Source organism: Urocitellus parryii, chromosome 11 (genome assembly GCF_045843805.1).
Source record: "Urocitellus parryii isolate mUroPar1 chromosome 11, mUroPar1.hap1, whole genome shotgun sequence".
Lineage (NCBI taxonomy): Eukaryota > Metazoa > Chordata > Mammalia > Rodentia > Sciuridae > Urocitellus > Urocitellus parryii.
In genome coordinates this window covers 11,055,289-11,194,731 of record NC_135541.1, presented here as the reverse complement: position 1 = coordinate 11,194,731, position 139,443 = coordinate 11,055,289, and the positions used below count along the sequence as shown (strand labels likewise).

General features: G+C 62.9%; 1 protein-coding gene across 1 annotated transcript; it reads right to left on the bottom strand.

Moving 5' to 3' along the window:
• Positions 1–20,001: 20,001 nt before the first annotated feature.
• Arhgef10l (Rho guanine nucleotide exchange factor 10 like) lies at positions 20,002–131,719 on the bottom strand. The gene is given in 32 exon segments (XM_026400866.2): positions 20,002–20,415; positions 20,417–20,882; positions 21,664–21,721; positions 21,723–21,770; positions 21,772–21,788; positions 28,866–29,040; positions 42,495–42,643; positions 47,798–47,952; positions 49,231–49,448; positions 50,807–50,893; positions 55,309–55,430; positions 62,435–62,535; positions 63,847–63,974; positions 64,296–64,411; positions 66,744–66,925; positions 67,152–67,166; positions 68,656–68,801; positions 72,229–72,402; positions 73,392–73,484; positions 74,590–74,706; positions 75,608–75,787; positions 76,694–76,771; positions 79,002–79,108; positions 81,898–82,006; positions 84,638–84,754; positions 88,821–88,990; positions 91,569–91,652; positions 92,044–92,135; positions 99,898–99,931; positions 100,616–100,807; positions 104,915–104,990; positions 131,666–131,719. Coding segments are annotated over 31 exon segments (3,834 nt in total). The 5' UTR covers positions 104,952–104,990; positions 131,666–131,719; the 3' UTR covers positions 20,002–20,348.
• Between the last annotated feature and the right edge of the window lie 7,724 nt (positions 131,720–139,443).

Sequence of the window (139,443 nt, the reverse complement as noted above, 5' to 3'; positions counted from 1 at the left end):
TCTCTGAGCCTCAGTTTGGAAGCCAACCCTTCGCTCTGGGTTTGAAAACAGAGCCTGCTGGCCTCACAGTCACGGGAATGGGGCTGGGGTGTGGGTGACGGTCACCCCGTCGCCCCAGGCCCCTCGGACCTTTCGCCACCCCTTCTCAGCCAGCCCTGATTCAGGCCCAGGGCAGCCTGCCCGCCATGGCCCACCGCAGGTAGAACCGCCAGCAGGCGCTCAGCTGTGGGGTTACTGTCTGACTCTCGGTTTCTGATTGTTTTATCAAAGGCGCTGCCCAGAGCTCCCTGATTTATCTGCCCCTGCCCCCGCCTCGCCGTGTGGCCCTGGGCGAGTCATTCCTTCTGCTGAGTCACAGAGCGGGGCCTGGCTGGCAGGTGGCCACTCGGTGGCCACTCGGTAGCCACTCCAGCCGCTGCGCAGGGCCCTGCCAGCCTCTGTGGTGGAGCCCGGCCTCTGGGGGCCCGTCTGGAGGCTCCAGGTGGCCAGGAAGCCGCAGCCAGCACCGCCACCAAGCCTGTGAGCCAGCCACCCGCTGTCCCAGGCCAGGCGAGCCACAGAGGAGGACGCTGCCAGCTGCCCGAGTGACCGAACCACAGGGGGGTGACAAGCTCCCCAGTCCCCGTTCCCGGGAACCCCCTTCTGCACCTGAGAGCAGAGGACAACCGGCCCTCCCCCACCCAGGGTGAAGAGGACACAGTGTTGCCAACCCTCACGGTCCACGTGCTTCTCTGCAGCCACAGAGACAAGCAAGTCCTGGCGTGGACCAGGCCCCGGGCTCAGCCCCACACACAGGATCCCAACCCACAGGACGATCCTCAAACACAGGTTCGTTCCCCAACCAGGGAAGGGGCATTCCACGTGAGGAAAGTGGGACAGGGCTGGGGTCCCGCTGGGTGGCAGAACACAGGGTCACCATGTCCAGTGCCGTCCAGAGCCCTGGAAAATAGAGGAGAAAATGCGGGGGCTGAGGTTCAAAGCTTCAGCTAACTCCAGCGGGCCCGGGTGTCTCCTACCACAGACGTCACCACAAAAGCCAGGTGTCGTTCATGCCATGGAGGAAGTAGGAATCCTCAGTTCAGGAACACGTAGCTTCCCCCAGGCCACTGGGTAAGGTGGTGCCAGGGTCCTTGTCGTTCTAAGTTGATTCAAACAAATATATGTATCAGTTACCAAGTGCCCTAATAGTGCTGCGTAACAAAGAACCCCACAACTCAGTACCTAAAACAGCAAGCAGCTATAGCTCTGGTGCCGTGGGTCAGGCAGCTGGCTCTGGTCTCAGCTGGGCTCTGCACGTCTCTGGGGGTAGCTAACCTGGGCTGGCTCCATGTGGCTCCTGTCCACATGGCTCCTACCTCCACAGGCTGGCCCACATGTCCTCGTGACCGAGACAGAGGGGAGGAACACACCAGTAGAAATGTGCCAGGCCTGGACCCGGAATGTGTGCGTCACCATCTGCCATATTCTGGTGGCCAGAGCAAGTCACGAGGCCAGAGTGGGTACAAAGGACGGGAAACCGCTAGGCCTGTTGAGAGAGCGCCACCCTGACGTCTCTGCGGAGGATACAGGTGGAGGAACGACTGGGGCTGTCAATGCAGTGGTCACTTGGCTGGACGTCTCATGCCCGCCATTGCTTATTTCTTGCCCAGTTTCTTTGGTTCGGCCTCGAGTTCTATTAGTCTCCATGTCCCCGCGGGGAAACCGCCGTAACAGGTGGGCTGTGGGAGACCAACCTCACACGTGACTGAGTCACACTCCCCGGCTGGGTGCTGAGGTGCTCAGTCACAGAAACGTGGCAGAGTTTTCCCCACCTTTCTTGGGTTCGAGGGTCGGTGTCTCGTGCATGGGTGTGTCTTGCTACAGCTCCATGGGTGAAGCTACGCTCACCTCTTCCTTTGTAATATAACCCCTTGCCCTGTTTAGGATAGAATCTTCCATGGAAGTGCCTTGTGTGTGTCCCCTCCTCTTACTGTGCCCTTGGGTGTGGCCTACCCAGATGTCAGTCAACCTGCTGATAGCGCGTGTTCTTGCTCTCTTCCTATGGACCCTTAAGGTCAGAGGAGCCGTCACAGCGACCCCAACTCTTGGTGGTTATTTCCTGCTGCCCAGTCAGCCCAGTTCAACTGGAGCGACCCTGAGCCTTTTAGTCCAGAACAGAAACCCAGCAGTGGGCGGCTGGCCCAAGGTCACACAGCGCAAGTGGCTGTGCCCAGATTCAAGGCCAGCTCTGTCTGTGCCCTTGACACCGAGCCACCCTGGGGCCCTTGCCCAGTCCCAGTCCTGACACACCAAAGGCCGGGCTCCCTGGAGTCAGGCGCTGCCTTCCCCTGACCAGGATTCTGCTGATGTGGCGGGAGACTTGCTCACGGAGATGAAAGTCCCGCTGCGGGAGGCGCTCTGCTGACAAAGGACAGGCTTCCTCTGAGCGGGTCTCCAGGAGGGGACGTGGCGTCCGGGTGGCGGAGGGGCCTGCAGGTGGGGCTGGTGGGAGGAGAGGGCTGCTGGGCCCTGGAGACCTCGGGTCCGCAGCTTCGGGTGCAGATGGGGAAGCTGAGGCCCGCCAGGTGCAGGGACGTAACCACGTCACGCGGCCCAAAGTGACAGGTCCCTGGGTTTGCATCCTACCTGCATCGGGGGCCACCCTCAGGCTCCCGCAGAGAAGGGGACATGAAAGTGGGGGCGGCCAAGGCGTCCTGCCCAGGCATCGCGCTATCTGCGTGTCTTATTCAAGGACACCGAGCCCAACACAGGGCCAGACGGCCAGCACCATTGGTCACACAGTCCAGGAGCTCCGTTCTCTGGCACAGGTACTGCCCCTGGTCACAGCCAGGAGCAGAGGGGGCAGCGGAATGGGGGGGCCTGCTCCAGCCACAAGGCTTCGGGAGCCCAGGCCCCTCTGCAGAGCTGGGGACAGGAACTTCCCACAGCACGGCTGCCAGGGTTGCCAGGGTCCCGCAGCGTGGACCACAGGGGGACACATGCCCCTGCCCGAGCCTGGACCCCTGGCTGACCTTGAGCGAGCCTGGGGACCCCCAGAGGCTCCGGGAGGAGCGTGGGTGAGCCCAGAGGTCTCCAAACACAACCCCGGGTCCCAGGGCTCCTGCAGTGGCCCCAGAGGCACTTTGAAGGAAGAGGAGGGACAGGCGCTCTGGCCCCGCCCAGATGTCACCAGACCAGACAGCAGCTGGATCAGTGTGAAATGCCGGGCGTCCATGTAAGATGTCATCTCAGCAAAGGAACCAGGGACCTCAGAGCCCTGAGGGTCCACCTGGGAGCCTGGGGGTGGGGACACGAATCCAGCTGAGCGAGCCAGGGCAGGGCAGAGGCGGGGAGCAGGGCAGGCCGAGGGCCGAGGACCTCGGAGCAGCAGGAAAGAGGCCCAGCTGCCTCCCTCCTGTCCCTTCCCAGCTGTGTGACCCGGGACTAGCTCCTTGGCCTCTCTGAGTCTCGGTTTCCTCACCTGTAAAGCCGGGAGGGCGGTGCTGCCAGCCACGCAGGACTAGAGCATCCAACGGGTGCCCAGGTGCCAGGCGCAGGGCTGGTTCCGACGGTTGGGCCCCCAGCACAGGGCCCTGCGGCCGCTGCGGCCCTCAGCTCAGGGGGGAGGGGCCACCACCGAACCCCCTTCTCCCCCCTCCCGTCCTCCGTCAGCCCCCCGTGCGCCAGGCCCCGTGGGCGTAGCCAGCAGCCTCTGCAAAGCAGGAGATGCCTGGCGCCCTGGCTCAGGGGAGGGGACAGTGAGTGACCAGGGGGCGGCAACACAAGTATTGGACACCGCGGCAATCCCCCCAGCGACCCTGCCCCAGCCTCTGCCAGGAGGGGCAGCCTGCAGTCCCCTCCAGCACCTGGCCACTTCCTGCCCTTTTCCAAACTCCCCTGGTGCAGGAGTGAGGGCAGTGGGCCTGGGCCCCCAGCCAGGGGCCCGGAGCCGGGAAAGTGCCCTCCCTCTGCCCGCAGCGGACAGCCCGGGGCGCCTTCCCTGGCTTCTCAGAAGGTTCCAGTGAGACGGAGCCCAGCCCCAGGCCAAAGACTAACGGGATACCACTGACCCCCACCAGGTCCCCGAGATGCAGTCTAAAGCCACCTGTGCCAGGCCTTGTCACAGGGTCCTCGGCCAGGTGGGGGACCCGAGAGGGACAGACACCGCCTGCAAAGGGTCCTCACAGAGATGAGCCTGTGGCTCCACCTGCGGGGTGGCCCTTCAGGGAGTCTCCTGGGGTGGCCCCAGGGCCCACCGCCGGCCCCCAGCCGTCTGCAGGAGGTGAGGGACCCACCGGGAACACCGCCAAGGCCTCCCTAGCCCAGGTCCCTGGTGAGAGTTGACAGGTAGCGGTGGCACCTTGCCGGGCTTGGGGTGCACGCCTGTGTTCACAGATACTCAGGAGGCCGAGGCAGGAGGATTACTGTTTGAGGCCAGCCTCAGCAACTTAGTCTCAATAAAACAGAAAAGGGCTGGGGGCGAGGCTTGGAGGTGGAGCACCCTCCTAGAATGGGTGAGGCCGGGTCCCCTCCCCAGCACGGCCAGGAGGACCTCTGGGGACCAGGTGTGTCGGGTGGGCGGGCTCCTGGTGAAGATGAAGGGCCGGGCCTCCCCTCCTGGCCCCACGCTTGCCCACCGGCCATGGCTGCAGGACGGCCATCACTGCACACCCCCTGATCCCGACCATCTCCCCTCCAACCCCCAGCCAAAGTGCCCCCCTTTGTGTCACCCGGCCTGCAGAGTCCCACTCCAGCAGGGACCAGGTCAGGGGTCGGGAGAAGAGGCCCCAGGCCCCTGGAGGTCAGGGAGACCCGCCCCACCCCGGCGACCACAGCGGCCAGGAGCAGGTGCCCGCAAGAGGAGCCCGCCAAGCCCTGCTCAGGCCTCCTCCAGGCCACAGGTGGTCAAGCCCAGCCCACGGCCAAGAGGGAAGGACAGGGAGAGGAGGACAAGCGGAGGGGCCCCCGGTCAGACAGAACCCGGGCTCTGCCTCCTCCTAGCTGTGTGACCTCAGCCCTGGACACCTTGCCTCCTGTCCTCCAGCCCCGGTGGCTCAAACCCCCTCGGCCTCCTCGCCCCAACACGCCTCCCAGCCCTGCTGCCCCCGGAGGCCCTGGTGGAGCGTGGGGTGGAGGGCCAGGCTCCTGGGGTCAGAGCCCTCCCCCCCTTCGCAGCCGTGTGGCCTGGGGAGAGCCCCTCCTCTCTGTGCTGTGATTCCCTCCACGGTCACAAGACTTCAGGACAGACAAATGGACCTAAGTGCCAATGTCCTGTGGCCCAGCACACAGTAAATGCTCAGTAAACATCAGCCGGTCTTATTTAGGGTTCTAACCAAGTTCCCCAGATTGTCCCTTCTCCTGCCACCACCCGATCATCCCTGGTCATGGTGGGCCAGCCCCGGTCCCCAGGGAAGGAGGCAGGTCGCTGAGCAGCGGGAATCGGGTTCTGCCACCGTCATGATGGACACTTGAAATGGAAATTAAACCTGGTTTAGAGCATTAAAGAGGCTGCTCTGTGTGCACAGAGACGCTGGTGACCAGAGATGAGTGACGGTGACCGTCAGGGAGTGACAGAGACCACGGAACCGTCCGGTTTCCAGGCTCCAAGCAGCCCAGGACGGCTGTGTACCATTCGGAGTCCACCTCTCCATCGCATGGGGACGAGTTCCTGGAAGATGACCGGGGTCAAAGGGCAGGAAGTGCGCGGAGCCCTTGGCCCAACACGGAAGCCCCGTCTTCAGGGCCTCCCGCGTCAGGGACGGCCCCCTCACGCTTGCCAAGGGGTGGGCGGCACCTCTCTGATTCATCTGCTCTTTGGTTCCTGCGGCTGCGGCTGCGTGAGCTCAGGGAGGTCAGAGTGGAAGGTCCAGGACCTGCCTTGCAGCCCCGCCCAGCAGGGGGCGCCAGCGGGCAGGGGACAGAGGTTGTGCCGTGTGTCCCGCCTCCTCCTTCCTGGGCCCCTACCTCCCTGGCTGGCCGTGTGGCTGGCCCCAGGAGGGCCAGGGGCTTGGAGGAAGCTGCCACCTCCCTGGGCCCAGGGCTGGCAGGGACGGGCACACGTACCGGGTTCCACCAGCCACAGGCTGAATTCTGGAACTTGGCTTGGAGCTCTTGGGTGACAGGGACACTCTCACTCACAGATGTGAAGGAGGACACAGGGGTGAGGTCCTGGGGGCAGGAGCCATTGGGGAAGTGAGCCGGGCAATGGAGACAGGGAGGGCTCTGGTCCCATTCCGATCCATCCAGGATCAAGCGGGGAAACTGGATCAATCCTTGCCTGGAGCAGTACCTACCTTTTATTTCAGAGTTCGATACGCCAGTGGACGCTCTTTTCTGGGCCAGCCCTTTGAACTGGGTTTTCTGACACTTGCAACTCAAACTGTAATACAATGACAGATGTTTCTGCAGGGACAGAGCCTGGTGTGGCACACAAAGGGCACTGGAGAGACCCTGGCCTGGTACCCAGGGGCTAAAGCAGGCACATGAAGCGCACAGACCTCCGTACCAGACAATTCTAGGTTCAAATTTCAGTTCCATCTCTTTTGTGCTCTACTGTGTGACCCTGCCCAAGTGTCTTTACCTCTCTGAGCTTCTCCTGGCCCGTCTGCAACTGGAGGGGGATAATAACTGCCTTCTCAGGGTTTTGTGAAAAGCAAACTAAGATAAAATGCATGCGAAGTATTTTCTTGATAAAGTGTCATTGCTGCTTGTGGATGGAATTACAGTAATTTGCAGTAATTTGGATCATCACCTCCCACGCTGGACAGCGGCTCTGGGGAAGGGCAGTCGCCCTGGTCGGGGTCAACTTCTTTTTCTTACTTAGTTGACGTTGTGGGTTGAGCTTGGCCTCCCGGGAGCCGGTGGCAAGCTCCCTGGGCAGGGGCGGGGACTCTGTGCTGGGCAGAGGGGCGGGAGCCGTGCCCCCCACACCCTCCTCCAGGAAGGAGTGGCCCTGAGACCTGCCTGAGCTTCTGGAAGCCCAGCAGGGGTCAGCAGGGAGGCCCAGGGCTGCCGCCATGGTGCAGCCGGCTCCTGAGCCCACGGGGGAGCCCACGGGGGCCGGGCTGCCTGCTCTGGTCTCAGAGTCGGTGTCCACAGGGAGCTGGGCATCTGTGCACACACACACACGCACACACACTGCTGTGCTGCAGGGTTAGAGCGAACACCGCCCCTGGTCCCCACTGTGAGCCATGTCAGGACTCCCACCTGGGTTCCCGGCTGCAGTGGGAGCTGGAGAGAAGCCAGGCCAGGGGCCGGTGGGGAGGGCGCGCAGCAGAGGGGAAAGAGGAGCCGGGGAGCCGAGGCCTCTGGTCTGGACTCGGGGTCCCGGCTCCTGGGACTGGACGGGGCTGAGGGCCTCGCTTCCTGACCTCGCAGCCGAGCCCAGAGGGCGAGGGTCCTGAGAAGGCTGGAGGGACCTGGAACTACCAGACCTGGGTCAGAAACAGGAGCCTGGGACGGGTTCGCCTCCCCGGGTACCACACAGAGCAGTGGGGCCGCAGAAGCGGGGCTCAGAGAGGCCGGGCAGCTTGCCTGAGGACCCCCAGCCGGGCCGGGAAAGCCTGGGAGACTCGGAGCCTGGGTCTCCCTCTCAGGGTCCATTCAGAAGCAGTGGACACAGCCGCACAGGCCCCTCCCCTCTCCCTCACAGTCACTGCCAGTGGTCCCTGGTCACAGGCAGCAGGTGGCCCCACAGCTGTCTCTGGAGGCTGAGCTGAGAAATTCTGCCCACCTATCCCCTCTGTGGGCAGGGAGGCCTGAGGCTCAGGGTACCCACTGCACGGAAGAGGACACCGAGGCTCACAGAGGACCCTGGCCCACCTGACACCTAGCTAGCAGGGGGTGGTGTAGAGCTCAGATCCCAAGTCTGTCCCCACCTCCTGGTCCCTCTGGGTGACCCAGAACTTCCGCTTCAAAGCTGGAGACCACAGATCCTCCCAGAGGGCCTCTCATCTGCCCAGGGGGTGAGGCCCAGAGCTCCTGCAGGAGTGGGTTTCTCCAAGGCCAGAGGCCAGCACACCTCCTCCTCTGAGGCTGGTGGAGGCAGAGGTGACAATTTACAAGCACTTGGGGAGGACCAGGTGCAGGAGGCCCCCCGGGCTCCACGGGCACCTCTGCGGGGCTGGGACGTGCCTGTGACCGCCGCGGAGCTCCCTGTCCCCAGGGCCTCACCTGTAAGGGGGGACACAGCAGGTCTGCCAGTCGCAATGTCGTGAAGTGTCAGTACCACCCGCCAGTCACGTCCCGAGTGCCTGGGGCTGAGCCGCCTGTGCCAGCTGTCACGTCACGGGAACCCGGGAAGTGTCCACTTGACTCTTCTGCCACCTGCCCACCCCAGAGACCCGCCCAGCTTGGCCTGGACCCCGCTCAGCCCCGTCCACTCTGCAGCCTCTCCCGGGGGCCTCTCCCTGCTGGTGGCTGCCCCTGGAGCCACCTCCCCACACCCGCAGAGAGTGGGCTGCCCTCGGCCAGTGTCCAGCGAGCCCCTTGAGGCCAACACTGAGGTGGCTGCTGCCCCGGGGCCCTCCGCAGGGTCATGCCGAGGCCACTCCCACACGCCGGCTTGGCTGCCCCCAGCTCCCTGCCTGCTGGTCCCCTGGCTCCTGGGAGCACAGGTCCCACCCACATCCTCATGTCCCCTCAGCCCCCTGGACAGTGGCTCCAGTCTGTCCAGCCCTCTCCATGCGGGGCACTGCCCACAGAGGGGCACCCGGTGGCATGAGTGACAAAGCGTGAGGGCCAGCCAGGGAAGAATTCTAAGGGGGCGAAGCTGAGGCTGAGCGCCTGGGGCTCCCTGGCTGCTGGACGCCTGGCCTCCCCCTGCGCCCACGCAGGAGCCATAAATGTCCAGCAGCGCGTGCGGCTTTAGTGCCTGGGCCTCGAGCTGCATAAACAGGTCGTAAAATTTAAAGGCAAAGCAGGCTGGGCCCCGGGCGGCCCCACGGACATCCAGATGGAGGTGGGAGCTGAACGGAGGGGCCGGGGAGGGGGCCGCAGCCACAGTGAGGCTGCCCAGGAGGGGGCGACCTGGCCTGTGGACACCTGCCTGAGCCCCGGTGCTGTGATCCCTTGATCTGAAATGATGGCCTGGGAGTCGCCCAGGCCTGGGCACACCTCACACCAGGGGGTTCCGGGTCTCCGCTCTGCAGCGAGAATTGGCCCTCCCTCTGCTGGTGAGAGAGGACCCCACCAGGACACTGCAAGGAAGGTCCTGGTCCTCTGGAGCCCGCTCTCCACAGGGGAAAACCCAACTAGCCGTCTGGAGACAGCAGGAGGGCGCAGAAGGCCAGCCTGCTCTTGTCCCCTCCCTCCCAGCACTCCCTGCTGCCAGCCACAGGCGTCCAGCGCCTCCCACCCCCCTCCACTGAGGACTGGGCAGCCCCGCCAGGAGCTGACTGCAGGCCCCTGAGCAGCAGGCCCCCGGTTCAAATCCACCTGATTACTAGCTGGTGGCTGCACCTGCAGCTCTTCCTCCTCGGCCCCTGGAGCCACCTTTCTGTAAAATGGGACAATGACGGTCCCTAGCAGAGTCACTGGGGAGTCAGGGAGGCTGCGGCACAGCTAAGCCCACCGCAAGGACCGAGGTTGCTGTGGTGCTTCTGATCATTTTTCTCTTTTTGCCAACACTGAGGACGCTCCGCGGCCGACAGAAGGAGGTCCAGCAGGTCAGCAGCAGGGGCGAAGGCGGGCAGGGCCTCCCAGGGAACCAGTGACTAGAGGGGTGGGTGGGGGAGGGGAGGCCTGCAGGGCTCAAGGACAGGAGCCAGACATGGAGCCAGGCGGGACCGCAGGGCCTCATTGGGAGATGCCCTGGGAGTCACCTGGCCAGGTCACTGCCGGGATCCACGGAGCTCTAACTCAGAGCAAGCTGAGAACGTGACGGTGCAGGGTCTCATTGTAAGATGGCACAGAAGGCCCCAAATGTTACACTCTGTGTTTAGGAGCGCTGTCCATCGGCTCTGGACGCAGGGACATTGGCTCTGGATGCAGGGACGCGGTCTGCTTCCTTCAGGGCTTACCCCTGGCACAGGCACCTGGGGCCCCGCAGACACGCTGTCTGTGTGTAGGTTTGTGCCTGCGTGTGGGGTGTGGGCCTCTGGTGCTGGATGAGCGGCCACCGCTGACCATTCTCTGTCCAGTCTCCCAAACCAGAGGCGCGGATGCCATCCCTGACGGTCCTGCCCCCATCGAGGGAGCAGCCTCGTTAGCCCCCTGCCGTCCTCTGCTGTCGGGATGGCCGTCCCCGCTCCCCTGGAGAGCTGTCACCAACTCCTCGGGGCCTCCCCTGCCATCAACCTGCACCCCCTCGAATATCTCATTTACAGAAGGAAAATTCATTAACTAAATTGGGGGCATTCTGCCGCGGGGCCCAGCGGTTCGCAGCCACCGAAGAAATGAGCCGGGAGGAGCCTGGAGCCAGGGCGGCCTCTGATTGGCTGAGGCGCCGAGGGCTGCGGCACGCCCCCCCCCCAAGAAGTCCTGGGGCCCCGCGGCCCGGCCCGGGAGAGGCAGGGCGACCGTCACGCTCAGCCCCGGAGGGTGGCAGGGCCGGAGCCCCCGCAGCCGCGTGGCCAAGCTGCCTCCACCCTCCTCACCCCAGGACACTGAACCTGAGTCCAGCCGCTTCCGCTTCATTAAGCAGCCGGCACAGGCCCCCAGGAAGTGTCTTAATTAAGTGACCACAGCGGCTGGCTGAAATTAATTTGATAAAGATAATGAAGTTCCGCGGACCAGAGCTGACCGAGCTTCCGAGGGCAGCTGCCCTGAGGCCCGAGCTCTGGGGACCGGGATCTGGGGAGAGGGGAAGGGGCCTGTGGGCGGTGGCTTGGGCCGCTCTCCTCCCTGCCCAGGTGCACATGATTCTCTGGAGGCCCAAGGACCTCGGGATCCATCTGGTCCTAAAGTCTCCAAACAAACTTCTGCCACATGCTAAGGGATTCTAGTCACCTCAGAGCCTCGGTTCCCTCCCAGTGTCATGAGCATGGCCATCCTGATCCCAGCTCTGCTTAGGAGAGATGACACACCCAAGGCACTGGACAGGTGCCCGAGCATAGGAGAGTCCCTCGATGCCCGTGGTTTTTACTACTAAAGTAAAATAATGGAAGCTCCCATCCACCCGGGGCATCCACTGGCTTTTTTGGATAAATCATTGCTCCCGACTCTCATGAGCTCCTCACTCATCCCAGGCCTCCTGTTCCCGATGAGATTCAAAGAGTGGAAGGACTGGGTCAAGGCCACACGTCTGGAAAACTCAAGTTGTAGCTCTTCTGACCCCGAAGCAAAGATCATCCACGAACTAGAGAAGGGCCCTGTGCGGCCGGCTGCGGGAGGCTGTGGTCACGTGGGTGCCACCCTCCTTCGTCAGTTCTGTCCTCCTGATCCCGACGTGCAGCCAGGGAGCATCAACCCCAAGTTCATGCTGGGGCCGGAAGGACTGTCAGAAGAGGGGTCCGGAGACCAGGGTCGGGCACTGCTCAGCCGTCAAAGCCTGTGGCACCAACTTGCAGCCTCCCTGAGCCTCTCCGTGGGCACAGCGTTCCCGTCTGTAGACGGGGAGGAAGGTTCAGACTCAAAGACGTTCCTAGCCCAGTGCTCCTCGGATCCCCCTCTGAGCCACCTGGTCTTAGTTTGGGGGATTCCTGAACTTTCTCTCCGGGAATCCTGCCCCTGCACAGACGCCCATGGAACTGACACCTCCTGACACCTCCTGCGTCACTTCTCCCCGGAGCGCAGCGAGCAGCACCTAGATGGCGGCGTCACAGAGTCCTGCAAACTGAAGCTCTCCGTGGGTGGGCACGTGACAACAGCTGCTCAGCCAGCAAGAATGACAATGTCAGTGCGAAGCCCTTCTGCCCCTTGCTCTAATCCAGGGAGATGTGTTGAGTGTCTAATTAGCAAAGTATTAGATAATTGGTGTAATCTGGTCTATTCCCTCCGTGACAGCCTCGGCCGCGGTGTCCCACTTCAAGCCTGAGCTGCTGGGAGCACCCGGTGGATAACTGTAATACAGACAATGGAAAATCAAACCCGAGGCATCGGAGCTCCCGCTAAATTGATTGAGGACAGAAGGAGTGATTGGGACTCCCTGGCCTTCCCCACCTCCGGCCTCTGCCTCGCTGTGCCCCAGAGAAGTGACGCATGGAGAGAGGGGATCCGCGGCTCTCTGAGCCAGGGACCTCACCTCTCGCCTCTCAGCTGCTCCCATCTGCACAGGGATCAGGAGCCCCTGCCCGAGGCCACCTTGGAAGCTCAGGGAGGAGGAGGAGAGCGCGAAGCCACCTGCCTGGGCCTCTGCACCTTCCCTTTCTCAAGAGAACAGAGCCTCGGGGATAGAAAGCGCCATCTGCGCAGTTGAACTCTGACCAGGCAAAGGGAAGGAGCTGGCCCGAAGCAGATCCCAGCAGTTCACCCCAACGTCAGGGAAAGGGACACTTACTAGCTCAGGAAACCCAGAAGTCCAGAGGGAAGCTGGGCGCAGTTCCTGGGTCCCGCAGCCCTGCCGGCCCCCAGCTCAGGCGGCTGCGGGAGTGGGCTCGGCTCACCACCCCATCTTACACATGGAGCTCGGGCCTCTTGAACCTCCCGTCCAGAGAAACATGCAAATGGATGCAAATGAGGCCCTGATTTATGCAAAACAGTCTATAAATGTGTGTCCCTGGATTTGCCAAAGCAAAAAGACTTGTCACCTAATTCAGCAGAAATAACAGAGGAAGAAGAATGTGTCTGTCCCTCAGAGTTGGGTTCAGACCAGAAAGAAAACACCTTCTGGAACGGAGATGAGGGAGCCCTGGCCACTCTGGGCCACACGGCCTCTTGGTCCCCAAACCAAGAGCCCCACATCTCTGGCCTCACAGCGGTGCCCAGTTCCCCTGAGGTCGAGCACCTGGACTCCCCTGCCTGGCAGAGGGCTCCTGCTCCCCAGCCTCAGTCGCTGCCCACGGCCACGCCCCTGCCCACGGCCACACCCTGCCCATGGCCACACCCTGCCCGCCCACAGCCTTGTGCTCACAGCAGGTGAGGCTGAATACGGGTGTCACCCGGTGCCTCCCCGTGCCAGTGCTGAGCACTCTGAACACAGCGTCTCCATCAACCCCGGCGGCAGCCCAGGTCAAGCATATGGCCAGCAACTTACAGAGGGGACGGAGGCCGGTGAGGACGGAGCACTGGGAGGGAGCCCCAAAGCCACCTGTCTCCTTGCCGGCTGCGTCTCCTCCCCTTTTCCACCTGTGCGTCCAGGAGCCTGGGGCTGGGCTCCAGGAGGCAGGGATCACATCTGCCCAGAGCCCAGCCCGGAGCCACACACAGTGGCCGGCTCCCGGTTCCTGGGGCAGCCCCTCCCAGACCCCAGCAATTATACACATGGATGCCTCCTCCCTCTGGGCCACTGACGGGGCTGCTGGACGTCCCCCCACATGCAGCCTTTATGAGTGGCATGGGGTGTCCTGAGCAGAGCCCTCTGTGAGCCCCGAGTTCCTCTGTGTCCATCCCCAGCACCCCGGGCCATCTGAGCTGTTGATACCCAGGTTCTACAAGAAGAAACCGAGGTCTTCTGTTGGCACCGGGCACCTGCTCTCACCCCGGGTCCTCGGGCAGCAGAGTGGGAGAGAATGGGGCTGAAAATGGCCCCACGTGGTGGCCGAGGCGGGTGAAGGGAAAGGACGTGGAGTCAGCCATCCCGGGGCCCTTCCTGCCCCGTGTGACCCTGAGCCAGACGTCACCTGCTTCTCTGCAAAGCAGGGGCAATAGGACCTCCCTCGGGGGCAGCCGGGACGGTCCTTGTGGTCAAGGAACGAGGCACTCTCCACCTGGGCTAGAATCAGGACAGGACACAGCAAACAGGTGACAATGTCAGAACCTGGTCCCCCGATGGGAGGCCCAGTCCCTGCTGCACCATGGACCTGTCCTGCACCCCGGGGCCCCCGAACTCTTCACCGTTCCCGCAGGGACCTGCACCTGCGAGGGTCTAGCTGCCTGCCTCGGGGAGCGCCCCTCCGGCCCGGAGAGCTGCTGTGGGTTCTGTGGCAGGAAAGTCCGGCCGGCGCTAGCTCAGGTGTTTACACACCCCGCCTCTCGCCATCTCCTGGGAAAGTGTGACTGAGGGCTTAGGGAGCTGGCGGCGGGTCATCAGGTCTGCATTGTCGGAAAGGTTCTGCTCTGCGTCGGGTTATTAGGTCTCCTCCGGGTTGAGGGGCCTGGGAGCTCACCAAGGACAGGGGCTCGACTCCCATTTCAGCCCAGGGCATCTCCCATCAGAGGGAGACTCCTCCGTGGACAGGAGGTGTCCCCCCATCAGGCCAGGGTCTCCAGGCAGAAGTGCTGTCCACACCCCCCGGGACCAGCAGCAGCCCCATCCAGTTAGGTGACAGGGCCCCGTGTCCGCCACCAGTCCAGCAGCTCCTGGAGGAAAGGACACCCCTCCGTCAGGCCGGGACATTCCATCAGACTGGTAGGACCAGGTAAGCAAAGCTCAGACGCTGTCCTGGAGTGACCACCCTGCACCCCCTCCCCCAGCAGCCACTAGCCCCGGGACAGCGGGGATCTCCTGGGCTGCAGTGGGCGTATACTGGGCTTTCCAGGGGGCAGCGGCAAGCTGGGGTCGCAGGCAACAGTTGGTGACCGGAAGGCCTGTCCCCTCTGAGGGGGGAGAGGGCTGTGCCCAGACACCTGGCGAGGCTCCGGCCTCAGGAGGGCAGCTGGGGTGTCCTCCCAAGCCCAGGTTGGAAATGCAGCCCCAGCTCCGGCCTCCCAGGACCAGGCACGTGCAGAGTGGCTGGTCCCGCGGAGCTGGTCCCCACGGCAGGCTGTGTGTGCCACAGGGAGCCCCGCACCAGGGGCCGCCCGCCCGCCCGCTGGCTCGGTCAGCTCAGGGCTCACTGAGACAGGCAGGATCGGAGCAGGACTGCGCCACACCCAGCACACACTGCGCCCAGGGGGCCATGAGGAGGACGCGTTGCTGGCCTGTCCAGCTCAGAGACTGTCACTTATCCCACCACAGTCAATCCGTGTCAGAGTCGGGATTCAAACCCAGGTCTGAGCGACTCCCCAGCGCTCCCCGCTGAGCCTTCCATGTCAACCCTCACTACCAGCGTCCTGTGTGCTGGACGGCATTCCACGGGGACAGGGACAATCTTATATCCTGGTGACTGTGGCCTACTGTGAGGCACAGCAAGCTATTTAGGCAGTGGGGACAGTTTGGGATCTAAACCCAGGTTCATTTTTATCCTCTGTAAACCTCCATGAGCTGATGTCCCCCAGGCCCACGAGGCAATGCCATCAGCCCGCCGTGTGCAAGTGTGTGTGTGTGTGTGTGTGTGTGTGAGAGCGTGTGTGAGAGTGTATGAGTATGTGTGTGATATGTGTGTGCATGTGTGTTATGTGTGTGCATGAGTGTGTATGTGTGCATGTGTGTGTGCGAGTGTGTATGGGGTGTGTCGGTGTGTGTGTGTGTGTGTGTGTGTGTGGGTGGGTGTTGTGAAGTGTGGGTGTGTGAGTGTGTTTCCCAGGAAGGGGTGTTGCAATCTGAATGCCTGTGTCCACTCGGTGCCTGTGTGGCCGCTCTAACTCCTGATGACATCATCAGAGGTGTGGCCTTTGGGAAGGTGCTTAGGCCCTAAGGGTGAGGCCTCTGAGGGGATGTGTGACCTCGTAAGAGGGGGACGGAGTCCAGAGCTTCCTCTCTCTGCCGTGCAACACGCAGGACAGCGGCCACCTGCAGGCCGGGAGATACGGAATCTGCCGGAGCCTGGGCCTCCAGGCCCTGGACTGTGGGGACCAACGTCCCTGGGAGCACGGCGCAGGCTGGGGACTTGTTGCAGTGGCCGGCTGCCCACCTGGGGACCTGCCGCGGCACCACCCTGCCCCGGCTGCTCCCCTGCCCACTCCCCCTCGTCAGGGGTGCAAGGCCCACCTCCCACGTGAGAGACCGAAACCTGAATCCTCATCTCAGGGTGGCCTCCGGGGGGACCCAGTCCCAGCCACTTCCCGTCCACAAGCAGGAGCAGAGGGTGCAGGGTGCTGAGGGCTGCAGGCCTGCCCTCCCCCGACAGGGACCCCTCTAGGCAGCAAGTGGCCAACAGGTGGCCCAGAGGGGTCCAGCCTGAGGTTGGGCACAGCTGGGCCCCTGAGGGGAGGGGCTCCCGTCCCACAGCTGGGGGAAGCCGGAGAGGTTGGGGGGGCTGAGGGCACTCAGTAGGCTCTGCGCCCTGACATGCGACTGGGTGGAGGAGACTGAGGCGGGGTCTGGGCACACGGGGCTGGGAGGTCCCGGGGGTAGCAGGGCTCGGGGACCGCGGGGCTGGGGCAGTGCGGACAGTGCAGGTGAGACCAAGGCCCAGGAGGTCTGCAGCCCATCCAAGGATGGGGACTCCCCAGCAGGACATCCAGGGACAAGGACAGGGGACTCCCCGGCAGGACATCCAGGGATAAGGACGGGGGACTCCCTGGCAGGACATCCAGGGACAAGGGGAGCCAGCCCAGCAGAAGGCCAGAGTAGAGCGAGGGACCCTCCAGGCCCCACCGCCCGTCCCCAGCTACTGGCACCTCTGGGCCCCCAGCCAGGCGGGGGCTGAGGAGAAGGAGGGGAGGGCATGTTGGCCTTAGGCCGCGTCAGCCCCCAGGAAGCAACGGAAGCCCCAGAGAGGCTGTCACCTCTGGTGACCAGCCGGGGCGGGGGCGTGGCTCTGCACAGAGCGCCTGCCCGCTTCTGAGGCATGAAGCGTAGGGCGTGAGCCTGCCCAGGCCCGAGCACAGAGGTGACCAGAGGACTCTGGCGGTCACCAGAGTTTCCATCTTTGCTATGGTCATCCGAAGGTTCATGGCCAGAAGCTTGGCCCAGTTAAGGTGACGTGGGGGCTGGTGGGAGGTGACTAGGTCACGGGACCCCAGCATCACGATGGGGACTTTGGCATCATGAAGGGGTTCAAGCTGGTCTCACAGGACTGGGTCGTCTTATGGACTGATTCGTTCCTGCTAAGATGGGTGGTTAAAGTGAGCAGACACCTCGCTCCCTCTTCTACAAACACTCCCACCACGGGACACCACCTGCCATGAGGCCCGTCCTACAGCTGAGCACGTGCCAGCACCATGCTCTTGGACCTGCAGAACTATGAGCTAAATAAACCTCTTTTCTTTACAAACTATCCACCCTCCAGTATTTTGTTATAGCAACACAAATAAGACTAAAAACAGTGGGCCATGCCTTCCCAGCAGCCCTTGTGCTTCCTGTTCATCTCCCAGGATTGTGGTACTGGCCTTCCCAGACCCTGGCCCCTCAGGACTCCCTCCCTGAGTCTGCTCCCTTGGCGAGGTCATCCAAGCCCATGGCCGGAAGGTGCCCTGAGGTCCTGAGCCTGGACTTATATGCATCTGAGTTGTTGCACAGCTCTTCCTGGGTGTCCTGGTCCCACATGTCCCCTGTCCTCCATGGAACATTGTCTATTGAGTAGCCAAAAATGACTTTAAAACATAAGACAGCCGTGCGAGGTGGTGCACACCTGTAATCCCAGCAGCTTGGGAGGCTGAGGCAGGAGGATCGTGAGTTCAAAGCCAACCTCAGCAACAGCAAGGTGCTCAGCAACTCAGTGAGACCCTGTCTCTAAATAAAATACAAAATAGGGCTGGGGCTGGGGCACAGTGGCCGAGTGCCCTGAAAGTCCCCCAGTCCTCCCCACTGCAAAAAATGAAGACATATGGTGTCACTCTGTGCTCAAAACCTTCCAACGACTTCCTATGTCATGGAGTGAAAAGCCACATCCCTCGGTGACTGACCATCTCCCATGACCAGGACGCCCCCTGCCCTCTCTCTGCTCCCTCCAGGTTGGCGCCCGGGCGCAGCCCCTGGCAGCCGTCAGCCCCACACGCCCCCCAGCACTTCCTGTTTCCGGGACGGGAACACCACCTGACGTGGGTTTTTAATTTGTACTGTTCCCTCCTGTCCCTGCCAGCGGCACTCGGGCAGGATGAGCGTGGCATGCGTCTTGTTCACCACAAATGTACCCAGCGCCCACTTGAACCTGGCACATGACAGGTGTCCCCAGAATGCTGAATGGTGACACTTGGGTTCCCACAGCAGGGACCGCATTATCCATTTACCGAGACGCAGAGAGGTTCCAGTTCCCTGTCACACAGCTAGTCAGTGGGGAAGCAGAGGGGCACTCTGGTCTGCTGTCTGCTAAGTGTGGCTCCGGGAGGTGGCGTCTGGGGGGACACACTTCCTGGGTGAGCTGCTCACACTCCCTGAGCCGCTGGGACCCCCCCCTGCAGAGGGGGGAGCAGAAGCCCAGTCACAGAGCGGTCGTGACCGGTAGGTGCACCGAGGACCGGCGCTGGCGGCTGCTGTCATCCGCTCAGGGACGTGCCCGCTGTCTGGCCCCGTCCTCCCCGTCTGCTGGCAGCGCAGCCATCGCCTCCCCAGGGCCCAGCCCTCACGGCACCTCCGTCTCCAGGGCCTCCCTCGGCAGCGTGGTCCTCGTGTCCAGGGTCCAGAGGGCCTGCAGAGCGCCCAGACGCCGGCTGCCGCCCACAGGGGAAACTTCTTCCCAAGAACAGGCTGCCACCCTCACTGGGACAAGGACAGAGGACCAGCCACAGGCTTCCACGGGAGGCCACTCAGGGCTTGTCCCGTGAACCCCTGGCAAGTCCCCAAGGCGTCACTTGGCTGAGGCGCCCAGCAGGTCTTTGGCGGGGCAGGACCTGAACGCAGGCCCGAGGGACCCAGAGAGCGCACCAGCGCAAGCTCCCTGACCCAACAGCCTCCAGGGACTGGTCACTGCCCCAGGGAAATCCTGTCCAGCGCTTGACCAATGGAATAGATGCAGCCAGGGGGTCCCCTCAATCTGTGCCTTAGATAGTCAACTCAGCCATAATGGAGACCCACGTTAACCCACTGGTACTCAAAGGCTCCTCCTCTCCCGCGAGAGGTGGGCAGGGCTTGGGTACAAAACGGGAAGCAGAGGCCCCGGGAAGCTGGGTCACCTGGAGGCACAGCGTGTCCATGGGTGGGGGAGTAGGGCCTCAGGCACACTGGCTCCCGTGGAACGACCTCCTCTCTGCCCCTGCCGGGCCACGCTGGACCAGCTGGCCTCTGAGAAATAAGCAGCCTCTGCTACACCCCACCCCACGCCTGGGGGTCTCCTACCACGGGCCGGGGACACAGCAGGGACCCAGGGTTTACAAAAGGTGGATGACTTGCCAGGCCTCCCAGGGTGTCAGGACCCTGGGGACAGACGGCCTCTCCTGGTGGCTTTCCTCCAGCTTCTAGGCCAGGTAGGAGGTCTGCCTCCCGCTCTGCTACGTTCTGTGTCACTTCTCAGCATCCTGGTGACGCTGCCACTCAACGTGGAGGAGAGGACAGATGGGTGGGTGGACAGACACAGACGACAGAGGTGGACGGGTGGGAAGATGGAGGGAGCCGCTGCCTTGGGGGCAGTGGCTTTGGCTCTGGGTCCCCCTACAGGCAGCTCTGGAAGTCCAAGGACGGGCGGCCCGGAGGGGGAAGGAGCCCGCCTGGCAGGCCCGCCCCAGCCTGGGCTCTGCTCCTGCTGCCCAGACCTCAGGGTCCTCCCTTGGATCCAAGGCAGCCCCTCCCTCCCCCATTCTGTGGCCACATCCAGGCCCCAGTCCCAGACCCACGTGCACTGGCAGCCGGCAGCTCAGGGGCCTCATGCTGTTCCAGAACCGGGATTCTGGCTTCCTCCAAAACATGGTCACAAAAGCACCTCCCAAGGGCCCCCAGCAGAGAGCTTTCTGTGACAATGAGGACAGCAGACCTGAGCCATTCGGCTCACCCCGCAGGGCGCTTCCCACGCTCTTGCCACGTGGCTGTGGTGACAGAGGCGCTGGGCTGCTCACTGGGTGCAGCTCCAACCAATCTGGAAATTAACCGGCCATCGTGCGAGTCTGGCCGCGGCTCTGGCCAGTTCCTGGTGGGCCTCCATAAGAGCAGGGCTGCTGGTCCCCAGCCCCTGCTGCCCTCTGCTCCGCCCCAGCGCAGCTCAAAAGGACACTGCAGGGCGCGGAGCCGCCGAGCGCCTGCTTTATTCCAGCACCTCGGCCGCTATGTACAGACCGCATTTACACAGAATATACAGCATATGTACCTATTTATAGGCGCGCTCGCCGCGCGCTCCCCGCCCGGGGGCCGGCCGCGCTGGGCTTTCCAGGCAGCCGCGAGGTCTCGCTTTTCGCTTTTAAAAAGGAGTTTCCTCCAGACGCGTCCTCCCTCTCAGCCCCGGGACCCCTCCCACGCTCTCTTTGGACCTTCTGCTCCGCCGAAGCAGTGCTGGCGGATCCAGCCGTGGCACAGCCCCGCCAGGTCCCCTGGGTCCCGGGCTGCAGAGGCCCGCGGTGGCCGCGGCCTCGGATGCGCAGCACTATAGCGTCAAGGGCACCTGCCAGATGAGGAGGGTGCTGTCCGTCTCCCCGCACGGGCCGGCCTCCGGCGCCCGCGGTGCTGCCAAAGTTGCGGTAGCCCTGCCCGCCCGAGATGATGGCCACCGAGCAGATCTCCTTGCGGTGCGCGTCCCGGGCGCAGGGCCGGCTGCGCACCCAGACGTCGGGGTCGTCGGCCATCTCGTAGATGGAGCCGTCCTCCTCGCTGTGCTCCAGGGCCGAGCCGTCCGTGGGCGCGGGCTCGCGCACGGAGAGCAGGGGCCCGGGCAGGTGGGCCGTGGAGCGCAGGCGGTACTGCAGGAGGACGCCCTTCTTGCGGGTCAGCTCCCGGCCCACGTGGCCGTCGGAGGAGGGCACGGGTTCCTGTGCCTGCCTGTCTGGCTTGTCCTCCTCGGCCCGCGGGCCCTCGGCCTCCTCCTGGTCGCTGCGCAGGATGTCGGGAGCCAAGATGCTAGTCGCCACGGCCAGGAAGGCCACAGGTCCGCAGTGACCGTTGAGGGAGACCATGCCTTTCCCTGTGGGAAATGGGGGCACAGGAGGGGGCAGGGACCAGACATGAAGGAGGCACCCGACTCCGGGAGAACCTTCTGGGTGGGCGGTGGTTTGGGGGATAACTGCAATCTGTGTTGGCCCCTCCCCAGGGCCCTGGGTCCCGGGGCTGTTTTGGGGACCTGACGCATGAGAGTGGCCTGGGTGCCCTGGGAAACTGGGTGTGAAGTTCCCTGAGAATTCTCCCAGCTCCTGGTCTCTGCCCAAACCCTGGACCCTGCCCAGGACGCTTCCCGCCTGCCCTCTGCAGCTTTCCTGGTCCCAGCCCCAAGGCCCTACAGCAATTCCCTCCTGGACGCACAGGGAGCTACCCGGCCTGTCTCTGTGCCCCTCAGTCTCTGGAGTCCCCTTCATCAGAGAACCTATCGCCCAGACCATCTCTGCTCTTTGGGGCAGGCCCTCAGCCCCACTCACCCCTGGCCCTGCCCTGGCCTTCCGTGACCTCCCTCACACTAACCAAACACCAAGACAGGCCTGGGAGCCTGGGAGAGGGGCTTCAGCAGGGGCTGGACCACGCCCAGGGCTGGCTTCCCTTCCTCCCGTGGGCCCTCGCCCCTCAGACCATCTGGCCACTACTGGGCCCATTTGCCAGATTCACACACCGAGACAGAAAGAAGACAAGAGGTGGTGGCTCCCTCCCGCTAGCTGGAGGCCAGAAGCCACCCTCGCAGAAGGGAGAGGGAGCAGCTGGACACCACTCCCCTCCCCACCACCCGCTGCCCACCGCCAGGCTGCCCAAGTCCTCACCTGTGATCTTGGGGATGCCTTCCAGCCGGGGCACAGGCAGCAGGACGATGACACCCTGGGTCGGTGCCCACCCAAAGCAGACCCTGGCAGATCAGGAGGCTGGTGACCACACAAGTGCTTCTGGCCTGCAGAGAGGGGGCCAGGTGAGCAAGGGGCCTCCGTGGGGCAGCAGCGGCCTCGGGCCCCACAGGGCAAAGGCTCCTCTGAGCCAGGGAGAAGCGGGACAGTGCTGGGCTGGGGATGGGGGGCCTCCCGCTGAGCCTCGATTCCTCCTGTGTGAAGTGGGGCAGCCCCGCAAGGGCACCTGGCCACGGGAGCACCTGATGCACGGTCATGCCACCTGACACACGGGGTCAGCCCTGGACAGCCCGTGCAGGTCTCAGCCAGCAGGCCAGGCTGGGCAGCCAGGGCAGACCAGGCAGGCAGGTTCCCAACCCGCCAGAGTGACGCAGATGTTGGCACCAGCAGGACCAAGGGGCAGGGCGGGGCTGGGAAGTGCCCTGAAGCTGCTTCCAGCTCGGGCTGACGTTCTGCCCATGCGGTGGGCGTTCTTCAGGGGGCACGGCGCACCAGCAGGCCCTGGCCCAGCGGTACAGAGCCACCTCACTGTCCGGAAGTACCAGGGTGTGGATGGCCAGGCCTCTCTTGGCCACGCCCCGGCCCCTTCAGGGGGAAGCCCAGGTGGGCTGCACACTCGGCCAGCAGCGGGCCCTGGAGCTGGGTGCTGGGGTCCAGCCTGGTTCTGCCACTTCCTAGCTGTGTGACCTGGGTCAGTCCCAGCCCTCTCTGTGCCATCGTCTCCTCAACCAGGAGAGGGGACGGGGTCCTACCAGTCCAGGGAGTCGAGGGACACAAGCAGCCGGTGCCTGTCACTCAGCGCACAGGCTGGGTGCCATCTGCCGACTTCACTGTGCCAATTCTAGTCAGTGGGGATGGGCATGAGGGGGAGCTCGGACGGGGAGGACAGGGGCAGGAGGCCACGTGGACGTGGAGGGGCTGAGAGGTGCAGGTGTGGCGTGGGCTCAGGGACAGATGGGATGGACGGCCCTTTCCAAAGGCTTTCTCCTGCCCAAACCCTTCTGCCCGAGAGAGGGGTGCACTCCCCTCAAAGGAAATCCAAATCTGCCACAGATCCCGGTGGTGCCAAAGTGTGTGAGCACGTGCCTTCAGGCAGTGTCCTGGAACCTGGGCTGCATCAGTGTCACCAAGAGGCCAGTGACAAGGTGACACAGACACACTTGGAGAAACACCAGGAGTCTCCGCAGCGCACACCTGCTCTGATGGGCTGTGGCCTGGACAGCTGGACGTGTGCCGACGTGCACGTTACCCCCTTTCCAGATGCGGACACTGAGGTCCAAAGAGCCCCCGGCCACAGGGTGCACGGAGAAGAGTGGCCTAGGGCTGGGTGTCCCGTGCTCCTGGGCAGATGGCCTCACCTCCATGGGTGGTTCACACACGTCCCTGCTGAGCCGAGTCCCAGTGGAAAACAGTGTGGCCCTGCTACCCAGACAGGATGGCCACCGGCGGGGACACACAGCACAGTACAGCCCACATGCCTTCCTGTCACCCATCCACTTGCTCAGCACCCAGGAGCACCCCAGGTGCCTGCTGTATGCTAATGGCATAGCTGGAACCGCAAGAAGGCCCTGACCCTGAGCAAACACTCTAGAACCTTCTGTGGTGATGGGACATTCTTCTCCATGCTGTCCCCATCAGCGGCCATGAGCCACACATGGCTACTGAAACTGGACCTGTGGCTAGAGGGACTGAGGGAAGGAATTCCTGGCTTAAGTTCATCATGGCGACTGCATCCTAGAGAGCGGGATGGGAAATGAAAACAGAAATGAAGAAGGTGCTGGGCAGAGGGTCAAACATTGGCAATGGGCAGAGTGGGAGCAAGGACTCACCCTGCTTCTTGGAAGCCTGAGGGCCTGTGTGGGGCTGGGAGCTCATAACAAGGGGGATGCGGCAGCACCAAGAGCCAAGCTGTCTCGGGAGACGGCGTGTGCAAAGGCCCTGCGACAGGATGAGCTTAGCCTGTCGGTGCAGCAGAGGAGCCAAGGCAGCTGGGGATGGGACACACTCAAGATGGCAGGAGGGCTGCCCAGAAGGGTGGATGGTTAGGGCAAGAGTCGTGGCCCTTCACTCCAGCTGCAGTGAGGAGCTACTGGGTCTAAGCAGGGAAGTGACGTGATGGGACCTCAGGGATGCTCTCGCCACAGTCATGGGGAGCAGAGGTGGAGGAGCAAGGAGACCCGCGAGGGCCCTGCAGCTGCACGGCAGTGAGATGAGACATCAGCACATCGGGACGGGTTCTGAAGAACCACAGACCTGCTGGGCAGGCTCGAGCAGGAAAAGGGACAGGGAAGGGTCAAGGACGACGCCCAGGTTTACACCTCAAGCTGGTGCGTGGTGCGTTCTCGGGCCGGAGCAGCGGGTTAGGAGCCTAAAGTCCAGAGCGCCATCTGTGGTGGAGCTCTTGCCTGGCAGCAGGGCCCTGGGCCCCACCCCAGCATCACAAAAAAAGGAGAAGGAGGGGAGGGGAGGAGGGGGGGGGAGGGGGAGGAGGAGAAGAGGAGGAGAAGGAGGAAGAGGAGGAGGGAGAAGAGGAGGAGGGGGAAGAGAAGGGAGGAGAGGGAGGAAGGAGGGGAGGGAGAGGGGAAGAGGAGGGGGAGGGGGAAGAGGGGGGAGGGGAAGAGGAGGGGGAGGGGGAAGAGGGGGGAGGGGGAAGAGGAGGGGGAGGGGGGAGAGGAGGGGAGGGGAAGGGGAGGGGAGGGGGAGGGGGAGAGGAGGAGGAGGAGGAGGAGGGGGAGGAGGGAGAAGAGGAGGAGAAGGAAGAAGAGGAGGAGAGGAGGAGGAGGAGAGGGGAGGAAGAGGAGGGGAGGGGGGAAGAGGAGGGAGGGAGGGGGAAGAGGAGGGGAGGGGAAGAGGAGGGGGAGGGAAAGAGGAGGGGAGGGGGAGGGGGAAGAGGGGGAGGGGGAGAGGAGGAGGAGGAGGGGGAGGAGAGCTGTGTCAAACGTGGGCCTGGGATGCTCCTCAGCACAAGGCGCTATCAGCAGGCAGAGGGCAAAGTCAAGGCCACAGCCATGGAGCTGACGCGAGGTGCAGGCACAAACCAGCTGAAGAACAGCCCAGAAGAGCTCGGGACTTGATGCGGCAACCTCCCAGCCCTGCTCTGGTTCAGGAAGGGCAGCCATAGGCAGCGGTGGACCAGCCCGAGGCTCCCGTGCCAGCTCCTGTCCCCACCATCCATCTTCTCTGTGGGTGACAGTCAAGGCTGTTAATTACCCCATTCTACTCTTTGTTTAGTATCATCCCCAAAATAAGCTTCACAAGGACAGTGGCTTAGCTCTGTCCTCAGGGTTGCTTCCCTAGCTGCTGGACCAGGACCTTGACTCATGGTGGACACTCAGAAAGGATCTGGGTGAAGGGATGAGAGATGGTTGGGTGGATAGGTGAGTGGGTAGATGGCTGGCTGGGTGGTGGGCTGGTGGGCGGAGAAGTGGATGAATGGATGGATGGGTGTATGGGTGAGTAGATGGATGGGTAGGTGATGTATGGGTGGAAGGGTGGATGGTGGGTGGTGGCTGGGTGGATGGAAGGGGGGATGGGATGAGATGGGTGGATGGACAGATGCTGAACACAGAAGAGTAGAAAAGGACATGACGTCAACGTCCCCTCTTCCATGTGAATTCACACCGGTCAGTACCTCTCCTTGGTGGGTGCGCATTCCAGACTACCTTGCTCAGCTTTGTGGTTCTTAGAAAGTGGCGTACACCTACATCTCACACACAGCCGCGCGCAGCTCTGAGCCCGTCATCCAGGGTCAATACTTGGAAGCTGCTGAGACAGTGGCTGTGGTTTCTAAAAGGACCTGATCCTGACGTCTGCAGATCAGCTCCATCAGAACCCTAAACCCACACAAACAGTGGCAAGGCCAGGAGGGGAGCAGGGTGACCTCCTCACGGCCCCTTCTGGGTCCTCAGGGTCCCGGTGCCCCCGTGTCCTCTCGCCCCTCTGGGCGAAACCCGACCAGTGGAGAGAAGGAGACCAGGAGGCCGAGGGCCGGGATCGAGAACCGACTTCCTCTCGGGCCTCCCCGGGCCTCCCCCTCCTCGGGAAAGAGCAGGACACTTCACAAAGAGCCGCCGAGGAAAAGGTCCCAATGGGGGATACATATTTTATCAGGAGGCTCACGGCAGCGGTCCTCGGCCTCGTCTATCTGGAGAGGCCAACTTTCAAGAGCTCAGGCTCTCGGAGAGCACTTTATTAATGACCTGTCTAGTGAAGAGGAGGGAGTTTGGGTTAAAAAACGCATTAATACCAGCTGGGCCTTCGAGGGGCAGGAAGGGCCGGGAAGGAAGCGTGATGAATTTTTAACACGCCCTAAAACCCACACTTAGAGGAGGAACGAATTTATTGCTAATTATGCAATTATCTCATTTGGTGGTGTGGGGAGGACGGCGCTTGAAAGCCTGCTTAGCCATCTCTGATACAGACGTGGAGAGCCCTGCCCTGTGGTCCCTGTGGTGGCACTGCGCGGGGCTGCGGCCACCCTGTCCCTCCAGGCCCCACGCTCGGCTTGGCCTGGGGCTCGGAGCCCTCTCAGCTCTCTGGAGTCCTCGGGGTCCCGGCCTGGCAGGGCCCCGCCCAGGCTCCTGTGGGAAGCCCACCCCAGGGACTCGGGCTCCACCAGACCCAGGGGCTCGTCCCCAGGAGGTGAGCTCCAGGCTGGTGCACCTGGGAGGACACCGACGGAGGGCGCCCCACAGGAGCCTGGCTGGCGGATGGGGAGGGGACACTGTGAGGAGGAGGAGGGAGGACTGAGACCTGACCCACGCGGGGCGCTGTCCCTGTGCCATCTCAGGTCACGCTTACACCTGCCCCGAGGGGTGGACACTGAGGTGGGGAGGGCTCTGCTCAGGGCCAGGAGGTGACAGCCGTGGGATGCCAGCCTCTGGGCGACCCCCAGGACTGGCCAAGCTCTGACCAGGCTGCCCTTCACGGTCCAGATAAGGAAACCGAGGCCAGGCAGAGGGAGGGGCCGCGGCTGCTGGTGGGCTCACGGGAGAGTCATGAGGGACCACGGCCTCCTGGGCTGCAGCCTCGGGGACAGCGTGCCGTGGGCAGGTGGGTCACTGGGGGCAATCACGCGACTGTCCCCAGCCCTCCTCCTGTACAGGTGGCTGCAAGAACAACCCAGGCACCCGCAGAGACGGGGAGCCCACGGTGACGTCGGCCCATCAGACAGGACAGCGTTTCCCACGGGCAGTGGAGTCCCCCCAGACACCACCTCTGGCCCCTGCACGGGGCTCTCCCTCTGACCCTCCTGCAGCCCCACAAGATAAGAGTCCAGAGATTCTCAAAAGCCATAGATTATTCCATTTTCCCTGTTCCATCATCTTGAAATAATTTAGCTATCAGCATAAATGTGGGAATAGTTTGTGACGCGGAGAAATTTTTATTGTAGTTGAAATGGATGAAACTTGGATAACGGATGAAACTGGTCCCGACTCCATGACATACAGGAGGGGAGGAGGGGGAAGAGAGAGAGAGCGAGACACAGGAGGGGGAGAGAGAGAGAGCGAGACACAGGAGGGGGGAGAGGAGAGAGCGAGACGCAGGAGGGGGAGAGAGAGAGAGCGAGACACAGGAGGGGGGAGAGAGAGAGCGAGACGCAGGAGGGGGAGAGAGAGAGGGAGACGCAGGAGGGAGAGAGAGAGAGGGAGACGCAGGAGGGGGGAGAGAGAGGGAGACGCAGGAGGGGAGAGAGAGAGGGAGACGCAGGAGGGGAGAGAGAGAGGGAGACGCAGGAGGGGGAGAGAGAGAGGAGACGCAGGAGGGGGAGAGAGAGAGGGAGACGCAGGAGGGGGAGAGAGAGAGGGAGACGCAGGAGGGGGAGAGAGAGAGGGAGACGCAGGAGGGGAGAGAGAGAGGGAGACGCAGGAGGGGGAGAGAGAGAGGGAGACGCAGGAGGGGAGAGAGAGAGGGAGACGCAGGAGGGGGAGAGAGAGAGAGGGAGACGCAGGAGGGGGGAGAGAGAGAGGGAGACGCAGGAGGGGGAGAGAGAGAGGGAGACGCAGGAGGGGGAGAGAGAGAGGGAGACGCAGGAGGGGGAGAGAGAGAGGGAGACGCAGGAGGGGAGAGAGAGAGAGGGAGACGCAGGAGGGGGAGAGAGAGAGGGAGACGCAGGAGGGGGAGAGAGAGAGGGAGATGCAGGAGGGGAGAGAGAGAGGGAGACGCAGGAGGGGGAGAGAGAGATCGAGATGCAGGCTCTGCTTGGCCTCTGCACCGGGCCAGGTTCTCCCAAGTGCCTGGAGTCAGGGGCCAGGCCTCTGAGGGACCGAGCCCCCAGGCCCCCAAAGTGTGCCTCGTGTGGCTGCCAGCATCCCGCTCAGGAAGGTCAGACCTGCCACAGGTCCTAGTGACACCCCAGTCCTCCTGGCCCCAGGGCCTTCCTCTCTCCCTGCGGGTGGACCGAGCCCTGCCTGGGTGGGTGGACAGGCGGGAGGCCCTGTGTCCTCCCAGACCAGCCAGGCGTCTGCTGGACCAAGGTAAGGGGCTCCCGTCTGGCCCTGGGTGGCTCTGAAGCCATCTTGGGGTGAGCGCAGGCCAGGGGCAGATGGCTTCCCAGCATGTGGGCAGCAGATGGCGGAGGGGCTTGGCAGGCGCTGGCTGTAGGTGCTCCAGCCTGGATCCCCCACCTCCTCCCGTCTCAGCCTCAAAGGAGGAAGCTCCAGCCGCAGGGGCTGCCACCACCCCCAGGCTCCTGCACCTGCCCCCTGCAGGCAAGCAGAGGGCGGCTGCCTTTCTGGGGGGACAGAGGCCTGGCTGGCCTCCTCCCTGGCCTTCCTCCCCTGCAGGCAAGCAGAGGGCGGCTGCCTTTCTGGGGGGACAGAGGCCTGGCTGGCCTCCTCCCTGGCCTTCCTCCCCTGCAGGCAAGCAGAGGGCGGCTGCCTTTCTGGGGGGAAGGGCGGGCAGGGGCAGACGTCCTGGGTCCTGCCCAGCGGGTCTGTTTCCCTAGCGCCCACCTCCTGGGCAGCAAGAGGGTGAGGGAAGGACAGTTCTGGTGCCCAGCCCCGCCCCGCGGCCTCCTGCGTCCTGGAGCCCAGTTCCCCAGGCTCACGTGAGGGTCGGTGACGCGGGCTCTCTGCCTTGAGGGCCACGTGAAGGCCAGTGCCCACCCCCGCTGCGGTGGTCACCTGGCAGGAGGAAGGTGGTCCTGGTGGCGATGTTGATCTCCTGCAGATGCTCCAGGGTCTCCGTGTGGAAGAGGCGGATGGAGGAGCCCGAGGAGAAGGCCATCCACACGCCACTGCCGGCCTTCACCATGTGCGTCACGCTCACCGCGGGGTCCTGGTGCGCCTCGAAGCTTTGCTGTGGGGAGCGGAGGGTGTCAGGCTGGGCAGGAAGGAACCTGAGGGCCACTGCGCGCGTCTGCCTGTCCCCGAGGCGCAAATACTCCCATGTGACTCCGGGCCACCACCAGGACGGGCCCTGGGCTCCTGCCAGGGGAGAGGACCCTGTGAGCCACACGGGGCTCCTCTCTGGTCCTCACTGCAGGGGTCAGCAGGTGTGTCCTCAGGCCGGGGGACAGAGAGCCACAGAGTAAAGAGCCCGAGGAAGGGGCTGGGCTGTGGACTGGGAGCCCGGGGGTGGCAGGGGACACCATTCCACACTGTTGGACTTTTTCCCGTTTGGGCATGTGTGTAATTTTGACCTTAAACCAACAAAAAAACCTTTTTTCTTTCTTTTTTAACAAAAAAGAAGATACACAGGGTCAGGCTGCCCACCACTGCAGGAGGGAGTCCAGGTCCTGACTCGGCCTCCTCGGAGGCCCTGGGCCCACCGCCCTCCCCACAGGCTCCCTGTGCTGTGGGCCGAGCGGGCCTGGGCCTGGTGACTCTCAGCACCCACCATCTGCGGGCCTCTGCCCCCGGACGACCTGTCCACACGCTCATGCCAACTGTCTACCTCCGCATCTGGGGGACGCGCCTGTCCCAGGAAGCGTCCCCAACCATGCACAACCGGCCGCTTCCTTCTGCCCAGGGTCTCCGGCATCTAGCTGGGCACATGGGTGCCTTGTGTGGCTCCACGTCACTCCACCCGGGCCTCCGAGGACGGGGACGGACGCCAGCACCCCCTGCGTGACAGGCCCGCCCACGGCAGAAGCCGGTCACAGAGTGAACGACGGGTAGGCCTGGGGCCCAGGTGGAGCGCTCGCCGGGCACACGGAGGCCTGGTTGGACCCTCAGCACCACGTAAAATACAGTAAGGGAGCTGTGTCCACCACCACTAAGAAGCAAATCAGGAAAAACGCGGGAATGACGGACACCCGACTGTCCCTCAGGTAGACGACCACGCGCACCAAGCCAGGGACAGCCCAAATGCCCACCCCGGGGACAGCTGTAACGCGGTCTCCTGTACGACCAACGCAGGAAAGCTGACCCGACGTGAGCGGGAGCAAAGGGGAGCATCGACCCACAGGCTGTGCCCAGGGCAGCGCCCGCGGCCCCTCCTGTCCAGGCTTCTGAGGTCCCATGTTTCCATAAGAGACTGCTCAGGCAGCGGGACGACCGGAAGCAACTTTAATTTGGAATCTGTGATTCACCCCATTTCCTCAATGGCATCACCAACTGTGCCTCGGTTTCCCCACTTGTAAGGGGGACCTGGGTGCCTCGTAAGGTCTCGTTCCTTCAGCAGATGCTCCTGCATTTAGCTATGTGCCCCTGGGTGGGCTCAGCGTAGGTCTAAGTGAAGAACATGAAGGAAAGAGCCCTGGCGTGACTGGGAGAAGAGTATTCTGGGTAGAAGGCACGGGAGATGCAAAGGCCCTGAGGCAGGAAGGAGAACGGGAGGCTCAGAGTGGGTGTCATGGTGGCAAGACCAGGTGGGAAAGGCAGGCTTCCCAGGGGTCCATGGTGAGGAATTGATTAGGTACATGCTGCAGGGGCTGAGCTGGTAAGTGACAGCTGTGCAGGGAGCGGCCGAGCTCCTGGTCTGGCCTGGACGGCCCTGCATGACCGCAGCACTCGGCCCCCCTGGCCTGGAGAGCCCTCGAGAGCCCTGGCTCCATCCTGACTCAGACCATCCACGGAGCTGGAGGGTGGGGTGGTGGGGTCCCCTTGAGGAACCCAGAGGGCAACATGGTAAGGTGTCCAGCAAGACCGCCTTCCCTAGCTGGCTGCTGACGGCTGGGCTGGGCCACGCTGGAGGTGGGGTCCATCCTGTGGCCACGAGAACAGAATCCCAGTGCCCCCCAACAGCTCGCCCTGGGCAGGGCCCCAGGCATGAGGACGGGGTCTCCCGCGGGCCTGGGTGGGCTCAGGTCTGGGCTCCTAGGTGCAGGCGGTGCCTCCCAGCAGCCTCCCCACACCAGCGGAGGTCCAGGGGCAGGAGGCTCCCTGACCTCTAGGGGACTCGGAGCCTCCTCAGGCCTCCTCTGGTGCCAGTGGCACAGCAGGGTCACAGGACCCCATGGTGGTCTCGGTCCTCTGTGGAGAAGAGCCTGCTCCTTATGGTGGCTCTCTGTTCCTGAGGAGGGCCCAAGAGGACACCCCGGGCCTCAGCCTAGGCACCATCCCGAGGCCGGGGGCGCCCTGGGCATCTCTGCCAGCGGCAGGTGGACGGCTGGACAGCGGCAGGCAGGGGACTCAGCTTTGTCCACACTCTTCCCAGGAGCAGCAAGGCCCTCCCCGCACACCCAGGACACACACACACCATGACACACACACCATGACACACGCACACCACGACACACAGACCATGACACACGCAACCATGACACACACACACCATGACACACGCACACCACGACACACGCACACCACGACACACGCACACCACGACACACGCACACCACGACACACGCACACCCATGACACATGAACAACCGGGACACACGCACACCATGACACACACACACCACGACACACACACCATGACACACGCACACCATGACACACACACACCACGACACACGCACACCATGACACACGCACACCACGACACACACCCACCACGACACACACACACCACGACACACGCACACCACGACACATGCACACCCATGACACATGAACAACCGGGACACACGCACACCCATGACACATGCACACCCATGACACACGCACACCAGGACACACGCACACCAGGACACACACACCCAGGACACACACACACACCCAGGACACACGCACACCCCCGGGAGGTGTGGGCACGGCCAGCCTCTGCGGGCCCAGGAGCGGTCCCTGCCTGGGGAAAGGCCGAAGGCTGAAGGCGAGAGGCTGGGCCTCCGTCTGAGTCTGCCCGCCGCCCGCCCGCCGCTCGCTGCCACCATCTAATTAAAGAGACGCCCAGCGGGTCCAGGCTCATTTCTCCAGAGCCCTAACAAGTGGCCTCCAGGCCCCAGGGGCTTGGCAGAGGCCTGTGAGAACCTGCGGCCAGAGCGGGGGAGGTGGGGCGGAGGCGGGGAAGTGGCCCCTCCAGCCCGGCCCAGGCCTCGGTCACCTCTGGGCTCCCCCATCGAGCCGCAGTCCCACCTGGAACTTGAGCCTGGGCCTCCCGGGTGCAGGGCAGGAAGCAGGTGGAACCAGGGAATGTGCACAATCGTCCAGGTGAGGCGGGCAGCGAGGCCCGCTCAGGCCACCCTCTGGGCCCGGGGCTGATGAGCCTCGCAGCCATTTTGTGTTGGTTGGGGAGGAGCTCAGGAGCCGGCGCCAGGCCCGCTCTCCTCCTGGGCAGCCGCGCGCTGCCCTCCTGGCTCTGCAGCCCCAGCCCTCGGCTGGCCGCTTGGCACCTCTGGGCCCGGTTCCCGTCCCTGGCCAGGCGGAAGGCCCAGGAGGGTGGGGGCCCTCTAGGAGGCCCCACCTGCAGGGAGGGCCCTGCCCGCACCCTGGGCCCCTCTCTACAGGGGACACAGGCACAGAGGGGCAAGGAAGCACTCAGGAGGACGGGGAGGTGTCCAGGGGCGGGGCCCGAGGGAGGGCGTCCCCAGGCCAAGTCCAAGCAACCGTCCAAGGAGAGGGCTGGACCCCAGCACGCGGGGCTCTGCGGGACAGGCAGGGTGACGGCAGAGGAGACAGTCGCGGACTCCGGGTCACCTAGGGTCAGGTGGAGGCAGGAAGCCCTGGAGGGGGTCTGCCACGGGGCAGGACATTCACAGCAGGGGACCCGGAAGTCACAGCCACAGGGAAAGCCGCACCACGGCCCCCACCACGGCCCCGCAGACCCCGCCTTCCACTCGAGAACAGGGCGCGGCACGTGACAGGGGCACAGGACGGGGCACCGCTTCCCCACAGCGCCTGGCCAGTCGCCAAGGCCACCCGGAGCCACCTCCAGGGAGGGACCACAGCACTGGCCTGGCTTCTCAGAAAGTCGGGATCATGGACAAGAGGAAAGCAGGGGGACCTCCCAGGTGAGGGACCTCCCAGGTGAGGGGAGTCGGGAGAAGACAGAAACACGTGTGGGACCCTGGGCTGGGCCCAGATGGGGAGGGCAGGGGGTTTCCGGGGACTTAGGAAACTACGCATCCGGACAATGTTGGGATCCGTGGGCACTGAGGCGAGGCTCCCGGGGAGGACGCTGCTGCATCAAGTAGGCGATACGCTGAGAACGCTGCAGCCAGGGAAGGGCCGTCTGCCACTGACTTTCCAGTGACTTGGGAGGCTGAGGCAGGAGGATCTCAAGTTGGAGGCCAGCCTCAGCAACTTAGCAAGACCCTGCCTCAAGATAAACATTATAAATGACGTGTGTCCGTAACATGGCAGGGTACGAATAACAGCAAATCTAACAGTCGTTAACCACGTGAAGAAGCCGAGTGTGTTCACTGTCTTCATCTTTCAACTTTCTGTAGTTTTTCAAAATAAAAAGTTGTGGGGTAAAAGGCAAAGTTATTTTTTTTAAAAGGGGGGGCTGGCAGCTATGGGCGGGGTCCTGGTGGGCCCCAGGCTCTGGCCCGCCCCTCTCCTCACCTGTCTGTGACTGAGGACGGAAGGGAGCGTGTCTACGGGGCACGGAGGACTGGACTGAGTGCCCTGTGCCCACCCACAGCCTCAGCCCCTGCACGGCCCCGCGCGGGCGGTTCCCGGTGAGTGACCTGCTCCAACAGTGCTGACACAGCCAGCCTCGTCTGCAGTATTTATGTGCCTCCAAGTGACGCTTGGGTGCCCGGGTTCCATAAATTCCCAGGGTGAGCAGCTCGGCACTCAGAGTCGTTAGAGCCGAGCGGCAAAGAGCTGGCCCCGCCCTCAGCGCCAGGAGCTCCCACCAGGAAGCGGGCTGCAGGGCTTCCGCGCCCACCGGGTGCTGCCCAGCACCAGGCCGTCCCAAAGCTGGGCTGGGCTCAGAGGAGGAGGAGCAGCGGGCGGCAGGGAGCCCCACCTGACCTCCCCGGGCCTCGGGCACCTCCAGCTCAGCTCCACCAGGGCTGAGGGCAGAGGCTCTGGCCACACTCCCTGCCTGGCCACACGCCCAGGGGTCACCGGGCAAGCGCTGGCCGTGACTGGCCGTACGGCCTCCCTGACCCCTGCAGCCAGTCTGGGAGGGGCCTGGCCACCATCCTCACCAGGGGAAGGACTCAAGCTTCCAGGAACAACGGGTGTGGGGGTCGCTTGGCCAGCAAGAGGACAGGGAGCCAGTGCAGTGGCACACCTGTCATCCCAGCAGCTCGGGAGGCTGAGGCAGGAGGACTGCAAGTTCAAAGCCAGCCTCGGCCACTTAGTGAGGCGCTGAGCAACTCAGGGAGACTCTGTCTCTAATAAAATACAGAATGGCCCAGCGGCCCAGTGCCCCGAGTTCAGTCCCTGGCCCCTCACAAAAGCCATCAGCACAGACCCTCCCCTTTCTCCATCTCACCCTCATCAATGCTTCTCAGCCCAGGAAACAGCCGCCTGATGATGGCAAAGTCACACTGCTGGGGAATGGGGCAAGCTGGATTCGAACCCAGGGCCACCAGCTTGGCCCCGTCACCAGGCCTGTCCAGGGGGTGCACTGGGGGGTCTGAGCTCCAGGAAGTCCTCAGTCCTTTAAGCGAACCAGGGGGGACACCCACACCCACACTCTACCCCACGCCACAGACAGGTGGGTCGCACAAGATCTGGTGTCTCTGGTTCATTTTTCAAGAAAAATGATCAGCGGGTTTTTGGGTTTTGTCAACAGCTCGAGAGTCTGCAAAGCACTTTCCCCCAAATGTTAACCCCCACTGAGGGCCTGCCCGCTGCCCCGCACACAGGAGGGGCCCAGAAGTCAAGGCGACACTAGTCGCACTAAGGCGCCCTGCAGAGAGCCGCGCGCAAGGCTGCGCCCAGCTCTGAGCCTGGAGGGAGAGGCCGGCTGCGGCCCCTCCGCTGCCCTCTGCAGGGGGAGCATCTGGAGCCCCCCCCACCCCCACCCGCTGTCACTAACCCTATCTCATTTCCTTTTGCAGAGCCCACCCGGCGCCTCCTCTCCCGCGTGGACATCTGTGGAGGGTGGGCCGCTGGCCACCTCTGCTGTGTGTCCTGCCCTGTCCCTGCCCAGCCATGCAGAACCATAAGGGGCCATGTGGCTCCTGTGTGCCCCACAGAATCCCTGCAAACCCGGGAGGAAGGAAGGAAGGTCACTGAGCCTTGGCCAGAGGAGGACTTGGAGGCCCAGAGGGATGTGACCTGTGCAGGAAGCAGTGGGGCTGAGCAGAGGGGCAGTAAGGCCATGGCCTAGAGCCAGAGTTAGGTCCCAACCAGGCGGTTTCCCGCCTCAGCCTCCTCAGGGCTGACATGAGGTAATAAGGACGATGGGTAAGACTGCAGGAGCTGCTGCAGCCTCAGTGTCCTGTGCTCAGCGTCAACTCGAGAGGTGACCAGGGCTCCACCCAGCTGCTGCTGGCCCGGGGCCCTCCCCAGGCAGGGGGGCTGGGAGAGCCTGAGGCAGCGGGTGGAGCGCAGCATGGCCCCTGCCGAGGGCAAGACCAGCACAGAGGACAGTCCACCAGGATGAGACAGGGAACTGGGCGGAGGGCACAGGGGCCGATCCACCCCGGAGAGGGGGTCCACGCAGCCCGGGGAGGGAAGCAGAGCAAGAGAGAGCCTGGAGGACAGACGGACAAGAGAAGACACGGACGTGTCAGAGCAGCCGCGAGTCAGGGTGGGAGACTGTTCCTAGAGACGTTTTCCATCCAAGCAGGAAGGCGTCCACGACAACGAGGCTCCAGTTGGGTCCCTGGCCACAGCGGAGTCTGCAGGCCCAGCGCCTCCTCCCTGCCCCGTCATCTGTGCCCAGCAGGCCCCGGGTCACAGGGGACACACTGTGGGGACACAGTGGGGCAGGGCGACTCACTCCTGCTCATGCCCCCTGTGGGGAGGGATGGGGGAGGGAGCTGGGACCCGGGGCCCAGAGGGGCCGCGGGCCGCGGGCAGGAGTCCCAGGGGCTGGTCAGGTTCTGCCAAACCAAAGGTTGGGAAGCAGGCCGGGGCTGGGGGGGCTGCGGTGGGCGCTCGGGCAGGAGTGGGGGTGCCTGGTGGCACCTGCAGGTGGCGAGAGGAGGGACCTCAGGGCGACAGAGCTGGTGCGGCCTGGAGGGCGTGGCTGGGCCTCAAGAGCCGGGGCCTGAGCAGGGTCAGGGGCCGCGGAGCCCAAGGATCGCCAGATCTCAGCCTCAGCTGGCGCTCGGGGGCATCCCCAGGCAGGTGGTGCCTGGGTCCCTTGGACAGTGGCAGGTGTCTGCCTTGCAGCTGGGCAAGTGAGCAGGGCCAGCCTTGGACCACTGCCCTCCTCCCCAGTGGGCAAGGCCCCCAACCCAGGGCCCGACTCTGCCGTGGCCTGGACCTGTGCGGGCCACGGTCTGTCTCACCACCCCCACCAGGGGGTGCCCGGCCTGTCCCAGGTCTTCAGGGCAGCTGCCCGCCTGCCTGGACCCCGCAGCAGCCCCGCCCAGGAGGCAGGGAGCCCCAGGAGGCTCCGAGCCGGCCCAGGGCAGATGGGGAGACGGGTGGAGGGAGGACCCTGAGGGAGGCACTCCTGGTGCCCTGCAGGCCCTGGGACAGTGGCTGGGACAGACAGCAAAGGAGGGAGGTAGTCAGCCACTGCCACCCGCAGGGTGACACAGAGGGAGGAACAAGATGCTGTCCTCATTCACAGACAACCTGCTGACCCACGAGGGGGGGGGCGGGGAGTAGGGACAGGCAGGCCACAAATCCACAAGACAAAGGGAGCACAGGGCACAGGACAGGGCAGAGGCCAGCGGCTCCAGGCAAGGGCTCTGGAGTCACCAGTGCCTGTGGTCCTGGCTGCACCATGCGCTGGTGGCCCCAGGGCCCAGCAAGTCCCCTGGCCACAGTGAACAAGGGCCAACGCTCAGGCTGCTCCTCCCCCCGGGCTCGCCCCGAGAGCTGTGTTCCTGGAGCAGCCCAGGTCTGGGCGGGTGTCACGGCGTCCCTGTTGTCACCGGCAGGGAAACTGAGGCACAAGGGCAGCGAGCCGGGGCCTGAGCCAGCCCAGCTCCTGAGCCACAGGCCCAGGGCCTTCAGGGCACCAGAGCGCCTCCCTCAGGTCCTCCAGGGCCACCCCCGTGCGGTCTCCAGGCCTCAGGGGCCACCACACACCTGCCAGCCTCGACCACGTGGCCCCGCCTCTGTGGCCTCCCGCCCTCCCTGCAGGCCCTGGCTCCTGCCCGCACCTCAGGCCAGCGGGGCCAGGTCTGCAGTTCTCTGCTCCCTGGGCATCCGCCTCCCTCCCTGCTGCCGGGCACAGAGGGCTGGGCACCTCGAAGAGCCACCGAGGAGGGGATCAGACATTCCAGTGGGGGCCACATGAAGGTCTGAGCTCTTCCAGGTGAGGAAACGGGCCCAGAGCCCTGTCCCTGGGCCACCTCCTGCCCCAGAGGAAGATGCTGGAGATAGCTCCTCCCAACCTGCAGGGCCGGGGCAGAGGGCCACCGGGCCACCCAGTGTGATGACTGATGATGTCCTGACCCTCTCCGAGCCCACCCCCTCCCACTCCTCACAGGCTTCCTGCAGGAATTTCATCTGGGCGTCTGACCTCAATCCTTCCTGCTGCTGGAAATGGCTCACCCTCCTTTTGCACTTATTCCTGCCAGAGCTCCTGGGTAGTTCCCACGCTCTTTCAGAAATCAATTTCTCACCTTTTCCTTGTCTAATTTTAATTTGAGCAAGGAACAGATGACAAGGACAAGGACACACATTAGAAAATAGATATAATCAAGCCAGGTGTGGTGTCTATGCCTGCCATCCCAGCAGCTTGGAGGCTGAGGCAGGAGGATCACAAGTTCAAGGCCAGCCTCAGCAACTTAATGAGGCCCCAAGCAACGTAGCGAGACCCTGCCTCAAAATAAAAAATAAGGGGCAGGGGATGTGGCTCAGCTGGTGGAGTGCTGGGTTCCATCCCCAGCACCACAACCAGAAAAAGGAAGAAGGGCTGGGGGTGCGGCTCAGCGGTCAAGGACCCCTCCTGGGCTCAATTCCTGGTACCAAAAAAAAAAAAAAAAAAAGGCTGCCGCCAGCTGGTCCCAGACACCCCCACCCTGCGCCCTGGGCCCCTGGGGGAACCTGGTGGGTTCTCTCCCCAATTTGCATACCATTACCCAGGAAGCCCCGCGCCTGGATCTCACTTTTGCGAATTCCCACCCGTTCCGTGTCATAAATAAGATGGAGACAGAAAACTAATACCGCTCAGCGATGCATTATTCATGCCGCGCCGCGAGTGGTGATGGATTTAGGGCGGCTGATACATGCAAACTAAGTTTGGGCCCTAAACGTGGAAATTAAGGGTGGGGGAGGCAGGAGTGCGTGGGGTGCCAGGGGGACTCGAGGGCACAGGGTGTCCAGGAGCCCAGAAGTTTCTCCTGCCTGCGCTCAGGGACCCAAAGCACCCGCGTCCGGGCTGTGCAGAGGCACCCGTGGGAGGCCAGGGGGGGGGACTCGCTGGACAGTGACGGGCGCTGTGGGAAGCCCTCCCACTGCCGAGCTGGCAGAGTCAAGTGCCCGGTCAACGGTCCTGCGCGCGCCCACACCCCGCGCCCACACCTGGGCAGGCGCCACGGCCCGCGCCGTTCCCCGAGGTCTGTCCTCTGCCTCAACTGGGCCCCTTCCTGAGCCTCAGGCCTGTGCCCAGCTCCAGGGACGTGGTGGGAGCCCCAGGCCAGGTCCTGCCTGCAGAGCCTGGTTAGTGCCATCCACACCTTCACGAGGCCAGGAAGACGGAGGTGTGTCTGGAACACGTGTGCACCCACCAGGCTGCCCGAGGCACGGCACGGCCGCTGTCCACACAGGTCCCTCTGATATACCTAGCCTAGTTATCTCATTAGATTAGAAGCCAGCTTGTCACAAGTTATGAAGGATTCATTTCTGTTTTCTGTAAAAATATCAGGATGTCTGTATGGCCTGGCCATTAGTTGATGTTGTAAAGCTGATTGGAATGCCTGCCCGTGCCCTGAACTCACCCAGGTCCGGTTTTCCCTGACCAGATAACAACCCTTTCCTAAACCTTAGTGACGCCTCATAAATTCTGGCCTTCCCTGGCCGGACAATGACCCTCTCTGAGTCTCTAAGATCTCCATAAATTCTGATGCTGGGGCCAGCAAAAATGTAAACTTGTGTTATGCTCCTCAGAGTGTTGTTATCTGTAACCCCCCCCCTTTGTGTAACTTTTTGGGCTATAAAACTGGGCCACAAAGAAGCCTCGGGGCTGTCTTGTTCCCGCTGTTTTGGGAGGGAAAGGCAGCCCGGCCGGTCGAAATAATAAGCTTGCTTTAATTTGATTTTAATTGGAGTCAGTGGTCTTTTCTTGCGTCCTGGTCTAACACCTCCCAGGGGCCGGAGCCCTAGACAAGCCCTTCTCCCTCATGACTCCCCCTCCCCGGTGTGTCCCCCTGCCACTTCCAGGACCACGGGGCTCCGGAGACACTTCCCCGGCCCCAGCCTCCCCCCAGGAGCAGAGTGCACCCCACGTCCCTGCATCTCAAGGCCCCAGAGCACCTGGACTCCCCAAGACCCGGGCGGGTGCCATGCCCACCCAAACACCGCCTGGAGGCCGCACGGGGCAGGCCAGGTCCCCTCTACCCAGCTCTGCGTCCCTGCGGTGCAGACGGGCCACAGTAACCAAGGCGGTGTCTTCAGAAGGGCTCACGGGGCTGTAAACAGGTCACGTGTTAAGCCCTGACCAGGGCAGGTGGCCGCTGGAGCCGTGGCCAGGGTGGCCTCACCTAGGGAGGCAGCAGTCCGGCCGTGGCCTGAGTGACGGAGACAGGGCCACGCAGGGCAGGAAGGGTGTTCCAGGCCGAGGGAACAGCAGGGGCGGAGCCCTGCGGTGACGAGGAGCCTGGGACAGAGATGAGGGTGTGAGAAGGAGGCCCGGCCGGGCCCCTCTGTGCGGCCACCCCCTGGGGAGCCAGTTCGTCTCTCAGCGTGGCTGGTGTCAGCAGCACAGCGACACCCACAGCCCAGCTGCTCCCCCATCCATGAGCCAGGGAGGCCGAGGCCCAGCCAGGAGGGTCAGAGAGCAGCCCGCCCGTGCCCGACCACCACGGCTCTGCAGAGAGCACCCACGCGCCGCAGGCCTCCTGTCAAACTGTCCCCAATGTGTTTCCTGTAAATTAAGATGCAACAATCATCCCCAGCCAGCTTCCCCTCCAGCGATCGCGCGAAATGAACTCCAGACGACTGGATCAGGCTTTGAAGGTGGCAATCTAGATAATGAACACGGGACGCGCTGTTGACACAGGCCCCGGTGCGCCGCATTATTATTTAACAGGCCCCACTCGGCTCCGCTGGGATCCAGGGGCTGAGCAGGCAGCTGGCAGCCAGGGCAGAGCCAGAGGCAGAGGCGCTCCGCGGAGGGAGGAGGCCAGCAGGGTGGGGTGGGCGGGGCAGCGGGCAAGGGCAGCAGAGGGCCAGGCTCCTGGAGGCCAGGCCCCAGCCTCACACATCGCCACACTGGCCCTGGTGGGGGCTCTGCTTGCCTTCCCACACACGCCCCCTGGGGGACCCTGGCCTCCGGACGAGGTGGCCCACCGCTGCCGCCCACCTCTCTGGGTCTGGGCCCTCCTGCCTCTCCAGCACCTGCTGCACCCGGGCTTGCCCCTCCCGGCGCTCCCGGCACTGGGATGAGACTCTGCCCACTGGACCCTGGGTCCCCGAGGAGCCGAGACCCGTTCCCCTCAGCACTTCCACCACGGCCAGGAAGTCCCCCGCTGCTGCCCCATGACCCAGGCACAGGGGAGCAGGTCCACAGGTCGGTTCTTGTCCTGGAAGACATGCTGGCGAGTAAAGCAGGCCCAGAGGTCCAGAGGGGGTCCCAGAGTGACATCTGAGAGGGACAAAAAGCTGGGCCAGTGCAGCACAAAGGAGAATGAACCTCCCTTCTGCCAAGGCAGCCCACACGGGTAAGGAGGAAGGAGGAGGCCTGTGCTCAAATCCCGACTCTGCCTCTTTCTAGCTGTTTGACTTTAGGCAAATTACTTAACCTCTCTGTTCCCGTGTTTCCTCATCTGTGAGATGGGAATAATATGATAATGCCCATCTCAGAGGGTTGTTTGAGCATGAAATTTACACCTGTAAAGCAGTTCAGCTCATGCCCCAACGCTGGTTAGCGTTACTGCTTACAGATGGGAGGACTCAGGGGAGCCGCTTAGAATCCACAGAACCCCAGGCTAACCCGAGGACTTCACACAGGGCCACCTCAAGTCCTGGGAGAGTCTGCGCCAGGCCCCCTGCAGCCTCGCGGGTGATACCAGGCAGGACAGGCACCGGAAGCCCACTCGAGACCACAGGGAGAGCGAGCCAGTGGCAGCGGCCCTGTCTGACCCGACTGGCTGTGTGGGGACAACAAGGTGAGCGCAGGACCCAGGAGAGGGTCGGATGGTCACTAGCAGCAGCCAGAGGCCTTCACCAAGGCCCCAGCACCAAGGCCGCAGCTTCCTGGCCCCACCAAGCTGCGGAGCTGGCGCACCCTGTTGCCGAGTGCGTGGCTGTGTGTGCGCGGGCGGCCCCTGCACAGAGACGGGTTCCCAGGCCCCGCCCACCACCTCTCCTACGCAGCAGTCTGGCCTCGTCCTGGGGCTCAGCCCAATCACCTGTGACCGACAGTCCCCAGCTAGGCCCAGTGCTCCGACCTGCTAACAAATGGCCGATTCACAGCTGTACGAGAGTGACCAGGGCACGTGAAGTCCACCCTCAAACAGAGGCACGTGTGGGGCCACCTGGCCAGCAGGTGCCATGCCCACTCCACCTGGGCCAGGGGGCAGCTCACACAAATGCAGAACCCAAACAAACCAAGTGACCAAGTGACTGCAATGTCCCCAAAACCAGCTCAGGGAGCCATATCCAAGTCTCACTCCAGCTGCCCAGGACAGACAGTGGGGTCTGGCAGGTGGTGACCACAGCTGCCGTCCAGGCTGAGCCAGGAACATGCCCCTGGGACCAGGGCCTCAAGCCAGGATCTGAGGCCGCGCGGAGCTTGCCCCAGGGTGAGGTGGCCCCTGGCAGCCTCCTCCGTGTCATCTGAAGGCCCAGGACGGCTGTGTCCACAGGAGCCAGGCCTCAGCACGGCTGGGGCCCATGGCACGAGTCCTCAGGCACAGTCCAAGGACAAGACCCTCCCCACGCCCACAGGCACCAGCAGTGTGACTCGGGATCCAGACCCCAGCCCGGAGCTGTGGGACCCACCCCTCACAGCAGCCGGGGGACGCAGGTCAGGGGCAACGCGGGTCCCTCTGCTCCCGACACACTGTCCAAGCCTCCCCTGCACATGGCCAGGAGCCAGAAAGCACAGGAAGGGCCAGCAAGGGCGGGCCCACAGCAGCCCCCTGGGCAGGGCCACAGGCCGCGGGACAGACCTACCTGAGTCTGCAAGGTGGTGGCATCCAGGACGGTGACCTGCGGCCCACAGCTGGCCCACACGGCGTCCTCCAGGCTCAGCAGGGTGCGAATGGGCCCCGGCCCCAAGGCCAGGCTCACGGGAGGGCTCTCCAGGTCCCACAGGACCCCGCCTGGAGGGACAGGGAAGGCAGGTCAGGGGTGGTGAGGGCCAGCGGGGCCCCACACGGCAGCCCCCTCTGTGGCCCTTCTCCCTCCTTCCTGCTGGACGCTCCGACCCATCTCTGCCCCCCGACATTCATGCTTCACCCCTGGGGACCACACGGGAACCCTGCCCTCCCCCGGCCCCATCCGTCCAGCGCCCAGCACTGGCTCCAGGGGCCGGGCAGACTCACAGGATGTCCCAGGAAGCTGCTGGAGGGAGCGGCAGCAGCCGAGCCACCACCCTGGGCGCGGGGAGCACGGAGCCCAGGGCCCTGGTGGCTGCCGAGACAAAGAGCCAGCACCAGTGGGGGAGACCTGCCACGTCCACCCCAGGCCCTGCAGGGGGCAGCATGACACAGTGGGAAGCGTCCTGGGCCTGGAGTCCAGGGACCTGGGGGCTGGACCTGGCTCTGCTCCCAGCTCAGTGGCTCATCCCTCCCTCCTCCGAGCCCAGCCCTGGCTGTCCACTGGGGAAGGGAGGTGGGACGCAGTCCCTGGGGACTTCTCAGACCTGGCTCGTCCCGACTGCAGGGGGAGCTCCCGGGGGCCTTCCCGCCGGCTCCACACCTGCGTGGGCTCTGCCGGGACCCGCCCCTCTGGAGGCACTGCTGCGGCCAGGTGAGCAGGAGGCCCCGAGGCAGCCTGCTGTCCTGCCCCTTGCTCAGCTCCCCTGAGAGCCACTGCCTGGCACCCAACAGCAAGCATGCACCAGGGCTGACTTTTCTAGAACCTCAGTGACGACCCACCAAGCCCCAGGTCTGGACCCCCTGTGGGGGCCACGTCCCTCTGTCACACCTTCCCTCACCCTCCGGGGGCTGTGGGAACCTTCCAGAACCTGCACTCCCGGGCACATACTTCCCCCGAGTGACAGGCCCATCATCTGGGGCCCAGCCTGGGGTGGCCTGGGCATGGCCACCCTGGAGGGACAGGCAGCCCGGCCCTGGCAGGCCCTCCTCTCTGAATCAGTTACGGTGACAAGATGGGGCACAGTTGTCTCCAAAGCTGGAGGGGCACCAGGGTCCTGCCTGGGTGTGGTAGGACAGCATACCCACCCGGGGCCAGGCCTGGCCACCATTTCCTCCCTCCCTCCCTCCTCTCCCCACCTGCAAGCCAGGTCCCCTCCTGCCCTGCTGACTACAACTGGCAGAAGCCCAGCTCAGCTAAGAATTGGGGAATAGGGACCCCAAACCCAGACTGCTCCTTCCAGTCCACAAGCATGAGCAGGTGGGAAGCAGGATGGGCCAGAGCCTGGGGCCTGGAGCTTCTAAATAACCTCGGGTTCCAGGACTTCCACTGGCCTCGGAGCCTCGGTTTCCTTGTCTGTGAAGTGGGCATGCTGACCACCCCTCTGCAGCTCTGGATGCTGTGGGAGCTCAGGAAATACGTGTGGCGAGCCCTTGGCACACGCTAAGCATACGGCCGGGGCACTGACAGCTGCCACCAGCCACACAGCCACGTGCCCCGCAGCCTCTACAAGCCGTTTCCTCTGGGGGACTCGCCTGCCTGTTCTGAACCTCAGCACAGCGCGTTCATCCCCACGTCACAGGGCTCAACGCACCCCTACACACTGCCCCTGTCGTTTGGCATCGTTTGCCACAACATATCTGTCTGCAGAAGCAGGTGTTGATGTCACTGAATTAAGGTGACAACAGAGACCCAGAGCTGAGAACTTGCACAAAGCCACCAAGGGGTAACAGCCAAGTTGCATTTGAACTCAGCACTGGCTCTGGCCTAACTTCCTCCAGATCTCCTGCCACTCGGGTTTCTGAAGGCCTGAGGCTAGGACTGGAGTCTGGGAGAGATAAGTGGCCAGAGGCAGCCAGGCCTCCAGGGGGACACTGACCCCCACCAGGAGCCCAGAGCCATGAAACGCAAGTCTTTCGGCGCCCCCCTGTGGCCAGGGTGAGAGGTGCTTGTGGCTGCTAAAGTGGGGCTAGGACCCCTCTCAGGCCGGACAATACCCCCAAAACTGGGAAGTGGGGTCACTCATGGGCACAGCAGTGACGGCCACCAGAGCCCTGCACACTGTGCTGGAGCAGCCTCCCTGGCCGCTGGAGGCAGGGGCCGGGGCCGAGAGTCCCCCGGATCACACGGGCTCTAACCACCACCCCTGCGTGCTGAGACCCTGGAGCCCAGGACAGGACTGCCCCGGGGCAGAATGCGAACGTGTGACCCAGCCCAGGCCACTGCACAGGAGTGCCCGCCAGAGGCTCCTGGGGACACCCTGAACAGAGGCTGCCCTGGCTGGCCTGGGTTTCCAGTGGGCACCACAGAGCAGACCTTTGTCCTCTAGGCCCTTGCCAGCCCAGGGTGCTGGCCTCTGAGATGATAAAGGCAGTCCCTGGAGCTCTGGACCCCCTGTGGGGCCACGTCCCTCTGTCACACCCTCCCTCACCCTCTGGGGGCTGTGGAACCTTCCAGAACCTGCACTCCCAGGAACACACAGGCCCGTCATCTGGGCCAGGCACCAGTCCTCACAGCCAGCAGGGAGGTGACGCTTCTCAGCAAAGTGCCTTCAGGAGGCTGGTCCTCCTCCCCCAGCCCCAGCCCACGGGGGACAGCCCTGTGGGTCTCCAGGGGTCCAGTTCCAGCCGCTGGCAGGAGGCTGAGAGAGACCCAGTGGCAGCCCTGCCGGTGAGTAACTAAGGACGCTGATGTGGTGACAAACACAGGGCCGGCTCCGCACTGCAGGCTCCCGGGAGCAGCGCTCCACCTTCAGAGCCACTGAGGGTGTCCGCACCCCACTTCAAGGGCAGGAAGCCGAGGCTTGGGGAGGCGGAGCCTGCACCCCAGGCAGCCTGAAGCCCGCCCCCAGCCCTGATGCCACCGGCCTCCCGGCCCCCAGCCCTGGCACCCGCAGCCCACCCCCACCCTGCAGGTCCTGCCTGGTCACCGCCCAAGGCCACCACAAGCGGGTGGGAGCCAGGCAAGGCAAGGCCTCTCCCAGAAGCCTCCGGGCTACAGCCAACCCAAACCACCAGAGCAGCTCCTGAGGCACTGTGACCACCACTCGCTCGTCCCCAGCCAGGGGACAGCTGTTTCTCTGCTCCCCTCCCCTCCCCGTAGCGCTAGACCAACCCGAGGTGCTGGCATAGGGGTCTCCTTCCCCCAGCTGCCTGCTGTCACCTCCCTGCCAGACCAGCTGCTCTCCTGCCTCCTGGCCTCTGTGCCCAGAATGCCACTCCTCCCGCGCCTCGTGGGCCCCGCCACTTCTCAGTGCTCGGCTCCGGGATCCACCCGCCCCCCTGGGCAGCAGATCTCAGGCAGCCCCATCCTGCCCCTGAGTGCTCGCACAGGCAGGGGCTGGTGCCTGCTGCCTGGTGACTGGCTGATCTGTCCCCCCTGGAGAGTGTCCACTCCACAACAGGACACGTGCCCACCCTGTGGCCCTCTGCCACATCCATGTGCCACAGGTGCTCGGTGGACACTGTGGGCCAAGGTGTGCAAGGGCCAGTGGGCACAACAGCCCTGCTGGGGCAGGCCCAGCCCCTGACCTGGAGAGGCCCAATCTCGGAGGCAGGACGCCCGGGTTGGGGTCCGGCCCCGCATGGGACTCTGGGCTTCCCTTCCCAGCTAGGAGGTGGGGGTAAGGGGCCAGAGGTCCCCACGGCTCTCTGGTTCTGACCAACTGCCAGGCAGGTCCCAGCCCCAGGATAAAAGTCAATGGTCACACCCCAAACTCCATTATGGACTGAACTGTGTCTCCCCAGGTCCAGTTCGCTGAGCCTAGCCCCCACCTGAGAGCTGCCTTGCTTAGAAGCAGTGTCCTCGCAGATGCAGGAGGTACAGGCGGGTTCCACTGGAGCCCACTGGGCCCCGAGTCCAGGGTGGCCACAGTCCTTATGGAAAGGGGGGATGTGGGCGCCAAGACGTGTGCGTGGGGAGAAGGCCACGTGAAGACCAGTCACCCCACAGCCAAGGGCTGCCAGAGGCCGCAAAGACCTCTGAGGCCTCCGGAGGGCACGTGGCCCTGTGGACACTGTGACCTTGGGTGAAAGCCACAGATTGGTAGTTGGCTACACAGCAGCACCCCAGCCCCGCCTGCGCCCCGAATCACCAAGTCAGGAGCCGGGGGCAAAGGGTGGGAAGCAACCCAACTGGGGCCGGGCGAGGCAGGCTCGGGGACTCGGCGGGCGCCAGCGGCGGGCGGTCCCTTCGGAGCCGTCCAAGCCTCCCCATCCCCAAGCCCGCGTTTACATTCACACACATGCTCTGTCTGACGGTGAGAGGAATTTTTTCCCCTCCTTCTTACCCCTTTAATTAAAAACTATAAATGCCTTATCAAAAGCTAATTAAAAATACCAACACAGTGCCAAGTGGCAGGAAAAAAGAGCCAGCTCAGTGCGAATACCCGCTTACAACCACGGGCAGAGGCCACGAGAGCGCAGCGCCCGGGCGGACCTCGGGCTTCATCCGCTTCCCAGGGGCACCTGAGGCCAGCCCCGCATGCCACGGCCCTCATCATCAAACTGGTGAGCACAGGACAAGGGGACTGTGACACTCATGTGGCCACAGACAAGCTGCACTGTCTTAGCATCTGGGTCCATGCAGCCCAAGACCACAGGGCTGCAGGGAGACTGGGGGGGGGTGCCCAGGCCAGGTCCCCACCCGTCCAGGAGCACAGCAGCCCAGCCGCTGCCAGCCCTGCCCTCCAGCCACGGCCATACGAGGGCTCACCCCTGCTGGACACCCCCAGGCAGGGCCTGCACCTCACCTCCATGGAGCCCTCTCACCCAGCAGGACCCTGGGCAGTGGGTGCAAGCACCATCCCCATTTTGCAAACACAAGGCCCAAGGCATAGAGGAGAAGCCACTTACAAGGGACACAGCTGTCCCAGGGCAAGCCTGAACAGGAAGCCAGGTCTCTCCAAGCCCACAGTCCCTCTCTTACCCACTGGTCTCTGCCCATGGGCTTCACGCCTGCAGGACAGCGAGCCCCCTTCCTGCAGGGATTCGTGGAGGGACACCTTACATGCGACCCCAGAGGGGCTCGCGGGCCCAAATCCTCCAGCACCCAGAATCCCGGGGATGTTTGCTCCTTGAACTGCCCTTGCAGCCTCCCCCGGGAGGACTCGCACCCCTGCCAGCCCCAGGACCACCCCAGGCCCTGCCCACTGTCCTCACCGCTGGTCCGAGGGTAGGCGATGAGTGTCCCGTCCTGCAGGCCGGCCAGCAGGTGGGAGGGGCTGTGCCGCAGGCAGAGCACGGGCTGCAGGCCTGGGCTCCTGCAGGTCGCCAGGCACTGGGTGCCGGTGTCCACGCTGCCGTAGAGCAGGATGCTGCAGAGAGGCCAAGTCCACCACAGCTCACTGGGCGCTCACACCACGTCCCCACGCGGCCGTCCAGCTGTGTGGCTGACCTTTGGTTCTCTCTGCAGGGGTTTGGGCTTGGCCAAGGGTGGCTTTTCAGGGTGGCACCGGCCTGGCCTGCATCATGAGGGTGACCCCGGGGCTCCAGGGGGGTAGGATGGAGGGGGAGGGGCCACCTCGTAACCTAGACCGCTGAGCCTCGGTTCTCGCCAAGACACAGGGTCACCATGCCCTGGCCAGGGGACACGGCACATCACGTGCCTCCCGGATGTACTTTGAAGGGTGCTGCTAGGGACAGGAAGTTAGGCTCACAGGCCAGAGGTGGGAGGCCACAACAGGACTGTCCAAGGACACGCCCAGAGACAGAAGGCAGAGCAGGGCTCTGGTGGGGCTGGCAGGAAGGGGTGACTGCTGCACATCGCCGTGGGATTGTGGGACTAGTGAGAATGTTAAGGAACCAGACAGTGGCTACTGGAAGCCACTTTTAAATGGTTAAAATGGTGAATTTTATATTGGAAAAAAAATAAAAGGTGTCCCCAGGGTCCTTCGTGAGTCCAGGCCCTGGCTGGGCACTCAGCTACAGACCCAGCCTGGACTCTGCAGAGCTCGGAGTGGCTCCGGGTCAGCTCTGCTTGGAGACTGAGTGTCCCCCTGGGGGAAGTGGGTGGGGCAGCCCTGCACCCTGGACTGCTGAGAGTATAGTAGGTGCTCAGCAAGCACCCTCTGCCTCTCCAGGAGGGGTGACGAGCAGGACACGGAGGACAGGCACAGCAATGCCAGGCCAGCCCTCACCTTCACCGCTGGTCCGAGGGTAGGTGACGAGCACCCCTCCCCTGCCGGCTGCACCCACGTCTATCTGACCTGTCAAACCCCACACTGGCCACCAACCAGCAGGGACCTCACAACCTGAGCACATCCTGGGACCCGGGCCCCCAGGGGGAATGGAGGCCATGGGGGGTGCGCACTCCATGACGGCAGGGGCCTGAAGCACCCACGCCCCCCACGTCTCCAGGGACTCCCGGGGCACTGCATGGGGGTCTGCCCCCTTTATGGATGAGAGGTTAAAGCTGAGAATCAGCCGGAAGGCCGGGCCGAGATCGGAACCCAGCCCAAGGAGCCAGTGTCTCCCGGGCAGTGACACAGCCTGGGAGGAAGTAGACAGGCCACCTCGGCCCCCATGTGCAGGGGGAGGCCGGGTCGCCCCGCCCTCTGGCCCTGCAGGCCGCCCCGCCCTCCCCGGCCCTTCACCTGCCGTCCTGGAGGCCCAGGCAGATGGCGGGACGCACTGGGGCGGGCTCCGCGCTCCTGCTCTCATCTCCGCCCTCGGCCTCCTCCTCAGGTTCCGGAATGTACTCCATGCAAAGCACGGGGGCCGCCAGCGGGAAGGACTTGACAGTGCGGGGCGACGGCCGGTTCAGGGAGAAGATCTCCACCTGGCCCCCTGCGCCCTCCTGCCCGCCCCCGACCTGGGGGCAGAGACGGGGAGGCCATCAGGGGGGCCAGGGAGGGAGGGGCCTGCTGCTCAGGGACCCCCCCCAACTCCTCCCAGCACTGAGGTCAGACACCACAGGAGCCCCCTCCTGCCCACACCATCCTGTGGTCACAGGGTCACTCGGCTCCAGCAGCAGAGCAACAAGCTGGTTTGGGGAACCAAAAGAAATCAGCGGCCTCCCCTGCAGGGGGCGCCACCAGGCCGCAGTGAGCATCTAGGTCTCCTTCAGATGCTCCACTGTCATGTTCACTGTGTCACCCTGGGTCTGGCACAGGGTACGCGCTTAATGTACACCTGGATGGGTGCACGGGTGGGTGGGTAGGTGGAGGATGGGCACACGGGAGGGTGGGTAGGTGGAGGATGGGCGCACGGGAGGGTGGGTAGGTGGAGGATGGGCGCACGGGAGGGTGGGTAGGTGGAGGATGGGTGCATGGGTGGGTGGGTAGGTGGAGGATGGGCGCACGGGAGGGTGGGTACATGGGTGGGTGGGTGGATGAATGAGTGGGGTGGATGAAGGATGGATAGAGAGATGGAAAGATGGATGGCTGGAGGGATAGGTGGTTAGGCAGATGATGGAAGGGTGCATGGAGGAAAGAATGGATGGACGGATGGACGGATGCACAGATGGACGGAGGGATGGGCGGGTGGAGAATCCATGGGTGCGTGGGTTGACGGATGGATACATGGTGTAGGATGGATGAGTGGATTCACCGATAGCTGCGTGGATGATTGGTGGGTGGGTGGACAGGTAGGTGGACAGGCAGATAGATGGGTGGGTGGGTAGAAGAATGAGTGGACAGGTGGATGGATGGTGCACACATGAACGGGCATGTGGCCACGTGCTAGATGACGGGAAACGGCGAAGACGAGTCCGTCTCGGAGGGGCTCTGGGCTGGACCTGACGGTGAGCCAGGCCGTGCGCCCTGGGCAAGGGGCTACAGACAGCCAGGCGTGCTGAGGCTGGAACCCCAGACAGGAGAGGCAGGACCGCCACCCTCGGGAGCATCTGGACTGAGAGGCTGTGCCAGGAATCCCAGAGAGGTGGCTGGAATGGGCGTGGCCTGGGCAGCGGCCGGCTCCCTGAGCCCCGGGTGAGACCCCTTCGTCCCCTTCACAGTGCTACGGCCCATGCCGTCTCTGGCCTGTGCCCTGGCCTTCTGCTGCCCAGGAGAGGTGGCACCCCCCACCTCCCGGCACAGTGCCCGGCTCTGAAGGTCCCCAGGAAGACCCTGGTGGACGGAGCAGCTCCATGGGCAGCTCTCTCCCCCGACCGCCCACCCCAAGGTCAGAGTCCTGGCTGGGTGGGGATGGGGGTGGGGCGGGGGTACTCACCCAGAGGTAGCCCTGTGGAAGGGAAGTGCTGACAGCTGAGAAGCCCAGCAGGGGACAGTTGACAGGACTGTGGACCAGGGCCCCCAGCTGCAGAGACAGAGATGGCGCAGTGGGGTTAACCACGGAGGTGTCAAGACGTCAACGTCTCGCAGATTCCAGGGCCCATCCAGCTCCACGGAGGAGCACTCCTGGTGTGAGCCAGGAAAGCCACGCAAGTCACAGGGTCCCCAGGCAGCTCCTCTGCGACACTCTTCTGGGGTCTGAGTGATGCTCTGGTCAGCCCGGGGGCTCCACAGTGGGGCAGCTTCCACACAGGGTTTGCTGAAAACCACTAAGGCCCACCACCCTTATGTTGCCAACAGAGAGGATGAGGTCCCCAAGGGCCAGGGCCAGCTACAGGTCACACAGGTGAGTGGCAGGGCCTGGCCCACCTGCTCCCTCCCTGGCCCCTGCATCCTCCAGAGATCCAGCCAGAGGCAGGGACCACGCTGCAGGGAACCCGCAGTACCAGAGGGCTGGTAGCACATGGAGGCTAGGGGTTCTGTCTGTCACCAGTTGTCACCAAGGGCCACCTGCTGCTTGTCCCAACTCCTGCACCCCCAAAGCCCACGGGGAGTGGCCTCTTGGAACCCCGTTTCCTGAGCCAGACCTGCCAGGAGGGTGGCGCATGAGGACGGGCGGGAGGGTACAGAGAGGACACAGGCCCGGGGCCCTTTCCTAGGCAGGTGCTGCCCTCTGCTGGTGCTGGAGGTGCTGGAGGCCCAGCTGCCCCAGCTCTGGTGGCACATTCTAAGGAAACTCCTGATGGCCCGAGGAGGCCACATCTTACAGCCTCCTCAGACTGCAGTTGGCCATCTTGAAGCCCAGCGGGGTCTCGGTCCACTCAAGGCCACACAGCACGTTAGAAGCAGAGGCAGGGACAGAGTTCAAACTCCTGTCCTGTCCGGGGTCCTGCCTGTGCTCCAGCGGCATTCTACCCAGGAGCCAGGTCAGGGGCCTTGGACTCTGGGGGCCGCCTCTGCTGGCAGGGAGCACCAAGGAGGAGGCTTCCTAACCCTGGCCTCCTGGACCCCGGTCTCTTCCTCATTGGCCCTCGGGGCTGAGGGGGCTGCTGCTCTCCTCCAGAGGAGGGGCCGCCGCGTCCCCAGCGCAGACATTGCCATGGCAACTCCAGCCGGCCCTGATGTCGGAGATGATGGCAAAACCTCCGGCGGCCCCTTGGTGGCGAGCCTGGCCCACGCCTGGCCCACGCCGGGAGCTGACTCCCAAACCCAGGCGCCCGAGCAGAGCGGAGGGTGAGGCCGTGAAGGAGCCGGCTGAGCTGCCCCCTCCAGGCACATGAGTTCCTTGTGAGCTAAGTGGGGCCCTACATCCCCGGAGGGCGGTGGGGCCTGCAGAGGGTGTGGGCAGCCCTGAGCTCGGTGCTGGACAGCTGGTGCCTGGGGAGCCGCGGCCTTCTGCACAGCAACTCAGCCAGCAGCCGGGCGGGCCATGCAGGGGGCCAGTCGGGGTGGGGGCTGCCACAGGTGGGCACTGGCGCAGTTAGCAGGTCCCAGAATGCTGTGTTTTGGAACTGGCTTGAGTGTGTGCCCCAAAGTGCCAGAAGCTTGTCCCAGGGTGGCAATGCTGGGGTGTGGGCCCTTTTAGAGATGGGGGGAGCCGGGGGAGCAGGGGGAGGTGATCCAGTCACTGGGCACTGCCCTTGGAAGGAATTAAGGTCCTTCTCGTACAACACCAGTTAGTTTCCAAGAGAAGGAGCTACTATATAAAGAGCGAGCCCGGCCCCCAAATCCTTCTGGCTCCTCTCTCGCCATGTGATCACTCTCACAAGTGCCGTTATAATGCCATCACCCTGAGACCTCATCAGAGGCCAAACAGATAGGTGGGGTACACTTCAGCTTGGACTTCAGACTCCAAAACTGTGAGTTAAATAAACTTCTTTTCCTTATAAAGTTCCCAGCCTTAAGTATTTGGTTATAGCACAGAAAGCAGATAAGACCCCAACCAATAGCAGTTCTGTTACAGAGGCCGGTGAAGATGCAGACAAGGCTGCTCAGCTACAGTGCTGGGCCCTGGCCATCCTGGCCACAGCCCCTGCAGGCCAGGACCACGCCCTGTTGCCCAAGGCACGAGGGTCCTAAAGCATGTCACAGTGCACAGCACCCAGCCTGGTCCCAAGAGACAACCTGGGAGCCGGCAGAGGCAGGGCGGGAGGCCCAGGCAGCACCCCGCGTGCTCACACCTGCTCCTGCCGCAGTGGCCAAGGCCCTGGCTCTCCAAGCTCTGGTGCACCAGGCCGCCGACACGGAGCTGCTGGGGCTTCTGTGTGATCTGGGGTGGGAGGGGCACGAGACAGCAGCCACAGGTCTCGGGGACTAGCGTGGGACCACTCAGTTTCAGTATGTCCCCCAGGAGCCCACAGGCCATTACCCGCGGACATTCACAGTCCCCTCAACCAGCAAGAAGGCTCCCAGGACCCAGCAGGAAGGGCCGTGCGGGACGAGGATGCTCCGGCCACGCGTCCCCGAGCCCGAGAGCTCCATGGGGAGGTCTTGGGGCCCTCGACCCAGGTTGGGGGTAACGGAGAGTCCCAGACACAGGGGTCCCCAAGAATCACTTCCCTATGGACTCTGGCCTCCACCCCAGGCCCTGATCCCAGCCTTTATTTACCAAAAAATAAAAACAGCCAAACCACAGGCTAGAGTCTGTTGAGTTGGGGTTTTTTTTTTCAAAGTATTGCATTAAAATATCATTCATCTTGATTATTGAGATTTGGGGCACCTGCATAAATTTGGCAGCTGAAGCAAGGGCCTTACTGACCTTTCCTGGGGCCCAGCCCTGGCCTCCATGCCTCACCCTGGCCTCCACACCACAGCAGGCCCCTGCACTGGCCTCTGATCCGTCCCCTGCTAGCCCCCATGGCCACTATCTACAGCTCTCTGCCAGCCAGAAGGATCCGAGGGACTCAAAATGAGTCAGAGGGTGCTGGTCTCAGGCTGGGGACAGCCCAGGGCTTTCCGTGGCTCTGAGAGTAAATCCAAGCCTGCTCAGCCTGGCCAGCCACTGACCTCAGTGCTCACTGCCAGGATCTGAGTGTCCCCTCTGAAACTCATGTCGACATTTAATTGCAACGGAAACAGCAGAAAAATGAGGACTTTAAGAGATAATTAGGACACGAGGGCATTTTGTGGCAGAGGGTTCCTGATAATGGAGAGTTCGGCCCAGTTTCCTCTCACAGGCGCGCCTGCACTTCCACCTCCCACCACAGGGTGGCGCAGCGCCAAGGCCCTCTGCAGATGCCAGCGCCACACTTTGGACGGTTCTGGAGAGCCCTGAGCCAATGACTACTGTTCCTGGTAGGCTGCTGGCCTGGGCTTTCGGGAGCAGCTCCTGCCACCAGGCGGCAGCCACACCAGCTCCCACCAGCCCCCGCCGGCTGCCACCTTGGCCTCTGGGTTGGTTCCTCTACTTGGACCATCCTTGCCCTGGGGCCCTTCTGCCATTCAGGTCTCTGCCACCTCCTCCTAACTCCGTGGTCCCCTCAGGGTTTCTGCTGGACGGCTCTCCGTCTCCTTGCCGGGTCCTGCCTACCTCTGCCCTGGACTGAGAGCTGCGTAGTCACCACTGTATTCCCAGGGTCTAGCACACAGTAGGTGCTCAGAAATTACACGTGAGTGGAGGCAGATGAACAAATGAATGAACAAACGGACTTACATCTCAGGGCTGTTCTTTCAGCTGTTAGACCCCAGTCTACTGCCCATCCGCAAGTCTCCTGGACTATTTATCTGGCCTGGGTCCCACGCTTGCTCTCCCGTCCCCAGAGCTGAGATGTCCTCATCTGCCTGGGAGAGGAGGGACACAGTTGATCCAGATGGAGGGGTGGGCTCTGCTAGGACATAAGGGACAGGTGACCGGCGGGGGCGGTGCTAGGACCGTGGGGCTGGCGTCAGGCGGAGTAAGCTTCCGATTCCTGGATGCGTCCCTCACTAGCTGAGATCACGTCACCTGTCTAGCCTTCTTCCCAACTGTGGGACAGGTACAGACACAGGCCAGAGCAGTCACAGGGCTTTTGCAAACATCAAGACCAGAGAGGGACCACCGGTCACAGAGCCGCACGGCCGGCTCGACACAGCACGGTGGCTGCAGAGCACCCATGGCGAAGGTGGCCCCACGCCAGCGCAGCCTCCGCCTGGCAGCATCCGGAAGGGCCTGACCCACAGCGCCTGGCACAGCCCTCCAGAACGTTCTGGAGTCAGGCCACCGACGGATGAGATCATTTCTTCATCTCAGAATAACGGGATTTTCCACTCGCGTGACCCCTGCTGGCCACTCACCCCCACGCTCGTGGTGGGGCAGCCAACTCTGGGCCAACCGAAGGGCTGGGCCAGAGCCGTCCGCAAGCAGTGGAGCAGCTGCTGGCCCCCAGCACCGGGCCTCTCCACCGACGGGGCTCCCTGGAAAGCCTGGTTCTCCCTCAACCACCGCCGCGGGGGTGCACTCACCTGCAGGCTGAGGGCCCGGGAGGAGAAGGCGGGGATGCAGCAGGCCAGGATGGGGCACCAGAAGGGGGCTTTGCTCTTCCTGTCCTCGTCTGGACACAGCCAGCCCGGCTGGTTCTCTTCCCCTGCAGCACGAGGAAGGCGGTCGGTGAGCCAGTCAGAGCCGCCCGGCCAGCAGGGAGCAGCTCAAGGCCAGGGCCACTCAGGCCCAGGGCACTGACCCTCAAGGGACCCACAATGCCTGGCCAGGTGCCCCCCCACGCTCCTGCCAGTCTGAGACGAAACTCGGCTCACTCCAGGGACTTGGCCACGGGCCCTGGGCAGGGAGCTGGGAAGCTCAGGGCAGAGTCCCTGCCTGACCCCGTCACCGAGCACCCTTGGTCCTCTCTCACCCATCCAGCAGGGGTGAGGAAGACACCGTCACCTGCAGATGCGACAAGCATCCAGTAAAATAACAGAAGGGAAAGGGATTCAGTTAAACACTGAGGCGTCACAGGGCGCAGCAGTCACACCTGTAAGCCCAGTAGCTCGGGAGGCTGAGGCAAGAGGATGGCGAGTTCAAAGCCAGCCTCAATAACTTACAAGACCCTGACCAACTCAGCAAGACCCAGTCTCTAAGTAAAACACAAAAAGGGGCTGGGATGTGACTCAGTTGTCGAGTGCCCCTGGGTTCAATCCCTGGGACCAAAACCAAACAAAAACCACTAAGAAGCTAACAGAGTCCAGGTCCAGGCGGCCTCGAATTCCCACTCTGGGGTGGGAGGCGGACAGAGTGGCTTTGGCCGCAGTGCGCACTCACCTGACCATGAGGAGGAAGGCGAGGAAGAGCACTGTCCTGCTTCCCCAAGGCCACCCTGCCCGGGCATCTGTCAGGAGCACGGGTGCCCAAGCCCAGCCCAAGTCGGGTGTGTAGGGACAACTGTACACAGAGCCGTTAAGCCAGGTCCCCACAGCAGGACCTTCTCAAGCAGCCTCCTCCAAGAAGTAGCCCCTGGCCACCACGTGCCGAGTGAGGACGGCCACACAGGGCCATGCTGGGGGCTGCAGACCTGCTCCCTGGCTCAGCCCTGGAGCCAGGCAGGGACAGAAGGGCGACTTTCATTCACAGGTGGTGAGACTGGCAAGCAGGGACTGAGGGCGTGGCCAGGTCACAGCCATGGCGGGTGGACGACATCTGTCCGACTCCCAAGGTCGGCTCTTGCTCTGAACCTGCAGCAGCTGCTGCCCAGCCAGTCTGGGGTCACCGAGGCCCAGGGGCTTGGTGACGCTGGCTGAAGCCCTGGACCGGGAGGCGGATCCCCAGCATGACCGTGGAACGGCAGCCTCCCCGCTCCAGCCTGCTCGGGGGAGGAGGCAGGGAACAGGCCAGAGGTCAGCCTACGGCCGGCCTCACCCAGCCCGTCCGCCCTCAGCACCCCAGGGCCCTGAGGAGCGCATCCTGGTCCCGGCCACACCCCACTTGGAATGATCAACTGACTCCCGGTCCCCCAGGAATGAGACCCGGACGCCTCTGGCAGGGCTCTGAGGACCGTCCCTCTCCCCAGCCTCATCTCTGGTCACTGGGCTCCTCTGCCCAAGTGCTGCCCTCGGTCCCTGCAGGCTGTGCCCATCCCCTCAGAGAGCCCCCACTGGCCGCCTCTGGGCCTGCTTCACCCCACACTGTCCTCACCCCACTGGAGACGTCACAGTCCCTGACCCCACAGACACAAAAAGCTCCAACTTGGGACAGTGGTGGCTACATGTCCATTCATCCTCCCTGGTGACGCGGGACAACCAGAGTCCCCGCCAGCCCAGCCAGCACAGGTGCCAACAGCCGAGCCCACGGCGTGCAGCGGGCCGGGGTCTCACGGCAGGCCCTGTCTCTGCCCCGCAGTCCCAGAGCCTACGGAGGCCGGGGCAGTCCTGAGCTCTCAGGCACGAAGCGGGCGTGGCATGCAGGGCCTGGCGCCGGCTCCGCAGGGTCTGAGCTGGCTGAGGCAGCCAGGTGCAGGCGTCTCCAGCCCGGGGTGCGTCCAGCTCAGCTGCTGTCGGGACGCGGCTCTCCCGGCGCTGGGGACCCTGGGCCTCTGTGCTGCGGTGGAGCCCAGCTCCCCTACTGCACCAGACCTCCTGCCACATCTCCATCCCGGCGACGGCCCCTGCTCACGGTGCAGGACACACCACAGCCCACGACAAGTCCCAGGTGCACAAAGCCCCCCCCAGAGCCTCATCCTGCAGGTGTCCGACTGCCCGCTGCGCTCACAGACACACCTAGCTCTCGTTAGGGAGATGCTGGGTGTCAGGGAAGGAATGGTCACCACAGAGGACAGGTGGCCAGCCCTTGAGTTAGGTGGCTCTGGGGAATTAGAGACACTGGCAAACATCAGGTGATGCAGGGAGGCCCACGCCCGCACTCAGGCACAGTCACCAAGGCTGACCTCCTGAGCTGGCCCGGACGCAGCCTCCCCGTCGGCCCTCCACCCCACTGGACCTCGAGACTATCACAGAAAACCTGCCCTCGCCACCAGGAAAGGTAGAGACATAGCTGATGTGTGGATGACCAAGACCATGGGGAATGGCCACTCCGGCCATTGTGCAGTCACCATGAGACTGCACACAGTCAGGGTCACCCGTATCTCCTGTGGTCCTTGTGGTGGCCGCAGGGTAGGACATAGGGCTTTCCACCTGCATTCTATGCAGGGAGAAGTCAAGGGAAGGGCCCAGGCCTGGGCACTGAGGAGCTGACTCACGAGGCACCCAGCACAGCACCCATGTGACTCAGCACAGCACCTGTGCACGGCGGGATGGGGCAGCCCTGTTCTCGGTGGCAGGCAGGCCGGTGGTGCCTGCCCTGCTGCCTCTGGGGCGAGCTCCCCAGTGGCCAAAAAAGATAGGCAGGCTCTGTGACACTCGCTGTCCCCAGGGAGCCTACAGTCCAGCGGGGTCCAGGTCAAGTGGAGTCCAGCCGAGCTCCAGGTGGCCTCCCGGGGCCAGTGAGCGAGCGCCTGTGCGCCCACCCCGCCTCCCCGTCACCTGGGTGCATCTCCCTCCCTGCCCACGCACAGCGCAAGGAGTCCCCGGAATTTATTGTCATATATATTTTTCATGATCTGACCTTCTCCTTCCAGATGGTGCCGTCCGCGTCTACAATTGGGAACGTTAAAAGGAAATGGAGTCGTTGCTCCCCATCTGCCACAGCACTGTTCCCCCACGACACCATCATGGCTGAGGCCAAATCAGAGCTGCTGGGGGACAATGAAAGCCCGCTGGGGACAAGCAACTGCAGGACTGGCACTGATGGCAAGGCTGTGATTTCCAAATGACGTTGAGTGGGGCTTATTTAGTGCCCAACTGTGCGGGCCAGCACCCACCGAACACCCTGGGGCAGACAGGGCAGCTGGGGGAGGGAAGCTACCCCCAGCCCAGAACAGCCCCTTGATTTGCTGGGAGAGCCCCCTTCCACCTCGCTGGGCAACAGCTCGCTGGGCGACAGCTCTCTGAGCCTGTGGCCTCGCCTAGAAGATGAGAGGATCGTCCCCACATCTGGAGTCTCACGGTACTGGGAAGCCAGGCACATGGCCCGTGTAGCAGGCCCTGGGAACGGTGGCCATCATGCTCACTGCCCTCGCTGCTGTGGCTGCCCGTCAGGACTACGAAGAGGCAGGTCCCTCTTTGGCCCTGCCCTGCTTCTCCAGCCTCACCGGCCTCCCAAATCCGACTGAGCTCAGCCCCACTGCCTGCAGCGACTGTCACGGTGGCCCCCGTGGACAGCCCAGGGGTCAGGCTGGGCAGAGCCTCAGTATGCGTCTGTCACCTGTTTTCCAGGGAGGCCAGACAATGGCCACGGCCTTCCAGAGCCAGGCTCCGTGATCAGTGCCCCTGGCCCTGCTCCTGGAGAAAGGGGCCACCGCTCCCTGGTGGGGCCTGGGTGGCCCCAGCACCAACCCCTGGGAGAGTCCCAAGGGCCACCGGAGATGAAGCAGAGGACATGCTCAGCACGCTGCCCTGGCCACCATCAGTGGGTGGCCTGGCCGTCACTGTGAACACCGAGGCTGGACAGCTAGACGGAACCAGTCTGCACCTGCCCACGTCCTCCACCTCTGAGTGTGGTACCCATGGCCAGGCCCAGGTCCTCTCAGGAGGTGGGAAACGCGGGCTGAGGTGGGAGAGGCCCCAGGCCCGGCTGTGCAAGGGCCCAGAGGCAGCACCTGGAGAGCCAGAGGGGGACTGAGGGAGCCCCCGCCTCACCTCGGCTGCACCCCCCTGCAACCTTCTCAGCTGCAGGCCAATGGTCAGCCAAGGTGGGCAGGTGCCCTGGCCCCACTGTATAGAGCCGGTTTGACCCTGGGCCACTCCCCCACCGTGGAATGTGGACACTCCTCGTCCCAGGGGCTTACCTCACAGCTCCTACGGCCAGCACTGGCTATCCCCAAACCTTCCGTGCCCCTCATGGGAGCCCTGGGCACTTGTCCCATTTTCTAAATTAAAGTCCCAGGCATCTGGGGTCAGTTTGCTGAGGTCACCACACCCAGAAGTGGCAGAGCTGGGAAGCAAATGCAGGTGGTCACAGCCCCATGGCACGCGGCAGGGACAGCCTCACTGACCTTCACACCTTGCTCCTGAGGGCCCTGCCTGTCCCCGGACCACAGGACCATGCTGGGTCTGTGCTGGGTCCCCAGGTCCCTGCAGGGCTCCCTGCCCATCCAAGGAGCAGAATGGAGGCCCCCAGACCCTGGCTCTGCAGCACCCCGACCCCGACCCTGACCACCTGAGGCCGCAGAGGGAGGAAAGACAGAAACAATAAAATACAAGAAAGGAGCACCGCACCCGTCCGCCTTCACCGCTCTTATTAGTTCTCCCCCACCAGGCACTGCAGCTTAAAACTAAAAAACCAAAGTGGCAAAATAAAAGGAACAAATTATTCAAGCCCCAGGGGGACCCAGGCATTCAAACCAGATTTCAGATGACTCTCCTTCCCCTACAGCTTTGCTGCAGTGAAGCTCTGCAGAGATAAGTCCCTGACTGCCCAGCCCAGCCCCGTGGCCAACAGCACACTCCACCCAGCCCACCCCCCAGTGCTGCCCCCCACAACCTGCATCCCCCCAGCACACAGCTCCACCCTGCCCGCCCCCCAGCCCGTGCCCCTCCACCAGCACTGCCCCCCCCAGCGCTCGGCTCCGCCCAGCCCGCCCCCCTAGTCTGCGCCCCTCCACCAGCGCTGCCCCCCAACCTGCACCCCCCCAGCGCTCGGCTCCGTCCACCCCGCGCCTGGCCCCTCAGCAAAGAGAAGGGGATCCACAGGGAGGTTCATCTGCCTCCAGAGCAGGTGCACAAACGGGGCCTGGGCGTTTGCCCAGGGGATAGCTCAGGCACAGGGCACAGTGGGGAGGGAGCATGTGGCCCGAGGCCTGGCCGGAGTCCACCTTTGCCCTTCTGAGGCCAGAATCCCACAGCCCTCCGCAAGGGACAGCAGCAGGGGCAACATCATCCTGACCCACAGGGACTGGCTGGGGCGAGGCCTCTCCCTGTCCCTCCTGAGTCACCAGCTCCGCCCTCCCCTCCCCCACTCCAACACCCTGTCTGCACAGAGGCCAGAGTGACCCCCCTGGACCTCAATATGGGGGCAATACTGCCCACTTTCCAAGCCACATGAACGGTCCCAGCATGGCCAGCACAAGCCCCCAGGCCCAGCCCAACCACGGCTTCCCTCCCTGTCCATCAGCAGCTCTGGCCACTCTGGCCTTCCTTTTCCCCATTTCAGGACCCCTGAACTTGAGGTCCCTAGACCTGGATCCATTCACCCAGATCTCTGCACAGCTCTGAATGTCACCTGGCAGGCCGCTCAGTGGCCCCAAGGCTTCCCGCTACCCCTTCGCAGGACAGGTCCCCTTGCTGATTTGCATCCCATCTAATGTCCACCTGGCCCTTCTAAGGCAAGTTCCTGGGAGCAAGGCTCTCTCTGGGTTTTGTCACTGGTCTTCCCCAGGCCCAAGAGGACTGCAAGACTCCATAAACGGGGTGCTGTGGACGGAGGAGAGCCCCAGCCCGACTCCTTCCCACGGCGACTTGAGACCCACTGGAGCTGGGCGCGGGGGGAAAGCTAAGGCAGGAGGGTCTCAAGCCCAAGGCCAGGCTGGGCTGGGGGTGTGGCTCCATGGTAGAGGCCCTGGGTCCAATCCCAGCACCAAGGAAACCTACTGGAGATGTGCACAACTGTAAAGAGATCACCCCAAAACCAAAGGGAAACGGACAGTGCCCTGCCACTGGCTGGGTCAGCATGGGGGACTCCAGGAGGCAGGAGCAGTGCGGCTCTGACAGGTGGGAGTGGGGCCTTTCACCAAAACTCAGAGCCGAGCAATCCCACGTCATGAGCGGTGGCGCGGCCAGAACCCCGCCACGGGAGAGCAGGACGGTCGGGAGGGACGCAGCCTGGCTCTGGGCTGGCCGCCCACCTCCCAGTCCCAGAGCTGCCGTGGGCGGTGCGACCTCACGCAAATCACTGCCCTGCCTGGGCCTCAGGACCCTCATGGTGAACAGGGGTTCACAGAAGACCCACCCAGGGTCACTAAACACTAAACTAAAAAACGGCAAAATGCTCGGAAAGCGCTGGCCACAGGAGAAGCCCTCAAAACGCGCCCTGTCCACCTGCATCGGCACCGCGGGGCGCGGGGGAGGAGAGCACACAGAGGCTCTGGTGGAGCCTTAGCGGAGTCTGACCTGCCTCGCTGGGGCGCTGAGGGTCAGCTATATTGAGATGTGACTCAGTGACCACAACCCCCGCCTTCTAAAGAGGACATTCCCCTGGTTTCCAGCACATGGCGGCGGGGGGGGGGGGGGGGGGGGACCGCCACTCCCGATTTTAGGATGTTTCCATGTCCCCATCAGGAGAACCTTCAGTGGTCCCTCCCTACCCCCACCTCCCTCAGGTCCCCGGCCACCACCCACGTACTTTTTGTCAATGTCAAGTCCACCGTGCAACACAGGGACGCTGAGCTTAGAGAGGGCAAGTGACAAATCCGAGGTCACGGGGACTCAGGACTCCAGGTGCTCCTCTCCCGAGCCCCCTCCCTCCAGCTCACAAACCTCGCTGCCCGTGGCCCCTGGATCCCCGTCCCTCTGCACCCCCCAGATGCGCCCCCAGGCTACTCACGGAGTCCGATCTTGGCCAAATGCAACCTGTTGACCCAGGAGATCTTACTCAGGGGGTTGGGGGTGATGAACACCACCATGAAGCTGATGGGGCGGCCGGACCTGCAGCGAGAAGGACGAGGGTGGGAGTGAGTGCCCGCTATGAGGCCCAGCTCCCCGACCCTCGCTCTGGTCCATGCCACGTGCACTGGAGGCTGGGGGGACCTGCTCAGAGCAGTGGCCAGCGAGCGGCCTGGCAAAGCTCCGCCCTGGGGAAGGCCTCCCTCCACCCACCGAGACCCAGGGAGGAGGTGCCTGGCCACAGAGGCCAGCCTCGCTCCCCAGAAGGCCCCAGGCATCCTGGCCCTGTGCCTGGCAGAGCCAGCTCCACCTGGCCGGCTCTTCCCAGGCCTGTCAGCTGGCCGTGAGCCTCTGGAGGGAGCCGGATCCCCGGGCTCTGCTCCCAGCACCTGCCCGGGCAGCTGCTCCGTGTTTGCAAGTGAACACGTGAATGAATGGGCCGGCCAGAGGCCACTTCTGTCCACACACCACCCCTCACCTCTGACCAGCAGGTGCCCCTTAGAGACCTCTGGGGACAGTCCTCCACATGGGCCACCCCCCAGGAGGCATCCGGGCAGTGTCACTAACCTCCTGGAGGGGAGTCGGGCACGGAGAGGGGAAGGGTGCAGCCAGGCCCCTCCGCAGGGACCTCAAGCTGGAGGAGAGCTCAAGGCTGCAGCCTCCAGGCCCAAGCGCAGGCCGGCCTCTGACCTCAGGGCTCCGCTCTCCTCTCCCTCCACCACTGTCCTTATGAGACTCTGTCCCCACCTTCCCTAGTCCCGAGGACAAAACCTGCACAGGGAGCCCTGGCTGCACAGCCTGGGCTTCAGAGCCAGACGCCAGTGGAGCTGGCTCTGCCCCTCACCATGTGGCCTGGGTCTGCACGTGGCCCTCCAGGCCTCCCCTCCTCAGGGTGGAAGGTCAGTAAGACCCCCGCACACCACCTGGGATGGCCAGACAGGTAACTCCCGTCTCCACAGGGCTGAGCCGTGAGCTCTGTCACCAACCCTGACACGTCAGCAGGACCTCTGAGCAGGACAGGACAGCACTGGGGAGGCTGGGCCTGGGGACAGGACTGGTGGAGCACGGCGTGACGCGAGTGAAAGGGACAGCCTGCAGCAGGACCAACCACAGCAGAGTGTCCAGGTGCTCCTGGCCCTCAATGGCACCCGTCCGTCCAGTTGGAATCTTTTCATGAACACCTACTGCGTGCCAGGTGCTGCCCCGGGCATGGCCCACATGGGAACACACCTGCTCCCACCACAGCAAGCTGACGGGCAGGACGGCTCCAGGTGCCCCCTCTCCAAATCCCCCACCTGCAGGTGGCCCAGCTGAGGTGGCAGCCCCCTCCCCCTCGTGGAGACGCCCCCTCACTTGTCGGGTTTCCCAGGAAGCAGGAGCCGCAGGCGACACTTGTTGGCCGAGTGGATCTCCTCCTCCTTCACGCGCATCAGCCTCTGCAGGGCCAGGCACCAGTCCTGTGCCACCGTCATGTTCAGGTTCTAGGAGGGAGGCCAAGGTCACTGCACAGCCTGGGCCCCAGAGAGCCGCAGGAGATGCAGCAGGAGGCAGCAACTCCAGAAGCCCTGGGGCCCTGGCTTGGGACCCCCGGCCTAATTTCAGAGCCCACCCCACAGCCCCCCTCGGAGAGAGGACCCCCTCCTGGCCAGCTTCCGCTCCAGCCTGGGGCAGAGACCCAGGAAGGGGCTGCGAGACCACCAGCCACTGTGCAGAGAACCAGAGAGGCCTGAGGCCGCTGCCTGGGGGTCAGGGCCAGGGGAGCAGCCCAGCCCAGCCCAGCCCCAGCCGGCCCGGGCGCACACCTGGTAGGTGCCGTGCAGCGTGCTGATGAGCAGCGTGATCTGCTCCACCACCGCCAGGTCCTTCTGCAGGTCCTGCAGCTCCTGGAAGAGGCGCGGGGGGCCCAGGTACACCTTGTCTGGGCGGAGAAGAGGCCTGGCTCAGACTCCGGCGTGCGGAGGTGCCAACGAGAAGCCAAGAACCGGCTCACGTAAAACGGAGAGCCGCCATGCTGGGAAGGTGGCCCTGGGGACACGGAAGGAAGCGCCCACCGTGGGTTTGCCCCACAGCTCCCAGAGCAGGGGGCACCGAGTCCGACACCAGGCAGCTGTGCCCGAGAGCAGAGACTCCCCGTGGGCAGGGAGTGGACAGTGGCAGGGCAGAGTCACTGCGACTGAGGAACCCGCGAACGGGGGGTGTTCCGCCTGCGGAGGACCCGCTGTGGGGGTGCTGTGCCAGGTGCTGGGGACAGCAGGTCCTGCTCTTATGGAGCCAGGGCCAGGGTGGACAGGCCGTCGGGAGGACAACCAACGAACCACAGATGGTGGACGGAAAGAGAGATTCAGGTGACGGGCCGGTGGCAGGGTGAGGAGGTCTCTGGAGGTGACACAGGGGGCGTGGGGGCCCAGGGGAGGGCAGGAGGGAGGAGGAGGTCCCCCAGAGCACGCTGGGACCTGGGCTGTTTTCACTCAGCCACGTGCCACAGCCTGAGACTTGTGGTGTCCAGGGAGCAGAGGGGCCAGGGGTTCAGTCAAGCGATCCCCCAACGAGCAGCCGCACACCCCACTTCCCCAGGAGGCCCGTGTTGGGGCTCCCGCAGACCTTGACACTGGGCTAAGCTGAAAGGTCACCAGGTCCCAAGCAAAAAGCAGAACGGGCTTGGGATGTCAGGGACACACTAACCCCGAGCAAAGGGCAAGAAAGGCTGTGCAGTGACCCAAACAGGGGACTGGAGGGGAATGTGGCTCACCCCAGGGCACCTGGGACAGGCACAGGACCTCCCGGGAGCCTGCAGGAGAGGCCGCGTCCCCACCGGGAGCAGCTGGGTTTCACAACGCATTGGTCACACTGAACTAGCGCTGCTAACGGGGACTCTGCTGTTCTGCAACTTCGTTTTTTCCAATCTGTGACCTCACCCTGAGCGTTCAGTAGCTCAGTGGCCACAGGCAGGAGTTGGTTACTTAAGCTTTGCGGTTGTTCACGTTTGAATAACAACCAAATATCATCCCAGGACAAGATTCTGCAGTGCTGGGGACTGAACCAGGGCCTTGGGTGTGCTGGGGCCGTGCCCTGCCACTGAGCCGCACCCCACACTTTGCATTTTATTTTGAGACAAGTCTTAAGTTGCCCAGGCTGGCCTTGAACTGCCCGTCCTCCTGCCTCAGCCGCCCAAGCAGCTGGGATCACAGGCGGGCGACGCTGGGCCAGCTCAACCTCTCAGGGGGTCTGGCCAAGGGATGTGGAGGAGGCTCCCCCAGCAATAGCCCCAAATAGTGTGGAGGGAGAGGAGGGCAGGCAGGCCACGGTGCCCGAGGGAGGCAGGCAGGCAGGCCACGGAGTCCTCAGGGCTCCTCCTGCCTCCCAGACCTGGAAGTGGGTTCCAGGTGCCCTCCAAGGGAGGGCAGGCAGAGCGGCCGGTCCCCAGAGCTCCCAGAACTGCGGCAGCCATTCTGAACTGCAGAGCTGACGCCACCCCTGGCCAGCCCCTGGCCACCCTGGGCCACCCAGTGGGCAGAGGTGTGGGAGGGGCGAGGGAGCCCAGTGCCCGTGCCCGTGGCTGTGTCCTGGGCACAGGTCCCTTTCTGCTAGCCCTGCACTTTGGCTTCCCTGCCCCAGGCTCTGGGCAAGGGTCACAGTCACTAGTCCCGAGGGGACCTGTCACCAGAAAGGCTGCTCTGAGGATGTGGAAGGATGGATGGACGCAGGAGAGGCCTGGGGAGGCTCGGGTGTGCGGGCTGTGGAGGAGGGGCACGGCCACCGGGAGCCAGGCAGGGTCAGCAAGGTCAGCGGGGGCCAGGGCAGGTGAGTGCCCCCAGGACAGGTGGCCCAGGGGCACAGGGTGGCCAATGTGGGGGCAGAGAGCGGACAGAGAGCTGCGGGCACGGGAGCCCTGAGCTCGAGACCCCGCGCCATGGGGTCTGAGAAGCGTCCAGATGGGGAGACCCCTCGCAGCCAGCAGCACTGGGCCAGCACAGGGTGGGGGTCTCCTGGCCCTCACACTACAGGGAGTTAGGCTGAGTCCCAGAGGACCTCCCGCCCAAGTCCCCACCCCGGGCAGGAGTGGACGTCCCAGCTGCACTGTGCGACCAGGACAGCTGGGGGCTGGGTGGGGAACGTGCGCATGCTGGCCGGGCTGGGACTGGGCAGGGGTGGCCGGAGGCCCTGAGACACGGGGGCTCAGAGCCAGCGGAGCCTCTGGCCCAGCGCCCATCACCTGGGTCCCCAGCCCGGCAGTGGCAGCGGGTACTCACTCTGTGCCTGCCCCGAGGCGGGGGCCTTCTTAGCACCGGCGTGCTGGATGAGCACGTTGTCCTTGTCATAGGTGCCACTGTCCTGCCCCACCTCCACCACCTGCACCTGGGGCAGCGCCGTGTTCCACTTCACCACGTACTTGGGCCCCAGGGGCACCAGGCTGCTGATCTCTAGCTGGCCCCTGCAGGGACAGGGAGGACACGCCCTGCAGAGCCCGCCACCGCCCACCAGAGGCCACAGAGCCCGCTCCTCAGCACAGCAGCCACCGGGCCTCACGCGCCCAAGCACGAACCTCAGGCAAGACCAAGCCGGGCAGAGCGGGGAGCCCTCGCCAGGCATCAGCACCAGGGTGCCCAGGCCCCGGCCCCAGACGCAGAGCCACATGCCCCCGAGCCCAGACCACCTACCTGCTGCTGGAGGGCCTGAGGGAGAGACAGGGGGAGGAGCTGGTTACTGGGACTGAGCAGGTCCCGTGGGGCCACGAGGCTGGGGGCAGCCACTGGGCTGGCATTGGGAGTGGGAGGAGGGACAGGTCCTGGGGGGTCAGGGCACCAGAGGCCAGGTGTGGGCAGAGGGGACCTAATGGAGGCCAGGCCTGCTGTCACCTCTTTCATCGGGGCCATGCCTTGTAGCAGGGTACCGTCCCAGATGAGGACACCAATGCTCAGCTGGCCTAAGTGACAGCTCAGATCACAACACCTGATTCCCCAGCGCTGGGCCACCAGCACCCACTGTGCACCCCTCCCTGGGGCCTGAGCAGGAGGGAAGGGGGACATGGATCACCCTGGGACCGGCACAGCACCTAGACACGGGGACTTCAGACTCCCAGCACATGGACAAGGGACAGAGTGAGTTACAGGCCAGCCCCCAGCAGGACCCCAGATCCACCGCCACAGGGGATCCAGTCCCACTGCACAGCTGACTGAGTGCAGAGTCTAAGTCAGGCAGGCCCCGGGCACCTGTCCCCACCTCCCCACTCCGCCCTGCCACCGGCTGGGGTCCTAGTCACCGCAGCTGAGGCGGTGTCCCCCCCCAAGCTTGGGCACTGCTGCTGTGTTGCTGCGGGATGAGTTAGAGGGCTCAGTCCTGAGGGCAGAGTCACAGCCGGAGTTCCCAGGGACCATCTGGGGAAGGGCCTCGGCCCTTGACACGTGCAGAGCCAAGCAGGGGACATGACACGTGCGAGTGGCCCAGGCCAGGTGGGGACACGAAGGAACCCAGAGTGTGAGCCCAGGCTCCAGGCCTGTGTCGCGGGTCCGGGTCTGAGGGAAGCCAAAGGCTGCACACCAGCGCCCCTGAAGTCCCCGTGGCCCGAAGTCCCCAGGGATGGAACGTACGGCTCCCAGAGGCCCGAGGCAGAGCAGGGCCCCGCCTGCAGAGCCTGGTCTGCTGGTCTAAGGAGCCCCTCAGCCCTGCTGGCTCGAGTCCCTCAGGTGGAGCCCACCGTGGCCCGGGGAGGCACTGCGCCTCTGGCCCAGAGCGGGGGAACCAGGCTCCCACAGCCTGAAGCCAATGGCCGCAGGGGGAGGGTTAAGGCCTGTGCCGAGAAGTCTGGGTGGAGGAAACCTGACTGGAGTTAAAGCAGCAGGGATTCAGGTTAGATACAAGGAAGAATCTCTTGAACTTCAAAGCTGTCACGACCCAGGAGGCTTCGGTTACAGAGCATGGACGCCTGGAACAGGCCGCTCTGAGCTATAGACAGCTGTGCCCAAGGCTGGGGCTGCTCCCGGCCTCTGCACATCCTTCTCAGCACTAGGAACCCGGGCGAGAGGAGGGTGGAGGACCAGAGACCTAAGCGGCGCTCACGTGGGACCCCACCACAGACGGGCCTGCCAAGACACCAGTAGGAGGGGACAAGGTCCCTGAGAGGACAGCTGCCCGGGGCTACTCGCCCAGGCCCAGGTCACTTACTTGAAGTTGATGTTGGCACAGACCAGCATGTCGTTGAGCAGGAAGACCCTGCGCTCCTTGGACTTGATCAGCTGCCCGCGGTCACCGTACACAGTCTCTGTCAGCGTCTCACACAGGAGCAGCTGCCGCTGGCCAGAGGTCAACAGCTGGGAGGGGGCAGGGGGAGTCGACATCAGCATCCTGGTCCAGGGGCTAATGGACATCACCCTGCCAGACACAGAACTCCCCACACAGAAAGGGAGCCCGAGACCGGGAGAGGATGGAGACAGACAGGAGGGCGGGGGACAGGCCCTGAGCTGTGTGCCCAGGCAAGGCCAGGGAGCCTGGGCCCCTTTGCAGGAGCTGGGTCCAGCAGCCAGACGCCCCTTCTCAGGTGAGCCAGCACCGCCAGGTCCCTGCAGCAATCCTGTGACCACCTTCCCCAAAGACACGAGCCCCACAGCCACACGGGCAGGCTGGGAGCCCCAGGGGTACAGCCCTCAGCAGGGGGCACCTCAGGGTCCCCAGTAGGACCGGCTGCTCAGATGCACGGGTAGGCACAGGTGACGGGGCCAGCCACACGACCCCCAGAGCCTGGGGCACAGAACACAGGCCTTGGTTCAGATGGGGCGTCTCAAGACAGAGACGCACCCACAAGAGCAGGGAGGCCCTGCTGGGCACAGGGGGCACACCCGCAGGGCCACCGAGTGGGGCACACCACGGACGCCCCATGGAGCTAACCCAGTGTGGCTGCTGGCCCCGGTCTTCACCGTGGAGGGGCAGGGCCTCCGCAGGGACACAAGGCCTGCAAGATGGCCGGGTGGGGTAGGGACAGACCCGCCCTCAGTGACGCCCTCCGCCCAGCAGGCCTAGGACTCTGGGGTCCAAAGCCTCTGAGCTGGCATCTGCCAATCCCAAAGACAGCACCACAGTGGCACGTGCTATTCCACGCCTCTGCTGGCTCAGCCCCACATCCCAGGTGAGGAACAAATTCCAGGGTAAGGTGACATGCCCAGGGCCACTGCCAGCTAGTGGATGGCACAGGACACAGCCAGAACCCTCATGTGCTGTGCAGCCGGCTCGCTGCCTGATGGAGCCACGGGACCCCACTGCCCCGACTCACAGAGGGACTCGGGTCCCACGGGGTCCACTGCCCAGCTAAGGCCAGGCTCCTGCCGAATGCCAGCTCAGGGGGACACTCCTCAGGCCGAGGGACAGCAGGGCACCCAGGAGAGCTGCCAGCGTGCCAGGACCCACACAGGGAAGAGGAAAGTCCCTGGGCTCTGGCCATGGCACCCCCACCCCGAGCAGATGAAAGAGAACCCGGGGGCCCTGAGTCGGCCGTTTTGAAACAGCCTTAAAGTTCCGTTCTGGCGACACTCAGTTTCGCTTCTGCTTCTCCTGGATGACAGCGGGAGGGTGATCACTGACCATGTCTCCTAACCGGCCAGGACTGACCAGGGAGTCAGGAGAGCGCACTGTGAAGCCACCACCACCTCTTCACAGGAGCATCCGCCTGTCCAGCTCGCCCTCACTTGATAGAGGGGGACTTGAGGCCCGGGGGACCTTGCCCGACATCCAGTGGGCTCCCTGACCTCTAGCCAGTGACCACCACAGGCCACGGCCCAGGTCTCCATGGGGCGCAGAGAAGAGAACAGAAGGGCTCTCACCAGGGAAATGCCAAGAGGTTGGCCTCCACGCGGCCTCAGCCCCAGCGGCTACACAGACGGGAGCCAGGCGGAGAGGGCCGCTAGGCCACAGGGCAGGGAGGGACAGAGCCCCTGAGTGCCAAGACCACATGAGTGGCCAAGGCGGGCGGAAGCCTCTACTCCAGAGAAGCCCAAACAGCCCACCTGCGTGGGACAGTGGAGTAGCCCTGCCGCATCCCTCAGCTGCCCGGATCCCAGTGGGCACGTCCCCAGGGGAGGCCCAGCCCTACCTGACCTCTGTGGCTCTCGCCCTCCAGCCTGCAGATATGCTATGGGGAGAGGCGGGCACGCTGCCGAGGGCGCAGAGCCACCCAGGACGGCAGGCCGGGCGCCAGCTCTTCCAGAAGAGCCACAGGTCTGAGTCTTTGGCACCTCTCTGGGTTTTTAAATGTGGTCAACTTCCATTTTCCTAAAAAGACTGTGTGGGGGAAGGGCGCAGGGGCACCTGCTGTGTCCCCAGTGGCTCCGGAGGCCTGGGGCAGGAGGACACAGGCTCTAGCCCAGCCTCAGCAACTTAAGACAGGCCTGTCTCAAAGTAAGGACTGCAGGGCGGCCAAGGCTCAGCGGCAGAGGCGAGCCTAGCGCCCTGCAGCCCTGGGTTCAGCCCTGAGGCCGGAGCGTCCTGCAGCACAGGACACCTGAAGCTCAGAGCTGCGGGGACCCTGCAGGTGACCTGGTCCCAGCCTCTTCCAAGATGGCGACCCAGGCTGGGGACGGTGCACGTGGGAAAGACTGCTGCCCCTTGCCGTCCTGCTGCACCTGCCCCAGGAGCTCCTCCAGGCACTGCCAGCGCCAGCCTGAGCTCCACCTTCACCCCCAGGGGCCCAGAGGGGCTCTTCCCCCGAAAATCTGGCCCCACACGATGCCCCGCCCCAAAGAGCAGCCCTCAAGCACCCGTGGGGCAGGTCGCCCCGCCCTGAACCTCCAGCCCACCTCCTCCCTCCACGGCCAGAGACGGTGTGGCCAGGGACCCCCAGGGACCCCCAGGCCCAGGTGGAGCGGTGGGCAGAGGGCCCCCTATTTACAGCAGGCGACCTGAGACGCGACCTTGTGTCCTAAAAACACAGGTCTCCACAGATACACCTGTAGGCTTTTCAAATTTTTTTACTAAAATGTTCCAAAGTGCCAACCCCAATGCATGGCATGGATTTGCATCCTTCTTAAGGGCTCTAGCAATGAGGATTTGTCCCCCAGTGGCCCTGAGCATCAGGTGCAACTGAACTCTTCTCATTTCAGAGGCAGCAAGTAGGTTCAGAGAGGTTGGGAGATTCCCCTGAAGCCACACAGCAAGAAGCATACGGGGTAAAACCTGGATTTAAACCCAGATTCCAAACAGTGGCAACTTTGTAACCCCAGCTTCTTGGAAGGCTGAGGCAGAAGGATTGTAAGCAGGAGGCCAGTGTGTCTGAAAACGGCAACTTAGCCAAACTGCACGTCAAAAAAAAAGGGCTGGGGATGGCAGAGCCCTTGCTGAGCGTGCACAGGGCTTGGGTCAGTCCACAGAGCCAGGGAAAGCCCACAGAGCCAGGGAAAGCCCACAGAGCCAGGGAAAGCCCACAGAGCCAGGGAAAGCCCACAGAGCCAGGGGAGAGTCCACAGTGCCAGGGGAGAGTCCACAGAGCCAGGGGAGAGTCCACAGAGCCAGGGAAAGTTTTTTTAATTAAAAAAAATTTTCAAACCCAGACCCCGAGCCCCCATCTCATGACAGCACTAGGTCAGCGCGGCGGCGTCTTCCCGAGAAGACACCAGCGAACAGGCTCCTCTGACCCTGAACCAACACCAACAGGACCCTGGGGCCCACTGGGACCTACGCCTCGAGCGCAGGTCTGGGGGCTGGAAAGCGAGACTCCCCTCTCTCAGGGACTGGACAGGGCCCTGCACACACCTTGCTGAGGCTGCTGCGGTCGCTGACGCTCTTGGTCAGCTGCTGGATTTCGGCCACCTGGTCAGCCAGCCGCTTCTGTTCGTTCAGCTTCTCGGCCAGCGTCTCCAGCTCCGTGAGGGCCAGCTGCAGCGAGAGCCTGTCGGGGTGGCCCCTGGGAGTGTTCTTCAACATGTCCTACGAGGGCCGGGAGAGCTCGGCTGAGGACGCACCCCAGCAGGCCCTCCCCGCCGGGGGTCAGCCACGCCCTAGGCCGCCTGCACAGACCAGATCTGAAAAGAGCCCAGCTTGCAGCCCGGACAGACGGTCCTGGACATGGAAATAGCCACTGAATGAAAAGAATAAGCGTGTGGCTCTCTCTGGGTGCGCCCAGAAGGACTGAGGGCAGGGTCCCGAAGGGACACCAGTCCACGGCAGCCTCGTTCACAGGAGTCGGGATCAGGAGGACGAGTGTCCATCAGCGGGTACACCGAGGAGCCAAATGCGGTCCACATTCAGAAAAGAACACCCTGACCCGGGCCACAGCAGGGGCGCACCCTGAGGACGGGCACACCCTGAGGACAGGGCGCTAAGTGAACGAAGCCAGGCACGGAAACAATCCCCCCTCAGGAACTGCCGTCGGCGGGGGGAGGGCTGGGAATGACGGTGACAGGCTGGGAAAGGAAGAAGAGCAGGTTCTGGAGATGGCGGAGGCGGTGGCTGCAGGACAGCGTGAAGGCCCTTAGTGCCACTGAGCCACAGGCTTCACGTGGCTGAGATGGGGCAGTGTGTGAATGGGTGGTCAGCACTGGCCAGCTGTGGGGGGAGGCTGAGCCCCTCCCACGGCCCCACAGCTCTGCGGAGGGAGAAGGAAACGCCACTGTGCCCTCGGCCTGTGCATCCCGGCAGCGGGGACAGCCCCCTGCTCTCAGGGCCCTGTGCAGGGCTGAGGCTCCCTCAGGTACTCTGGGCCCCTGCCGAAGCCCCCGCCTGGCCAGGCCAGGCCCAGGGCACTGTGCACAGAGGGAGCGTCCTTCCTGCCCTGGGCAGATGCCAGGTCTGCTGCAGGAGCAGACGTGAGCCAGGGGGTCAGGGACGAGAGCCCAGCCGGGCCCCCTACCCCGTGAGGCTCCCCTGGCCCACGGCCACTCCCTGAGGGTCACTGGTGACCAGAGCCCCAGAGGTACCTGAAGCAGGAGGATGAACTGCGGGAACCTCTGGATGGGCTTCACCATCAGCCCGTAGAGGGTGACGCGGTCCGGGCTGCACGCCTGCCGCCGCTGTAGGGGACAAGGCGTGTCCTCTGATGACCTTCTACAGGGAGATGCAGTGCCCTGGCTCCCACACATGGTCCCCAGACCCTGCTCAGTCCCAAGGCCTGGTCCACAGCCAGGGACCTCCCACCCCTCGTCCCTGCCGGCCCCACTCAGGGGACTAGAGGACTCCGTGGGTCTCGGAACTAAGGACAACACTGGGATCTCCGACTTTGGACTCGTGAGTCTGACTTCAGCAAAGAGTCAGACAACCCTTCCCTCCACCTAAACCCAGAGCAGAGCCGGACCAGGTGAAGGTGGCCAGACTTACATCATGCTCCCAGTCCACGGCTCCATCCACCGGTCACCTGGTCCCAGCCTCAACCCTGGCGACCCACCGCTCCCCCACGGTCCTCTGCCCCCACTGACCCCAGCTCAGAACTCTCCAGGGCTCCCACTGCCTGAAACAGCCGTCCTAGTCCCTGGACCTGCCAATCCACAAGAACCCAAACCAGACTCAGCTGGGCCCCGGCCTCTCCTCAGACTCCCTGCCAGGAGCCCGGGCTCCCAGAAGCCAGAGACATTTCCCTTCCAGCCTCCTGCTCTGACCTTTGCCCCCGGAGCACCCTGTCCCGCCACCCCCTGCCAGGACCTGTGGAAGCCTGGCCCCCCGGCTCTGCTGGATGGGGGCTCCGGCAGGCTGGGCCACCTGGGCCAACTCTACTCCCAGGGGCGGCCAGGGAGCACGGCCAGGGCCACGCAGGACCTGAGGTTCCCAGCCCTCCCACCTCTACTCTCCTGTGTGACGCCCACAGTGGGGACCGTCCTTTTCTTCTGCAAAGGGGCAGCAGCGTGACTCTGCACCTCCAGGCCAGGCCAGCAGGACTGGCCACAGGCAGGCCCCACAGCCGAGCACCTACTGAGGCTCAGGACGTGAAGGACCCACGTGACGACACAGGCTGCCCTCCAGACCCTCTACCTCCCCCTCGCCCTCCCTGGCACAGGAGGGACGTCTTCCCATGGGAGTGGGGCCCCCAAGGGTCACACCGTGACACTGGGCACTCGAACAACCTCCCTCCTGAGCAACCCCCTGCCCACGCCCTGGCAAGAGGGGCCCGGGCACCCTGGCCACCTTGAGGAACTCGAGGAACGCGGGCTTGGTGAGGCAGGCCTTCTTGATGATGGACATGGCGCTGGTGAAGTTGTTCACGTAGTCGCTGTACACGTCCAGCACCATGGACTTGGAGAACTGCAGGGGGCAGGGCCGGTCAGCAGGGAAGAGGCAGCAGCCAGTGCCCACCCCATGCTGTCTCGGGGCCATGCTTCAAGGGCACAGCCCGGGTGACTCCAACAAGCCTTCAAGGTAAATGGGTCTATCCCCCATTCCGGTGAGGAGCAGGGCTCAGAGAGGTAGAAACTGTCCCAGGCCACAGGGTCTGGGGGCCCTGGGTCCCTCCACAGGCAGAGGGAAGGACGGAGGGGAGGGTGGGGACCTGACTTACTACATGCATCTCCACTAACCCCAGCCCTAACTGTAAGGGGCAGTGGCCCTGGCCCCCACCAGCAGTACACCCAGGGCCCCCTGGACCTGCCCAGCCACCCAGGACGGCAGGTCTGTTGAGCAGACCCACAGTTGACAATGCCACTTTTTAGACCCAGTGACCTACAACAGACCAGAGTGGAGCCCACGGACTTGAGCCTCCCTCCTCCCAGAATCCCGGGGGCCCTGCGATTTCAGAGAGCCACCCCCTCACGCCACAGATGGGGACCTGCCCGAGGCCACTTGGCGGGACCCTGACCAGGGCTCCTCACCCACCCTTGGGCCTCCTCCTGGGACCAAGAGCACCATCTGGGCAGGACTGACAGCAGTGGCAGGTCACCCAGTGCCTGGTGAGGGAGCCTGCCACCTGCCCAGAGGTGCCCACAGTGGGCAGAGCAGAACCACGCCCTGGCACCACGGCCTGGCAGACCACTCTGAGGACACCCCAGGCACTTCAGGGTGTGGTACCCACCCCTGGATTAAGCCAGGAAGACTCGGGGACCCTGCCCACCGGACTCCACAAGGTGACAGGCAGAGGCTGGGGACCCTGCAGTCAGACTGGCTGTGGCTTTACCTAGCTGGGCCGGGGAAAGAGTGTGGGGACACCTACTGAGGCCACAAAAAGGTCCCCAATCTTCTCGGTGGAGTCCCACTCGGCCACGCGGGAGGACAGGGCGATCTGGAACATGGAGTGGCAGTGCAGGACCTCCTTCACGCGGAAGAACACCGCCTGACACTTGCGGGCGCTCAGCACCTTGGGCTCCGACTCCATCAGGGGGTCGCGGTAATCCTGGGGGCGGGCGGAGTGCCAAGTCAGCCCCCCACCCCCTTCTGTGGCAACCCAGAGAGGACAGAGGGAACTGGGTGGACCACAGGCAAGCCTTCCCGCAGGGGGAGAGGCACCCTCGCTGCTCCCCGTCCTTCTAGAAGGTTCCATGAACACAGTACTCCTGGCCTCTGCCCACCACACCCCGTGACTTCTCTTGGGCTGTGAGCAGAAGTGTCTCCCATGCACCACCCACCTGTGAGGAGCCCCAAGGCCGAGGCTGGTGGGGCTGGGGGCTCTGTTCCAGAGAGTGGGGAGGTCACAGCATCTCCTGGGGTCCCAGACCCAGTGCCACTCTCTCCAGCCAGCTCCTGATGTCTGCACCTCACCCCGCCTGAGGCCTGGGCTCCCTCACTGTAGAGGGTGTCAGCGGCACCCTCCACCCCAACTGTTCCTCCCCGGGTGGCCTCTCTCTGACACCCCAGAAGATTCCTGGTCTTGGATTCCAATTGCCGACCAGGTCAGCACACCTTAGAGACGGGTCCCAAGCACCTTCCAGAGATCCCGGGCCCCATGTGAGAAGGAGGGGAGCCCCAGGATGATGGGGAGACATGGCCTGGGCCCCACAGGCTCCCCAAGAGGCCAGGAAGACAGAGTCACTTCCAGGTGTGAAAGAGACCACAGGCTCTCAGCTCCCCAGAGCCGCTCTCAGGTCACCCAATCCCGACTCCTTTCAGAAAACACCCGCTCCAGTGAGCACGGAAGACTCGGGGTACCGGTGTCCTGTCTGGAGTCCTGCTGTCCCCATGATACATACAGCGCTGGCTCTGGGCCCCTTCCCCTCAAGGTCACTTGGTCCCCAACTGCCCCTCATGAGGTATCCCTTGGGGACCCTCCCTGCCCAGCTCCACCCCAGAGCCCAAGTCGCACCTGGAGTATCCGCTTCAGGGACTCCACGTAGCTGCCCTCGCTCTGCACGATGGAGCCCAGGATGTGCCTCCGGATCACCTGCTCGGGCCAAGCACAGTCAGCACTGGGGCACCTGCGTGGGGCCAGGGACGCAGGGGAGCAGCTACAGGACGAGGGTCCAGCCCTCCCAGAGCCGCACCTGGGACCACTGGGGTCCGCAGGGCTGTGCTGCTTCTGCAGCCCAACCACCCAGACACCGGTCTGCCCAGGCTGCGGCCAGGGAGACGGGCAGGTCCCCAGGTGAGCGTCTGCCCGGCCTCTGCTTGCACATATCCGGGGACGCAGGGGTCACCACCTCTGCTCCAGGGGATAAGAGTGACCCCTGTTTTGGGAAACGCCAGCAGGGAAGCTAGGATTTCAGCGCCCACCCTGGTTGCGGACAGAGCCTTGAGTAGCCCCTTTGCACAGGACGGTCCTTGGGGTGGCCTCCCTCAGCTGGGCCTCCACAGCCCCTTCCCCTTTCCCTCTTGCCATCCCCACTTGTCCTCAGCCTCCTCAGCACCCCAGGAAACAGGGCAGTACTGCCTCCGCCACAGATGACCAGACCCGTCAGACCCCGTGTGACCACATCCCACACCCCTGGCTCTGGGGGGCAGTAAAGTCACCTGGGGATCCTTAAAACATGCTGCTGCCTGGATCCCACCCAGACACTGTGACTCCTTTGGCACAGGCACCACCTGGGCTTTGCCTTAAAATCTGCCCAGGTGACACGGGTGCATGGCGCACACCTGTAACCCAGCACCTCGGGAGGCTGAGGCAGGAAGATCAAGTTCAAAGCCAGCCTCAGACCTGTCTCAAAATTAAAAAAAGGTCTGGGGATGTAGCCCAGTGGCAGAGCATGAGCACCCCAGGATCAACCCCCAGTGCCAAGGAAAAAAATGTGCCCAGGTGACTGTTTGGTAGCAAAGCTGGGGTGGTACTCCCAAAAGGAGTCAGATATGGGGGGCATCCAGACGGGAGCCTGTCCACCCAGATCCAAGGCCGGGAGGGTGACCCTCACTCCACCCCTACAGCTGTGCGGAGAGTGTCCCTCAGGCTCCTCCTCCTGCTCCCACTCCACCCAGAGCCCGCTGCCCCGCCTGCAGCCGAGGCCCAGGCTGGTCTGCACAGCCCCAGCAGGTGGACACGGCCCCTCAGCTGCAGGTGGTGTCAACAGCCCCCAGGAGTCCCAGAGGCACCAGAGCAGAGTTCGGAACCCCAGCACCCAGACGCTGGCCGAGTGGCTGGCTGGGGCCGGCTGTGCATCCTAAGCTCCTTCAGCAGCCTCCCTGGCCTCTGCCCACCAGAGGCCAGCAGGGACCCTGAGTCATGACAACCAAAAACATCTCCAGACATTGTCAAATGTCCCTTAGGGGCAGAAATCACTCCCAGAGCCACAGGCTAGAGCCACCATAAAAGCCTGGTCCAGGAAACAGAAGGCTGCCGGGGAGCGAGTGGGGCCTGCTCGGAGGGCAGGAGGCCACCATGGGAGGCTTAGCCCTGCCGGCTCCCAAAGCGACGCAGGTCATGGCTAGAGCCGGAGATGCCACCTCAAATGGTTCCAAAGTCAGGCAGGTAACACCAGAGTGGGAAGCTTGTGTACTGCCACGGACTGCCCAGGGATGGCCGGCAAGGGTCCCGAAAAGGAAGACGCTCCCCTGTGCTCCTGCCAACGGCTGCCGGCAGGAAGCTGGCCCCAGTGTCTATCTTCCCGATTTCCAAGCAAGGCCAAGTGCTTTCCACCCACCAACCAGCAAATCCCTCGCACTGAGCTGCTGTCCAGCAAGTCGCAGCCTCAGGCCAACGGGCGTCCTCCGCCCTACTTCATGGTGGGGGAGGAGACCGACTCGGCCGAGGTCCCTGAGCAAAACCACCCATCTGGCGTGGCACTTGAGAGGAGGACATCACCAGCCAAGCCACAGCGCCTGGTGGAAGCTGTGTCAACTCCAAAGGCCCACAATGCTAGGCAGCGGGCGGGGACCGTATCTGGGTCCCTGAGATAAGACAGCCATCACCTCGGCCAGTTTTACTCAAGTTCTTCTTCAAACCAGTCAAGGACCTCTCTGGTGGCCACAGGGGAGGGGCGCATTCCAAAGGCTGCTATCACCGTACCCTAAACTCAGGGTGCAATCTGCAGGGTCCAGTCTGGAAAGCCACCGGCTGAGAAGCCAGGAGTCCCCCACCAGCTGGGGCTCTGCCAAGAGTCCCCAGTTGTCACTTCCCCTTCAAGACCCAGACCAACAGTGGCCCCAGAGAGCAGCTGGGATCCCTCCTTCTCTCCCCCACAGACCTGCTGAGGGCTCAGGCCGTCCGGCATGGGACCCAGCTCTGGGGCTGGGGGCTTGATGTCCGTCACACTGACCTCCAGGAGCCCCATGTCCTCCTCTTCCGAGTCACCTGGAAAGTCAGACAGGTCCGCAGCTTAGCGGACCGCATGCCCTGGTCAGACCTCAGACCAGCCCTGGACACAGGTCAGCAGCAGCAGGTTCCTTGCTTGGGGGCTGTGGTGGCCACTGCAGCCCGGGGCCCGGGGCTGCGCATCAGTGAACAAGTGGGCGGGGAAGAAGAGCCACCAGCGGCCACACAAAGCAGGGTCCCACGGGACCCAGGCCTCAGATGAGCCCTGCCCGACACCATCCATGCTCAGACCTGGCCACTCTGGTCTGGCAAAGGCCAAGCCACCCATGTCCCCACCCGTGGGCACTAAAAATAGCTTTGCTCTGGACGCCCCAGGGAAGGGAATCTGCCTGAAGAGCGGGCAGCGGTCTGCACTGGCGTGAAAAAAATAACGCAGAAACCCAAGAAGGAAAAGTTCAACCCAAGTCTGACGAGGCTCCTGGGCTAGCGGGGGACAGAGGCCCAGCCCTCGACCCTCCTTGGCACTGGGAGATGAGACTCCTACTGCTCAGCGCTTCTGAAACCCTGTGGCCACAGAAGGTGGGTGCTGTCGGGAGGCAGGGAAGAAAAGGGAAGTGGCAGTGACCCCAGAGGCCCAAGGGAGCAGGGACACCCCGGCGGGCCTTACCTGAGCAGGAGATGGAGGAGGAGGAGGAGGAGGGACACCGGACAACGGCATGGGGGTGGGGGTGGCAGAGGCCCTCCTGCCGGGCCCACATGACGCCCTGGGCGCCACTCCGCACCCACCCCAGCCGCCGGCCCCGCGGCTTCCTCTTCCCCCACGCGCTGCTGGGTAACATTCTTGGCCTGCGATCCGAGCCCTGCCCGGCTATTAATAACGCGCTGCTGGGAGGGCCACTCGGGAGAGGCTCGGGGTTAAAGGGCGGGGTGGGGAGGGCCCGGGCAGGGAGAGTGTCCCAGAAACAGTGCCTGCCACGGCCCGTCCCCTCTCTCATGGTGGCCAGTGCTTCCCAAGGGTGGAGGGGCGTGAACAGCATCCACGCCTGTCCCTCAGCACCACGGCAGGCCCACGGGGGCTCAGCCCACGCTGTGGATGAGGAACCTGACACTCGGGAGGAACCGGGCAAGGTCACAGTGAGGAGGCCACAGGGCAGGGATGTGACCCAGGTCAGTGTGACACCATCCTGGCACCAAATGCCTCTGCAGAGGCCTGCCTGCCACGCAGGGCTGTTCCCACTCCACCTCGCCACCCTCGCCATGGCTCTGGAGAGGAGCCGGGAACGCCCCCAGCAGAGGGGGTCACTGAGCAGGGGAAGAGGAAACAGGACCCCGCAGAGGGCTGGAGCCCTCCCAGCTGTCCAGCTCCAGGGGCGGCCTCCACCCACCCCAGGACTGGCACCCCAGGGCTGGCCTCCACCCACCCGAGGACTGGCACCCCAGGGCTCTGCCAGAGACCACCGCCCTCGGCCCCTCCCTCACATTTCCTGTCTCCTGGCCTGCTGCCCCCAGAGGCAGCAGCTGGGTCTAGCTTGTCCCTGTCCCCCCAGTGCCTGGCAACATGGGCACCCCTGGGGCCTTCCCCAGTCCTAGAGCAAGGGGTGGGCTTCATGGGTAGGAGGGGAGCCGTGGGGAGTGACCAGGGCAGGGAGGATGGCCGAGATGGTAGGAGGGCAGGTGCCTATGTGGGCAGGGGGCACCAAACCTGGCGGAGAAGCCTCAGCCTCCCACCCCGCAGCAAGTGTCCCGGGAAAAGCCCAGGGTGGGACACGGGGTGGCCCTGAGTGTCTCAGCACTACAGAAGACCCCTGCCAGCCACCAGGAGGCACCTGGGCACTCAGCCAGGCCAGGGGAAACCTCTGCCTCCCACTGCTGCCCATGGGACTGGCTCCTGCAGCCACCCTCCCCCGCCCTTCCCACGTGCAGCCCCGCCCCCTCCACGGTACCAGAACCGCAGCCCCCAGGGCAGGACTGCCCCAGCCTGTGCACACTGCCCCAAGACCTGGGGACAGCTCCCAGCACACAGCAGGAGCCTCAAAAACCCACGAATGAAGAAGCAAGCAAGGGCCCCCCCCATCCCTAGAGCCCTGCTGACCTCCTCCCGCTGACCTCCTCCTGCTGACCTCCTCCCGCTGACCTCCTCCTGCTGACCTCCTCCTGCTGACCTCCTCCTGCTGACCTGGCCCTGACGCTCACCCACCAGCCAGCCCTGCCGAGCCTGGGTACCCTCGCAGCCCCTGAGCACCTGGGACCTGCTCCTTGGGTGTTTACAGGGGTGAAGTGAGGAAACGCCAAGCTTCTAGGTCAGCACCTGGCACCCAGCAAGTCCTCAGCCTCCCCTCCCCTCCTGTGGCACCCCCCATGGTGGGCCTCCCCTCCCGCACCTTTCACCACTCCCATCCCCTCTCCTCCTCACACCCCAGCACCCCACGGGCCACCCCCATTTACGTGCCTGTCCCCCAGCTGCACCAGGAGCCCCTGGGGGAACACTGTTAAATTCACCTCAGGGTCCCTCAGGTGGCAGGGGACAGGGCAGGTAGTAGGTGTTCAATAAATAATACTGGTTGGAGACTGGCGGACAGGTAAAGGGACGAGCAGAGACAGAGATGGGTGAGGCCCAGTGAGCCAGGGGACAGGAGGCCAAGACACCCTGACAAAGAGCCCAGGTCAGGACGCTGAAGGGGGCCCAGCTCTCCCAGAAGAGCGGGCAGCAAGTAGAGACTGACAGGGACACTGGGCATCCAGTCAGACACCCGGCAGCGCCCCACCCATTGCGCCCTCCCCCTCCCCCGGCACAGAGCTGGCACCTGACCCTGGCGGCACAGCCTCACCGAGGACATCTTTCCTGTGTAGAAAGGAGACTTTGCGCATGACAGCCATCCGAGTCTTCTCCAGGCCGTCCTTGGTCCCGCTCTTGGCGGCCTTCATGAGCTGGGTCATCTGAGCAAAGGCAGAGTGGCTCATCAGAGAGGCCGAGGACCTGGACACCTGCCGCCAAGGGCTGCCAGGCCCCCTGGACCTCAGCCTGGCTGCAGACACCAGGACCACCCGACCACCCAGCCCCGGGTGAGTGCGCAGCAGAGGCCAGGGGAGAGTGGAGGCCAGCAGATGCGCTCAAGGCCCGAGGGGTTCCCTGTGGGCAAGGGGAGGTCCTACCCCACCGTTTCCTTCAGAGCCAACCACACCAACAGGTGCCGAATTAAGGAGTGCACACCTGTAATTCCAGCTACCCGCGAGACTAAGGTAAGAGGATCGCAAATTCGAGGCCAGCCTCAGCAATTTAGCAAGACTGTCTCAAAGTAAAAAAAGTGTAAAGGGCTGGGGTGGAGCTCAGAGGCACAGCAATTGCCTGGCACGTGCAAGACCCTGGGTTTAATCCAGTGCTACAAAAAAAAGAAAGATTAAGGAGACAGTGTGGCAGGGAGAGGCTGGCATCCTGGTCTGGCTTCAGATCCCTTCTCGGCACTCCCAACAAGCGAGCCTCGGTGTCCCCAGACAGCCCGGAGGCAGCGGCCAGACCCACCCACCAGGGTCAGCGAGACCAAGCAGCCGGCTGGGCAGGCCCTGCAGAGCTGACCCGCCACGCAGGCACGGGCTTGCTGCAGGGGCCACCGGGGAGAGGTGCACACAGGGGAGGGACCATCCCTTGCCCCCCACGGCCAGGGTCCTTTCTGAGCCGCTGCCTGGGAGAAAGCGGAAGTTGCCAGAGAGCAGGACGCAGCTGCCTGGTGGACGCCAGCCTGGCGAGCTGAGCAGGCGTGAGGCGCAGGAAGCACATGCCCAGACAGGAAGCAGGCGCCCGCTGTCCCCTCCATTCCCTCTCACCTCACCCAGCCCAGCCCTGGCACCTTCTGCACCACCAACCAGCACCAGCCACCTGGGCTCTCTGCAGCAAGGACAGACTCTACTGCCAGCACGGGCCACAGGTGGCCCTGAGACCTGGGTCACTGATCACGCCTCACGTCACTAATCCCAGCCTAACAGCTACGTGGCCATCAAGGAGGCCAGCAGTGTGCAGGGAACCCTCTCCTGACTCTGCCCAGAGGGAGCAGAGCTGACCCCATCCTCCCTGTCCTCCTGGCCACAGGCTTCGCAGGGGTCTGGGTGAGGAGGGCTTGCTAAGAAGCCCAGGCAGTGCCCAAGAGGCAGGGTGGTGGCTTCCCACGAGCAAGGCTGGCCTTCTGGAAACTACCCACGGGGAAAAGGGAAGTGGGCCCAGCCCTCCCCGCGCCTGCCCTCTGAGCAAGAGTGGCCATAGCGCCCTGGAGAGGCCAGAGAGGGAACAGGGTTGACCCCGGGAAGCACGGTTGGTCTCCTAGGGCACGTCCTCTCTGGGGCCACACACCCCCAGTGCCTGTTCTGGTGGAAAGCTATGGGGCGTTCTGGGGACCCGCCACAGGGGTCTTGGGGACTCATCTGAGGCCCTGCCCTTGGAGAGGAAGAGCAGCAGGCACCCGCCCCAGAAGGCTCCGGGGACCAGGTGATCAGTCTGCAGGGTGCTCCATGGCCCCTCAGCCAGGGACAGGGGCTGGGAAGTGCACCTGTCCCTGGGTCTGCCCTCCACGGCTCCTGGCTCCTCGGGGCCTCTGCGTCCTGGAGGTTGAACCTGCGGGGCCTGGGTCTCGGCTGGGGGAGGGGGGGGTACGATGGCCCCGCTCCTCCTCCTCCCAGGGCCGGGCTCGGATGACGTGGGGTACAGGAGGGACACACTCAGGGGTTGGTGCCTGGCAGGCCCAGCTGGAGGCCCAGCTCTGCCACCAACTGCCAGTAGGACCAGCGGTCACCACTTTACTCGCCTCAGGTGCCGTGATGGCAGAAAGACGGCTGCCCCCAGGGTGCAAGGGACAGTCAGCCTGAGGTACATGAGGGAACAGCGGTGGCCGCCACCCACTGCTCTCTTGGAGCCGAGCACCCTACAGACCTGATCACCGGGGGCCACTCCTCCCGACACCCGGTTCACAGGCGAGAAACCCAAGGTCCAGAGGGGCCATGAGGCCTGCCAGGACCACAGAGAGAGAAAGTGGCAGGACTGGGATTTGAACCCAGGTCTGCAGGCCTCGAAAGCCAGTGATGGCCACCAGGCCACACAGCGAGCCTCACTCGAGAGCAGCTAGTAACACGATGCCACCGAGAAGCCCAGGTCCTGCCTGAGGGGGCTGCAGCTTCTCCCACAGACTTCCTCCCCCTGGGCCTCTCGGAGCATCCTGGAGGGGCGGTCCCATGTCACCCGCTAGATTCCTCCAGGTGTAACCCAGCCCGCCCACCGTGGTCACTGAGTACTGCAGAACCAGCACGGGGCCAAACTCAGGAGTGTGTGTTTTAACCAAAGGCCTCGGGTGAGTCTGGGAGTCTGCAAACCTCCCGGGTTCCTGTGGGCATTAGCATCTCGGGTGAAGAAGGGAAGGTGCAGCAGAGTCGCAGAGGGACGGCTGGCCTCGGGCACTGCCCCTCGCAGGGCAGGTGGAATGCAGCCAGGCGCCAGGGCTGGTGCAGCGGAAAGGCTCCCTGGGTGGCCGCAGCTCGCGAGGGCCCCTCCGGCCGGGGCGGGGCGGACGGACGGACGGACAGTACCTTACAATCGTACTTGTGCTTCAGCTCCTGCATGTCTCTCCCCCCAACTCTTAAAGCCAAGATGTCCCTCTTAGTCCTGGCGTATCTCTCCTTTAGCCTAGTCAGGTCTGGAGACAGCTGGAGCGCAAGCGGCAGGCAGAGGAGAGCAGGCGGGAGGAGCAGGCGGGACAGGAGGGACAAACAGACACAGGAGAGAGGAGACTCAGTCAAGTGAGGCGGACAAAGGGCAGGCGGGACAGCACCCCGTGGGCAGCTGGGTCGGTCCCGCTGGGGTCTGCCCAGCAGCGTCCAGGCCAATGTGCTGGGGTCTCTGTACAGGGGGTCCGGCCGCTGGGGAGCAGGGCAGGGCGGGAACGAGCCCAGGTTCCCCTCTCTGGGGAAGGGGACTGTTCCGGGGACCAGGGCATCTCCCCCAGCCCGGGCCCGTGTAGGGCTTGTAACTAGAGGTTCCTGGCACATTCGTGAGGAGGACCTAACGGCAGGGCAGGAGCGTCAGTGGACACGTAGGCCAAAGCACAGAAAGATGGATGAGTGGGCAGGGGATGGCTGGACGGATGGGTGGACGACAGACAGACACTGGGTAGATGATGAATGGACAGGCCATCGGATGGGTTTGGTCTGGTGACTGTACAGCTGGGCAAGTGGAGAGATGGACACAGGAGGTCATCAGAGGATGTGAACAGGTGGATGGAGACATGGCCGAGCCTGCTGGGCAGTGCCTAACAGCCAGTTCTCCAGGAAGAAGAGCCCTGTGGGCGGCACTGCACTTGAGTACCCTCCCACCTGGGCCAACTGACTTCCACAGCGACCGAGAACGTGGGCTAAACAGAGATGCGGCTGCAGTGCGGGAATTCCCATGAGCAGCACTGCAGCCCCGCAGCCCTGCAGGATGCTGGCTGCGCAGGAGGGCGGGCAGGCAGGCGGGCAGGCGGGGACTGGCTTACGGACACCCCCCATGATGATGGACAGAAAGGGAGATGCACATTCAAATGCATGAGCTGTGTAAGCAAGAGGGACACTGAGTACAGTACACAGAAGACCAACACGGATAACGGACACGTAGAAGGTTCTAGAATGTGAGCTCTGGGGGCCGCAGGTCTACATGCAAATTGTGGCTCCCACTTGCTGGTTGGAAAAGTCTCTTTCCCTCTCCGAGTTGCAGCTTGTGTGCTGGTAAAATGCACATAAGAGGCCATGAGAACGGCCCACTGGGCCGTAGGGTCATTGAGATAATAGCTCACAGAGAAAATTAAGTGTAAAGCCCCAAATTTAGTAAGTAGCCAGAAAACAAATGCCAATATTATTCTATTTTTAAAATTATGAGTGATCAGTATTTGTTAAGTGGATGGGAGGATAGAGGATGGACAGATGGGTGGAGGGGTGGATGAAGAGATGGACAGAGAGATGGCTGAGGTGTTTTATCCATATGTGATGCTGAGTTTGACTCTACCATTTACTGGCTGTGTGACCCGAAGCCCATCACTAACCTCTCTGAGCCTAAGTCACACAGGTTTTCTGAACAACAAAATGAGAATCTTCATAATAGTGACCACCCTAGGGTAGTAGGAAAATCTAGTGGTACTGCTTTTGAACTGTACCGCACTGGGTAAATGGTCTCTATTATACAAGTATTAGGACAGGGATCCTGTGACAGTGACCCAGAATCCTGAATTCCTCTATAAATAAGCTCAACCTTATAAAGCCACAAATCCCCTCGGCCTTCTGGCGCCCCTCGCCTCTCAGAGCCTGAGGAGCTGGGAAATGTGAAGGGTCAGAGGTCACGTGCCCACGTCAGAGCGGGGGGGGTGCTGGGACGATCTGCCCGTCCTGCAGGCCCCGCCCTGCTGGGTCTCGGTGACCTTGGTGATGGGAGGTCGCAGGAGGAAAGTGGATCCACCAGTGGAAGGATCCCCCCCACCACGGGTGGCAGCCAGCAGCATGACCGTGGACCTACAGGACAGTGGCTGCTCACCCTGGACCAGGTCCCTCTGACGAGGCCAACTGCAGACCCTGGGCCACTTTCTCCGGTGAAGCCCACCTGCCTGGAGCTGGCCTCTCAGCACAGCTGACGGAGGGGCTGGACTGGCTCTCCTGTGGCAGATCGAGTGCCAAGGCCACGGTCAGACTCCCAGGACGGGACCGCACTGTCCCTCACACCTGCCGCCTCGCTCGCCTCTGCCCTCGGCACACAGCAAGCAGCTGGCGGGAGCATGCGCGGCCGTGCAGCCAGGAGCAGGCGTGCCCAGAGCACCCGGCCCAGCAGGGCTCAGCAGTCACCCAGGCAGAAGTGACACCAGAGCAAAAGCCCCTCCACACCCTCCCACCTCCCGAGGTCACCACTGGTCAGGCAGTAGGCGGGCCTTGGCCCAGAGCCAGACAAAAAGCCCTCGAGTTGGGACCCCAAGAACTGTCCCAGGTTCCTCCCCCGGGAGGGTGTGAGAGGCACACAGACCCCACCCCAGGGCCCGTGAGGTTCGGCCCAGCCCAGCGATTCTCAAAGTGCCCTGTGGGCAGAGCGCGGGTTAGAAGGCAGGTGCCAGACCCCAGAGAGGAGGCCCAGTACGGGGTCCCACCGACCCTAACGCCCTACAGGCCTGGGGACCAGCACAAGAGCCTGAAGCTGCCTCTCCGTCCCTTTCCCTCGGAGAAAGAGACAGAGTTTGGGGGTGACCGTGGAGAAGAGGGGGACCTCTGGGGGCGGGGAATCAGGCCCATAGCTCCAGAGTCCGCTGGTCACCACTGAGAGCAGGAGAGACCCCTGGGTTCTGCCCTCCTGCAGCGACGGCCCAGGGGATGGGCTTCACAGCCCAGGTGTCCTGCCCCAGGGCAGAGCGTGCTGCCCCTTCTAGAACACAGAGCAGACTGGGCCTCCTAGGCTTCTTCCTGGGCCGCCCTCTGTCCTGTGAGAAGCCTCCATGGTCAGGCCCACAGCTCCCCACCCACGTCAGGCGTGTGGCCAGGCGTGTGGCCAGGCGTGTGGCCAGGCGTGTGGCCAGGCGTGTGGCCGTGCTGCACACAGCACATTTACAAGGAGTTTCTGTCTTCATTTTTGACAAATTGGTTTACAACTGGTGACTTCTCCTAAACCATGAAGGGTCACTGAGTCTGGGTCAGGTCTGCCTGTCTCCATGTCCCCCAGCTACACCTGAGGTAGGGACCTGGCACACAGTGGGGTCAAAACGCGTCACTTTAGGGTCAGCGAGCCACCAGGGCATTTTCTGTGGCCCAGCCCTGAGAACCCTGGGGCTCAGACAGGTCCCCTCGGCCCCCGGCTGGCTTCGGCCTTGGGAGTGTGTCCTGGGCCGAGGGAAGGCTGCCTGGAGCCTGCGGGGGCCTGGGGGGACCCACACCTCAGGGGTGGGCAGGAAGCCTTCGGGGGCTGCAGACACGGCCTGAGCAGCCCCATCCCAGCTGCCTGGCCCTGCTCTGGGCCCTGCCTGCCTCCAAGGACTGGCCCCCGGAGGGGCCTCTCCTGCCTGTTGGTCATTTCAGAAGGAGCCTGCGGGGGGCCTGTCGCCTCTGGCCAGCAGGTTGCAAGAAGCTGCTTCCATTAAGCTGCCTGTCTCAGAGCCATCTGGTGGCTTCCACAGAGCCACGTGGGACGCACAGGCGGGTCGGCTTCCTCTGGGCTTTGGTGGCTCCCTCCGTGACATAGATAGGAGGAGCCCCGTCCCACAGACACCACAGCAGCCCTGGTGCCATGTGAGAGGCCATGGAAAGGAGATTCCAGGTAGCTCTGACGCAGCCACCTGTTTACTCCCAGGACACAGCGCGCAGTGTGGCCCTAAGGACTGACCTCAGAAAGCACCCTGTAGGGCAGGGAGACCACTGATTGGTCCCAGGGCCAACTCCAGCCAGCCATGGAACTACCTGGAGCCTTGGGCGGAGCATGACTCTGAAGTCCACTCCGGGCCCTGCGTATGAACTGGCTGGGTGTGCACAGGAAAGGTGGGGGTGGCCCCGGGCCAGCACTGACCACGACCACCCCAGCTCTGAGGTTCCCCACAGCCAAAGAGCAAGGCCTAGGGAGCAGCTGCTCGGGGACGGCTGGGCCGCTTGTTCTCAGCGTCCATTCCCAGGAAATGCTGAGCTAGACCTGGTCCTCACCCTCACTCCCCATTTACCCCCTCCCTGAAGGGGTCTGGGTGCCCTGACCTTGAGAGGCACTCCCCGGGCCCCTCACCTTGGGCTGGAAGGACACTCGGTGCTTGGCGGGTTCCACCTCCGGCTTGGCCTCCTCCCCGGAGTCCTCGCTGTAGCTCTCAAACTCACTGGAGCTCCAGCCTAGGTCCTCGGCCTCCCGAGGCGCCCTGTCCCGGTGCACGTCTTCATAGAGCAGGCTCTTGTCCACCCCTGGGGCAGGGACAGGGCTGGTGAGCCCCGGCCAGGGGGACAGGCACACCAGCTCGGCCCCAAGCCCACTCTCTGAGCCCAGGCAGATGGCGGGGGAGGGCAGGGCAGGGGAGGGGAGGACACTGTGGATGAGGGGGCCCTGGCCTGGCCTTGTCCCTTTCCTCAGCCATAAAATGGAGGGGACGCCAATACACCATCAACGAGGGCCTGAGAAATGGGGCAACTCCAAGAAATGCACCAGACACACGAGAAGCGAGCACTCCTCCTAACGCCCCAGCTGCGCGGCGCCCAGGGCCCATTCAGGGCCTCCTGGGCATCTTCTGGCAGAAGACCTCAGGGTCCTGTCCTAACTCAGGCCCTCTGCATCCTGGAGACACTACGGAGACTTGGGGGTCATTAAATGAGAGAGCACGGGAAAAGCCTGGGCCTCCACAAACGTCCTGTCCTGCCCTTCAGTGGGATCCCTCATCCCAAACCCAAGTTCCCATGTGGGCCCAGAATGGTCCAGTAGGGGCCACGCTTGGCCCAGAGACTAGGAGCATTCCCAGGATGGTCCAGTAGGGGGCGACCTGGCCCAGAGTCCAGGAGTTCCCCTGTCTTCCAAAGTCCCATGGGAAATGCCTTAGCCTGAAAACTTGAGGACAAGAACCGAGATCCCCCCTCTGAAGGGACAGAACCCACCAGAGCCAGAGTCTTGGGGTCCTTGTCAAGTCAGGTGTCCTGGGCCAGAGGCCAAGCTCCAGCCCCCGCCTACCACAGGGAGGCCTTGGGCAGGCCCCTGGGCAGCCTGAGCTTCGCTTCCTCCTGTTACCTCGAGAAGACCCAGCTGAGGCTGGACTCCAAACGGTGCCTGCAGTTGAAATGCTTCTGCAGGCACCGAAGACCCATCGGAGACCACGCTGCAGAGCAGGGGCAGTGCTAGCGGAGACCTCCCTGCCAGGGGACAGCAAGCTGTGGCGGGCAAACAGGACACCAGCCCAGAGCTGCCAGCCTCGTGTGTGGGCTCCGGGTGGGCTGGGTGCCACATGGTGACCAGAGACCCCAGTTCTACCCCGCAGGAAAGTTGGGGAGAGGGGGAAGAGATCATCAGCAAGGAAGAAAATGGGTCCATGGAGCCCCTGTGGGAGAAGGGGACTCAGGACCAGGCAAAGATAACAAAGGCTCATGTCTCCAGAGATGGAGCAGCTGGTGGGCAGGCTGTGGCCTTCTGAGGGCTGAGATGGCTGCTGTGGTGGCCACACCTGGAACCCCAGCTACTCAGGAGGCTAAGACAGGAGGACTGCAAGTTCAAGGACAGCCTCAGCAACTTAGCAAGACCCTGTCTCAAAACAGAATAAAAAGGTCTGCGGATGTGGCTCTTCTATGTGCACAAGGCCTTGGGTTCCATCCCCAGTGAAAGGAAGGAAGGGAGGAAGGGAGGAAGGGAGGGAGGGAGGGAGGAAGGAAGGAAGGAAGGAAGGAAGGAAGGAAGGAAGGAAGGAAGGAAGGAAGGAAGGAAGAAAAGGCTGGGTTCTACAGAGTCAGGGCCGGGACGTGAGGAACCGCGGTGATGGCAGCAAGGTCTGCATTCCACGGCCTGACTGCCGCCTCCTGAACAGCACAGCAAGACCACCAGGCCTCTGTCCTTTCAGGCGGCCTTCTGCCAGGACCCCGCCATCCCCGGTGACCCTGGAGCTCATTTAGAAAGGCCCTCTCCAGGGGAGACAGAGCTAAGGGACCCTGGGCCCACCCCTCAGGCTCTAGGGAGCTCCTCGGCCTCTGCCTTTGCCAACTCTGAGGATTCCAAAGCACTCGCCACCCCCCCCACCCCCCACCCCCACCCCCCGCTCAGTATGCTACATCACCTCGTGGAACTGCATCCAAATAATACCCTGAGGACAGGGACATTATTAGCCCCTTTGCACAGATGGGTCCACCTAAGGCCCAGAAAAGGAAGTTCCCAGGATGGCCCACCCCAAAGGCCAGAGTTGAGACACTTTATATAAGGCAAGGCCTAAAGGCTCAGGGTTCTGTGCTCCAACCAGCGGCCAAGTCTGGATTTGAACCCAGGCCTGTGTGTCTCTGCCGGAGGTACGGCCTGCACCTCCGCTACAGCCTCTCTCCCCCGCTCCCCAGCTCCCAGGCAGATGTCACAGAGCCAGCAGCCGCCCTGTGCACGCAGCATCTTCCTGGGGCCAGGCCCTGGCGGAGCTCTCTGCAGCCTGACTCACGGGATCCTCCCACAGGGTCCCCACACACCCGCCCACCTGGGTCCACCCCGAGCATGGAGCAGGGCCATGGCCAGCTTCAGCTGCTGTCTTCTTCCCCACAGCCCTGGGAAGCCCGAGAGTGCACCCCCTTTCCTGAGGCTCAGAGGGGCGAGATGGCTTCCCAGGGACCCACAGCCAGAGCCTCATCCTGCCCAGGACAGCCTGCCTAGCCAGCCTGGCCACGCCTGAGGCCACACCCAGACTCTGCCTGACCACCTACAGGGTGTGACAGACAAGGAGGAGGGCACCAGGCTGGGGGCATGGAAGGAGCCTGAAGGAGAAGCGCCTCCCAACCCCAGGGAGGCAGGAAAGCCCAGAGGAGACCATACCAGGCTGATGGGCATCCGGACCCTCACAGGGGACGTCGTCGTAGATCACATCTTCTTCCAGGGCGGGGAAGGTGAACCGGTCGACTGGGAGAGAAGGAGAGAGCCATGAGGGCTCAGCCTCCGGGGGGGGGGGGGGGGGGCAGCTGACCAGCTGACCCCGAGCAGCCCCACAGGACCCTCCCGGTGACCACCAGCCCCCACCTGCCTCCTGCCACCCTCAGACCTGCGCACCTGGCTGACCTACAGGGAGCCTGCCCTTCCCCCCCCCCCCGGGAGGCCCCTCCCCCACAGCAGAGCGGGACTGGAAACCAGTCCCCAGGAAGCCCGGCTGGCGGGGGCTCCACCCCAGTCCCGGGCCCTGCCCGTGGTCACAGCACCACAAGCCCATGCAGCCCTGGGGTGCCCACGTCGCTGTCAGCCCAGAGACTACAGGACAGACCCAGGCTGTCCTGCAGCAGGTGTCAGGGACACTCACTGCGACGGGAGCTCTTCCGCTTCCAGCTGGAGCGCCGGACCTCAGAGAAGGCTGCTTCCACGGTGTCCCCATTGTGCACCGCAGCCGGCACCCTGGGGTGGAGAGGAGGACGGTGAGCCAGGGACCGGCCCAGCAGGCCTCACTAGGCAGGCAGGGCAGGCGACTGGCAAGGGCGGCTTCAGCCAGGCCACCAGGGAGGCTTGCAGCTGGGCTGGCCCCGGACAGCCACCTCCCATTTAGGTTTTCTCATCTTCAGCAGGTGCACAAGACCCGCCCGCAGCTTAGAAAAGCACAAAGACAGAAGTTCACGGTCCTAAGCACCAAGCACTGGCCCTCTGTTAGGTACCAAGCATGGCCCTATGTTAGGTCCCAACCCTGGTTCTCTGTGTTAGGTACCAACCCTGGTTCTCTGTGTTAGGTCCCAAGCATGGCCCTGTGTTAGGTCCCAACCCTGGTTCTCTGTGTTAGGTCCCAAGCATGGCCCTGTGTTAGGTCCCAACCCTGGTTCTCTGTGTTAGGTACCAAGCACTGGACCTCTGTTGGGTCCCAACCCTGGTCCTCTGTGTTAGGTCCCAAGCCCTGGTTCTCTGTGTTAGGTACCAAGCACTGGCCCTCTGTTGGGTCCCAACCCTGGTCCTCTGTGTTAGGTCCCAAGCCCTGGTTCTGTGTTAGGTCCCAAGCATGGCCTTCTGTGCGAGGAGCATCTTCCCTCCAGGTCCCACAGGACACCCTGCCTCCGGCTCTACAGGACTCCAGAACTTTGAAACCCACACGTGGAGGGAGAGCTCAACACCCACCCCTGAGGGGACCAGCGACGGCTTTCCAAGGGCAGACAACCAAACGGAGTGTGGAGAAGCCGGCCAGGGCCATCTGACCCGGCATCGAGGCAGCATCTCCAGGGACGCCCCTCGGGGCCGCCTGCTCCTGAAGAGGCGGGCACCTCCACCCTGAACCCACATCCTGTCTGGTCGTGAGAGGAAGACCAGGCAAACCAGCACCAGGGGTTGCCTGCGAACACCTGGGCTCGCTCCCCATGGAGGCCAAGCAGAAGAGAAGCACCTCAGCTGGGGGCCTGGGGAGAGGGGACCCTGGAACCCATGTGGGCCCTTGGCCGGATCCTGGCACGTGGAAACCCTGGAGGGAGCACAGGAAGTCAGGGGCCTGTGGGCAGCAGCGAGCCAGCCTGCTTTCCTAGTCTGGGTGACAATACCTGGGACACGGCAGGGGTTAACGGTGGGGACCTGGTGAGGGCACACAGTGAATGGCCTCCACAATGTTTCTTAAATCTAGAATCATTCAAGAGGAGGGATTTAGGCTGTTGGGCACGTATGCGAGCCAGGCCCCTTGCTCCCCTCCCAGCAGCCCCACTTTGAGGGTGAGTCAAGATGCCCCCGGCCCCACTGCCCAGGGAGTGGCAGAGCCAGGCCATGACACCAGCTTGCCTGGCTCCAAGCTGGGCACTTGCCACCACACCCACTGCCTCCCAGGTAATCCAGTGCCGTCGGCTGTGAAGGACTTCCCGGGTGCCGTCCAGCACGGTGGCCACCAGCCACGTGTAACCACTGGGCACCTGAAACGTGAAGAGGCTGAACTCTTACTTTAACTTTAGGTTAAATTTCATTCTGGATGGCCACTTGAGGCTGGCTGCCACCCATCTGGGCAGAGTGGGTCTCAGTCACCTGCACTGTTGGAGATCCAAGCATCAGCTCGTACCAGAAATGAGCAGTGTTGTCCCGGGGTGAGGGTGACAGTACAACAAGGAGAGTGTGACCCCAGGTCGAGGGTCAGCAGCTCTAGCAGCTACTTCCCTGAGCCGCCGACACCTGCAGGGGCACCCAAAGGTGCTGAAGCCCTGCTGCTTCCCCATGGGCACTGGGGACCACCCATGGACCCTCCTTGCTTCAACACTTAACCATGAACAGCAGGGACCCGGGACGCTTATAGAGAGTCACGTGGGTGTTGTAGAACGCAGGTCCCATGGAAATGTCACCATAGGTAATAGAGGGAAAAACTTGGTGAGCCACGAAACATCAAGTGCAGGAAAGCCACAGCTCCGTAAAAAGAAAAAAACAACAACTGTCCCCTGGACACAGGCACAGAGGCCTCAGACAGAGACCCCAGAGGAGGGAGCAAAGCCGCCGCCCATCACGTTCTGACTTCCTGATTTTTCCAGAGTAAATATGTCTGACTTTTACAGAAAGGAAGAAGAGCAGGGAGGGCGGCAGGGAGGGAAGAAGGAAACGTACCTCAGGTCAGCTCAGGAGGGACTGACCAGGTGCCGGGGTGTGGCTTGGGAGTAGAGCCAGGGCTTGGCATGCCCAAGGGAGGCCCTGGGCTCAATCCCCAGCCCCGTGACAATAAAAATTAACAAGAAGAACGGGTTGGACATCCCGGGGTCCCTTGTAGCCAGAGTCTGCCTTGGACAGAGCTGCATGCTGTTCAAGCCTCGCTTGCTTTGGGGACAGTGACACCAAGACACTCCATGACCAAGCATGGGGTCCTTCCCATCTCAGTCTTCCTCCCTGCAGCTGCCCCAGGTGGGTCTGCACACTCCTCTTTATGGAGGGGAAACTGAGGCTTAGGCAGGTGCCCAAGGCTCTGGAGGACTCCTGCATCCCTTCGCTCACGGTCCGTCCTCCACCTCCAGAGCTTGTGGGTAGCCCCTTTCCACCTCTCGAGCTCTGACCTCCTGCCTCCCTCTCAGGAGGGCCCTGGTGAGGACACAGGCCCATTCAGAGAAGCCAGAGTCATCCCCATCTCAGATCGGTCCCTTAAATCACACCTGCGAAGTCCCTTTGCCACTGCATGGCAGGTTCTGGGGATTAGGAGATGACAGCTCTGGGGTGGCAGCCACTGTCCTGCCTGCCAACGTAGTCATGAGACGGTGTGGGCAGGGTTGTGTGGACCATGAGGTCTTGCACCTGGGTGCTGTGGGCACTGAGTCCCCTGTCCCAGCTGCCGGGGACGCAAGATCAACAAGGCAGAGCCCCATGGCTCGCTGCACCCACAGGGCTCTACAGTGGGGCACTGGACACACCAACAGGCTCACCACAGGCGCCGTCCTCAGGGAGAGCCTGGTGCCTTCCGAGCTGGGCTCTGAAAGGGCCTGGGAGCCAAAGGTCGAGGCTCTGATGTGGAAACAGACAACCTGGAGCCAGGGTGGAGAAGAGAACCGGAGAGCCCTTCCAGTCTAGGGGCTGTCGTAGCCAGAGAGGGGCCCTCAGTGGACAGAGGGTCCTGGGCCCCCATACCTCCCACTGGAGGAAAGCTGGGCCCTGTCCGGCCTCAGGCCTGCGGGCCAGGGCTCAGGAGGCTCACTGCTCCAGACTGGGGACATCAGGTGTACGGAGAAGCCCAGGATTTCAAACAGCTCCCCTGAGGCCTGCGTTGACATGGAAAAGTCCTCTAGGGGTTGGGGGGACGCTCCAGCCTGATGTCCTGCCCTCCCAAGAGTCCCCGTCCTCCCACATACAGAAGCCTTGGAAGCCACGGCCAGGGCCAGGCTGCCAGGAAGCCCCCCGGTGCCACATGTCCATTCTGTTCCCACACTGCCTCCCCAGCCTGGCCTCTTAGCCTGACCCACTCAGCTCCTGTCCCCCTGGCCCCCAGGAATCCAACTGCCCATTCCTCTCTCAGGCCCCAGGCCCCAGGTGACAGACTCCAGCCAAGGGACAACACAATGTGCCTCATCCAGATTAGCCCAGGGAGGGAGGAACAGGAAACTCCAGGGAGCCAGTGTCCCCTGCCTAGGCCAGGAATCTGGACCCTCAGCCACTGGGCAATGCTGAGGTGGGGGCAGGGGGCACCCCAGGCAGGAAAAGCAAACCATCCACAGGGCGGGTGAGGAGTCCAGGGCTGGAGCAGGGTGGGCGGCTGGCCTGGCTCCAGGAGAAATGGGAGCTGGACGCCAGCCCTGCTGCTCAGGACCAGTCCTTAACCAGGGTTTCCTCGGCGAGAGGTCAAGACGGAGGGTGGTGACCAGGGCACAGGTGCCAGAGTCCCCCAGCAGAGGCCAGGCCTGCAGGCCTCAGTACTCGGCTTTGGGCAGAGGCTCCTGATCCCACCATCTACCAGCTCGAGGGGATTCGGGAACTTGCTTCCCGTCTCCAGGCTTTGGGGGCTGTTCAGCGGGAGGGTATCAGGGACAGTGCCAGCCTCCCCGGCTCCGAGTGGTGAGCACACAGACGTGTGCACTGGGCACTGGGTACAGGCTCAGCATCTGCCCAGAGGTGTCTGGTGACTCTGTGGACCTGGGCCACTGAACCCCTCCAGGGACCCTTTCCTCTGGCCTCTGCCCTGGCCCTGCCAGCTGCCGGAGTCAGTGTCCAGCTTCAGAGGTGCTCTGGCTGTGTGGCCAGTCTTCTCCTCAAGTCCTCGGAGACATGGCATGTCCCCTTCCAGATGCCCCCGTCCTTCTGTCCACCCTGCGTCCCACACCCATACTTCAGCACTCACCCTGGGCCCGGGTTGTGCTAAGCCATGACCCGGCGCCCGGCCTCCTGGCCAGAGGGGCCTCGGCTCTGGTCTCTGGTCCGAATCCACATGGACTATCTAGATGTGGCCCTGGGCACATCACCTCCCTCCCTGGGGACGACAGTGCTCATTTCCCAGGGACGGGAGCACGGCACAGATGGGCACCCAGATGTGTGCCTAGCTCAGAGCGTGAGTGATCACTATTGTCACCATGAGCCCCGGACACTCTCGCCGTCACCTGCCAACAGACATGCCCACCGAGGGAAGAGGACGCACCACCAGGTGGCGGGGCACTTGAAGCTGGCTTCTCCCCAGCAGCGGGACGGACAGCGCCCAGCCTCCTTCTGCTCTAGACCGTCGCCCTGGCCGTCGTGCAGCAAGACCAACACACCACCCCACATCCCGGCAGCCCTGTGGACCCCACGGCGAGCCCCTCAGGGACCTGGGTCAGCCACAGCCCTCCACAGCCCTCCACACCAGGGCAACCTCAGCCTCTCTTACCAGCACAGCCACCTGCCAAGGTCCCAGAAGCCCGTCAGCCTCAGAGCCACCCAGCAGGCAGGAGTGGCCCCGTCACTGGGCAGGGCTCCCACAGCGTTGCCCAGCCGGGGGGCGAGCAAGGCGCTGCAGAGGAGGCTCTGGGCAGCAGCACGGGGTCAGGGGGTCCCGCACCTGGGTCCTCCTAGTCCCTCCTCCCTGTGCCCAGAGGAGGAGGCTGAGCCCACACACTCTGGTGATTAAGAAAGTGAGGCTTGGTCAGCAAGCACTCTCCTGCCTGGCCAGGTCACCACACTGGGACTGAGAAGGGGTCAGGGGCAGGGGAGGGAGAGGCTGTAGCGGGAGTGACCCTGAGGGGAGAGGTCACCTGGGGACAAAGCTCTGCAGATCTCCGCAGGCTTCTAACTACTTTATCAGGAGCTCCCGGAGTCGGAAGGTAGAGGCCAGGTAGGCAGCCCAGCAAGGCCCGTGGGGCCGTGGGAGAAACACAGCCAGAGAGCTGGGGGGTCCTCAGAGACCTGGGGGTGGTTCCCGGTCTGTCGGCAGCACCGGGACGGACCAGGAGCGCCCGTTCCAGCCCCCTCCTTTACTGTTTTTATTTGGAGACGCGGTCCCACTAAGTTGCCCAGCCTGGCCTGGAACTTGTGAGCCTCCGGCCTCGGGAATCAGGTGCACCCGCCACACCTGGCTGAGACCTGTGTTTTAAAACCAATGTTTGCTCCGTGCTCAGCTTTGGGGAAGTTAAAAAAAAAGAAAATCAAAATTTTGTTTCCTTTTCTCCTGGATGAGAAAATGACCTGCTGGTTCTCCTCCCAGAGGTCCACAGAGGAAAAGCACCCCAGGGACACGGCTGCCACTGGGTCAACAGGACCCAGGAGGGACAGCGCAGCGTGAGGGCTCTGGCTGGAAGTCGGGAGGTGCCCTGCAGCCCCCGGGTGTGAGTGAAAGGGCTCCGCAGGCGCCTCTGCAGGGGGCGCGCTCCCATGAATGGCATTCAGCAAGGGACAGTAAGCGCCCTGCGAAGTGACAAGTGACACTCATTCAGTGTTGTCTCAGGGAGGTGCAGGCGCACAGACTCCACCCTCAGGCCATCCCTGGGAAGTGTCCCCAGTGCACAGAGAGCCAGGGCAGAAGCCAAGGTCACCCACACTTAGAAGAGACCGAGCTCACGGGGCTCCAGGTGGGATGTTATCATCCACCCAACACACGGGGAAAACAGGCTCAGAGAGGTTCCCAGGCATCCAAAGCCACACAGCAAGGAAGAGCCGAGCTGCTGCCTCCAGGAGACAGTGCTCAGGGAGCCAGGTTAACCTGGGGCACTGGAGTGGCACTGAGAGGTCAAAGGGGAGGCTGAGTCCCCTCGTGCCTGAACCACAGCTCCCTCTGAAAGACCCTAAGCACCTGACCAACAGGATGACAAGACACGGCAGTGCACAGCCACTCTAGGGCCACTAGGTCACTTGGCCTCAGCATGGCGCTCAGCGCCAGCCTGACAAGTGACCTGGCTGCAGTCACCGAGGCTGAGCTCAGGAGCCAGGTCCCAGGACACAGCAGGACCACTGGGCACCGAGGGAAAGCAGCACTCCTGCCCCAGGCTCAGGGGAACTGGTGGCAGCCGCAGGGAGCCAAGAGAGGGCAGGGAGGGCACCCTGCTCCCCGCCACGCTGCTCCCCGCCATGGCCACGCTGCTCCCCGCCATGGCCATGCTGCTCCCCACTACTGCCACGCTGCTACCCACCATGCTGCTCCCCGCCATGCTGCTCCCTGCCACGCCGCTCCCGGCCTCTGCCCAGGGGCCGCCTCTGCACAGACACTCACCCTCCCCTCCCCATCCCCAGAAGTCACTCTTCAGGGATCGGACCCCCCACCAAGAGCCCCTCGGCCCACTGTGGCCCACTGTGAGTCTCAGCAGCTGCACTCACCGCACGCCCTGGAGCCTCTGATCCCTTGGAGGACCCTGCCGTGGCAGGACGCCCTGGCCAGGGGCAGGGCCGCTGGCGGCTGATTCACTGGGCTTCCTCATCAGGGGGGACAGGCTGGCCCCTCACTCTGCACTTGATCACCAGGCACAAGACCAGGGCCCACCGCCCTGGACAGCAAGTGAGCACAAACAAGGGCTCCCTCCTGGCGGGGACCAGGACCTAGATTTACATCTCAAGAGACCTCCTGGTGGCAAGTCACCTGCTGGAGAATTAGCACCAAGGGCCCCAGAAAAACAAAAGGAAGGTGCAGCACCCCACCACCAAGACAGCCAGGACTTACACTCAGTCCCTGATGCCCTGGCCACTAACTGGGGCCTGGACCCCTCACTGCTTAGAAAAGAAGGCTGTGAGCGCCAGCAACCTGAGAGGCCTCGGCTTTCAGCCCAGAGCAGGTCGGCACAGAGGGACAGTATTCAAACTGACGGCCTGAGTGCCCAGCAGAGGCCACGATGCCCAGGAGAAGCACCCACGGTCTGCTTCACAGATAAGAAAACCAGAATCCGAAGCCTTGGGTCAGTGCTTGAAGGGTCAGGATGCAGCACCGGCATCCAGGTACACAGGGCAGCGCCCACAAGCCACAGGAGGGCACCCACCTGGCCCTCAGAGCCCAGGGCACGGGCTCTCCCTATTTCCATGGTAGGTAGGAACAGGCAGACCCTGGGGGAGTTCTGTGACTCCACCAGGGCCACACGGCTAGCAAGGGGCACAAACAGGGTCTAGGGCCAGCCCTGCTCTCAGTCATTCCACAGACTTCAGGGCTCAAGAAAGGAGGAGACCACAGGCCCGCAGGCACTGAGCTGTCCCCATCCTCCTCAGCCCAAGACCCAGGACCTGTCTCTGGCTCAGCTCCCCGCCCCCGCCCTGCCCAGCGGCCTTTCTCTGACCAGTGAGGCCCACTTACTCCGTCAGCGATGGTTCAGCAGCAGGGGCCGGGGCTGCAGGAGAGGAGCAGAGGGGAAGCTGGTCAGGCAGGAGGCTGGGCCCGGACTTGGCCCATCCCGCCCTGTCCCCGCCTCTCTGGGGGCGCTGGGGACAGGGACCTGGCCCTGGGTGCCTGCTGGGTTCCCGCCTCCCTTCACCTGTCCCACTCCCACCCTGGCCCAGCCCCCCGCCTGCAGCCCTACCCCAGCCAGAACCAGGGAGGCCTGCCCAGCCTCCCCAGCCCCCAGCGCCCGCTGTCCCCAGCCTGCAGGAAGTTCCGGCTGGTCTGGTCCCCAGAGTCTGTCCCAGATGACAGAATCTAAGAGCCCGGCAGCCATCACCAACAGCCGCCCTTATCAGAGCCGCCCCACCCCCGCCCAGGGCCCGCCCCCCAGGCCCACCAGAGGAGACCTGGGGAGGAGCTGCCCCGGAGGGCTTCAGAGACCAGCGCCGGGCAGCAGCGGTCTCCACAGCAAGACCCAGGCCAAGCTCATCCATTTACAAAGTGCCAACGTGAGCCAGATGTTGCGGGAACGCCTGGAATCCCATCCCAAGGGAAGCAAGGAATGCAGCGTCCTCCCAGCCGTCCCCTTCCTGCTTCCTGGGGACAGCAGAGGGCCACCAGGCATTCATGAGAGCAGAGATTCCTCACTAGCTCTCTGCACCCAGTGGGTCCAAGGTCCCCAGGAACACCTCACCCGTGCAGGGGGCAGAGTCACAGTGGGTCAGAGGCGGCTCCGCATCCCTCTCAGGGGCGGGGCAGGGAACACGCAGGCCTGCGCCGATGCTGATGTCCTCCTCATCACTGTCCTCGAGCTCAAAGGCCTCCCCGGGGTCTTCCTCCGCCTCGGGGGAGGGGCCTGGGACTGCCGGAAGCAGCAGCGGGTCTCCTGCGGAGAGGAGGTAATCAGGCTGCAGGCCTCGGGCTCCGCAGAGGAGGGTGGTCAGTGGAGCGCCACTCTGAGCCAGGGAACCAGGCGGGATGGTCCTGCTGTGCTCCGAGGTGTCCAGGCGGGGCTGGTCGGGTCCCTGAGCAGTTAGTGGAGACAGGGAGGGAGCCAGCCCAGGCCACACCAGAGGGCCGTGAACACCTGGCCAGGTCTGTCCTCCTCTCGCCTTCCCTGTTCTGCGGGCCACAAGCCTTTCCGGAGTGTCCCTGCACATGCGTGTGGGACACATGTGGCTGCGTGTGCCCTGTGGGGTGCACTCTGGCTGGTGCAGGTGAGCAGACAAGCGTCCTGCTGGGGCACTTCTCCTGGCTCCAAGCAGACCCCGCTGGGTACTAGGCCCTACCGCTGAGCAGGGGCAGGGACCCGAGCCCAAGGCCCAGGGCATCGGGGTCTGGCCCCGCCAACCGCTCAACCAAGTGGGCTGGGCGCTGTGCCCGTGTGTCCGCGGCACCTGGTCTCCTCCCGGGCAGGGAATTACACCAGCTCCCCAGGCCCCCCAGGCCCCCAGACCAAATGTACCAACCAACAGAGCTGACCCCGCAGGTGATGGGACAGCCCTCCTGTGGGGCCGCCTGCACACAGTGAGGTGCTCAGCAGCAGCCTGGCTCTACCACCACAGGACAGTGGCACCTTCCAGTTGTGACAACTAAATGTCTCCCAATATTGCCATGATCCCCCTGGGGGTCACAGTCACCTAAGAACCTCTGGGGCAGGTCACATAAAAGTCAAGGACAGTTAGGCCTGTGTGATGATTGTCCCCCTCCCTGCCTGAGACCCTGGAGGCCAGGACTGTCAGGTCCATGCAGAGGTGAGTGGATGACAGGGGAGGGTGGACAGAGAAGGGTGCAGGGCCTGCAGGTGGGACAGGACCACATCTGACCCCAGCCGTCTCTCCAGCTGGAAAACCTCAGATCACGCCCTCAGTGGGCCCAAGGTCCCCAGAGCAGAACATTTTAGGTGTAAATGTCTCAAATCAAGACACTGTTTCGGGCTGGGGATGTGGCTCAAGCGGTAGCGCGCTCGCCTAGCATGTGTGCGGCCCGGGTTCGATCCTCAGCACCACATACAAACAAGTATGTTGTGTCCGCCAATAACTAAAAACTAAAAAATAAATATTAAAAAAAAAAAAGACACTGTTTCCCCAGTTGCTGGGCTGTCGAGTCGAGTCCCCCCTTCCTGAGACGTTACGACCAGATTAAGGCCATTGAAGGGACCCTCCTGTTGGGGGCCTCCTCTGGTCAGTGAAGTGGCCTGAGACACCAGCTCCTTCCCCAGGAGTAAGGAAACTCACTGGGAGCCTGAGGTGCAGCCCTGCAGCTGTCCCTGAAGCACCCATGGCCACGCAGCTGAACCAGTCAATTCCGTCCTGCGTGTGCCCACGGTGTAGACCCTCCCTCTCTCCCCTTGCTCCCGCCTCTCCAGCCGCACGGCCCCCCGCAGCATGTGAACGTGCCAGGCCTGGCCTGCCTCAGGACCTTGGCACTGCCGAACCTGGGCCTAGAACATCCTCCCTGGGTAGCTTCGTCTACTCAGACCCCCTCAGCTCTTCACTATGTGTCCCCTCTGCGGCTGCCCTGAGTCCTGCTGACCTTGCCTGCTTGCTTTTGACCTCCTCCCTCAGGAGCACATGACGTCACTTCCTCCCCGTCTGTCTCCTCTGGACAGGGGGCTTTCTCAGCTTTGTTCCTGTTGCCCCGTGGCTCTAATGCAGGGCCCAGCACAGGGCAGGCACACAGTGAGCACCTGCTGCACACACGCACACACGCATACACATGCACACACGCACACACACGCTCATGCACATGCACACACACACTCCTGTTCCCACGTCTATGGGTTGTGGTTTTAAAGTTTTTTAAACACTGAAGTGAATGACCACAAAGTCCCTGCCCACCACAGCTGCTCAGCCCATCCCACCGTCTCCGGCTTGCCTAACCTTGGGTGCCCTTGAATCTGCTGGGTGGGGTGAGGGTGGGGTTTCCCTGCAGGGAAAGATGGTGTGGCCACAGTGACCCCGGCTTTAGGCCAGGCCACCAGGGCTCAGCTCAGACCCCAGCTGTCCCTGGTGCTGGTGCCTGAGTGTGGGGTCTCCTGGCCCCTGAGCTCACCCCGCTAGTCTGGGAAGCGGCAGCAGCAATGGCTGCTCCAGGCAGGGTCAGCCCCCAGGTGCCTGATGGGTGCTCCTGGCCACCGTCCTCACCACGAGGCTCCCACTGACCACCACTGTCACTGTCACTGCACCATCACCCTCAGGCCTCCTGTCACATGGTCTCTGTCACCACAGCCGGCAGTCCCTCCCACTCAGGAGAGGACTCAGGACACCCCGTACCTCCTCCCTCAGGAGCACAGAACCTCAGCTGCCCGTCACTGCTGTCCGCCCATCGAGGGCCAGCTGCCACAGCCCCGGGCCCGGGAGTCTGAGGGGAAGGAAGACCAGGCCCTGGTGTCCGGGGGCTGGCTGTGGCCAGGAGAGGACATGGCAGAGGACACCGAGCACCACGCCCCACAGACGGTCTGAGAGGTTGGCTACAGCTCCTGGCCTCTGGGAAGCCCCTGGTGAAAGGCTGCCCACGCGGAGCCCTGGGGACAAGGGACCTGCTGTGCCCCAAAGGGGACATGTTCCAGGCCCAGGCGGGGACAGGAGCAGGGTGCCCAGCAGGCTGAAGACAGGAGCCGAGGGAAGGGCAGCTGGACCAGGGGACCCTCCTCAGGAGCTGGAGTCGCACTCGGTCGGACAGGGAGCTCTCACAGGACCCCAACAGCAAAGGCCCGTCCTGCCAGGCGGCAGGGGCCAGCGGGTCTCGACTGCCGCAAACCGTGTCTGCCCACTCTGCTGAGCAGAGTAGAACGGACCCGCTCATGCCACCTCTCCCGTCACCGCCACCGCGGTTCTCTCGGAGGGAGAAGGAGGGGACACCCCAGTCCCAGGCATGGCTGGAGGCGCGCTTTCTCTAGGCCGCGTTGAACCGCTGCCCGCCCTCCCACCACCCAGACGGGGCTCCTGATCTGAAGGAAGAGCCTGCGGCCCAGCCCAGGGTGACTGGGAGATGGACAAGGCCTTCCCAGCCACCTGGCCAGGTGGCACCACAGCGGGTGGCCGGCCACTCAAGCCTCTGATGTTCCCGGACACACTCAGTCCTAGGGAAAGGGCACCCAGGTGAGGCCAGGAGGCAGGGACGCTTGGGGAGCTGCCCATCACCCTGGCAGAGGCAGGTCGGCAGAGGTGGCCCCAAGAGGTCCCCTGGGCTTCAGAGGAAGAGATGCAGCGTCCGCACCGGGTGATGGGGAGTCTCCCACTCAGCCACCGCTCACCCCTCGCCAGGGCATAGGCCTTGTGACAAAGGGGAGAGAGTGTCACTGTCACCACATGGCTTATGGATACACTGAGCAGAAGGGACACCAAGTCACTTCTCTGAACTCCCAGTGTAAGTGGCAGGGTCAGGATCCTGGTCTGGCGACAAGGCCCTCGCTGGGGACCGCTGCTCTCCTGCCTCCCCATGGCAGGGCGAGAGGACAGCAGGCGGCACCCGGGGGCCACATGGCCTGGTTCCTCCAGGGCAGCTCCTGGACTCTGCCTGAAGGAGCGGAGGCCCTGGCCCTGGGTTCCAAATAAACACTGGACATTGGACCAAATTCCAGACAAACAGGGAATGATTTTGTGAGTTGAAGGGTTCTTTCTGCCTCTTTTCCCCCTAAGTCGGGCAACACTGGGGCTGCCAGAGGACCTGCCCTCATGGCCCAACCCTGTCCCTCAGCCCCAGGTTTCCACCCTCAGTGTCCAAGCTTTGGCCCCAGAGCCCACGCCTCCGTCCCTCACGGGGCCCTTCCTGGCACCGGCTCTGAGGGGAGGAAGCTGCGTTCAGGGGACAAGGAGCCCAGGCGGGGCGAGCACGGGACTGGTGGCCGGAGGTCCTGGGCTCTCGTGCCGGTCAGCTCAGTGTGCTCCAAAGCTGACCGGAGCTCAACGGCATGGGGCCAGTGCCATCTGCCAGGCCCACGAGGCCCCAGGTAAGGCGGGCAGCAGGCAGGAGAGCGTGGGCACCGTACCTACGGCAGGCTGTGGAGGAGTGTCGGAGGAAGCCATCAGACAGGGGCCAGCTCGGGCCAGCGCCGTCCCGATCACCTGTGGGAAGAGGCCAGAAATCCAATTAAATGGCGCTGGAGGCTGAAGTTTGGGCCACGGAGGGGCTGGGGGGGGAGACCTGCACGCCCAGGCGGGGCTCTCCCACTTCCCAGCAGCTCCCAGGCCTGGGGCAGCCCCAGAGGGGGCCCAGCCTCCACCCAGCGCCAATCATTAACCCAGGGAAGAGCCGGCTGCTGCCCCACCACGGCCCAGCTTCCCAGAAGCCACCGCTGCCCAGACCTTCCTCTGCCTGCTCCCCAGGGCTCATGGGCACCGCAGCCCAGCGGAGGGTCCCTCCTGGTGCCCTCGGGCCAGGGCCAGGCGGACTCAGCCTGGGCCACCACGGCCCATAGTGTGGCCGACACCTCCTCCTGCGGGCGGCCCGGTTGCCAGGGCTCCCTCAGCAGCCGGCTCTCACCAGTGCCTCTGCAGCCCGCTGAAGGCCACTCTCTCGGCCTTGTCCTGCCCCTCGGGCTTGGCCAGCTGGCACGGGGCCACCCGGCCTTGGCACAAGGGTGTAGGGAAGGAAAGGGCTGCAGGGCTGGTGGCACAAGACAGGGCCCCAAGTGCTCCCGGCCCCGGCAGCGCCGCCCACCCCACGGGGCTCACACACCCAGGGGGCTCCTGCGGGGGGCTCCTGGGTCCTGAGCACCCTTGCCAGAGGCCCCTGCCACGCAGTGAGGGAGGGTCCGCCGCTCCCCTCCTCCACCTCTGGCCCTGAGCTGGGGGCTCTCCCTAGACAGGAGGGAGAGCAGAGGCCTCCCAGTCCCTCTGCCCGCCGCCCACTGGCCGCAGCCTGTTTTTCTTTCCATTCCTGAAGGCTTTATTTTTAACTGGCTTACCAAATAAATGGCAATATTAGTAACGGTGACACTCACGTGGCGCCTGCTGCATCCAGGACTTTTCTATTCTAAGAGCCTCACAAATGTGAATTATATTATTATTATATGAGTCCGAACCATAAAAGGAAAAATGAGGCCCAGTCTAGGGAAGCCACTTGCCTTGGATCACCAGCTAGCAAGAGTCAAGGTTCAAGTTCAACCTGACCCCGCCTCCCTCCCGCCCCAGGCCCTGACCCCCAGAAGCAACCACTCCTCCCTTAGGCTCGGCGGCGGAGCGGTGCCCGGGCGAGGCCCTGGGTTAGACCCTCAGCACCACATAAAAATAAATAAATAAAATAAAGGTATCCTATCCAACTACAACTAAAATATACATATACCTAAAATAAAAAAAGAATCCCCGCAAACAATCCCATGGATTTGCCAACTCGCGCATCTGCACGGCCGTCCACCCCCTTCTCCAAGTTCTGCTTCCACGGTTTCAGCGGCCCGCGGCCCACAGTCCAGGGGCTTCACCTGGTTCCATGATCCCAGGTCAACAGTGACCACCAGCACGTCACTACCCTCTTCAGGCAGGCAGCCACATCCCATCACCTCTGGTCACCCAGAAGGACCATGAGCGGGGTGCAACATCTCGAAGGTACAAGGTCACAAGGTTCACTACAGTGTGTTGCTGTCACTCCTCAGAGTCATTGGTGGCTACTGCTGCTGACCCCTTCCTGTGGCTACTTTCCAACTGCACTTCGTCACAGGCACGCGTGTGCGGCCCACCCAGGGTTCAGCACCACCCGCCGTTTCAGGCACCCTCGGGGGTCTCGGGACACATTCCCCGCAGGCAAGGGTGAAGGTGAGGATGTGGACTCAGACAAGGACTCAGGCCTCTGTGCCATCGCTGATTTTCTTACCTAAATCTCAGTAATGATTTCAAAGCAATCTGCAGAAATCAGCCTCCGAGCCAGGCACAGGCTGCAATCCCAAGCTCAGGAGGCCGAGGCAGGAGGGTCTCAAGTTCCAGGCTGGCCTGGGCAACTTGGCAAGACCGAGTCTCAAAGTAAGAATGGCTGGGGATGTGGCTCAATGGTAGAGTTTAACCCCGGTTTAACCCCCACTAACCAAAACCAAACAAACAAGAGGAGGTGGAAGAAGAGGAGGGGCGTCCAGTAATCAGGGAAGCCCAGCCACTCCGTTCTGTTTCAGAAGCAGAAGGAAAGGGCAGGAAGGGAGCTCCAGGATGTCGGCAGTCCTGCGGTCACTGGGCCGTCACTGGGCCACAGGAGACTTTCCCTTGACCTTCTCTTTCTGAACTTCCCAGACCCCCTACAGGGAGCGCTGGGGGGTGGGGAGAATAACCATCCCGACTGCTTTGCTTTCTGCAGTGCAGGGGACTGGGACGGAGCAGGGCCTCCTGCAGGCTAGATAAACCCTGCCCTAAGCTATGCCCAGCCGCCATCTGCTTTTCACAGGGGACCTGATGCCAAGGCCGCAGGGCAGCACCAGAGACTCAAACAGCAGCCCCGGGCTGGCAGGATGGCACGGTGGCTTTACACAGGTGGAAACCAGCCTGGAGGGGAGGGGCCTGCCCAGGGCCTCATGGTTCTGGGGAGTCAATGACGCGAAGGGGCCTGGTTAAGAGGACGGACTGTGGCCAGGGGATCTGAGCGGTCAGGTCCCAGCTGGAGCACCTGCTGCGGGGACAGGGAAGGGCCTCCTCACCTCCCCACCGGGGCATGAGGATTCAGTGACCAGCGCCATCGTGTCAGTGCCAGGCTGACCACGCTGTGCAGCGGGACGGGTCCTCGATGTTCTCCTCTTGGGGTGGCCTTTTGTAAAATGACGGCCAAGACAGGCAGGCAGGCAGGCAGCCCAGGTGGCTCTTTCCCTCCACTGTGCAAAATGTGAGGAGCAGGCTCTCTGGGCGGCGCTCAGACAGGGAGGCCCAGGGGCCCAGGGAAGAAGCCCAGGCGCCGACCAAGCTCAGAGACCCAGGACGCAGGAGCAGCCCACCGCTGCACCTCCCACCACCCTCACTGCCACTCACCCAGTTCCACCAAAGTGTTTATCGACTGCTCTTGGGTCTCCCCTCCCTCACTAGATGGGACCCTCGGAGCCAGGGTCTGACATTTCAGTGTCAGCAGGACTGGCCCAGGGGACATACTTGATGACAGTTGCCACACTGAGCCAAGAGGTTGGGCACCGCCCCTGCCTGGGTGCCCACGCTGGGGCAGCTGCAGGTGTGGGTTTCAGCCCAGAAGAAGGGGACAGGTGGTGGGAGGGGAAGGCCCAGGGCCCAGGAGGAAGAGGTGAGAACGAAGGTGAGGCCGGGCGGAGCAGGAAGTAGGAGGCCACAGCCCGCCTGGGGGGCCACAGCTGCTGTGCACCTGGCAGAACCCCCACCCATCCTCCCGCCCAGCCCCTGAGCACCAAGGGCCACCTAGTGGAGACTGGATGGGGACACTCCCAAGGGCTCTGGAGGGAGTCCGAGGGCTTCATCCAGGAAAATGAAGAAAACAAACGGGCGAGGTGGGGGCGGTGGGGGAGGGGCTCAATGGTGACAGGCCAGGACAAAACCCACGCACTGGAGGCACCACCTACCCTCTCACCAAGAAGCAGGGGTAAGACAGCACAGGACTCTGAAGGGCGGTCCCTGCGGGGCTTCTGCTGCTCCTGCTCCGTCTCACAGACAGCTGAACCGAGCCCTGGCAGCGGCAGACCCACAGGGTCACAAACTGGGAAATAACAGCAGACCCAGGCCCCGCGGGGTGTCAACGCTCACCTGACTTAATTCCCATCCCAGATGAGGAGCCAGAGGCCGAGGGGCCCCAGGAGGACCCTGCGGTCATGTGACTGTTCTGAGCTTGCAGTGAGGGCCTGTCCCCACGGTGCTGTGGCGGGACTGGCACAGGGGACCCTCTGGGAGTCCCTGGAGGTGGCTGGCCAGCTGCGCCAAAGGGATAGCAGAGCCCAACCCGCCCCTCGCCTAGGGCACTGGGCCACTCCAAGGGCTTCCGAGGTGGGGGCTGCTAGAATGTCCCCCTCCTGGCTGGGAAGGCAGAGCATGGGCGGGCAAGGCTGGGTCAATGGCTAGGGCCTCACACAATGGAGGCTCTGTCCACAGCGAGTCTTCGCCCCCACCACTGACCTCCTAGGCCAGCCTGGTCAATGATCTGCAGGCAGGGACAGCCAGGGGCAGCCAGAGGCCCACCCGAGGCTCTATGGGAAGGAGCTGCCCCAGGGGCCCAGCTGGGGGACCCCTGGGGGTGGTTGCCTGGGAAACCAAAGCCAGCCCTGGAAGACCCAGCTAGAGGGGGGCTGCCTGCAGGCCCGGGGCCAGCTGCTCCCTCTCCCAGCCCCAGGATTAACCCCTCTGTCCCCGGTTGGTCATCCAGGAGGGGAGCTGAGAGCCGCGGGGTGTGTGGGCAGCGCCCCGCTCACGTTCACTGAGGTTCCCACCCTCTTCTCTGCCGGCCACATCCTGGGCAACCCCAGAATCCGGCACCCTGGGGCACGCCTGGGGAGCAGAAAGGGCAGCAGCCCTGCTCCTGGGCGCCGGAGTTGCTCCACCTGACCGAGCCCCAGCCTCCCTCCCAGGTCACGGGAGGCCAGGCTGCACCCCAGCAGAGCCCGCACACCCAGAACCAAGCCGGAGGGGCGGCCGTCCACTGGGCTCACAGACAGGAAGCCAAGGGACTGACCCAAAGCCACCAGGAAGGTCGAGCTCGAGAAAGAGTCTGTGGTCACCCAAGACCCAGGCGAAGTCTGGAGCTGGAGGGGGCCCGAGGCCCGAGGCCGGGTGTACCCACCACCACCAGGTGTGCACGGGCTCAACTACAGAGGCTGACCGCTCCGGCCCCAGCCCAGCCCCAGGAGCACTGAGGGATGTGTGAGTGGCTTCAGGCACAACTTCTGGGGACACTCTGAGAGTCCAACTCTCCCTCCCTGACCTGCCACCTACTACCTGAGGCCCTGGGCCAAGCACCAAGAGAGCCCCAGTCTCCTGTCCTGGCAGCAGACACGGAGGCCATCAGGTGCAGGCTCTGGGGGGACGCCCAGTCCAGACTTCCTGAGGGCAGCGCCTGGGCAGAGCGGGTGGGCACAGCATCCCACTTCGGGGCCAGAGCCAGGGCAGGGCCAGGGCAGAGTGGATCCTAGTCCTGGCTGCGCGTGCACTTGCTCAGCAGCAGGTCAAATGGGTGTGCAGGGGAGCTGAGGTTCTGGGGGAGTGAGGGAGGCAATGAACCTGGGCTGCACCTGGCAGAAACGCACCCAGGGCACCATGGGCCACCCTCAGCCAGTGGGTCTGAGGCTTAGCACTGCACCCACAGTCTCAGGCAGGAGCCTTCCTCCACACCTGCAGAGCTCCCGAACCTGACCTTCCCCAGGAGCCTGCTGGGCACGGGGCACCGGCCAGAACCGGAGGAGGGGCTCCTGCCTGTGGGCCCTCCCTGGACCTCTGCCTCCGGCCCGCCCTGTGGAAGTGGGAGTTGAGTTCCGCAGGCACGGCATCGGGTTGGTCTGAACTGGGTCGGCCCAGGAGGGCTGCACGGCTGGATGCTGTGGTCCCCCGCAGGCCACCCAGTGCCTCTGTCATGGCCTGCCTGCCCTGTCCCTGCCTGTCTCTGGAGGTCCCTCCTCCCCGGCTCTGCACTCCAGGTGTGGAGGGAGGGAGTGTCTCAGGTGCTTAGAGATGTCTGCGGAGAAGCCAAGAGACACGCCATCCTCCCTCCTGGATCATTCCCAGCAAAGGCAAAGATGCTCCTGCCCACCTCGATCACACACAGAACCTCCCTGATGCCACCTGTCCTCCACCCGTCCCCGTCCCCCTAGAGGTGAGGCCAGGCTCTGTCTCGGCTCTCCTTCACTCTCTCCTGAGCTAGCTCCCTGCAGTCGGGTGTGAGCCAGCCCAGGGGTCACCAGAGGCCCAGACCCAACAAGCTCCATCTGCAGCCCTCCCTAGCCCTCTGGGCTCCCCGTCCTGCCCAGACCCTCCTGTCAGATAGGACATTCCCAGGCTCAGCCCCCAGACAGCCCCCACCCCCAACCTCACTCACTTTGTGATTTCTAACGTGTATGGTGACCGCAGCCTGGACTTCCCTGGAATCAGACCCTGCCCGCTGCCCGCGAGTACCCGCGCCCGTGCCCCACCAGGCTGCCAAACCTCAACAGAGCAGCACCCAACTCCTGAGCGCCAGCCCTGCCAAAACTCAAGCCTGCTCCTCCCAGCCCCGCCTGTCTCACCCCACAGCAGCCCCATCCTGCCAGGGGCTCTGGCCAAAACCCTGGCGTCGTCCTGGATACCCCTCCCCACACCCACGTCCATCAGCAAACCTGCTGGCTCTGCCTTCCAGACACACCCAATGGCTCGCCACCTTCAAGGCTACCACTGCCCCAAACTACCAACACCTGGGACCTCTGCTGGTCTCTGCTCCCACCTACCTCCCCACCCCACTCACTGTGTTCTCAGCACCACAGCAAGGGAATCCTCTGCCCAGACCCTGGTGTGCTTTCCTCTCTCAGGACCCTCATCCTGGCCTATGAGGCCCCACCACTGTGTGACTCCATTCCTCCTTCTCTCCTGTGGCTTACTCCACTCTAGTCATGACAGCCTGGCACTTCCTTGAAGACCCAAGAACCCTCCTACCCCAGGGTCTTTGCACTTGCTGTTCCCTCTGCCTGGGATGCTCTTCCCATGTATATCCATATGGCCGCTCCCTCACCGTCAGGTTTCTGCTCCATGGTCACCATATGGGGCAGGGCCACACTCATGGCCCTGGTGCTCTGCCTGACCCTGCTATCTGTCCTCACAGCATGAACACCTCCCAACATCTCCAGCACATTTTCAGTAATGTGTCTCTACCACTTTCCTCCTATGGTAGGAGGGCTCTGCAAAGGAAGGACACCCCACCGCTGCTGTCCAGAGCCCTGGAGCCTAGCCTGGCATGCACGGACCCCAGGGTGGTGCCCCGAGGACAAGGTGGCCGGCGGCCCAGCAGTGGGACACCCACTGCTGGAGGTGGAGGTGCCTCCCCGTCTGAGGCGGCCGCAGCCCGCAGCTCCTCCCAGGCAGCTGCACACACCCCCGCTGTGCTGCACCAGGGGTGGTTCCCCAAAACCAGTGTGGGAAGGTCTGGGGCCAAGGCAGGGAGTGATGGGAGAGGGTGGGGCGGGTGGAGGAAGGACTTGGGCTATTTTTAAAAACTTGCTCCCCAAAAGACCGCATTCTTCCTCTGGTGAGTCAGAAGCACGTGGCCAAGCAAGGGCGCAGGACCCGGGAGCCTCACGGCGGCCATGGCCCACGCTCTGTGGGCAGGTGGGACCCAGGTGCAGCCAGCTTGCCAGTGAGGGGCAAGGCCAGCGTGGCCAGGGCTGCCGGCCATGCAGAGCTGAGGGTCCCCCTCAAAGCCCACAGGTGGCTGAGATCTCCGTCTTCAGGCCTCAGCTGTAGCTCCATCCAGGAAGGGCCCTTCCTCTCTGAGCCCTCAAGAAGAAACAGCCTTTGCAAACTGAGACCCGAGCGAGCTCAGCCCCAGACAAGGCAGGGCAACTGGCAGCTGCGTCCGAGCTCCCACCAGCACGGCATGGAGCCAGGTGCCGTCCGCTGCGGGCCCAGGAGAGCTCTGGCTGAACTGGAAAGTGGCCTGCACCTGAGACCCAGGGCCTCGGCTACTCCAGGCCAGGGCCACACCACTGCCTCCAGCCCTCACGCGGGCCCTGGGGGCGGACCAGCCCCCATCCCAGAGGAGGAGGCTGCCCTGAGAGGCAGGGCCATCGGAATCTGTCTGATTCCAAGTCCAAAGCCAGAGAGACCCACCAGGACCAGGCCAGTGGGCCTGGGAGACCAACGGGTCCACCCTACACCCGTGCACTGGACTTCAAGAGAAGAGGTCCGGCGTCCAGCCAGTGGCAAGGGGCAGTGGCCTGGCTGCAGCTGTTCAGGGAGAGGGAGGAGGAGCCGTCGACCAGGACAGGGATTCACCTGAATCCTGCTGCCTGAGGCAGGGTCAAGTCCATGACCTTGACCCCTGTAGCAACTGTCCCCATCCAGGCCTCCTGTCATTATGAGCTTAACAGAGACCGGGAGCCCACTGGCCCTGCAGTGGGATTCACCAGGAGCTGGGCAACTGAGATGCTGCCCGCCCCTGGCCCTACAGAGACCCCTAACCCTCCTGGTCTCCCCTCTCCCTGGGCACGGCGACCACACAGGGCACGGCGACCACACGGGGGCCCACCCCGCCCAGGTCCTGCTTCTCACAGTGGAAAATTGCACTTGGGATGCTCTGAAGTAGCCCCTGCTCCTCAGGGGGACAGGGGGGTGGCTTTTAGAGACTGAGGCTGGGTCCCACTGTGACACTGAGGTTATCTCCCTGCCCTGATCCTAGCTTCTCTCCCACTGAGAATCCCACCACACAGGGAATTCCAAGAACTGACTGAGGTACCTGCTGAGCACACGCAGGCCCTGGGTTCAATTCCCAGCTCGGGGATGCGCACGCCTGTCATCCCAGCAGCCTGGGAGGCTGAGGCAGGAGGATGGTGGATTCAAAGCCAGCCTCAGCAGCTTAGCAACACCCTGTCTCTAAATATTTTTTAAAGGGCTGAGGATGTGGCTCAGAGATTAAAAGCCTCTGGGTTCAATCCCTGGTACCACCCAAAAAAATCATTCACGTGAAGTGCTTTGCTGAGAACCTGGAACACAGTAGCTGCTCAATAATTTATTGAATGAATAAACAACCCACTCTTCCTACAGGAGGCAGCATGGCAGCCACAAAGGCAGGTCCCAGGCCAGAGCCGAGGACTTGCACAGCCCCATCACTGCCCTTCAGGGCCTGCTGAGGCAGTGCAAGCTGGGCCGGGGGGCAGCCCTCCTGTAGCAACTGACCCCCACTGTGGAGAAGGGGTGACCACTGACGTGCTCTGGGACAGCCACCAGCTGGGCCTGACCTGACCTAACACACTCGGCCACCTCAGCTCCCTGGCCCTCTCCCTGACTCCTCTTGATTGCAGGGAGGGGCCCCACAGGAAGGAGAGGATCTGCACTCCAGGCGGTGAGGAGGGGTGCCCCCCCAGAACTGACCCGGGAGAGCTGCCAGCACCAGGTGGCTATTTCCTCACTAAACCTTAAACACATCCTGCTACAACAGGGACAGCAGGTCGGCCCTGGCAGCAGACTGACAGCAGCAGCACTGGCTGCCTCTGAGCCAGGAGGTTCCCAGTGGCCTCTCAGAGACGGAGGCTGGGAAGGGCAACAGGGGCTCCCCCCAGCATGCGGCACAGCCACCTGGACGCTGCCTGCCAAGACCGAGTCCTCTCTGGGTCCACCCAGGTCTCCCACACGGCATCCTGCTGGACCCGAGGTCTCCAGCCCCCACCCTGGGGACCGCTGGTTCAACTTGCAGGAAGTGACCAACAGCCCTCTCTCTGACCCCTGTGCCCTCCTGCGCCTGCCCTGAGCAGCCAGGCCACACGGTCAGGGTGGGCTGATGAGCGTGTGGTCTTGGCTCCTTGGTCACGGCTGTGGGGAGGCCGGGAAGGGCTGCAGGGCGCCACTGGGATTCAGGGACTGTCCAACATTCAGGCTCCACCGTCCCAAGTCTGACGCTGGCCCCGGATACTCTGGTGCCATGTGGCGACCGGCCCTACACTGAGGACATCAAGGCCTGGCAAGGACCCGGTGATTCGGCCTCCATGTGGCCTAGGCGAGGCACCCTCCTGCCCTGGCCTCCACGGCCCCACCTCCCAACGGTCACTTGCATTTTATGCCAAACCAGACCTCGGCACCAAGGCACGTGGGCAGCTGTAGGCCCTTTTCCCTCCTGCTTTTCCCAGGGGCAGCAGGGACAGGGACAGGGCAGGCTGGGATTTCATACCTCTATCCCACCTGATTCGCACAGCTGATCCACTCAGGGAGTGGCTCTCACCGGGGGGCTGCTGGGCCCCCCAGGGGACGTCTGGCAACAGTGGCTGCCACACCTGGGGGGGGGGCATTCATCAGGCAGGCACCAAGCACGCTGTGACACAAAGGGGCCCCACAGCAGAACCACCAGCCCAGGTGTCACTCCCGCCACCGTGGAGAAACCCTGATCTGAGGGCAGCTGGCCAGGTCCCCTGGGGACACAGAGCAGGCAGAAGTCTCCTAATGCAGGGTCACCTTACCTCTACCAGTCACAGGGAACATGGACCAAGTCACCATGGCTGGTCCCCACCGCGGGGGGAGAGACCCAGACATGGTGTCCAAGGAAAATGCCCTGCACTGCGTGGCTTTGTGATGTCCCCACCAGGCTGTGGGGGGGCAGAGGCCAGGGCCCGCGTCTCTCCCCCACCTGGCCCAGCATCTGGGACACAGGAGGCGGGCAGCGGGCAGGGAGAGGCGCTGCCCCTCTCCACAGCCTGGCCCCAGCCCTGCTCCCGGCACTGTCTCCTGAGCTCACGAATCCACGACCAGTCCTGGGCCGGCTGCCCTGCATCCCGGAGGCCAGCCTAGTTCATGGACGGCACAGTTCCCTGAAGCTGCTCCCGCCGGCCGGCCTGCTGTCCTGCCTCAGGGTGAGGAACAGGCGGGGCCTGCCCCTGGAGCCGTGGTGCTGCGGGGGGCACTGGGCAAGCGTGGAAGGCAGCAGCCAGGGCGTCCGTGGGGATGCGGGGCTGGAGGAGCTCTGGAGGGCAGCCTGGGCCCAGCTGGGGGCCAGGGACACCGTCTGGCGGCTACTGCTCCTTGACAGTGGGCAGAAGCACGGACCCGGCCGCAGAGTGGCGGGCGCAGGGCGGAGGGTGGCAGGGGCAGACACGGAGCTGCCACCAAAAGCCACAGTGACAGTGTCAGGAGGCGGAGCCTTGGGAGGTCATAGGTCACGGAGTGGAGCCCTCAGGATGAGATGAGATCCCTTTAAAGAGGCCTCGGGAGCCACCTGCACCTCTGCCCGAGAGGCGCTGCAGGAAACTCGGCCACACAGCTGCCCGCCAGCGCATGGCCTTGCGCCCCCGCCTCCGGGTGCTGCTGCCCCTGCGCACAGGGTCGCTCAGGCTGGTGCTGGGGCTACGATGGGGCTTCCGACCGGGGTCAAGCATCCTCACCCTACCCTGCTCCCGCGTGCCAGGGCCACCTCACCCAGGTCCTCCCGCATCGGGATGGGCATTCACCCAGTGGAGTCCAGGTCCCGGGACTGGGCACAGGATGACGCAACAGCTCTTGGGTGGCCCCAGGTCACTGGGCAGGGAGCACCCCGTCTGCCCAGCACACCTGCAGGGCCACTCCAAGCCCTGGATCCTATAATTACCCCAGGCTGTCCACAGCCCGGAGAGAGGGATGCTGTCACCCTGCTTCACAGACCCGGCAATGGAGGCCCACGGCCAACCACAGGGACACGGCTGCAGCCAGGCAGGCCACTGCCCCTGCCTCCAGCCCAAAGGGGACGCGAGCAGACGTCGGGCGCCACAGCGGGGCTCGTGCTGCCTGGGATGCACCTGGGGACCACGAGGAACCGGAGGGCAGGACGCCCACAGGCAGCATGGCGAGAGGGGAGCTCAGGGACAAGCAGACAAAGTGTCTGTCCCAGTGGTGCCCAGGAAATGCACCAGCTGCACTGCCCCTCGGGCCTCCAAGAGCAGCCCACTGCAGGTCTGCCACAGTGTGGATCCAGACTGTCCCCCAGGGCTGGTGCTACTGGAGGAGAGGGACACTTAGGAGGTGGGGCCTGAGGGAAGAGGGCGTGACCTTGACAGGGGTATTGAGATCGGGCCTCTTCCTTGGTCTAGCTTTGCTTCCAGACCCCCGCGAGATGGCAGCTCCTCCCTCACACACTCAGCCACGTGGGCCTAAAGGTACAGCCCCACCCGCCCCACCCGCCATGGACCAAAACCTCTAAAACCATGAGCCAAATTAAACCTTGCAGTTTTTAAATATTGATGGTCTCAGGTGGTTTGTCACAGTAATGGAGAGCTGACTGACAGGGCCCATCTGACAGGCACATCTGAGACTCAGGCCCCATGGTGCCAACCTCTGCCTGACCAGCACCTGCCCTGCTGTGGCTGAGGGTACTGCTGATGACATCAGGACGCCCTGAGGGCTGGCAGCATCTGTCCCCCTTCTAACACGGCCGCTGAAACGGTGTCCCCAGACCAGGGCAGGAGCTGACACCAGTTTCCAGGCCAAGCATTTTTGCATCTCGCCACAACCAGATGCTCCTGGGAGGAGGAGGGGTGTTGAAGAGGCTGAAGTGCACCCTGGCAGCCAAGCCAGAATTGCTCCCTGAGGAGCCTAACACAGGGGGTGGGAACGCAGGCTGGGATCAGGCGGGGGGCTCCCAACCCTGGCGTACTGCCTAGCCACCAGGCACCTTCTTCCCTAAGCCTCAGTTTACTCATCTGCAAACTGGGCGTAATGACACCTGGAGACCCACCAAGTAATGGCCTCGGTGAGTCCAGGCTCACGAGGCCCACAGCCAAGTCCCACTCCGGGTGCCAGAGACGCACCTGTGAACAGAAGAGAGCAAGGCAGAGCCCAAGGGCACTCACTGGGCCTGCCCTGGACCTGGCGCTGTGGGCACTTCAAAACCACCACCCGGGTCTGAGTTACGGACCCACACCACACAAGACTCACTGTCCCCCTGGGGCGGGGGGTCTAGATCTGCCTCCCGCACCCTGGCCCCATGGCATCCTCTGGAGCCCCTCAGAACATGGCTCCTGGCTGGGTGCAGTGGCACACACCTGTCATCCCAGCAGCTCAGGAGGCTGAAGCAGGAGGATCACAGGTTCAAAGCCAGCCTTAGCAACTCAGTGAGGCCCTAAGCAACTTAATGAGACCCTGTCTCAAAATAAAAAATAAAAAAGGGCTGGGGGTGTGGCTCAGTGGTTAAGCATCTTTAGGTTCAATCCCCAGTAACAAAAATGATAACCATAATAACAATAAAAAAGCAGGAACTGTGGTGCTGTGTGCGTTAACTCCATGCAGCTCTCACAACTCTGCGGGGGGCAGACCCAGGCCCCACCCGACTCCCTACTTTCCACCCAGTGTCCTGCTGAGGACAGTGGCAGAGTCCATCCACTGCTTTACCCACAGTGTCTAGCACCTGGCACGTCGTGGCAGGACTTCCGTAATCGTGGGCTGCACTGAACTGAATTTTAACAAGTGAAGCCCAGAGAGGCAAAACAACTTGCCCAAGGCCACACAGCTGGAGTGGGCAGCCAAGCCAGGCCCTGTCTGCAGTGCAGCTGTCCTGCTGGACCACCTGGGGCCTGGCAGCCTCTGCAGGCCCTTTCCCAGGCAGGCTTCCCCGGGCACCAGGCACTGCCCCTCCCGGCCAGGGAGGAGCAGGGATCTGCGGAGCCCATATTAGGAAAAATAACCCAAAGATGACAGAAGTGTCCTGGCAGAGGTAGGGCCAGCCCGAGGGTCACATGCCCAGGGTACTCTGGGCCTAGCTGTCTGCAGGCAGGCCGGGGGCAGCCCAGGGACCCACCCCACCGGGCCGTGCACAGCAGGCACAGCCTCAGGGCCCGGGGGCCTCCCCACCCCCAGCTCCAGCCTCACAGGGATGCAGGCCTCACTCCCCTCGGAGGCAGGTCACCCGGCTTTAGGTGACCACTTCAGGGCCTGGGCAGGGAGACAGCCGCCCCCTTGGCAGAGTGGACTTGCTGTCCACTCTTAGAGGGAGCCCCTGGGGCCGAGCAAGGCACAGGCACCTGCCCCAAACCGCCCGAGGGCAAGGCCAGGACTGCTCCCTGCTGCTCAGGGCGGCAGACAGCTAGGCCCAGAGTACCCTGGGCATGTGACCCTCAGCCTGGCCCCTGTTGGCCCCCAACCGTCTTCCAGAGCTGCCCGTTTGGTGGGCCATGTGATCATCCAATGTCACCCAGGAGAGCCCACAGCACATCACTCAGGTGCCTGAGTGGGGCCTGCTGCCTCCCGGGACCCCCAATGTGACCCCACTTCGCAGACGGGGAACATGTGGGCCAAGGAGAAGCCAAGCAAACCCCAGGCACCTGGGACGCCGCGGCGTCCCTGTGGGACCTGGTGGGAAACACGGCGACTCTGCAGGGCCACCCTCACTGCTGTGACCCTGAGCTGGCCCCCGGGCTCAGTGGACCAGTCCACACACTCTGCCCCCGCAGCTGGGCCTGTGGGCTCCCTGCGTCAGGCCCCAGGGGCTCAGGCCAAGCAGGAATGCGAGGGGACGGAGGGACGGAGGGACGGCTCACAGAGCCCAGGGCAGGGTTGCAAACCCGGGTCTCCAGGGTACCCCGTCCCGGTCTGGCTAGGGGGACAGTCTCCTGCCACAGTCCCTGCAGAGCAAGTGGTCTCTGCCAGGGCCTGAGCTCCTCCCACGAGGGCCCACTGCCCAGACGCACCTGTTCTGACCCAGGTCACACAGGACAGCCTGCGCACAGGTGCTGGACCAGCCTGTCCCAGGTGCAGGTGGGACTCCTACCCGCTTCCGTCCCTCACACTCACCCTGGCACAGGGCCCTCCGGAGTGTCCCCCCAGGCCCCCTTCCCTGGGGGACTTCCAAGATCAACTCTCCTACTCCCAACAACTATTGGTGGGGACTGGCTGTGATGTCCCCAAACTGAGAAACAAATGGAACTCAGGAGGCCCAGATGTCAGGACAGTGGCAGGAGTGAGGAGCTAGGCCACCTGGTTCCAGAGGCCAAGGTCCCAGTGGCCTCAGCGGGCAGCCCCCACCCCACCCTCACCCCATCTGAGACCCACGGAGGGGAGGGGCTGGGTGTGGGTACAGGGGCCCAGCCTGCAGGACGGGGCTGAGGCCAGGGAGGAGGTAGGCACTGGGAGGGCCCCAGTCCTCCCTGCCCGGCCGAGGGAGCCACACGATGCACGTTCCTCTGCCCGGCCCATCCACAGCCCCACAGGGCCACGGGCCACAGGTCCACTGTGCGCCCCTTCTCCCTGCTCACCCCCTCCCGCCCCTGCCGGTCCTGTTGGCTGGGCCCAGCTGCAGCCAGGCCTCGGGGGAGCACCTAGGAAACAAAGGGAACCTGGCCCTGGGGAGGGCAGAGGCTCCACCTGCCCCCGGCACAAAGGCTCCGAGGACCAGACCCTCCCTGGGCCCACGACCTGGAACACTCCACCTTCACCCAGAGCCTGGGGACAAGCCGATCAGGGAAGTCTTCCGCGGTGCCAGTCCTGGGCACCAACGCCTGGACGGCGACCCCTGGCCTTTCCTGACAGCCCCACTGGACCCAGGTCCTCCAGGAGGGGGACACCTTTCCTTCTGTCTCCAGGTCCCAGGGCAGCCCTCAGCACCCCGCAGAGCCCAGGAACGAGGGCTGGCGGGAGGATGGGCAGGGGGACGGGGCGAGGGAGGGACGGATGGAAGGACGGACCAGTCCATCAGTGGTGGATGGAGGGTGGGATGAGAGACCAGACAGACTGACGGACGGTGGGTGAAGATGAGTATGCAGGTGAAGATGGACAGACAGGCGGACGGATGGGTGGACGGGAAGACGGCGGCACGGGTGCCGGCTGGAGGGCAGAGGAGAGGAGCGAAATCACCAGGGGCCACCAGCACGCGCCCAGGGCTCTACTCTGACCTGGAACTCGCTGGAACCGGCGGCCCAGGAACCCGGTGCTGCCCCAGGTTCAGTCCGCCTCCACCTTCTGCTGACCCTGGGTCCCCTCCTGACCTGGCACCCTATGCAGAATGGGCCACGGACTGTTGGGAAGGCCCGAGTCTCCGTCCATTCCTGTCATTCAACAGCAGGCCTCATGAGGGCCCAGGGACGAGAGAACAGAACTGAGGCCACCATGTCACCTGCCCCACAGCCGGGTAAGGAGACAGGCAGGGACTGGCTTCGGAATCCCTAGGAGCCAGGGGGAGGCTCCCCAGTTGTCCAGAAGCCCCCTGCCCTTCGCGGCCAGCCAGGCCAGGCCCACACTCCCCCCCGCCCCCGCCAGCGTGTCCAGCTGGAGCCCGGCCGAGGCTGCTCCTGGACCCGAGCTTCAGAGGGCCTGTGCGCAGGGAGGGCTGTCCAAAGTGCACAGTGGGCTGCAGCGCGGCACAGCAGGGACGTCACCATCCCTCCCTGCCAGCCGGGTCCTCGGCCTCGCCCCCACTCCCTCCTCTGCCAAGGAGGCCTGCCATCCCGTGTGGGGCTGCCCGGCCAGGCTGGGCTCTGGCGGTGGGAGGGCTCACGGTGACAGTGCCTTCCTGCCCCTCACAGTCCTCCTGGGACTCACTGGTGAGCACTTCCACTCTGACTTGTCACCACTACTCAAGGGGGACCCGGGTGACCTCCCATCTGGGACCCCGAGAACTGTTTTGGCCAAGAGCTGTGCATGAGGGGACGCGGGTGGGGCGGGGCCTGTCCCCCGGCGACGCGGCCAGCAGCCCATCCTCTGCACTTGCTGCCCGGGCTCTGATGGTCACTCCCGCCCTCAGGGCCGGCTCGGCCAGCACTGCCCAGCACACACCAGGCCCTGGTCCTGCCCAGCCCAGCTCTCCTGTGAGGGGACTCCGTGCTTGGCCCTAGGCGCGTGGGGCCCTGGTGCTCACCCAACCCAGGCCTAAGGGCGCTTGCCTCCTGGGTACGCGGTGAGCGGCTGGCACGGCGACCTGGCACGGAGGTGCTCACCCCGGAGCTGGTGTCAAGCAGTGACCGAGCCACAGGCTGCAGGGCTGTCACTCAGCCTCACCTCACCCCCCGGGCAAGAGGACCGAAGCAGAAAAAGGTCTGGTTGTCGCAGACCCCCCGAGTCCAGAAACCTGACGCTCTGCGTCACAGCTGGTCCCAACTCAGGAGGGCTCCACTCGGGATTCGGGTGGCGTGAAGAGCCCACCTCACCACAGCCCAGCACAGCGGCCGACGAGTCACCGAGACGCAGAGTCACCAAGACGCACACTCGTTACTCAAGGACAGCTCTGAGCCGAGGAGCCTGTCCCACCGGAGGCCCGTGGGAGCGTGCTGAGGCCTCTCGGGCAGCGGGCTGGGCGGGAGGGACGTCCGCCTGGCAAGTCAAAAGCGTTTTGACTTAACATGCATTTTCAGTTCACAGTGGGTTTTGGAACATGGTCCCATCAGAGGTCAAGAGCAACAGAACAGGCGCTGGCAGAGACCCTGGATTTTTGCTCACCGCAGCAGTGGCACAGCCCAGTAATTCCAGCAAGTCAGGAGGCTGAGGCAGGAGGATCGCAAGTTCAAGGCCTGTTTCAGCAACGCAGTGAGAGCCTCTCAAAATAAATAATAAAAATAGGGCCGGGATGTGGCTCAGTGGCAAAGCCCCGGGGTTCAAGCCCAGCACCAACCTGCCTGTTTACAGAAGACGAAACTGAGGCCGGGGGAAACCGGGAGGTGCAGTGCCCACACTCTCTCGCCGGCCCCAGGAAGTCGTGGATCTGAACCCTGAGCCTGGGTCCCAGGGCGGGGCCTCCTGAGGCCCTGGAGCAGGGACCTGGATGCTAGGACTCTGGCCCAGGTCTGTCCCACGCAGCTGTGAGATGGGCAAGGGGCTGAGCCCAGCAGGGCACACAGGCTTATGATAAAACTTGGCAGGGTGGGCCGGGGAGTGGCACACGCCTGTAGCTCCAGTGCCTTGGGAGTTAGAGAGCCAGCCTCAGCAACTTAGTGAGGCCCTCAGAAACTCAGTGAGACCCTGTCTCTAATAAAATACAAACAGGGCAGGGGAAGTGGCTCAGTGGTCACGTGCCCCTGAGTTCAATCCCCTGTAACCCCCCCCCCGCCAAAAAAAGAGAGAGATCAGTCCCAGCCGGGATGCCATGCTAAGCTGGGATGCCATGCTAAGCTGCGTGACCTCAAACAAGTTGCTTGTCCTCTCTGAGTCTCAGAAACCTTATTTGGAAACAAGAATGAGCAGTTGGGAATCACTGGGGAAGCAGCAGGATTCAGAGAACGCCCCAGGAACCAGACTCTATCCACAGCCTGGGAAGGATCCCTGGTTTGCTGTCCTTTCCTGCCCAGGCCCTGCCCAGGACAAACAGTTCTGCCTGTGTCACTCCTTGGCCTGAAACACAGCCAAGCCCCGCATCACCCCCACCCCCTCCCCCACACTCTGGCCCAGCCCTGGGCCCCTCCCTCTTCCTAACTCTGCTAACCTCCGACTGGTGGCCCGACTGGTGGCCCAGGGACTGAGGCTAACAGTGTCACCGGCCCCTTGCCCAGCACCTAGTAGTTGCTCAACAAACACGTGGTAGAAAGAGGAAAGTGTGGATGGACAGAGAAAACAAAACAAATTCACAGTCCACAGCTTTGGTGCCTCCCTGCGGAACAGGAGTGTGGGGGAGCCCTTGTTCGCTCCCTCCACCACCCCGCAGGGCTCCTCCCTGCACCCAGCCTGGCGCCTGCTGGAGCCTCACTCCTCCCCCTTCAGTGCTGGGAGCCACAAGGGCACTGACACTGCAGACCAGGGGACTGAGCTCAGCAGCAGGAGCAGGTGAGTCCTGCGCCCCCCGCCCCAGGCCAGTGATGCCTAAATGTGAGGCTCCCTCCAATTCCCTCAGGACCCTGTCCCAGGTGGAACCCTCGGTCTCCCCGAGACCCACCCCCCACGAGCCATCTCACTTCCCGCCCTGCCCCCCCAGGTACTCAGATGAAGGCCTTCCTCCTTCCACACCCGCCACACCCCGCCCTCCGCCTCCTTCCTAGGTCCCCAAGGAGCCCCACACCTGCAGCCAGTTCTCCCAGCAGGTGACTGCAGTGATGGGGACGTGGCAGTTGTGACACCGCGGAGGAGGCACAGGGAGGGGCATTTACTCAGCACCTCCGCACCCTCCTTAGGTGTGCCCACCTCCAAGTCACCGGGCAGCGTCCACTGGGTTGGGGCTTCCTCTCCTCTCTGGCCTGTCCCCGGCCTGCAACACGGAGCCACGTGCTTCACGTCATGGCACACAGAAAATTATGTTTTAATAAATTATGTAGGAAAAAATCAATCTCTCTCCCTCTCCCCCTCCCAGTTGGACACAACACCTTTATTTTATTATTTTTATGTGGTGTGAGACCAATCCCAGGGCCTCACACGTGCTAGGTGAGCGCTCTACCCCTGAGCTCCAGCCCCAGCCAAGGACCAATCTCAGATGTTCACGGCTGGACGCGCGGAGCTGTACTTAATTAGTAGAGATATTTGCAGACAACAGGAAGGACCCCCTTCCCTGGGCTCCACAGCCCCTTCCCCAAGCGCTGTGCTTCCTGTTGCTCAAACTGGACAGGTTTATCCAGCCTCAGGACCTTTGCACATCTGAACTCCCTGCAGGGAACACTTTTCCCAGGGTTCTCTGCAGGCCAGCTCCTCCTTGTCCCTCAGGCATCAGCCTCCCTGGCCCCTCTGCCCGGCCCTTGGCAGGCACCTCTCCACCCCATCCCCACCTGCCACCCTCATTCTACCCTCACTTACCCCTTCACAGGACTTGGTACGAAACAGAGTTACTTTCTCAGTTTGGTTTTCTATCTTTGCTGCTGGGGTTAATATGTGGTTTATTCCAGTGTGTGTTCCAACACTGTCCCCAGAGTGGCAGTGCTGAGAGGTAGTGGGCCTTTAAGGTGGAGCCTTGGGTCAGTTGGGGGCATGGGACCCCAGTCTCTGCTTCTCTGGCAATGTCACCTCACCCTCTTACACACACTCCCACCACCGTGGTGCCAGCCACCAGGAGGCCCTCACTGGAGCTGCGCTCATGCCAGCACTCGGCCCTTGAACCTCCAGAACTGTGGGCTCTACCTCTCTTTTCATGATGGTTATCCAGGCTCAGGTGTTTCGTTATAGTACCGGCAGTACCAGACTACTCTGTCTGCCATCCTGTAAGACCCAGGGGACAAGGTCATCATCTGCCTGCTCTCTGTTTTAACTGAAAGGGATTAGAACATGTCCCTCCAAAATATCCACACCCCCCATGAGGATTATTTCAACCTAAAGCACTTGAGCAGCAGAAGGAAGGAATCTGTGCCCTCCCCATCCCTGCCTAAACCCAGGGCATAAATTTCCCTCCTGAAGGTGAGAGGAAGGTGCCCCTTCCCCTGCCAGGAAGAAGAATGGCTCCTAACTGCATAACGAACAGCCTGACTGAGCAATAAGCAACCCTTATCTCCCCACGCTTCTCCCAGAACTCCCTGCCCGGGGAGCGAGGCCCTGCTCCCGTCTAGTCACTTCACAATCTATCACCCTTTATCAAAGTGGCACTTCCGCCCGGAGCTGACCACTTCTTTGGGTTTTCACTTCATTTCTGCGAAGCCACAGCGTAATAAACACACACGCACAGGTATGTTCACACTTCTTACAGGCATGTTCACACTCGCACGTGATTCACACCAGTAAAACCCGCGTGCCTTCCTCTCACCGATCTGCCCTTGTCAGTCTGCAGACCCCAGCACAGAGCCTGAGCGGGCAGAGGAAGAGCCTCTGCTCCCGAGCACAGCGGGGCACCGCTCCACGCCCGCACAGCCAGGCCTGTCCCCAGCACCCCTCGAGGCTCCTGTCAATGCCACACCCTGAGACACAGGTGCTAGGACTATCCCAATTTGCAGACGGGGAAAGTGAGGTACAAAGGAGTCCAGTGAGTCACCCGAGACCAGGAGAGGCGGAGACCCAGCAGGGCGGTCCAGCTGCAGCCCTCTCAGGCCTGGCCCACAGACCTGCAGGGAGCGGGCCGGCTGAGCAGAGGGCCCTGAGTGGGGGGCCATGCGTCCAGGGAGGCTGTCTCCAGGTGGGGGGTCTCCAGGTGGGGAGGTCTCCAGGTGGGGGTGTCTCCAGGTGGGGTCTCCAGGTGGGAGGTGTCTCCAGGTGGGGGGTCTCCAGGTGGGGGTGTTTCCAGGTGGGGCTACCTCCAGGTGGGGCTACCTCCAGGTGGGGGGATCTCCAGGTGGTGTCTCCAGTAGGGGGGGTCTCCAGGTGGGGTGTCTCCAGGTGGGGCTACCTCCAGGTGGGGGGTGTCTCTAGGTGGGAGGGTCTCCAGGTGGGGGGTGTCTCTAGGTGGGGGTGTCTCCAGGTTGAGGGTGTCTCCAGGTTGGGGTTTTCTCCAGGTGGGGAGTATCTCCAGGTGGGGGTGTCTCCAGATGGGGGGTGTCTCAGGGTGGGGAGTATATCCAGGTGGGGGGTGTCTCCAGGTAGGGAGTGACTCCAAATGGGGGACTATCTCCAGGTGGGGGGGTGTCTCCAGGTGAGGGGTATCTCCAGGTTGGGGTTACTCCAGGTGGGGGGCTGTATCCAGGTGGGGGTGTGTCTAGGTAGGGGTGGTGTCCAGGTGAGGGGGTGTCTCCAGGTGGGGGAGGTCTCCAGGTTAGGGAGTGTCTCCAGATGGTGGGTGTCTCCAGGTCGGGGGGGGGAGGTCTCCTGGTGGTGGGTGTCTCCAGGTGCAGGGGTGTCTCCAGGTGGGGAGGCCTTCAGGTGCGGGGGTGTCTCCAGGTGGGGGGGAGGTCTCCAGGTGGGAGTGTCTCCAGGTGCGGGGGTGTCTCCAGGTGGAGGGTCTCCAGGTGGGAAGGCCTCCAGGTGCAGGGGTGTCTCCAGGTGGGGGGGAGGTCTCCGGGTGGGGAGGTCTCCAGGTGGAGGGTCTCCAGGTGGGGGGCTCCGGGTGCGGGGTGTCTCCAGGATCACTCTTTCTGAACTTGGCCGGCTTCTTCAGAGGCCAAGCAAGCAGTATAATTTAAAGTAAAATAAACCTTCGTTTCACAAGCAATTGAAAGGTTCTGGGTGACATCTAGGTTCAGGGGTGTTTTTCTTCCGTTTCCAGGCCCCGTTTCCTACTTACTTTAACCGTTGTCTATCTAGGAACTTCACTAGGAAGCCCACTGCTGCAGGGGCTCTGGACGCTAATGGCTGCAGCCTGAGGGGCTCTTACAGGAGGAAGGCACTGGAAACAGGCTCCAGAGAAGAGGGAATGAAGACCGGCCCGCCTGGGCGCCAGGTGCCATCGTGAGCAGGTGCCACCAAAGTCCACTGCTCTGCCCTGGGCCAGGGCTGCATCTGCAGGAGAGCTGCTGGGGCAGGAAGGAGGATGGAGGCCGAAGGAGGATGACCCAGGGCAGGGAGCTGGGCCCAGGAGGTCAGCTGTCCTCCCCATCATCAGAGCACAGGACCCTGCTGGGGTTTGGGAGGCACAGCGGGGATGCCCTGCAGGCTGGCTCCCCTCAGGACGAGCAGAGCATGTTGCTCCAGCTGCCCAGCGCCAGGACCACGGCAAGAAGGCAACTGAGACGCTGGGCGCCCGTGTCTAGGGAGAAGGATGGAACACGCTCCCCTGCGCTACGGCTGCCGAGGCGCCTGCACTCACAGCAGAAGCCAAGGAGCTGCCCTCTCCACAGTCATGAGGCTTTATCATCAACTCTTTCCTGATACTGACCCCTCGGCCCACGAGGGCACTGGGGGTCTGTCCTCAGCCTTGACCCTGGGTCACAGGGTGACAAACCCAGCTGTGACAACTGGACCTCAGCAACACTGGGCAAAGCACTCACCTTAGCCTCAAACAAAGAATGGCACAGTGTGCGCAGCCTCCAGGCACCGGGAGACTCCCTCCTTCCCTGCCCACTCAAAGGGAGAAGGAAAGACAGATTGCAAAGACCCGGGGCTGTCCTGCCGCAAGGAACTCACACCCACTGGCCACGGGAAGGCGCTCCACGGCCACGGCTCAAGCTTCCTCATCTGCAGGGCGGGGAGGAGTTCAAGAGAGGACCACGAAGGGCCTGCACAGAGCTGCCTGCGAACACACAGGCTCCCAATTCCCTGCCCACGGGAGGCCGGAGGCTGCAGAAACCCCCATTAGCCCCCTGTACTGCTGCAGGAGACCACCTTCCATGTACGTCATTTTAGGCAGGTGTTAAAATGGAAGCCTGTTTTGAGACCCCATAAGCCACAGATGCAGGGGCTGCAACTGCAGCCATGCGGGGACAGCAGGACACTACCAAGAAACCTCAGCGATGTGCAGGCAGGGGGCAATCCAGAGCCGAGGCCTAGGGTGTCCCGTGCTGACACCAGATGCCCGCGGCCTCCAGGAAGCCCAGTGCTTCCCTGCCCTGCCACAGGCCGCCCGCCGTGTGGACTCCTGGTCACCGACACCTGGGCAGACAGAAGCCCGGGCCTCTGAGCCTTTGTAGGCACTGCTCCTCCTCCGACACAGCCCAACACAGCCCTGGTGCTGCGCGTTGGGTCACCATGCCACATCCACACTTTTAATGACAGCCCTGTTTGACACCAGCTTGAAAATGTTCTATAACTCAGCAATCAGCTCCTGTGTGTCAGTACAAGCTGACCCCAGCACACAGCTGCACAGGCCCATCCCAGGTCCCACCCGTGTCCCACCCAGAGATGACAGACTTTGCCAGGGCAACAGTCGGACCCCTGCTCAATTACCTGGTCCCTGAATCCATCTGGATGGGTCACGCCCAGTTGCCTAGCCACCCCCAGACACCTCCGGCCACACACGTGTCCTGGAGGTCACACCTGAGCCACTGGACTTGCACACAGTGTGTCCTCAGACACCAAGGCCATGGCCTCCCAGATGTCTGTCACCCCAAGTGTGGTCACACAATCAACACTCCCCCCTCTTAATTTTTTGTACTGGGGATGGCTCCAGGGGAGTTCTCCCACTGAGCCACATCCCCAGTCCTTTTAGTTTATTATTTTGAGACAGGATCATCACAAGTTGCTGAGGACCTCATGAAGTTGCTGAGGCTGGCCTTGAACTTGCAGTCCTCCTGCCTCAGCCTTCCAAGCCGCTGGGATTGCAGGCGTGCACCATAGTACCTGGCCCCTCCTTTTCTTGGTGCACGATGACAGCTCACTCACCAGACGGGCAGCCACCTGAGCTGAGGACAGTTTACAACCCTGCCACCACCAAGGCAGGCCCAGCCCAGTAGCTGCTCCTCCTACTCTGTACCCACAGGGACCCTAAAACTAGCAAAAACATAAGCTCCAGGACAGAAGCCAGGCCCTGATTGCTCTCTGCAGGACCCCAGTGGTGTGCGGTACCTGCTGGTACCGGTCCTCCAGGGGAAAGACCCTGATCTGCTGTGTGCCAATCTCTACGGGGTCCGTGCTCCCGCTAAGGTCAATTTCAAGCTAAAAACATGACATCGTTGAACAGAGTGGAGAGAGATGTGCATAGCAACCCATTAGTTATGTTACACGCACAACACACACACAAGGGCACAAATAACTGAGTGCATAGGTAAGAAAACACGACAACTGGGAAGTAATTTGAATGTCTGTTGCTTTTGTTTTCAATGATTTATTAAGTAAAAATTTATGTCTCAGCCGGGTCCAGTGGCTCACTATAATCCCAGGGACTTGGGAGGATCACAAGTTCAAGGCCAGCCTGGGCAATGTAGTGAGACTCCCTCTCAAAATAAAAAATAAAAAGGCTGGGGATGTGGTTCAGGGTAGAGCACCCCTGGGTTCAATCCCCAGTACCACAAATAAATGAAAAAAATAAATGTAAGGGCTCACAACTTTTTACAGTAGTAGTTTAGAAGTGGCTCCCAGATTTCCAATTTCACCAACCAGTTCTTGTGCATCAGCACAAGCTGACCCCAGCCCACCACGGCCCAGAGTTCTGTAAGGACTGGCCCATTGCTCTGCGGAGGACCAGGACCCCAAAGGAAGGCAGAGCTATGTCCTTCACCAAGGCAGTGAGACCCCAGGAACTCTCTGGGGACACGGGCACAGGAGGAGCTGAAGGGGGCCCAAAAAGAGAACAGGAGGATCAAAGAGAACTCTGGCACTCTGTGGACCCTAAGTCTGATCCTAACCCTGGAGGGTGGGACAGCAGCGGACCGGGCTGCCGGGCAGATGGCGCAGCCGGGGCTGAAGACAAGTGGGCAGAAGCAGGCAAGGACGCATCGGCTGCAGAGACCAGGCTGGAGGCCGGCTCCCCCGCTGACAGATGCGACCTTGGGCAGTCCCTGAAAGGCTGCGTGCTCATTTTCCTCATCTGTAAGAGGGGTTCGAGCCGATCTTCCCTGCCTAATTATCAGGGCTGATGTCCAAACAGAGATAGTGGACATGAAGTGTGACATAGACCCAAGCTGCTATTATCATGTCTTCTCTATCACCCACCTTATCACTTCAGGATTAACCCAGGAAGACCATGTTCTTTTCACTCTGCACCTTCTCACAGTATTAAGGCCCCTTACCCAGCTCCTGGTACTAGCAGATACTATACACATCTGTTAGTGCTCTCTCTCTCTCTCTCTCTCTCTCTCTCTCTGTACTGGGGATTGAAATTGAACCCAGGGCATTTAACTACTGAGCTAACATCCAAGTCTTTTTTATTTTTTATTTTGAGACAAAGTTGCTTAGGGTCTCACTAAGTTGCTGAGGTTGGCCTCAAACTTGAGATCCTCCTGCTTCAGCCTCCCAAGCCACTGGGATTACATTCGTGCACTGTTGAGCCAGGCTTACTCCTCAAATTAACAGTGGGCCTTCCCTTCGTACTAACCTGGTTCCCAGGCCCTCCAAGGTACCCACCCCCAGACTCCTCCAAAATTAAAACTTGAAACAGCAGAACTTAGGAACCAACCAATTCCAGCCATTATTTATGGAGCACCTGCTGTGTGCCAGGCACTGTCCCAGGCTGGTGACCAAGGACAGAGATGGTCCCTGTACTCAAAGGCTTTCAGTGTTCTAGGAGGTGTAAAGGAGTCACCCTAAGAGCGCTGGAATCCTGCCCGGCTTTGGGGAGAGGACGCACCCTCAAGTGAGAACTATTCAAGAGAGAGTGGACTGGAGGGCAAAGGTTTTCTGGAGGAAGTGAAGGGACAGGGGCCTGGGGAAGGCAGAATCCAACACAGTGTGAGGCCTTGAACAACGGGATCAGGAGCTGGAGCAGCGGGAGGGTAAGGACATCCCCCACCCCACAGCCGCACGGGGCCTGGAGCGCGGAGAAGGTCCACTGCGTCCTCCTTTCTCCTCTGTGCATATGGGGCCTGGACACAGACGGGTGAGTGGAGGGATGGACAGGTGGACAGACGGATGCTGTAGCCTGTGGCCGTCTGGGAGGGGCTCTGCATGTTTAATGAACCCATCAGCCTGCCCTCTCTCCCCAGCATCCTCCCAGAGCAGATGGGGCTTGGGGCAGGGGGCGGGGCTTCCCCTGGTTGAATCTCTAAGTGAGGCCAAGGACTTTGAGGGAGGGGACTGAGCGCCAAAGCTCCCCACACACACACCTCCCAACCGCTTTGAGCCGCCCTCCCCACTCCAGGCTCTCGGGGCCAAAGGAAGATCCCTGACCCTTGCTCCAGGACCCCACCCTTGGACAGGGAGGGAGGAGAGGCCTCCCCTCTCCTGCATCAAGCCTGGGCTCCCTTTCAGAGGCCACCGGAGCAGGAGGCTGGTTTCCATCCTCCGGAGGACACGCCGGAGGACACCCGCCCCTGACCCAGGGAGTGTCCAGGTCTGACCGGCTCCGCGGCCACGGCCTGCAGCTGACCCAGCATCCTCTCCTTCCACAGTCCCCTCCTGCTGGAGGCAGTCCCTGTCCGGCGCTGGGCCAGGACCCGGGGTGGGAGAGGCCGACCCAGAACACAGGGGACAGGCGCGTCCTCTGGCTTCTCCAAACCCAGCGGCCCGCCCTGCCCACCCGAGTCGGCCGGGCCGCGGGGACGGTCCGGGAGAGCGAGGCACGGGGTCGTGGGACCTCACCGTCCCCACCCCCGCGGGCTGGAGTCGCACACGCGGAGGCGGCGGCACCCAGCCGCTGGGGACCGGGCCCGGCACAGGCCGCGAGGGCCCCACCCCCACGCGGTGGCCTCCCTCGGGCGCCACGCGGAGGGCCCGCGCGCAGGGCAGACCCGGCCGCGGGGACGCTGGCCCGGCCGCACACAGACCCACGGGCGGATGCGACCCGGCCACGCACGGGCGACACAAAGGCCGCGCGCTCGGCGCCGCTCACTCACCGGCCGCCGCGCGGGCCGCTGCGTCCTCCGCGCCGCTCACAAAGGCGCCGGGCGCCGGGCGCCGCGCCCGCAGCTCGTCCGGCCGCCGTGGGCGCCCATGGCCGGACGGCGCCCCGACCAATGGCCGCGCCGCCCGCCGGCCCGCGCCGCCGAGCCCTGGGCCGCCCCGCGCCGGCGACGCGCGCCCCCGCCCGCCGGCCCCGGGCTGAGGTCAGCGGCCAACCCCTGCGGGCCGCGCGGCCACGCCCACCGCGGGGTCTCGCGGGCGGGGCGAGGGGCGCGGGGAGGGGGCGCGCGCCCCGGGCCGCCGCCCAGCGCCGTGCGCTCGCTGCCGCGGGAAGGTCCCGGGCACCCGGCGGCCTCCTCTCCTTCCCAGCGCTTGGATCTGGGGGCTGCGTACGAGGGGGAGGGGTCCTGGGCCCGTCGCAGGGGAACACCCCGCTGGGGATGTGCCCGCGTACACGGGTGACCCAAGGCCCGCGGGCCAACAGGACAGGGCGTCCTTTGCATCCTGGCTCTCTGGCCTGCGGGGAGTAGCCACAGAAGCAGGGATCCTGGCAGTCCCAGCCACTGGGGGTCCCCAGACCCAGGGATTTGACATCCTCTCACTAAACTGACAAGGACCCTGCTAGGCGACTTCATTGTCCCAGCGACAAAACTGAGGTTCAGAGCTGTGCTTAATCCTCACCCAGCAAGGAAGTGGTGTAACCAAGCTGCTAGCACTCCCCTCCCTTGCAGCCCCAAAGCTGCCAAACGCTGTCACTCCCTCCCAGAATTCCAAAGAGGGCCTCCGGATATGATGCAATTAATTACACTTATCAGGTCATTAATTAAGATTATCTTGTTGTTATTAAACACTCCCCCACTACCTCTCTATGGGTGAGGCAATTCACACACGGGCTTATCAGCAATTACTCCTAGGTGGAAAATAATGAGTTCTGCAACCTCCGCAAAGGTTCAGGTGGTTGGGTTGAAACCATTGTCAGCTTGTGTTCATTCATTCAATACAGCAGAAAATGTTTAATAATCCCTATTTGTCAGATACCAGCCTCAAGGGCTCCCAAGGAAACCAGGAACCAGGGAGACCCTGGCTCTACCCACTTGGCTCTCATAGGCTAGAGGACACAAACAGGCCACCATAGTGTAGCCAGACAAGCCGTGCATGGATCACACTCTGAAATCATCATATTCATGGAGTTGTTTGCTTGTTTATTCTCGGCTTCCACACAAGAACATAAGCACCATAGAGCTCATCCAGAGGAGTCCTAAGCCCCTGGCCTGGGGAACACTAGCTCATAGTAAGTAGGCAATAAATATTCGTGGGGCAGTTACTGTGTTCCAAGTACCCTCCTAGGCTTGTGGGAGATGCCAGTGAACCACCAGACATGGTCCTTGGGGAACTTCCATTCTAGGGGCAGATGAAGCATGGCATGAGAGCAGAGGAAACCCTGGGATGCTAATAAAGTCAAAATGACTGTCTTCAGGTGTCCACTGGGCCCTGGGGTCATCTTGACTCAGAATGTAAGCTTCGGGGTCCTGCTCAGAGCTGATCCTGCGTCCCAGGCCTCCATGCACAGCCTATCAGAATCTGCCCCATACCTCTCCTGGCTCATCTTTTTTCACTCCCGGGCCTGATTCTCCTTGGTCCTCCAGCCTGCAGCACCCCAGCCCTCTCTGAGTGGTATCAGGTCTTCCCCTCCCTCCCAGAACTACCCAAAGGCCCCGAAGACCCAGGAAGCCTCCCAACACAACCTCCATGGGTCTGGACTCCACGGCACTTAGTGCTTCTGTAACAAGTGGCTCTGGCTCCGTGCTGATTCGAACCAGCCTGAGGGCAGCAGTGATCCAGGGTTGAGGACAGGGGCCAGGCCTCAGACCCTTGTTGTGCCCCCAGAGCCCAGCAGACTGGAGGCCCAGCCAACAATAGAGGACCATAGAGGATTCCCAGCCGACACCCTAAAACCCTCTTTCGCAGAACGCTTTGAGATCAGAATTGCGAACCTCCAGCTCATAAAACTAATCAAGTCTGCAAAAGCATTTTGTTTTGCCCACAGTGTTGTTGTTGTTTGTTAATTAGTTGCCAACATTTGACAATTGGGAGATTGCCCATAAAAAACCAGATTGCTGGCTTCTCTGATCAATGCTGAATCTGATACCACCACGGGCCCACATTCCCCTGGGATCCCATTGAGTAGCCCCCCAGGATCAGGGCCCCTCAGGCACAACAGCCCTGTGGACCCTCTACCTTTGAGGCCCCTCACCTGTGACTTAGTGCTTTTATTTCATTGTCCCTCATTCTCTTCCTTTGCAATAAAGAATTACTTTACGAATGCGTTTGTGAGAACAAACGAGCAGGCAGGCCTCACGCTCCCTGCAGCCCAGCTCTCCACCATCCTGCTCTCTTGACATCCCAGCCTCCCCTCTCCGCCTCCCACAGTCTAAGCTCACAGCTCCAACGGACGCAGCAAGGGTTTCTCTGGCCAATGCTCATGCTGTTCCTCTGCCCGGAAGGCACCTGACTTCACCATCAGACACAACGTAATTGCCCTTAGCGCTCCCTACACAGGTGCACCTTCTCAAAGATCTCTCCCTGCCCAGTCTGGACCCCTGGGTGCAGTGCTAGGTCCCACAGTCCCTCCTCAGTGCACACGACCTACAGATATGGCAGTGTGTGAGCCCCATATCCTCCCACAGAGTCGGGGTTTACAGAGGCAGGGCTCTGCTGTCTCGTGCAGGGCATTACCCAGCACCTGGCCAGGACCTGGTACAGTGGAAACAATTATCTGCTGAATAGATGAGTGCATGGGTTTCCATAGCACAAAAGGAACAAAAAGGATTTCTGGGAATGTTTCCACGTCCCAGAACATTCAATTAACCAGAATTACCCACTCCCTGAGCGTTCTGGGGAATGCAGGGTTTGTCACATAAACACAGCTATTCAAGATGCTTGACATCTGGATGGGAATCAGAAATCTATTCTCCCTTATCTCTACCACTGATCTGGGAGAGAGAAGGGGGGAAGGCAGAAGTGGTATTTTCCACTGGCCAGAGAGATTCAGCGACTAGCCCAAGATTGCTCAGCAAGCTGGTGGCAAAGCCAAGATGGGAACCCAGGGCTCCTGTCTGCCTCCTACCGACCCGCCTCTCACCAACCCAGCCCCATAATGGATCAAAAAGGAAGAGGATGGCTGGGTGCATGCCTGAAATCCCAGCAACTCAGAAGGCTGAGGCAGGAGGATCACAGGTCCGAGGCCAGCCTCGGCAACTTATCAAGGCCCTGAGCAACTTAGCGAGACCCTGTTTCAAAACTTCAAAAAATTAAAAAGGGGGGCTGGGGATGTGGCTCATGGAAGGGAACGTGGACTTCCCATGCCTGACCATCCCCACCCAGGAGTGTGAATGGACTGGGCACAGAGAGCCGACAGTCCCGGTTACCCACCACGTCAACAGGCTCTATCTGAAGAGGCCGCGTCACGTGTTTGGCACAATGAGGCTGGTAGAGTCCGACCCACCAGGACGAAACCCTCTCTCCAGAACACGCCTGTCCTGTTTAGGGCGACAGACATTTTGAGGGGGGCTGAGATGTACTGAGCAACCCCCAAGCCTCCCAGGTCCCCCCCAGCCTAGACCTGCCTTGGTGGAGAGGTAAGCTGTGCTCCAGGGCACGGCCACCGACGGGTCAACACGTTCCTCTCAAATCCAGGGGGTGGGATGGGATGGGGGTGCGGGGGTCAGTGGGAAGCGGCTGCAGACTTTCCCACCAGCCTGAAGTTGTTCCTCCGAGTCACGTGACCTGTGTGCACAGCTCAAGTTACTTTGTTCTCTGAGCCTCGGTCTCATCATCCGTTCAGTAAGGGGTGAAAATCGCATCATCCCCCCTCTGCAGGACCGTTCAGGGATTCAGATGCAATGTGTCGGGTCACTCAGCACAGGACGGGGCTCATACCCAAGACCTCACGTTTTGAAGAGCTATGTGATGCTTCTTCTTCTCCATGCAATGACTGCTTCCTGGAAACGCACTTGGTTTGGGAGGGAGGTAGAAGACCCGGGGCCCAGGTCGGGGATGGAAATGGGAGAAGAGGTGGGGTGTGCAGAGACGGCCCCGTGGTGGGGCCAGAGCCCCGGCAGCAAAAGACCCAGGCAGAGAGACACTGCCACCCCGTTCTGGTAAACGCCCCTAAGCCGTGTCTCAGAGCTTCCTTTTTAATTTAAATATATATATATATATATTTGTCTTTCCCAAGAGATGCCCCAGATCCAGACTTTTTTAAATGAAATCTTCTGGGTTTTATTACTGACAATTATTTCACATTTACGTGAGCTCAGCCGGCTACAAGTGCCAATAGCAGGGGTCCTGAAAGCTTGTCCAGAACATTTAGAAACAAGAGCATTCCCTGGGTGGACAGTAAAAGCACCAGACCACTGTTCCCAGCTCTTCCGCCGTCGTGCAGAAAGAGCCTCCAACCAGTCCTGTGGGACCTGCCTGCCTCCCGCCTCCCCACGCACCGGCCACAGGGGCTCCCCCTCCACGCAGAGCAGATGGGATGAGAGCTGACCTCCAACCCACACCGGCCCATCAGCTCACTCCCCCCAGGAATCCGGAATCGGAGTGAGAAACGGGGCCGAGCACAGCACAGACACTGAGCCCTAGAAGATGGTGCAGAGAGGGCTGGCACCCACGGCCCAGCGAACCATTCACAGCTAGGGCCAAGCAGCTCCCTAGACCAGCAAATAAAGCAGCCAGCCAAGGTGCAGAGTGCAGTGGGAGAGAGACAGGCAGAGCTGTGCTAGCCCAGCAGGTCCCCTTCCACGTTCATTACAAAGTAACCGAACCGCAGTGACAAGAGCAAGGCTTCCTCACTCCCTCTCCAGCCCCTGCTGTGCGAGCCCCTCCATGGGCTAGCTCACTCCACCCCACTGCAGCCTGGAAAAGTGGGTACTTTCATCCCTGCCCTACAGGTGAGGAAACTGAGGCACAACGACACTCTGTCCCAGACTCCAAAGTGCATCAGAAAACCCTCCCACAGAGCTCCCTCCACTTGGACTCACTGGGTGTATTTTTTTGGTGGGGAGGGGTACTGGGGATTGAACTCAGGGGCTCTCGAACACTGAGCCCCATCCCCAGCCCTATTTTGTATTTTATTTAGAGACAGAGTCTCACTGAGTTGCTTAGGGCCTCACTAAGTTGCTGAGGCTGGCTTTGAACTCGAGATCCTCCTGCCTCAGCCTCCCAAGCCTCTGGGATTATAGGCATGCACCACTGCGCCCTGCCTGGGTGTATTTTTGATCCTTGAAAGCAAAGTAGCCTGGGACAAAGGAGGGTTAACTTACAGGTGGGGCCACTGTCCCTGGCTACAGGTATTCCAGCATCCTGCTTTAACTTCCTGTGCCTCCTAAATGAAAAGCTGCAAGGGATCTAGGGGAGGCTCCGGGCAGGGGTACGCACGGGGCAGGGGTACGCGTGGGGCAGGGGCACCAAAAGCAGCTGCAAACACACACAGCCCCTCTGCCCACCGCCCAGACCCACTGCCTCCAGCCTCCCCTGCAGCTGAGTATCTGCAGCCCTGGGGGTGCACCAGCAAGGCGCCTGGGACTGTCTACTGAGCAGATGGGGCTTGGATTTCTCAGCTTGGGTCCCAGCCAGGAGCCTGAAAGGACAGGGAGAGAGGTCTTCTCCGGGCGTCAGGTTACTGGCCAGCCCAGGCCTCAGAGCGCCAAGCCAGCTCCCAGGCCTGAGCGTGGCTGGTCAGCTGACGGCAGGCAGCACCCAGGGCCTGTTCTAGAAGCTGCCACATGGATGAAAGGGAAGGAGGAGCAGGGCAGCAGCCCAGGGGACGCTGGGAGCCTCCAACCTCTCCCAGCAGACCAGGCAGTTCCTGGGGCTGGACAGCGGGCAGGGCCTGGGCCTGGGGAGGGAGAGGCCTGCACCGCCAGCCCAGAGGCTGCAGTGCGCCATGGGGGGGTTCGGCCCCCACAGCCTGCAGGGGCTGTGGCAGGAGGGCCTGGTCAGGCCTGTGACCTGGCACCCGCCCCAGAAACCTCCTCTTTCCCGGTTTCACCACCCAGGGCCGGGAGGCTCCCTAAGCCCCGGTTCCCCAGAGGAGAGCTGCTTTCCAAGAGCCATAAAACCATCCCCACCCGGAACAATGGGCCCTTATCCGGCTGTGTCCTTCACATAAACTCCCATTAGCAATGCACCAGAAGCTGCAGGCAGGACTTTTATAGACTGGCTTTTTGGATCAACCCCAACACTCATTACCATCCACTCCCTCGGCCTCAGCTGAGGCTGCACCACACCCCTCCCACTGACAGAGGCCTACTGTGCACCAAGCCCCCGGCAGCCCTGCCAGGAAGGTGGCTTTGTCTTGCTTTATGAATGAAGAAAGCGCAGCCCAGAGAGGTCCAGTGACTTTCTCAAGGTCACACAGCTGGATTGCTGGGGTTGAAATCCAGAGTCTGTGCTCCTGTCCCCAGAGCATGTGGCCTCATTAGGTTAGGATGAATCAATTCCTTGCCTAGGGCTCTGGAAAATGAGCCTTTTCTGAGACCCTTATAGGCCTCTACCAGAGTGTGTGTTTTTAAATTTGAGAGAGGGTCTTGCTAAGTTGCTTAGGCCCTCCCTAAGTTGCAGAGGCTGGTTTTGAACTTGTGATCCTCCTGCCTCAGCCTCCCCAGCTGCTGGGATTAGGGTGTGCCGCCACACACCTGGCCCCTGACCATTTGTGTTTCCCCGCTAGAGCTCCATCTAGAGCCGTGTCCCTGACCCTGCACCGCCAAGCCTCCTGAGCTGCTGGGAATTTTCCTGGCGCCTGCCCCTGTGCCTGCAGAGAGTCCGCGCCTCATCTCACCCGAGACGCTGCAGCTCCTAACTGGGCAAACCAGACAGACGGCAGCAGCGGCCCAGGCTCCCCTGCAGAACCCCGGACCCACACGCCCAGTGCCACTCGCAGGGCCCCTTTGTGCAAGACTGGCTCATGGCTGCCCCACCCAGAGAAGCTGGCGCTGGGGCCTGCCCTGGGTCACCATGCCCTGTGACCTTCTTTCCTTTCCTCCGCTCCTCCCCAGCACTGGGAGTTGAACCCAGGGTGCTCACCCCTGAGCCATGTCCCAGATCCTTTTATTTTTTCTTTTGAGACAGGGTCTTGCTAGATTGCCCAGGCTGGCCTCAAAGTTGCTATCCTCCTGCCTCAGCCTCCCAAGCTGCTGAGATCACAGGCAGGAGCCACTGTGCTTGGCTCCCTTGTTGCCACAGCCTGCCCCGAGCAACTCATGGGTGTGACTGTTACTTAGAGCCGGGCCCCATGTTGGGTGGCCTCCTCCTCCTCCTCCTCCCCACCATTCTCCTAGCTCACACTTAGAAAGCACTCGCTAGGTGCCAGGTGCTGGGCCAGCCTTTACCTGTGTCATCTCATCTCATCACAATAACCCCACGCGCAGGCGCTACCGTCATCCACGCTGGGGTACCTGCCTGGCTCGTGGGAGGCTCTGGGTTCAATCCTTGCACCACATAAAAGTAAATCAAACAAAGGTACTGTGTCCATCACAACTAAAAAGTAAATCTTAAAAAAAGAAAAGAAAGGCGTGTGGGCCACGGCTCTGGGTGCTGGTGCTGGTGCTGGTGCTGGTGCTGGCGCTTATTAAATCACCTGCTTGGAGGGGCAAGGTCTGGGGTAGCGGCCTTAGGCGCCATGTCCGGCCGCGAAGATGGCAAGAAGCCCCTGACCCAGCCTAAGAAGAGGCCAAGGAGACGGTGAGGAAGAGGAGGCCTTCGAACAGAG